Source organism: Mustelus asterias, chromosome 15, assembly GCF_964213995.1.
Source record: "Mustelus asterias chromosome 15, sMusAst1.hap1.1, whole genome shotgun sequence".
NCBI lineage: Eukaryota > Metazoa > Chordata > Chondrichthyes > Carcharhiniformes > Triakidae > Mustelus > Mustelus asterias.
In genome coordinates this window covers 86629677-86773855 of record NC_135815.1, presented here as the reverse complement: position 1 = coordinate 86773855, position 144179 = coordinate 86629677, and the positions used below count along the sequence as shown (strand labels likewise).

At 47.8% G+C, this 144179-nt stretch overlaps 1 protein-coding gene across 2 annotated transcripts; it reads right to left on the bottom strand.

Moving 5' to 3' along the window:
- Positions 1-46972: 46972 nt before the first annotated feature.
- ccdc170 (coiled-coil domain containing 170) lies at positions 46973-140138 on the bottom strand. Of its 2 annotated transcripts, XM_078230285.1 has the most exons (13): positions 139968-140138; positions 128466-128542; positions 116240-116267; positions 113860-113988; positions 109526-109782; positions 106571-106715; positions 104818-105003; positions 97232-97549; positions 72045-72245; positions 69367-69540; positions 63832-64074; positions 60588-60824; positions 46973-48451 (listed from the first exon to the last, which is right to left on the bottom strand). In XM_078230285.1, the coding sequence occupies exons 1-13, from the start codon at positions 140091-140093 to the stop codon at positions 48170-48172; spliced, it is 2403 nt and encodes an 800-aa protein (XP_078086411.1). In that variant the 5' UTR covers positions 140094-140138; the 3' UTR covers positions 46973-48169. The 2 variants fall into 2 exon arrangements, with proteins under 2 accessions (XP_078086411.1, XP_078086412.1); XM_078230286.1 differs by lacking the exons at positions 116240-116267; positions 139968-140138 and having other exon boundaries at positions 128438-128542.
- Positions 140139-144179: the final 4041 nt, after the last annotated feature.

The window sequence follows — 144179 nt, the reverse complement described above, 5'->3', positions numbered from 1 at the left end:
ACCTGCGCATCTTTGGACTGTGGGAGGAAACCGGAGCACTCGGAGGAAACCCACGCAGACACGGGGAGAATGTGCAAACTCCACACAGACAGTGACCCGAGGCTGGAATTGAACCCGGGTCCCTGGCACTGTGAGGCAGCAGCGCTAACCACCGTGCTGCCCCTATATTTCCTTTTATTCTTTTTTCCACAGTCCATAAGACGTGCGAATTAGGTGGATTGGCCGTGTTAAAATTCTCCTTCAGTGTTACCCGAACAGATGCCGGAGTGTGGCAACTAAGGGATTTTCACAGTAGCTTCATTGCAGTGTTAATGTAAGCCTACTTGTGACACTAATAAACTTACACTTAAAGTAATTAAAAACTTAAAAGCATTCGAAGGAAATGAGGAAAGCAACGTGATTTTGTTTTAATTGATTGCTCACGGCGGTGTCTGGGAAATTAATTTTTAATTTCTGGGGGCTCCAGCAGACTGCTTGGGGTCCGAAACCCTTTGCTGATTATCAAAGTCTTCTTAAAGCAATTCCTTTCAGCGTAGATCCATACTTAGAAGTTTTAAAATAGAAAGAGCTTCTCCACAAGCCAAAACAGGAGGGGGGAATGGGGGGGGAATCATCGATAGTTCTCCCTGGGGGGCTTTGTGGAGTACAAGCTTCCTTATTGAGTGGGCAGGAGACATACCCAATGAGAGGCCTAGTTAGGGTGGATGTGGGGAGGATGTTTCCACTCGTGGGAGAGACTAGGACTCGAGGGCACAACCTCAGACTGAAGGGACGCTCCTTTAAAACTGAGATGAGGAGGAATTTCTTCAGCCAGAGGGTGGTGAATCTGTGGAACTCTTTGCCACAGAGGGCTGTGGAGGCCGGGTCATTGAGTGTCTTTAAGACAGAGATAGATACGTTCTTGATCAATAAGGGGATCAAGGGTTACGGGGAGAAGGCAGGAGAATGGGGATGAGAATCACATCAACCATGATGGAATGGCAGAGCGGACAATGGGCCGAATGACCTAATTCTGCTCCTTAATCTTATGGTCTTATGAGGGGGGTGAGTGGGTGTGGTGAACCATAGATGGTTACCACTGTGGGTACTGAACCATAGATGGTTAGCACTATGGGTACTTGTAGATATGTTACTGTTGTCACTGTTGGGGTTAGGGTTGGGGTATTCTACCTGTTGGTATTGTTCTGTGGTACACTCCGGTTGGCTCCGCCTACCTGTAGGAGTATAAAGGTCACTGCACTGCCTGGTGACCCTTTAGTCTGGGATTGTATTGTTATGCAGTATGCTCCATTCTTGTTACTAATAAAAGCCTTTATTTCCCGGGTACGATCCAGCCTCCCGAGTGATTTAATCGCGCATCAATTTTATTAGTAAAAATTTTTGGTTGAAAAAAAAACCATGGAGCAAATGTTAAAACCCGATCGGCTTACCTTAGATCCGCGTGCAGCTGGAGCGTCGAACACTTTCGACCATTGGTTGAAGTGTTTCCAAGACTATATCGACGCCTCAACAGCCATTCAAAATGACGCCGATAGATTGCGGGTCCTCCACGCAAGGGTAAGCGACACTGTATATTCAACAATCCGCGATGCCCAAGACTACAAAGGGGCCATCGAACTACTTAAGAAACTGTACAACAAACCGCCAAACGAGATTCATGCTCGACACCTACTAGTCACTCGACGGCGGCAGCCTGGCGAAACGACGGGACAGTACCTGCGCGAACTTCAGCAGCTAGCCAGAGCCTGCAATTGCAAGCCAGTGTCGGCGACCCAGTATACTAACGATTTGATCCGAGATGCGTTCGTGGCGGGAATCGGCTCATCCTATATTCGCCTGCGGCTGCTAGAGCAAGGTAACTTAGACCTAGCTAAGACGGTGGAATTGGCTGATGCGATGGAAACGGCCTCCAGAAGTCTAGAAACGTACCCCACCGACCACGTGGGAACATCGTGGCAAGTACAGCCACCGACTCAACTCTACCCAGCGGCTCCGAGGAACTGCGCGATCGTGCTTTCAACCTCGGACCTGACAGCGGCGGTGGCTCCGGGAGGCCCGCGGTGCTATTTCTGTGGATTGGCAAAGCACCCTCGTCAGCGATGTCCGGCCAGAACGGTATTTTGCTCCGCGTGTGGGAAGAAAGGGCACTATGCTAAAGTGTGCTGAGCTAAACCACCCTCGAAGCCAAGCAGTGCGGCGTGTGATTCTCCAGAATCTGTCTCCTTGTCTCCGGCTTCATCGAGGTCTTCCACCACGTGCGATTCACGAGCGCCGCCATTCCTCACGACGACGACGCAAGACACGTGCGACCTGCAAGTGCCGCCACTTTCAATGCCATCGACCACGTGCGATCCATGGGCGCAGCCATTTTGGTCGGCACCGACCGCAGACGACCAGCAGGGGTCATCATCATCAACCATCTCAGGTGCCTGCAGTTGCACTCAAGACTCAATGGTGGCGTCAATCATCCTGGACCAGGCCAAGCCTCACAGACTCGACAAGTCCATGATGGGCATAGAGGTAAACGGACGCCTAATACATTGTCTGTTTGACAGCGGGAGCACAGAGAGTTTCATTCATCCTGACACCGTGAAACGGTGCGGTCTCCGAGTACAGACTGTCAGACAGACAATTTCTATGGTGTCAAGGTCCCGATCTGTTACCGTTCTTGGGAGCTGCGTGGTAAACCTAACGGTGCGGGGCACAGTTTATGAGAACTTCAGGCTCCTCGTGTTACCGCACCTTTGCGCTCCGATACTCCTGGGACTAGACTTTATGGTCCACCTGAGGAGTGTGACCCTGCAGTACGATGGGCCACTCCCTCCACTTTCAGTGGGAGAACTGCAGCAAATTGCCCAACACGCTCCACGTGCAGTCTCTCGACACTCAGAATCACCCCGCCATCTTTATTCGAGAATCTCGTGCCAGGCTGCAAGCCCATCGCAACTAAGAGCAGGCGTTACAGAGCTGAGGATCGGATCTTTATTCGATCTGAGGTTCAGCGGCTCCTCAGGGAAGGGATCATTCAACCTAGCACTAGCCCATGGAGAGCACAAATCGTGGTGGTTAAAACTGGAGACAAGCCCCGGATGGTCATAGACTATAGTCAGACCATTAATAGATACACACAGCTGGACACGTACCCTCTCTCGCGCATATCTGACATGGTCAACCAGATTGCGCAGTACCGGGTGTTCTCCACCATCGACGTGAAGTCAGCTTATCACCAGCTCCCCATTCGCACAGAGGACCGAAAATATATGGCCTTTGAGGCGGATGGTCGTCTCTACCACTTCTCAAGGGTTCCCTTTGGTGTCACGAATGAGGTCTCAGTCTTCCAGCGTGCAATGGACCGAATGGTGGACCAAAACGGGCTACGGGCTACCTTCCCGTACCTGGACAACGTCACTATCTGCGGCCATGACCAGCAGGACCACGATGCCAACCTCCTAAAGTTTTTACGCACTGCGTCTCGCCTGAATCTGACCTATAACAGGGAGAAGTGTGTATTCAGCAAGCGCCGCCTAGCAATTCTCGGATACGTGGTGGAAAACGGGGTCCTTGGCCCTGATCCAGACCGTATGCGTCCCCTTCTTGAACTTCCCCTACCCACAGGCATCAAAGCACTGAGAAGATGCTTAGGCTTCTTTTCGTATTACGCACAGTGGGTCCCCAATTATGCGGACAAAGCCCGTCCGCTCATAAAGTCTACCTCTTTTCCCCTGGCAGCAGAGGCTCGCTTAGGCTTTGAAGGGATAAAAGCTGACATCGCGAAAGCCACGATGCACGCTGTTGATGAGTCCATCCCCTTCCAGGTGGAGAGTGATGCATCTGATTTCGCCCTGGCCGCCACACTTAACCAGGCGGGCAGGCCCGTCGCCTTTTTCTCTCACACCCTCCAAGGCCCTGAAATTCGGCACTCCGCTGTGGAAAAAGAGGCTCAGGCCATTGTGGAGGCCGTCCGGCATTGGCGCCATTACTTGGCTGGAAAACGATTCACCCTGCTCACGGACCAGCGGTCCGTGGCGTTCATGTTCAACAACACGTTAAGGGGTAAGATCAAAAATGATAAAATCTTGAGGTGGAGAATCGAACTCTCCACCTACAACTATGATATCATGTACCGTCCGGGGAAGCTCAATGAGCCCTCAGATGCCCTGCCGCGTGGAACATGTGCCAGTGTGCAGGAGGACCGGCTACAGGCCCTCCACAATGATCTCTGCCAACCTGGGGATCACTCGGCTCTTCCATTTTGTAAAGGCCCGGAATCTACCTACTCCGTAGAGGATGTCAGGTCGATAACTCGAAGCTGCCAGGTATGTGCTGAATGCAAGCCGCACTTCTACCGACCTGACAGGGCACACCTCATTAAAGCCACTCGCCCTTTTGAAAGACTGAGTGTTGATTTCAAGGGCCCCCTTCCTTCGACAGATCGGAATGTGTACTTCCTCAACGTGATTGACGAGTACTCCCGATTCCCTTTTGCCATTCCCTGTTCAGACATGACCGCTGCCACGGTTATCAAAGCATTGCGGGATCTTTTCACCCTGTTTGGTTACCTCAGTTATATCCACAGTGATAGGGGTTCGTCGTTTATGAGTGACGAATTGAGGCAATACCTGCTCTCAAAAGGGATTGCCTCAAGTAGGACTATGAGTTACAACCCCAGGGGTAACGGGCAGGTCGAAAGAGAAAACGCTACAGTCTGGAAGGCTGTCTTACTGGCGTTGAGGTCTAAGGGTCTTCCGGTCTCCCGTTGGCAAGAGGTACTTTCTGATGCGCTCCATTCAATCTGGTCCCTCCTGTGTACGGCAACCAACGCTACCCCACATGAGTGGATGTTTACCTTCCCTAGGAAGTCTTCCTCTGGGACCTCACTGCCGTCTTGGTTGACGTACTCAGGACCTGTCCTCCTGCGGCGGCATGTTAGGACCCGCAAGTCCGACCCTTTGGTTGAACAAGTCCATCTCCTCCACGCCAACCCTCAATATGCCTATGTAGCATATCCTGACAGGCGAGAAGACACGGTCTCTATTCGAGATCTGGCGCCTGCAGGGGACCTGGAAACCCCCGTCGCTCCTGCACCCCTGGTTAGGGACCCCTTGCCCTTTATCTCCCCTCCTGACACGGCGCGGGCAGTATTGGGACCACCACTTAATCCTCTTACTCCCGTGTACAGCTTGCCTGAGTCCAGGAGATTGTCGCCACCTCGGGGCGTTCCTGAGTCCAGGAGATTGTCGCCACCTCGTGGTCCACCCGTCCGTGAGGAACTGGAGGAGTCACTGGACACCGCCTTGGAGAGAGGGTCATCACGGTCACCAGAACCGGCGCTACCGCCAGTGTTGAGGAGGTCGCAGAGACGGTGCAGCCCTCCGATACGACTGAACTTGTGAATATATGGACAGTTCGTACTGTTTTTTTTGCCCCACCGGCCTTTGTTTTAAAGGAGGGGTGAATGTGGTGAACCATAGATGGTTACCACTATGGGTACTGAACCATAGATGGTTAGCACTATGGGTACTTGTACATATGTTACTGTTGTCACTGTTGGGTTAGGGTTGGGGTGTTCTACCTGTTGGTATTGTTCTGTGGTACACTCCAGTTGGCTCCGCCTACCTGTAGGAGTATAAAGGTCACTGCACTGCCTGGTGACCCTTTAGTCTGGGATTGTATTGTTATATAGTATGCTCCATTCTTGTTACTAATAAAAGCCTTTATTTCCCGGGTACGATCCAGCCTCCCGAGTGATTTAATCGCGCATCAGTGGGCGTTTTCAAAGCTCCTGCTTAACTCGGATTGTCGTATGGTTCCCGAGATGTGAACTGTCTCGTTGTAAGCCAGACACAGCCCTTCTCTTTGGTACACGGTAAAGGCTGTTCGTTGATGGGAAACTGGCATTATAAAGTTGTAAAGTTTATTTATTAGTGTCACAAGTAGGCTTACATTAACATTGCAATGAAGTTACTGTGAAAATCCTCCAGTCGCCACACTCTGGCGCCTGTTCGGGTACACTGAGGGAGAATTTTGGTTAAATTACTACACAGACATTCGGTCCTAATGGTCTCTGTTGGTGTTCATGCCAAACCCAAGCTTTCTCCTACCTTACGACAAGGCGATTTTAAGGCAAGGATAAATAGATTTTTGAACAGTGAAGGAATTAAGGGTTATGGTGAGCGGGCGGGTAAGTGGAGCTGAGTCCACGAAAAGATCAGCCATGATCTTATTGAATGGCGGAGCAGGCTCAAGGGGCCAGATGGCCCACTCCTGCTCCTAGCTCTTATGTTCTTATGGCCTAGTGGTATTATCACTAAACTACTAATCCAGAAACTCAGCTAATGTTCCAGAGACCCGGATTCAAATCCCGCCACAGCAGATAAAAAATATCTGGAATTAAGAATCTACTGATGACCTTGAAACCATTGTCGATTGTCAGAAAAACCCATTTGGTTCACTAATGTCCTTTAGGGAAGGAAATCTGCTGTCCTTACCCAGTCTGGCCTACATGTGACTCCAGAGCCACAGCAATGTGGTTGACTCTCAACTGCCCTCTGGCCAACTAGGGATGGGCAATAAATGTTGGTCAAACCCACATCCTGTAAATGAATTTTTAGAACAATTTAAGAAGGAAATTCCAGAGCTTAGGACATCATCAAGGCCTAAATGGTGACCAGCCAGTGACGCCCAGGTCCCACGGATGAATAAAAAAAACATGTAACCCTGTCAGAATATCCTTCTGTTCCTCTCTTCCTCATGTACATATCTAGCTTTCCTTTACATGTTTCTCTGCTAATCACCTCACTAAGATCATATGGGAGTATGTCACCATCCCCCAGGTCCCTCTCTGAGACACACACCATTCTCACTTGGAAATACACCACCATTGTCATAAGGTCAAAATGCTGGAATTCCCTTCCTGGCGGCACTGTGGGAGTACCTTCGATACACAGACTGCAGCTTAAAGAAGGCAGCTCACCACCACCTTCTCAAGGGATTTTGTTTTCATAGAATCCCTACAGTACAGAAGTTGTCCATTTGGCCCATCAAGTCTGTGCCAATCGCAATCCCACCCAGGCCCTATTCCCGTAACCAAACGCATTTATTCTGCTAATCCTCCTGACACTTAGGGTCAATTTAGCACGGCCAATCAACCTAACCTGAACATCTTTGGACTGTGGGAGGAAACCGGAGCACCCGGAAACCAGCCTCCCATTCATTGACTCTGTCTACACTTCCGGCTGCCTTGGCAAAGCAGCCAGCGTGATCAAGGACCCCACGCACCCCGGACATTCTCTCTTCCGCCTTCTTCCGTCGGGAAAAAGAAACAAAAGTCTGAGGTCACGCACCAGCCGGCTCAAGAACAGCTTCTTCCCTGCTGCCATCAGACTTTTGAATGGACCTACGTTGCATAAAGTTGATCTTTCTCTACACCCTAGCTATGACTGTAACAGTATATTCTGCGCTCTCCCCTTTCCCTCTCTATGCACGGTATGCTCTGTCTGTATAGCACGCAAGAAACAATACTTTTCACTGTATGCTTATACAATAAATCAAATCAAAAACAAAGGAGGAAACCCACGCAGACACGGGGAGAATGTGCAAACTCCACACAGAAAGTGACCCGAGACCAGAATTCAACCCAGGTCCCTGGCACTGTGAGGCAGCATTGCTAACCACTGTGCCACCGTGTTGCCCGGATGGGCAACAAATGCTGGCCTCACCTGCGATGCCCTCAGCCCGTGAATGAATTAAAAATCCCTACACAATGAGGTAGCAAGTTCCACACTCTCCCTGGGCAAAGACGTTTCTCCTCAGTTTTTTTATTGGATTTATTGGTGACTCTTTTATATTTGTGACCTTATTCACCAGCAGAAATATCTCCTGTACATCTGTCCATCAAATCCTCACTTTAAAAAGCTGCATCAACTCATTCCCCATTCTTCTCTCTATTGGACAAGAGAGCAGAATTCCTGAGCTATTGGCCGAGATTCTCCATTATCACCTGCGGCCGGGATTCTCTGACACCGCCCGCTGCTGGGATTCTCCAGTCTTGCTCGCGGCTGGGATTCTCCAGTCTCGCCCGCGGCTGGGATTCTCCAACCTCGCCCGCGGCTGGGACTCTCCAACCTCGCCCGCGGCTGGGATTCTCCAGTCTCGCCCATGGCTGGGATTCTCCAACCTCGCCCCCGACTGGGATTCTCCAACCTCGCCCCCGACTGGGATTTTCCAGTTTCACCCGTGGTTGGGATTTTCCCAACCACGGGTGAAACTGGAAAATCCCAGTCGGGCCCGTGGCTTGGATTCTCCAGTCTGACTGCAGTGAACAGAGAATTGGCTATGCGCCAAACCCTGCTAAGGGTGAAAAAAAAATCTTCCCATAAAAATATTTATTTACCCTTTTCAGGAATGTGTTTAAGTTCAAAATATTTATTTTACAGCAGTATTAAAAACTATTTATAATGCACAGATAATTCATTCCACGGACTAACATTTCAGATTAAGAATTCTCTTTTTTCAACATTTGATGCAAACAAATAATACAAATGATTGTTTCAAAGCAATGTCCGGAATTCTCCAGTCTCGCACGCCCTGCCGTCACTGCCAGTGAGAACGGAGAATTTGGCGCTCAGCCAAATCTCCATTCATTGCAGCGGGACTGGAGAATCCCAGTTGCAAGTGAGGTGGGAGAATCCCAGCGGTAGGAAGGGTGGGAGAATCCCAATGGACGTGGGGTGGGAGAATCCCAATGGAGGCGAGGTGGGAGAATCCCAGCGGTAGGAAAGGTGGGAGAATCCCAATGGACGTGAGGTGGGAGAATCCCAATGGAGGCGAGGTGGGAGAATCCCAATGGAAGCAAGATGGGAGAATCCCAATTGAGGCGAGGTGGGAGAATCCCAGCGGTAGGAAAGGTGGGAGAATCCCAATGGACGTAAGGTGGGAGAATCTCAATGGAGGCGAGGTGGGAGAATCCCAATGGAAGCGAGATGGGAGAATCCCAATGGAGGCGAGATGGGAGAATCCCAATGGAAGCGAGATGGGAGAATCCCAATGGACGTGAGGTGGGAGAATCCCAATTGAGGCGAGGTGGGAGAATCCCAGCGATAGGAAGGGTGGGAGAATCCCAATGGAAGCGAGATGGGAGAATCCCAATGGAGGTGAGGTGGGAGAATCCCAATGGAAGCGAGATGGGAGAATCCCAATGGAAGCGAGATGGGAGAATCCCAATGGAGGCGAGGTGGGAGAATCCCAATGGAAGTGAGATGGGAGAATCCCAATGGAAGCGAGATGGGAGAATCCCAATGGAAGCGAGGTGGGAGAATCCCAATGGAAGCAAGGTGGGAGAATCCTAGCAGTGGGCGAGGTGGGAGAATCCCAGCGGTAGGAAGGGTGGGAGAATCCCAATGGAAGCGAGATGGGAGAATCCCAATGGAGGCGAGGTGGGAGATCCCAATGGAGGCGAGGTGGGAGAATCCCAATGGAAGCAAGGTGGGAGAATCCCAATGGAAGCAAGGTGGGAGAATCCCAGCAGCGGGCGAGGTCAGAGAATCCCGGTCTACATCTCAGCAATCCTTCCATTGGATGCATCTCAGTTTGCTGATACATCCCGTCTCCAGTGTCAGCAACAACATCATTGACTCTGTGGCTTGACCTGAGCACCTATTGCTCACACCGCCTCATGCCAGAAATAAACAGACATAAAATACTCGGAAAAACAATGTGAGATTTCTCAGGAGAATCATTCACTCACAGCTGCACACCCCAACAGGAATTGAGTGATGTCACAAGGCCACTCATCTATCTTTTGTCAGAACTCTGCATGAAAATCAAAGGATCCCGATGTGCCCTGGCTGCCTTACCTCAACATTATCATTCTGCTCGGAATATTTAGTCACAGCAGCTGTCCTGTCTTTATTAAGAGAGAGTCGGTTTCTTATAACACCATAACATATAGGAGCAGAATCAGGCCATTCAGCCCATCCAGTCTGCTCTGCCATTTGACCACGACTGATAAGTTTCTCAACCCAATTCTCCTGCCTTTTCTCCATAACCCTTACCAATCAAGAATCTATCTATCTCTGTCTTAAAGACATTCAGTGACCTGGCCTCCTTCCATGGCAATGAGTTCCACAGATTCATCACCCTCTGGCTGAAGAAATTCCTCCTCATCTCGGTTCTAAAGACCGTCCCTTTACTCTGAGGCTGTGCCCTCGGATCCTAGTCTCTCCTACTAATGGAAACATCTTCCCCACGTCCACTCTCTTCAGGCCTTTCAGTATTCTGTAAGTTTCAATGAGATCCCCCCTCATCCTTCTAAACTCCACCGATTGGCTCCTCATACGCCAAGCCTTTCGTTCCTGGAATCATCCATGTGAACCTCCACTGGACCCTCGCCAAGGCCAGTACATACTTCCTTAGCTCCGGGGCACAAAATTGCTCGCAATATTCCAAATGTGGTCTGACCAGGGCCTTATACAGCCTCATCTCTGCTTCTGTACTCTAGTCCTCTCGAAATGAATGCTAACATTGTATTTGCCTTCCTCAATACCAACTCAACTTACAAGTTAAGAGAATCTTGAACTAGAACTCCCAAGAACTTTGGCACTTCCGATTTCTAACTTCTGTAAATTTTTTCTGTCTTCTTAAAAATCTCTTAAGTGGAAAAATGTATTTCTATATGGCTTTTCCTGAACTCTGGACGTCCCAAAATTGTTAAGAACCCCACTGATGTTACCTGCAAGAGTGTCTCAAAACCCTGAAGGACGGGCAGCATTCCTCCTCCTCTGCGGTTTTCCAGTTGAATGCACCCCTTGCTGCTGGGGAAACTGGGGGTACACTGTCAGCAGGACTGTAAGATCCCGCCGGTGTAAACGGCAGCAAGGTTTCGGTGGATAACTTGAAACACTGGTTCTATACTGGTGTATATTTGTTTGGAATCATGTGAGGAACAATGTACAACCCATTGAAGAACTCGTCTGGTCATTGCGTAAACACTTAATAAAGAGTATTTATTAAAGTACAAGAAAAAACACATGACTAGAAAGACTAGAATACACTATTATATTAATAATTAAACACACTGTTTTATGTGATATTATTTCTGATCCCAAAATATACCCACCTTCCCTGAACTCACTGAGACACCACTTTTCCAAAACAGCATCCACTTTGGTAACTCTGTAAGTCAAATGCAGCTTATAGTTACGGTACAATACAGCTTAGATGACCAAGTCTGGGAAAACGTCCTTTCCTGGTTCAGCAAAGGCACAAAATTCCATCTTTTAGAGGAGAATATTTGCAAACTGCTGTGGCTCTAAATGTTAGATGGAACAGGCCTCTGCCTCACTGTTGGATGGAAAACCAGTGACAGTGCTAGTAGTTATATTGTTCAGTTTCTTTGATATTCCATCCTGTGGATTCGGCTGTAAAACTCTCTCAAATTACTTGCCTTTAGAAGTTATCAAGTTTGTATCACCCCACTAATCTCTGGTAAACAGTTTATCTGATATGGCACCTCAAATACTCTAGATGCCTGCTATCCTTGTTACTGGGCAAATTGCATCTTATTACTCCTCTAGACGCCTACTAACCTTGTTACTGGACAAACCGTATCTCATTACTCCTCCAGACGGCTGCTAACCCTGTTACTGGAGAAATCACATCTCATTACTCTTCTAGACACCTGCTAATCTTGTTACTGGACAAATCATATCTCATTACTCCAGACACCTGCTAACCTTGTTACTGGTCAAGTTGCATCTCATTACTCCACTCGACACCTCCTAGTCTTGTTACTCATTTGTTATTTTGTTTTTATCTCAAATGTTAACCTTGTTAACTTCCTAACAAAATGCTTTACAGCCCATGAAGTGTGTTTAAACCACAGTTACTTTTGTAACAAAGGGAAATGTGGCAGCCAAATTGCACATAGAAAAGTCCCACCAAAACCAATGGCAGAAACGATCAGTTACCCTTTTTACGATATGAGTTGAGGGGTATCGGTTGGGCAGCTCTTTGTTGACCAGCCCAGACATGATGGGCTGAATAGCCTTATTCCTTTTTGTAGATTTTCTATGATTGTATAACGCCAACATAGCTTTTCTGTTCTTTGAGTAGCACCACGGGGTTTTTATTACAACCACCTCAATGTGTATACTGGACTTCCATTTAACATTGTATTCAAAATATTCCTTAACAGTGCAGCACTCCCACAGTACCTGCCTGGCATTGTGATTTTAATGCTCTGGAGTAAAATTTGAACCCACAACCTGCTGATAAAGGAGGGGGGACCACTACCACAGAGCCAAGGCTGATGCCACAATCAGATCAGTCATGATCCTATTGAATGGTGAGCTGGCTCAATGGGCCGACTAATGCTCCTAATTCACATGTGCGTAATAGCTAACAACTCACTTTGTATACTTTGGACAGCACAAGATGATGTCCAGAAAGAATGTTCCCAATGGTGGGGGAATCCAGAGGTCATGGTTTGAGATTAAATCTTTTAGGACTGAGGTGAGGAGAAATTTCTTCAGTGGTGAATCTGTGGAATCGTCATCGACTTCAGGAAGCGCATTGGAGAACATGCCCCTGTCTACATCAATGGGGATGAAGTAGAAATGATCGAGAGTTTCAAGTTTCTAGGTGTTCAGATCACCAACAACCTGTCCTGGTCCCCCCATGCCGACACTATAGTTAAGAAAGCCCACCAATGCCTCTACTTTCTCAGAAGACAAAGGAAATTTGGTATGTCCATTACAAGTTTCACCAACTTTTATAGATGCACCACGGAAAGCATTCTTTCTGGTTGTACAACTTGGTAAGGCTCCTGCTGTGCCCAAGACCGCAATAAACTACAAAGGGTTGTGAACAAAGCCCAGCCTCCCACCCATTGGCACTGTCTATGCTTCCCCCTGCCTCGGAAAAGCAGCCAGCCTAATTAAGGACTCCACGCACCTTGAACATTCTCTCTTCACCTTCTTCCATTGGGAAAAAGATACAAAAGTCTGATGACACATACCAACCAACTCAAGAACAGCTTCTTCCCTGCTGCCATTAGACTTTTGAATGGACCTACCCCGCATTAAGTTGATCTTTCTCTACACTCTAGCTTTGACTGCAACACTACATTCTGCACTCTCTCCTTTCCTTCTCTATGAACGGTATGCTTTGTCTGTATAGTGCGCAAGAAACAATACTTTTCACTGTACACTAATACATGTAACAATACTAATACACAACTCAAATCAAATCAAATCAAGTAGGCTTATATTAACACTGAATTAAGTTACTGTGAAAATCCCCCAGTCACCACACTCTGGTGCCTGTTTGGGTACACTGAGGGAGAATTTAGCATGGCCAATGCACCCTAACCAGCACGTCTTTCAGACTGCGGGAGGAAACCGGAGCACCCGGAGGAAACCCACACAGACATGGGGAGAACGTGCAGACTCTGCACAGACAGTGACCCAAGCCGGGAATCGAACCCGTGTCCCTGGCGCTGTGAGGCAGCAGTGCTAACCACTGTGCCACCGTGCCGTCTGGCTGAAGCTGCGGTGGAACATTCAATCGGGAATAGCCACTCTTGGAGATTTGCCATTTTGAGCTAGCACGCAGGTGAAGGCAACAAGTACACTCTGACACCCAGATCCATCTGCACCTCAATCTCTCTCCAATTGAATAATATATCCTGGGACTACCCAAGGAAGCTAAAAGCTTGTTGTAAAAAATCTCTCTCCGCATCCAGGCTTTCAAACCATTTTGTGATTTTCATTTTTAAAAACTTGGCTTGCGTCCTTTTCCAGCCTGGGTTTATTTTTTCCCTGTGATGAGAATGGGACATTACTCTTTCCAATAGCTCAGTCTACTGGAAATATGGTTGCGGTTTTACCTTGAACCGTTTCCAAGGTCGCAATGTCTTTCAGTGGGTTCACTAAGTAGACCAGGACACAGCGCTCCATGGGTGGTCTCTCTCTCTCCCTTGAGTGTTTTGTGGACAATCACCATCACTGGGAATGTTACTCTGAATCTTTGATCGTGATTTGTGTATCCTGTTCCTAGTTAATTAAAACTGGAAATCTCCTGTTTACTTGTTGGACCTGTTTGTATGATCGTAAATCACTCAATGTAGAGTCACACCTCCCATTGATTAGCCTGAGCTGCTTTCATTCTCAATTGTTATTAGGCTATGCCTCAACTTTGAAATGTTCTACATCCCTCCCTGGCACTCCCTATCCCTGTAACGTCTCGGAGTCCCACAACCCTCTGAAATCTCCATGTTCCTCCAATTCCGGCCTCTTACACATCACCGATTTTCATTGCGTCGCCATTGGTGGTAGAGCCTAAACTCCTTGCTCCCCAAACCTTTTCACCTCTCTCTCTCTCTCTGCTTTTTAGTTGCTTGTTTAAACTCACCTGTTTGAATACTCCCCTTCTGGTATCACATTTTGCTTATTAAGTGCCTCTGTGAAGCAGTTTATGATGTTTTGCCACATTAAAGGCGCTATCTAAATGCAATTTGTTGATGTCATTATCTCAAAGCGCATCACAGCCATTGAAGTTCTTTAGACACCCGGTGTAATGAGTCTTCGGAGGCTGAAGTCCCTTCACCAAAATCCCTTCAGTTACAATTCCGACAGCAGTACACAGAGCGCTATCAGTCGGCAGTCTACCTTCGGGAGTGCCAGAGGAACTGACATGCCCGGTTAATTACAAGGAAAAGATTCCCTGATTAGTCCATCAATTGGTTCTTTAATCAGGGAGTTCATTCTCCAATAGGTCAACCTCAATGGCCTGACTGAAGTCAGTACACCCAGCTATCGTTTGTGTAGAAAACATGGCACTCCTGAACTTCTGGCCTCTAGCACCCTAATTACTTTGTGTGAGATAGAAGTGGGGCAGCCAACGTCGGTGGGGATGGGTTCCTCGGGCAGCAGGGCTGTAAACTCCATAGAATTCTTCCCAGAGTTAATGGGTAAGATCTTCCAGTCCCGGTTTGGCAGGTTCCCCAGAAGCATGGGCGCCGAGCAACAAGAATGCCCATTGACTTCAGTGGGACTGGAAAACATCTCTGGTGACCAATGGTGAGCCGCTTCCACTGCAGCAGGAAAACCCACTGTGAGGCAGGACTGGAAAATCCCAGCCAATGTTACAGGCTGATTACCTTTGGGATGGGGGTGTGATAGAAAAGTGTCTGGTCATGGGGCGGGATTTTACGGCCTCCCGAGGCCAACGGAGATTTCCATTTTGGGAATGTTCCCCACCCTGATTCCGGGCCGGGCGGAATGGTAAGGTTTTGGCCATTATGCTCTGGCCGTCATGGTAAAGATGTGGAGATGCCAGCATTGGACTGGAGTGAACACAGTAAGAGTTTTAACAACACCAGGTTAAAGTCCAACAGGTTTATTTGGTAGCAAATACCATTAGCTTTCAGAGCGCTGCTCCTTCGTCAGGTGGAGTGGAAATCTGCTCTCAAACAGGGCACAGAGACACAAAATCAAGTTACAGAATACTGATTAGAATGCGAATCTCTACAACCAGCCAGATCTTAAAGATACAGACAATATGGGTGGAGGTTGTCTGTATCTTTACGATCTGGTTGGCTGTAGAGACTGTGAAAATCCCCCGTCACCACACTCCGGCGCCTGTTCGGGTACACTGAGGAAGAGTTTAGCATGGCTAATGCACCCTAACCAGCAAGTCTTTCGGACTGTGGAGGAAACCGAAGCACCCGGAGGAAACCCACGCAGACATGGGGAGAAGGTGCAGACTCCGCACAAACAGTGACCTGAGGCAGGAATTGAACCCGGGTCCCTGGCACTGTGAGGCAGCAGTGCTAACCACTGTGCCACCGTGCTGCCCATGACTGAGATAAGGAGAATTTATTCTCTCGGGGAGGTCATTAGTCGATGGAATTCTCTTTCTCAGTGAGGAAAAACGGGAGTTGAGATCTCAATCAGGTCAGCCATGATCTTATGGAATGGCAAAGCAGGATGGAGGGGCCGAATGGCCTATTCCTGCTCCTAATTCTGGTGTTCTTGTGTTCTAGAGAATTCTGTCCCAATGAGCCTGGATTGAAACATTGAAATCTGAGATTGGTAGTTATTTTGTTAGGCCTGGGACGATGCGGCCAAGGTGGGTAAACTTGAGTTAAGATGCAGCTCAGCTGCGATCAAATTGAATGTGTCACAGACTCAAGGGGCTGAATGGCCTCAGCCTGTTCCGACATTGCTACATGATGCACTTGTAGGAACCAATTTTCCCCTGTAGCCTCTCTGGTTACCAATCCACACACCCAGCCTTCCTCGACTAATGTGGTGTTGTTGTAATAACCATTAGCATCTACTCTGACAGCAGGTGAGTCATGCACATCCTGTAAGATGTGGGAAGCGTAGCTAGTCTGGAGAGACCGATGCTCACCAAACCCAGCACAGAATGCAGACTCTCCAACTTGTCCCCAAACTGAAACTAACCAGCTCTTAGTGTGACAATACTGTGCCTTTAAGAAATGTATTTTAATCATGATTCACTGCAAAATGCTTCTAGCAGTCCCTGGCATTTTATCGGAGCTGTTTGCCTACAACTGGTATCCTCTATTCTTACAGAAGCAGTATAGTTGATACAATGCTTGTTTTAATCTGAACAATGCAATGTTCCATTGTTTCAGTGTTTCCCTGGGATTGTAGAGTTTGAATGGGATGATTGATAGGTCAGGTCATATGACTGGGGACAACTGGGCTTTCATAGAGAATTCCAGCTCAGTTGCTGTTTTCAGATGCTGTTTTTGCCCTCTCTGGAGTTGGAGATTCTGCCGTCTGCGTGTTACTGTTTTGGAAGCTGAAGAGAGAGACTTATCCTTTCGTGTCTCTGAAGTCTGAAGCCTGGAATCTGCTGGAGACTAGGTTTCCTTCTCTGTTTTGCTGTCTTGAGGATATATTCTTCTCTGAAAACGGCTGTTTGGATTTCTGTCTATAGGTGTTAAAAAACGGAAATCTAGTATCATGTGAGCACACTTGTTTTAGTGCTAACTAATTCTGAAGAAGGGTATATGCGTATGTGGTATTGCTTTTAAATTGGAACAACAGAGATAGCTAGCGGTTAAGGATTATACTGTGGCATGTTTAAGTCTTGTAATTGGCAAAAGTTATGCCAATTATTTTTGTTATATTCTGTGTTCTTAAATAAACTTTGTTTGATAAAAGCTTCCTAGTGGGTCACTTGAATCATACCTGGAGTGAAACAGCTTGTACTCACCGATGTCAAAATCAAATGTAAAAACTTAGGGTTGAGGCTATCTTCACAAAACACCTTGGAGTTTCTGGTCTGGGTCTAAACATTAGGAATGGTCCTCAAGCTGAGACGTTAACTCTGTCTCTCTTTCTACTGATACTGGCTGATTTGCTGGGCATTTCCAGCATTTTCTGTTATGTTAAGGTCAGTTTGCCAGCACCTGCAGTATTCTGCTCTTGGACCTGGTGGTGTTCATGGCTAAGAAGGGTGCTAATAGCGGCACATTAAAAGATCAGAATGTCTTAATGGCAGAACAAACAGTGTGAGAAAGGACAATCTGAAATAGGTAACTGATGGCCCTGGTGGGTAGACATTTGGGGGTTTGGGTGCAAGAAATGGGTTCAACCATGAATCTGACATCTCTTGGCGAGGTGTGCAAATTATAATTCCTGAAAGAGTTAGCTGCAGGGGAAATGCTGAAATCTGCAATGCTCCAGATATAAGAACTGGACTGATCATAATGTGGAATTTGTTGCACAAATGATATTGTCTGATTCCCAAGATACATCCCTTGAATTAAACATTCATAGTGCATGAGCTGAGCAATTAGAAGCAGCGGCACAATAGCACAGTGGTTAGCACTGCTGCCTCACAGCGCCAGGGACCCGGGTTCAATTCCAGCCTCGGGTCACTGTCTGTGTGGAGTTTGCACATTCTCCCCATGTCTGCGTGGGTTTCCTCTGGGTGCTCTGGTTTCCCACAGTCCAAAGATGTGTGGGTTAGGTGGAATGACCATGTTGAATTGACGCTTAGTGTCGGGGGACTAGCTGGGGTAAATGCACTGGGTTATGGGAATAGGGCCCGGGTGGGATTGTGCTCGGTGCAGACTCGATGGGCTGAATGGCCTCCTTCTGAATTCAGGATTCTGTGATTCTGTAGGGATTCTTTGAGATCAATTGGTTGATTGAGAAGTAATTAGATGAAGATCGTTCTTTGTGAGGGAGATAAACATTAAGTTAATCAAAAATGAAAATGTTGAACAAACTCAGCGGGCACCATTTTCCTGTCTCGCTGCGCTGGTCGAGTAGTGGAGCAGGGCAGGAAGCGGGAGGCCAAAAACGGGAATCGTGACCCAGCGTTCAGCCGGTTGCGATCTTCCCGGGCCATTTTTCCTGCTGTAATCAGCCACGTGCCATGGAAAGGCCAGAGGCTGATTACAATATTCATGAAATCATTTCAATCTATTTAGCGAAACCGGGACGGTATCGTCCGGGGTGGGGGGGCGGGGGGGAGGTCACCCGATCTCCTGGTATACTGGGAGATCAGCACTTTACAGCAGTCTGTTGCCAGCCCCCCCCCCCCCACCCTACCGGCAAGAATCGCTGGATGGTCTCTGTGCCGCACAGAGTGCCGTAAATTAATGTCACTAAGCTCACCCAAAAAATAGACCGGAAAATCTCCCGTTGGACACTATTTTTGGGAAGATCGGGCCCAGCCGCTCTGGCAGCCTCTGTGCAGAGAAGCATAGACTCAGAGAAGCATAAACTCATAGAATCCCTCCAGTGCCGAAGGAGGCCATTCAGCCCATCGAGTCTGCACCAACCACAATCCCACCCAAGCCCTATCCCCATAATCCCATGCAATTAACCCAGCTAGTCCCCCTGACACTAAGGGTCAACTTAGCATGGCCAATCCACCTAACCCCGCACATCTTTGGAGTGTGGGAGGAAACCGGAGCACCCGGAAGAAATCCATACATTCATGGGGAGAACGTAAAGTAAAGTAAAGTTTATTGATTAGTCACAAGTAGGCTTATGTTTACACTGCAATGAAGCTACTCTGGAAATCCTGTAGTCGCCACACTCCAGCACCTGCTCAGGTACACTGAGGGAGAATTGAGCATGGCCAATGCACCTAACATGAAAACTCTGCACAGACAGTGACCCAAGCCGGGAATTAAACCCAGGTCCCTGGCGCTGTAAGGCAGCAGTGCTAACCACTGTGCCACCATGCCACCCCACATGTTTTGAGTCTAGGGTCATTAAGACTTGAAACGTTAACTCTCTCTCTCCACAGATGCTGCCAGACCTGCTGAGTTTATAGCCAGCATCTTCTGTTCTTGATACAGATTTCCAGCATCCACAGTATTTTGTTTTGAGTTAACTAAATTGGAAACAGAAAAAAAAGACTCACATTTATTAAGCGTTTCTCATAACCTCAGGCAAAGCACTCAGTGAAATACTTCTGAAGTGTCACTTCCAATTTGAACTCAGCAGGATTCCTCAAGTCGCAACTTCGTAATGACCAGACGATCGGTTTTACCGATGTTGGTTAAGGGATAAATAGTGGCCAGGACTTTGGGAAAACTTTCCTGCTCTCCTCCAGTCCTGTTGAGGCTTTAGTTTAATATTTAACTTGAAAGAAGGCACCTCTGGCAATGCAGCACTGGCTCAGTACTGTACTGGAGTGTTAACCTAGATGATATGCCAAGGTCCCTGGAGTGGGACTTGAACCCTCTTGACCTTTCAAGACCAGAGATGACGGCCCAAAGGCTATTCCATCTATAGAACAGGGGGATAATGTCCTGGGGAAAGAATGAGCAGGGAAAGGAGAGGAATTGTTGTGACACAAAGAAATTGAAATCCAATTCATATCCAAATCCAAGTTCACATCTACGTTCAAGGCTGCAAACCACTCCTGCACTGTAACCTCTCCTGAATTCCAATGGGAACACCATTCAAAAAGAAAGACTTACATTTGCCTGTCATGTCTCAAAGCACTTTACAACCAGCGAAGTTCCTTTGCCAGTCACTGGAGTAATGTAGGAATTGCTGCAACAAAACTCCCAAAAAACCTCAATGTGTTACTGACCAGGTCGTCTGGTTCATTTTGTTGTGATGTTGCACTGCAAATATGGGCGGCACAGTGGTTAGCACTGCTGCTTCACAGCTCCAGGGACCTGGGTTCAATCCCTGGCTTGGGTCACTGTCTGCGTGCAGTTTGCACATTCTCCTCGTGTCTGCGTGGGTTTCCTCCGGGTGCTCCGGTTTCCTCCCACAGCCCAAAGATGTGCGGGTTAGGTTGATTGGCCATGCTAAAATAACCCCTTAGCGTCCTGAGATGCATAGGTTAGAGGGATTAGTCGATAAATATGTCGGGATATGGGGGTAGGGCCTGGGTGGGATTGTGGTCGGTGCAGACTCGATGGGACAAATGGCCTCTTTCTGTACTGTAGGGTTTCCATGATTTCTATGATATTGGTTGCCGCAACCACATAATCTGTGCAATGGAATTACAGAGAAAAGACACTGTTCCACAAAGGAGATTTAGGGCGGCATTTTCCGGCCGTGCTCACCCCTAGACCAGAAATTCCCACCCCGAGGTCAACCTTTGCATGGTCCACAGAATTTTCTGTCCCGCCTGCTATGATTCCCGTGGCGGGCGGGACAGGAAAATTCCACCCATAGAATGAGTAGACTGCGACACAGCCCAATCTCCCACTTTGTAAAACATGCCGATAGTAAGGAAGCAGTGTGTAAACAGGGTGGCACAGTGGCACAGTGGTCAGCACTGCTGCCTCACAGCGCCAGGGACCTGGGTTCAATTCCCGGCTTGGGTCACTGTCTGTGTGGAGTCTGCATGTTCTCCGCGTGTCTGCGTGGGTTTCCTCCGGGTGCTGCGGTTTCCTCACGTGCTCCAAAGATGTGCGGGTGAGGTGGATTGGCCATGCTAAATTGCCCCTGAGCATCAGGAGGATTAGCTAGGGTAGCTAGCTCAGGTTTCCTCCCACATTCTGAAAGACGTGCTGGTTAGGTGCATCGCCACAAACAGGCACCGGAGTGTGGCGACTAGGGGATTTGCACTGTAACTTCATTGCAGTGTTAATGTAAGCCTTACTTGTGACTAATAAATAAACTTTTAAATTTTAAATGCATGAGGTTATGGGGATAGAGCCTGGGTGGGGTTGTTTTCGGTGCAAACTCGATGGGCTGAATGGCCTCCTTCTGCATTGTAGGATTCTATGAAATAATTGAAAAATTAATAAACTCAATCACACAACATATGATCTTGGGGCCGCACGGTGGCATAGTGGTTAGCACTGCTGCCTCACAGCCCCAGGGACCCAGGTTCGATTCCAGCCCTAAATGACTGTCAGTGTGGAGTTTACACATTCTCCCCGTGTCTGCGTGGGTTTCCTCGGGGTGCTCCAGTTTCCTCCCACAGTCCAAAGATGTGCAGTTTAGGTGGATTGGCCATGCTAAATTACCCTTTAGTGTCCAAAGATGTGTAGGTTACGGGGATTAGAGGGATAAATGCTGGGGTCCTGGGTGGGATGCTTCATCGGAGAGTCGGTGCAGACTCAATGGGCCGAATGGCCTCCTTCTGCTCTGTAGAGATTCTGATTTCAATTCAAAATGCAGAGTAGAGTGGACCTTTCCTTCTTATCCTGTAAATTAAGGAGATCTGCATTTTGCAACATGATGTAAATATTTGCATACTTGAAATGCTCATTATTGTGCAATACTTCTCTTATTTTATATTTTATTTTTATTTACGGATTGTCTCTAACTGCGTTATAAATTATGATTGCTTTGTTTGTGTTGTCCTCACTATTCAGTGTGTGTTGCTGTGCTACATTTTCAATACATCCATCTCTTTGGCCGGGGTCTTGCGCCCACGCTTGCCGTTTGCGAGGTTTCCGGCAGAGTCTCAAGATTCAGAAGGAGCAGATCCCACCGGAAAGAACACGATTTTGGATCTTCCCCGTGTATTTAAATATAATTAACCCGCCCCCTCACTATATATTGACCCCTGCCATATATGGATCCCCCATCGTATATTGACCCCCCTGTCATATACTGACCCTCGTGCCATATATTGACCTCCCTGCCGTATATTGACCCCCCCTGTCGTATATTGGCCCCTGCCATATACTGACCCCACTGCCATATATTGACCTCCCTGCCGTATATTGACCCCTGCCATATATTAACCCCCTGCCATATATTAACCCCCTGCCATATATTGACCCCCCGCCATATATTGACCCCCTGCTATATATTGACCCCCTGCCATATATTTACCCCCGCCATATATTAACCCCTGCCATATATTGACCCCCTGCCATATATTGATCCCCTGCCGTATATTGATCCCCACCATATATTGACCCCCCTGCCATATATTGACCCCCCGCCATATATTGACTCCCCATATATTGACCCCCCTGCCATATATTGACCCCCCTTCTGTATATTGATCCCCCTGCCATATATTGACCCCCCCTGCCACATATTGATCCTCCTGCCATATATTGATCCCTGCCATATATTGACCCCAGATCATATGATCTGGAGGGAAAGCTGACCGGTTTCTCTTAGCGAAACAATGGTTTTCTCACCAGAAAGAACACTCTGCCATGCTTTGGTGAGATTTAGTAAGAAGTCTCACAACACCAGGTTAAGTCCAACAGGTTTATTTGGTAGCACAAGCCACTAGCTTTCGGAGCGCTGCCCCTTCATCAGGTAAGGGGCAGCAAGCGCTCCGATAGCTAGTGGCTTGTACTATCAAATAAACCTGTTGGACTTTAACCTGGTGTTGTGAGACTTCTTACTGTGTTCACCCCAGTCCAACGCCGGCATCTCCACATCTTGGTAAGATTTACCCAACTATGGATGCATCAATCACACCAACCACCCGCTTTTCCGTTTTGTGTTCTCGCCGGCAAGAACTGCATCTTCCAGATCTTGCCTTCCAACCCCCCCCCCCCCCGCCCCCACCACACCCCCACCTCCCCCCCACACCCCCACCTCCCCCCCCCCACCACACCCCCACCTCCCCCCCCAACTCCCCCCCCCCACCACGCCGGCAAACTCGCAGAAGGCAAATGCTACAGTTTTGTCCGTTTAGCTACAGTTTTGCTTGCACCTCAGCCCCATATTCCTAATCTATGGAGAGCTGGTGGGGAGCAGGGAAGGGAAGGAGGAACTCTTTGTGAACCTGCTCCTGGGCCTAGCCACAAGCGCCATCAACAGATCCAGGCAGCGGGTGATGGAGGAGGTTGTCTGATCCAACTGCCTGCCCTCTACCCTGGCTACATTCGTGGCTGGCGTCCCTAGAGAGGGAGCAAGCAATGCCTTGGCACCGCTGGGATTTGGTGTCTTTATCTGAGGAAGAATGTCCTTGCTATCCAGGGAGTGTAGCGAAGGTTTACCAGGCTGATTCCTGGGATGGCAGGTCTGTCATATGAGGAGAGACTAAGTTGGTTAGGATTGTATTCATTGGAGTTTAGAAGAGTGAGAGGGGATCTCATAGAAACGTATAAAATTCCAACAGGTTTAGACAGGGTAGATTCAGGAAGAATATTCCTGATGGTGGGGGGAGTCCAGAACTAGGGATCATAGTTTGAGGATAAGGGGTAAACGTTTTAGGACTGAGGTGAGGAGAAATTTCTTCACCCAGAGAGTGGTGAATGTATGGAATTCACCACCACAGAATGTAGTTGAGGCCAAAACGTTATCTAATTTAAGAACAAAGAACAAAGAACAGTACAGCACAGGAAACAGGCCCTTCGGCCCTCCAAGCCTGTGCCGCTCCTTGGTCCAACTAGACCAATCGTTTGTATCCCTCCATTCCCAGGCTGCTCATGTGACTATCCAGGTAAGTCTTAAACGATGTCAGCGTGCCTGCCTCCACCACCCTACTTGGCAGCGCATTCCAGGCCCCCACCACCCTCTGTGTAAAAAACGTCCCTCTGATATCTGAGTTATACTTTGCCCCTCTCACCTTGAGCCCGTGACCCCTCGTGATCGTCACCTCCGACCTGGGAAAAAGCTTCCCACTGTTCACCTTATCTATACCCTTCATAATCTTGTACACCTCTATTAGATCTCCCCTCATTCTCCGTCTTTCCAGGGAGAACAACCCCAGTTTACCCAATCTCTCCTCATAGCTAAGACCCTCCATACCAGGCAACATCCTGGTAAACCTTCTCTGCACTCTCTCTAACGCCTCCACGTCCTTCTGGTAGTGCGGCGACCAGAACTGGACGCAGTACTCCAAATGTGGCCTAACCAGCGTTCTATACAGCTGCACCATCAGACTCCAGCTTTTATACTCTATACCCCGTCCTATAAAGGCAAGCATACCATATGCCTTCTTCACCACCTTCTCCACCTGTGTTGCCACCTTCAAGGATTTGTGGACTTGCACACCTAGGTCCCTCTGTGTTTCCATACTCCTGATGACTCTGCCATTTATTGTATAACTCCTCCCTACATTATTTCTTCCTAATTTGCAAGGGAATGATGTTGTAAGGGGGCGTCATGGTGGCACAGTGGTTAGCACTGCTGCCTCACAGCACCAGGGACCCGGGTTCAATTCCGGCCTCAGTTCAGTATCTGTGTGGAGTTTGCACATTCTCCCCGTATCTGCGTGGGTTTCCTCCGGGTGCTCCGGTCTCCTCCCACACTCCATAGATATGCGGGGTTTGGCCATGCTTAATTGACCCGAGTGTTAGGGGGATTAGAAGGGTAAAAGTGTGGGGTTATGGGGATAGGGCCTGGGTGGGATTGTGGTTGTTGCAGACCCGTTGGGCCAAATGGGGCACTTTGGGGATTCTATGATTTCAAGAAGAAATTATAGATCATAGAAGATCATAGTAATCCTACAGTACAGAAAGAGGCCATTCGGCCCATCAAGTCTGCACCGACCACAATCCCACCCAGGCCCTACCCCCATATCCCTACATATTTTACCCACTAATCCCTCTAACCTACACATCTCAGGACACTAAGGGGCAATTTTAGCACGGCCAATCAACCTAACCCGCACACCTTTGGACTGTGGGAGGAAACCGGAGCACCCGGAGGAAACCCACGCAGACACGAGAAGAACGTGCAAACTCCACACCGACAGTGACCCAAGCCGGGAATCGAACCCAGGTCCCTGGAGCTGTGAAGCAGCAGTGCTAACCACTGCCAATTAGATATAGCCCTTGGGGCTGAAAGGATCAAGGGATATGGGGGGGGAAGGCGGGTTTGGGATATTGAGTTTGAAGATTAGCCATGATCAAAATGAATGGTGGAGCAGGTTGGAAGGGCTGAATGGCCTCCTCCTGCTTCTAGTTTCTATGTTTCTATGATGCCTTATTGACCCTCTGAATCACATCTGGATTAAGGTTTTAAGCTTTATTTGTCATTTGTTTTTGCCTGAAGTAATATACTTTCAGTTTATTTGATTTAGTTTAATTAGTTATTGGATTTATCCAAAATAGGAATCACACAAATGCCTGCATGTGGAGAGCAGATCATAAGCTTGCCATCTAAATCCAACATTGCAAACTTAGTGATGAAAACATCCCAACGTTTATTTAAAGTGCATTGGGTGTTGGAAATAATCGTTGGTCGAAAGAAGAAAGACAGTTAACAGCAGACTTGGGGAAACAATGGGATCGGGCTTTTAATTGGACGCTCACTTCTTAAATGATTAGCGACCTCACAACCAGTTCCACGCCTATGGAGTTTATTTCTTTTTCTCAGGTACAGCATGACTGGATTGCGTGTGAGCAACAAGAGGAACAAAACAAAAGAACCTCTTTGAACGTTTGGTTTATTTTTAAATAGCGCGGAGAGATCAGTCTTGGGAGACCAACATGTAAGAGCTCCCCCTCGCCGGTGGTGAGCATCAAACGGCAAAGATGCAACAATGCCCCCCGCTCCAAGGAGAACGAGCCTGCTTCAAAAAGGCACCTGCAGCCTGGGTCACAAATGTCCCTGTCCACACATCACCCTGAACGGCAATCATCGTGATCACAGTCCACCAGGTGAGCACTTCAAAGTGCCACTTGGCTTGGCGTACCAGGTGCCTTTGCGTACCAGCTGAAACAAACAAAATGTACCGGACCCTTGCTTTCTATTGCGTTACGGTATAGAACACAGTGTGCCGAGGCAGGCTGTGCCATTTCCGACACGTAATCTAACAGACCAAGACTGAGAAAGTGGAGGTCACAGTGCAACCTCAGTGTTCCCCTTCCACAGTGACCTCCAATCCACCAAACTTAATCAATGCTAATCTATTTTCCCTTGCAAATCACACCAACATTAAGCAGGCATGCTCGGTAGAAATGGTTCATTATTTTGGTGGCACGGTGGCACAGTGGTTAGCACTGATGCCTCACAGCGCCAGGGGCCCGGGTTCGATTCCGGCCTCGGGTCACTGTCTGTGTGGAGTTTGCACGTTCTCCCCATGTCTGCGTGGGTTTCCTCCGGGTGCTCCAGTTTCCTCCCACACTCCAAAGATGTGCGGGTTAGATTGATTGGCCATGATAAATTGACACTTAGTGTCAGGGGGATTAGCAGGGTAAATGAGGGTTATGGGAATAAGGCCTGGGTAGGATTGGGGTCAGTACAGGCTCAATGGGCCGAATGGCCTCCTTCTGTACTGTAGGGATTCTATGATTCTATGATATCCCACAGGTTGACTCTTGTTCTTGTTTTTCACCTAAACACACTCAGCCTGTCACTTTTTACCGAGATTGGTCAGAAGGGAAAGTATTTTATTTGGGATTTAGGATGTGATTTATTATTGTCACATGTATTAATATACAGTGAAAAGTATTGTTTCTTGCGCGCTGCACAGACAAAGCATACCGTTCATAGAGAAGGGAAAGAGAGAGTGCAGAATGTAGTGTTACAGTCATAGCTAGGGTGTAGAGAAAGATCAACTTAGTGCGAGGTAGGTCCATTCAAAAGTCTGACAGCAGCAGGGAAGAAGCTGTTCTTGAGTCAGTTGGTATGTGACCTCAGACTTTTGTATCTTTTTCCCAAAGGAAGAAGGTGGAAGAGAGGATGTCCCTCCCACAATCCGAAAGATGTGCCGGTTAGGTGCATTGGCCATGCTAAATTCTCCCTCAGTGTACCCGAACAGGTGCCGGAGTGTGGCGGCTAGGGGATTTTCACAGTAACTTCATTGCGGTGTTAATGTAAGCCTACTTGCAACAATAATGATAAAATAAATGAATGGTGGAGCAGGGCGGAATGGCTCCTGCTTCTAGTTTCAATGTTTCTATATAATGTCCTCTTTGAGATGGCACTGTCTTTCTCATGGAATCATAGAATCATACAGTGCAGAAGGAGGCCATTCAACCCATCGAGTCTGCACTGACCACAATCCCACCCATAACCCCATGCTTTACCCGAGCTAGTCCCCCTGACACTAAGGGACAAATTTAACATGGCCAATCCACCTAACCCACACATCTTCGGACTGTGGGAGGAAACCAGAGCACCCGGAGTGAACATGACTCGGGGAGAACACGCAGGCTCCACACAGACACTGACCCAAGCCGGGAATCGAACGCGGGTTCCTGGCGCTGTGAGGTAGTTGTGCTAACCACTGTGCTACCATGCCACCCTTCTTACTCTGTCCCTCTTTAAACTGGACACCTCTTAAAGTGCCGATTAGTTTAGACATCCGATTCCAAGAGGACTGAAGGTATGGTTACCAATGATGTGACGAGGGACGCTGCGATGCACGTAAGGCCACAGACTCAAACGTCCATTGCTTTGTAAGTGACCATAACCTTGGTGCATTCAGATTGAAGCGTTGTTGATCTGAATCCTCTTTTTCTTGATGATTTCCACACTGTTATTTTGAAGGTTCTCTGTAACACTAGCAGGATGTGTCCTTACAACCGTTTGTACCTCAGTGAAATGCCACAAGGTTTGTGAACTGGCTTTCACCCTGGCGTGCCTTTCACAGCAGCCATTCAGCAAAGGGATGCATGTTCGTATTCATTCGAAATTGCTAAGTGCAACTAAATCTCCAGCCAGCCCTTTACCTGTAGGTTGGTACTGTGGGCGATCATTCATTAAATAATAATTTACATCCAATGAGTTACTCCTGAAGTGACTACGAGAGCAGGAGGGGAAATTATCCACAACAATAAAGCATGTACAGCTCTAAATCATGGAATTCCTACAGTGCAGAAGGAGGCCATTCAGCCCATTGAATCTGTGCCCACTCTGACAGAGCATGTTATCCCCACCCTATCCCTGTAACCCCCCTAACTCCCCCTAACCTACACAACTTGGGACATTAAGAGACAGTTTACCCAACTTGCACATCTTTGGACTGTGGGAGGAATCCGGAGCACCCGGAGGAAACCCACGCAGACACGGGGAGAACGTGCAAACTCCACGCAGACAGTCACCTGAGGCTGGAATCGAACCCGGGTCCCTGGCGCTGTGAGGTAGCAGTGCTAACCACTGTGCCACCGTGTTGCCCAGTAATGCTCAGTAATTGGACATACTACACGCTAGCACACTAAACTACAGTAAACTGAAAAGGACTTAAGTTTACATAATGTTTACAATCATCTAAGCCCTTCGCATCCAATGAATTGCTTCTGAAGTGTAGTGACTGTTGGAGTGCAGGAAACATGGCAGACAATTTGTGCACAGCAAGATCCCACAAAACATAAGGACCCAGTAATCTGTTTTGATGAGGCCGGTTGAAGGATAGATGTTGCCAGGACCCTGTTAAAAACTCTTAAGATAAAAGCAAAATATTGCAGATGCTGGAATCTGAAGCAGAAACAGAAAATGCTAGAAAATCCCAGCAGATCTGACAGCATCTGTGGGGAGGGAGGAGTCTCTGGCCTTACCCATCTGGTTCACTAATGTCCTTTAAGGAAGGAAATCGGCCATCCTTACCTGGTCAGGCCTACGTGTGACTCCAGAGTCACAGCAATGTGGTTGGCTCTCAACTGCCCTCGGGCAACTAGGGATGGGCAATAAATGCTGGCCCAGCCAGCGATGCCCATGTCCCACGAATGAATAAAAAAAGAATACAGCCAACGTCTCGAGTCTGGAAGAACCCTCGTCAGAGCCACCCAACCTGCGCATCTCTGTCAAAGGGTCATCCAGACTTGAAACATTGGCTCCACTCTCTCTCCACAGACGCTGTCAGACCTGCTGCGGTTTTTCCGGCATTTTCTATTTTTGTCCCTGCTAAGGACTCCCCCCGCTCCTCAAAATAAACCATAGCGACCTTTTACAACCACCTGCAAGGGTTGCACTGTGGCCTCCTGTAATGCGGTGCTCCCACAGTACTGCACTGGGATGTCAGCCCAGGTTTTATGTTGAAATCTCTGGAGAGAGGTTGAACCTACAGCCTGCTGACTCAAGAGATGAGAGTGTTACCAACCAAAGTGCAAATGACAGGTTAATAATGATTATATACATTGATAAAGATGGAGTCATAATATATCGACCATGTAATTATTTACAGTACACAAAAATAAACTTACAAAGCATACAATTAATCACGTCTGACATGTTGTCAGAAAACACAACATAAATGTACTCCTTTTTTCAATATTCTTGGAAGTCACCCATCGCTTTACTTGAATTCTCGAGCTGATTTACGTCTATTTTCTAAAAAAAAGCCCTAATTCCTCATTCCAGCAAGTTCCAGTACAAAGAATGAAGTAACAGATTGTGTCCCGGGGAACAGCTCCGACTCTAAGAGCAGACCTGAGGCGATGGCCTAGTGGTATTATCGATAGACTATTAATCCAGAAACTCAGCTAATGTTCTGGGGACCCGGGTTCAAATCCCGTCACGGCAGATGCTGGAATTTGAATTCAATAAAAAATATCTGGAATTAAGAATCTACTGATGACCCATGGTTGGAAATACCTATCTGGTTCCCCGTACAGAAGGAAATGGGGTGGCACAGTGGTTAGCGCTGCTGCCTCACAGCGCCAGGGACCCGGGTTCAATTCTGGCCTCGGGTCACTGTCTGTGCCGAGTTTGCTCATCCTCCCCATGTCTGCATGGGTTTCCTCCCACAGTCCAAAGATATGCGTGCGGGTTAGGTTGATTGGCCATGCTAAATTGATTCTAGTGTCAGGAGGATTGGCAAGGTAAATATGTGTGGCTATGGGGTTCGGGCCTGGGTGGGATTGTGATCGGTGCAGACTCGATGGGCCGAATGGCCTCCTTCTGCACTGTAGGGATTCTATGATTCTATGAAATCTGCCATCCTTACCTGGTCTGGCCTACATGTAACTCCAGAGCCACAGCAATGTGGTTGACCTTCAACGGCCCCCTGAAAGGGCTGAGCAAGGCTCTCAAAAAACAAAGAAAATTGCAGCACAGGATCAGGCCCCCCAAGCCTGCACCGACCATGCTGCCTAACTGAACTAAAACCCCCTACACTTCCGGGGACCATATCCCTCTATTCCCATCCTATTCATGAATTTGTCAAGACGCCCCTTAAAAGTCACTATCGTATCTACTTCCACCACCTCCCCCGGCAGCGAGTTCCAGGCACCCATCGCCCTCTGTATAAAAACTTGCCTCGTACATCTCTTTTAAACCTTGCCCCTCGCACCTTAAACCTATGCCCCCTAGTAGTTGACTCTTCCATCCTGGGTTCAAGGCCAACAAGGTGTAGGCAATAAATGATGGTCCAGCCAGCGACGCCCATGTCCCACGAATGAATAACAAAAGCACGCTGAGAAAGATGGTGATTTCACTGGAACAGGTGAAGCAGGAGAGGTAGGCCATTCGGGTAGGACTCAAACCCAGAGCTTCTGGCTCAGAGGCAGAGACACTAAACCCATTGCATCATAAGACCATCCGTGAAACTATCACATTGTCCCATCTGGTTCACTAATGTACTTCAGGGAAAGATACCTAATATCTCTTGTGGCCTATGTGTAACTCTAGATTCACAACAATATTATTGACTCTAAAATAGCTTATAAAGTCACTTAGACGTTTTGAGGAAGGCAACTCAAAACCATCTTCTCAGGGGCAATTAATGATGGGCAATAAACGCTGACTTTACCAACTGACACCCACATCCTGCGAAAGAAGAAAGTATCTCAATTCCCCGTGTACAAATAACAAACAGATCAACTGGTTTTATCCCAAAATGGTACAAATTACCCTCATTTGTAGAAATGAAACATGAATGGGAATCAAGAGTTGGATTTTAAACATGCCTTTGCACTCACTGATCACATGGGTAATGAAATGAAGATGCAACATCTGGAAGCAAACATATTATCGAATATAAAATGATTACATTACAAAATTGAACAAATAATCCAGAACCATAGAATCCCTACAGTGCAGAGAGAGGCCATCTGGCCCATCGAGTCTGCACTGACTCTCCGAAAGAGCATTCCACCCAGGCCCTCCCCTCCACTCCACCCTATCCCCGTAACCCCCTGCATCTACCATGGCCAACCCCACTAACCTACACATCTTTGGACACTAAGGGGCAATTTAGCATGGCCAATCCACGTAACCTACACATCTTTGGACACTGAGGGGCAATTTAGCATGGCCAATCCACCTAACCTACACATCTTTGGACACTGAGGGGCAATTTAGCATGGCCAACCCCACAAACCTACACATCTTTGGACACTAAGGGGCAATTTAGCATGGTCAATCCATCTAACCTACACATCTTTGGAGACTAAGGGGCAACTTAGCATGGCCAATCCACCTAACGTACACATCTTTGGACACTGAGGGGTGATTTAGCATGGCCAATCCCCCTAACTTGCACTTCTTTGGACTGTGGGAGGAAACCGGAGCACCCGGAGGAAGCCCATGCAGAAATGGGGAGAACGTGCAAACTCCACACAGATAGTCATTTAGGGCTGGAATCGAACCAGGGTCCCTGGCGCTGTGAGGCAGCAGTGCTAACCACTATGCCACCCTGGCACTAATATGTCAAATTTATACACTGCCATGCTCCCTCAGAGCAAAAAACACTTTTTCCCCAAATATTATTGCCATTAAAAATAGCTGAATTCCTAATCACATTATTTTAAATTAAAGTTTTGAAATCAGTATATTCTCATCATAACCATACTGATGCAGCTGAAGCTTTAGAATGATGTTTTAAAGCAAACTGACACTAAACCATGCACATAAAATTCAATTGCTCAGATTTTGGATGAATGAACCATGGTTCATGGCATGCCTGTGCCCATTCAGATCAAGGTGGGTAAAAGACAAAATTGGCCATCTGCTTGATTTCAGGGCACAAACCTGTGTCCAATAGCTTCTCTGTCTGTGGTAGGGGAGAGTGTACATTCTCAGATGGCTACCATCCCCATTCATGTCAGGTGGGAGTGCATTTAACCAGTCCCTTATGTGTGAACCGGAGCCGATGCTTCATGCAATCAAGTCCAGTTGTACTCCCAGTATTCTGACCTAACATTTCTCACTGTTAGATTCTTATTGGGGCGGCACCGGTGCACAGTGCTTAGCACTGCTGCGTCACAGCGTCAAGGACCCGGGTTCAATTCCCGGCTTGGGTCACTGTCTATGTGCAGTTTGCACATTCTCCCCCTGTTTGCATGGGTTTCCTCCGGGTGCTCCAGTTTCCTCCCACAGTCTGAAAGACGTGCTGGTTAGGTGCATTGACCCGAACAGGAGCCAGAGTGTGGCGACTAGGGGAATTTCACAGTAACTTCATTGCAGTGTTAATGTAAGCTTTACTTATGACTAATAAATAAATAAACTTTAAACTTTACTATAGGCCCCCAAATAGTAATAGAGATGTGGAGCAAGAAATTGCTAAGCAGATTATGGATAGGTGTGGAGGTCACAGGGTAGTTGTCATGGGGGGACTTTAACCTTCCAAATATTGATTGGAACCTTTATTGGTCGAATAGTTCGGATGGGGCAGTTTTTGTGCAGTGTGTGCAGGAGAGGTTCCTGACACAATATGTGGATAAGCCGACAAGAGGTGGGGCCACATTGGATTTGGTACTGGGAAATGAACCGGGCCAAGTGTTGGATTTGGTTGTGGGAGAGCACTTTGGAGATAGTGACCACAATTCGGTGTCTTTTGTTATTGCAATGGAGAGGGAGAGGGCCATACGGCAGGGCATAGTTTACAATTGGGGGAGAGGGAATTATGATGCAATCAGGCGGGAATTAGGAAGCATAGGATGGGAACAAAAATTGTCAGGCAAAGGCACTAATGATAAGTGGAACTTTTTCAAGGAACAAATACTGCGTGTCCTTGGTAGGTATGTCCCTGCCAGGCGGAGAGGAAATGACCAAGTGAGGGAACCATGGTTCACAAAAGAGGTGGAATGTCTTGTCAAGAGGAAGAAGGAAGCGTATGTTAGGTTGAGAAAACAAGGTTCAGTTGGCTCGATGGAGGGTTACAAGTTAGCAAGAAATGAGCTGAAAAAGGGGCTTAGGAGAGCTAGGAGGGGGCATGAGAAGTCCTTGGCGGGTCGGATCAAGGAAAACCCCAAGGCTTTTTACTCTTATGTGAGGAATAAAAGAATGACCAGGGTGAGGTTGGGGCCGGTCAAGGACGGCAGTGGGAATTTGTGCATGGAGTCAGAAGAGATAGGAGAGGTGATGAATGAATACTTTTCTTCGGTGTTCACCAAGGAGAGGGGCCATGTTTTTGAGGAAGAGAGGGTGTCACAGGCTGATAGGCTGGAGGAAGTACATGTTCGGAGGGAAGATGTACTAGCAATTTTGAATAAACTGAAAGTTGATAAGTCCTCTGGGCCTGATGAAATATATCCTAGGATTCTTTGGGAGGCAAGGGATGAGATAGCAGAGCCTTTGGCATTGATCTTTGGGTTTTCACTGTCCACGGGGGTGGTGCCAGAGGACTGGAGAGTGGCGAATGTTGTTCCTCTGTTTAAGAAAGGGAATAGAAATGACCCTGGTATTTATAGACCGGTTAGTCTTACTTCGGTGGTCGGTAAGTTGATGGAAAAGGTCCTTAGGGATAGGATTTACGACCATTTGGAAAGATGCAGCTTAATCCGGGATAGTCAGCATGGATTTGTGAAGGGCAAGTCTTACCTCACAAATTTGATAGAATTTTTTGAGGAGGTAATTAAGTGTCTAGATGAAGGTAGTGCAGTTGATGTCATATACATGGATTTTAGTAAGGCGTTTGATAAAGTCCCCCACAGTCGGCTTATGAAGAAAGTAAGGATGTGTGGGATAGAGGGAAGTTTGGCCGATTGGATAGGTAACTGGCTATCTAACAGAAGACAGAGGGTGGTGGTGGATGGAAAATTTTCAGACTGGAAACCGGTTACCAGCGGAGTGCCACAGGGATCAGTGCTTGGACCTCTGCTATTTGTAATTTTTATAAATGACTTGGAGGAGGGGGCTGAAGGGTGGATCAGTAAATTTGCTGATGACACCAAGATTGGTGGAGTAGTGGATGAGGTGGAGGGCTGTTGTAGGCTGCAAAGAGATATAGATAGGATGCAGAGCTGGGCTGAAAAATGGCAAATGGAGTTTAACCCTGACAAATGCGAGGTGATTCATTTTGGTAGGACAAATTTAAATGTGGATTACAGGGTCAAAGGTAGGGTTCTGAAGAATGTGGAGGAACAGAGAGATCTTGGGGTTCATATCCATAGATCTCTGAAGGTTGCCATTCAAGTGGATAGAGCCGTGAAGAAGGCCTATAGTGTGTTGGCGTTCATTAACAGGGGGTTTGAGTTTAAGAGCCGTGGGGTTATGCTGCAACTGTACAGGACCTTGGTGAGACCACATTTGGAATATTGTGTGCAGTTCTGGTCACCTCACTACAAGAAAGATGTGGAGACACTGGAAACAGTGCAAAGGAGATTTACCAGGATGCTGCCTGGTTTGGAAGGTAGGTCTTATGAGGAAAGGTTGAGGGAACTTGGGCTTTTCTCTTTGGAGCAGAGGAGGTTGAGAGGAGACTTGATAGAGGTTTATAAGATGATGGTTGGGGTGTGGAATGGACTGCCTGCAGGGATAGTGGAGTCAGAAACTTTAGGAACATTTAAGAAGCTATTGGATAGGCACATGGAGTACTTCGGGATGATAGGGAGGAAATAGCTTGATCTGGGTTTCAGACAAAGCTCGGCACAACATCGTGGGCCAAAGGGCCTGTTCTGTGCTGTACTGTTCTATGTTCTATGTTCTATGTTTACCCTCTAAATCACATTGCAAACACAGTCTCTGACTTTCTGCCCTCTCTCTTACAGGACAAGATGGTACAGAGTAGAAGGGGGCAGAGCAGAACCAGAGAAGAGTTAGGATGCCTGCATCTCCTGAGCTTAACAGAAGATGATTCTCTGCAACATGATGTCAGCCATGGGGCGGTAATGGCCTGGTGGTATTATCATTAGACTATTCATCCAGAAACTCAACTAATGTTCTGGGCCGATGATGGAATTTGGATTCAATTTAAAAAGTCGAGAATTAAGAATCTACTGATGACCATGAAACCATTGTCAATTGTCGGAAAAACCCATCTGGTTCACTGATGTCCTTTAGGGAAGGAAATCCACCGTCCTTACCTGGTCTGGCCTACATGTGACTCCAGACCCACAGCAATGTGGTTGACTCTCAACCGTCCTCTGAAATGGCCTAGCAAGCCATTCAGTTGTATCAACATTTCAAGAAGGCAGCTCACCACCCCCTTCTCAAGGGCAACTAGGGTTGGGCAATAAATGCTGGCCAGCCAGTGACGCCCACGAACAAATTTTAAAAAAGCTCCGACGGGGCATCGAGGATCGGGCATCACCGGGAACATTCACATTCACAAGGGCAGCCAGCACTGAACAACTCACTCAGCCTGAACTTCTGAAGAGTTTCAACAGCAACTGCATTACCCGAAGACCATCAGATCTGGGAGCAGAATTAGGCCATTCGGCCCATCGAAGGTGGGCTGGTGCTCTTGCATGGGGTCAGCCAGGATCGGTTAAAGAATGGGCGGTTGCGTTGATGATCTCATGCTCCGTTATGGAGATAGGCTGGGTTCCTGCATGAACTATGTTTGCCCTCAGAAGGGCAAACTCTATCATAACCCAATCTCCTTTAGGCCTGCATTGGAAAAAGAGAGGATCAGGCAAGCTAGGAAAGTGTTTATATGGAGTAAGGGGAAATATGAAGACATTAGACAGCAAATTAGAGGAGTAAATTGGAAGGAGGTATTCTCGGGGAAATGTACTGAAGAGAGGTGGCAGTTTTTCAAGGAATGTCTGTCTAGAGTTCTACAGGACAACGTTCCGAGCAGACAGGGAGGTGTTGGTCGGTTAAAGGAACCGTGGTGCACAAAAGCTGTGCGGGACCTAGTTGAGAAGAAAAGGAAAGCGTACAAAAGGCTCAGAGAGCTTGACGAAGATAGGGATCTAGATGAGTATATGGCTTGTAGGAAGGGACTAAAGAAGGAAATTAGGAGAGCCAGAAGCAGTCACGAGAAGGCCCTGGCAGGTAGGAATAAGGAGAACCCTAAGGCGTTCTATAAATATGTGAAGAGTAAAAGGATGAGACATGACGGAATAGGGCCTATAAAAGGTGAAGGCGGGAAAGTCTGTACGGAACCAGTAGAAATGGCAGAGGTGCACAATGAGTATTTTGCCTCGGTTTTCACAGAGGAGAAGGACCTGGGTGGATGTACTGTGGGCGTGCCGTGGACTGAAAGGATTGAGTATGTGGACTTTAAGAAAGAGGTTGTGCTGGAATCTTTGAATGGCATCAAGATAGATAAGTCGCCGGCTCCGGATGGGATGTACCCCAGGTTACTGTGGGAGACGAGGGAAGAGATTGCAGAGCCTCTGGCGATGATCTTTGCATCGTCGGTGGAGACGGGAGAGGTGCCGGAGGATTGGAGGATTGCGGATGTGATTCCTATTTTCAAGAAGGGGAATAGGGATAGCCCAGGTAATTACCGACCGGTGAGTCTAACCTCAGTGGTTGGTAAACTGAAGGAGAAGATCCTGAGGGACAGGATATATGAGCATTTAGAGAGGTTTAGTATGCTCAAGAATACTCAGCATGGCTTTGTCAAGAGCAGATCGTGCCTTACGAGCCTGGTGGAGTTCTTCAAAAATGTGACTAAACACATTGACGAAGGGAAGGCGGTAGATGTGGTTTATATGGATTTTAGCAAGGCGTTCGATAAGGTCCCCCATGCAAGGCTTCTAGAAAAAGTGAGAGGGCATGGGATCCAAGGGGCTGCTGCCCGGTGGATCCAGAACTGGCTTGCCCAAAGGAGGCAGAGAGTGGGTATAGATGGGTCTTTTTCTAAATGGAGGTCGGTCACCAGTGGTGTGCCCCAGGGATCTGTTCTGGGACCCTTGCTGTTTGTCATTTTCATAAATGACCTGGATGAGGAAGCGGAGGGATGGGTTGGTAAGTTTGCCGACAATACGAAGGTTGGTGGGGTTGTGGATAGTCTGGAGGGATGTCAGAAGTTACAGAGGGACATAGATAGGATGCAAGACTGGGCGGACAAGTGGCAGATGGACTTCAACCCAGATAAATGCGTCGTGGTCCATTTTGGTAGGTCAAATGGGATGAAGGAGTACAATATAAAGGGAAAGACTCTTAGTACTGTAGAGGATCAGAAGGACCTTGGGGTCCGGGTCCATAGGACTCTAAAATCGGCCCGCAGGTGGAGGAGGTGGTTAGGAAGGCGTATGGTGTGCTGGCCTTTATCAATCGAGGGATTGAGTTTAGGAGTCCGGGGATAATGATGCAGCTATATAAGACCCTCGTCAGACCCCACTTGGAGTACTGTGCTCAGTTCTGGTCGCCTCACTATAGGAAGGATGTGGAAAAGATTGAAAGAGTGCAGAGGAGATTTACAAGGATGTTGCCTGGATTGAGTGGCATGCCTTATGAGGATAGGCTGAGGGAGCTCGGTCTTTTCTCCTTGGAGAGACGAAGGATGAGAGGAGACCTAATAGAGGTGTATAAGATGTTGAGAGGCATAGATCGGGTGGACTCTCGGAGGCTTTTTCCCAGGGTGGAAATGCCTGCTACAAGAGGACACAGGTTTAGGGTGCTGGGGGGTAGGTACAGGGGAGATGTTAGGGGGAAGTTTTTCACACAGAGGGTGGTGGGCGAGTGGAATCGGCTCCGTCAGTGGTGGTGGAGGCGAACTCAATAGGGTCTTTTAAGAGACTCCTGGATGAGTCCATGGAGCTTAATAGGATGGAGGGTTATAAGTAGGTCTAAAAGGTAGGGATGTGTTCGGCACAACTTGTGGGCTGAAGGGCCTGTTTGTGCTGTAGTTTTTCTATGTTCTTCTATGTTCTAAGCGTGCACCGTCTCTGGTGCTGAAGAAACAAATGGAGATGAGCATGCCTCCAAAAGGGCAATGATTGCTTCTGGGAAGAAAAACCAAGAAAGGTACAGCACAGGAACAGGCCCTTTGGCTCTCCAAGCCTGCAACGACCATGATGCCTGCCTAAACTAAAACCGTATGCACTTCTGGAGACCGTATTCTTCCATTCCCATCCTATTCATGTATTCGTCTAGTTGCCCTTTAAACACTATTATCGTACCTGCTCCCACCACCTCCCCGGGCAGCGCGTTCCAGACATTCGCCACCCTCTGTGTAAAAAACTTGCCTCGCACATCTCCTCTAAACTTTTCCCCAGGCACCTTAAACCTATGTCCCCTCGTACTTGACTTCTCAACCCTAGGAAAGAGCATCTGACTATCCACTCTGTCCATGCCACTCATTATCTTGTAAACCTCTATCAGGTCACCCCCCCCAACCTCCGTCGTTCCGGTGTGAACAAACCGAGTTTATCCTCATAGCTAATACCCTCCAGGCCAAACAACATCCTGGTAAACCTCTTCTGTACCCTCTCCATCCTTCTGGAAGAAGGATGTCCTTGTGTCTAAGGGGGTCTTGGGTGTCTGTTAGTGTGTCTTTAAAAAAGCAACACAACCTCCTCCAAGCCACATTCTTGAAGTTCTGCGTTATGCAACGATGGTAGGGCATTTGAAAGTCAAATCTTTACAGCTGTCTCAAGGTCTTCCAGACTCCTCCAGATGCTCCTCCACAAAATGGAAGACGTTTTGGCCATTAGGATGTAAATTTATGAACTGTGAGGGAACAGTCTTGTCTGCGATGTGATTGATTGCTTGCTAACTTTCAACATTTCAAGGTCTCCAACTTATTTTTCAGTCGACAAGACCATCCTTTTGGTGATAATAGACATAAAAAGGTACTATACGATTCAATTCTCCACAAAAAATACATTTCAGATTCACAGACCAAAAAAAACATACTTTTATCTGCATTTGCAATAACATTCCGGTTGATACCACATGCTACTGTGGTGTTCAGATTCAGAATACCATTTTTCATTCAAAATCTACGGGCGCAATACTACATAATTAGACCAATTACAGATATATTTCATCATATTCACTTTTCAAGCTTCCAAACACCACATTACTTCCTTTACATTCAGAAACTTTTTAAGCTCCAAAATAAATGTAAAGAAAGTGGCCGGAATTTTACCGCCCCGCCCGCCGTGGGAATCGGAGCGGGCGAGGGGCGGACAACGGGAAGGTCCATTGACCTCGGGTGAGATTGTACGGTTTCGGGGACGAGCGGCGCCGTAAAATCCCGCCCGAAGGGTTTCACTGTCAAACGCCGTTCGCTTGTGCTGTTCGCAAAGTTACATAAATGGCACTTCTGCGTGGAAATTGTAGAGGATGAAAAGATTACGAATGGCCAGCTATTGAAAGGCAGGAAGTGGCTGTGGACGTTCTGCAGGGGGGTTAATCCCAGGGTCATGAACCTCCAGCACCGCGGTCATATTCGGAGAGTGTGGTCTTTGCAGAATTGGGGCTATGTTTGCCCAACTCCGGTCTCTGGCACTCAACACCACCCTCCCCCCTCATTGAGAATTCCCCTCAGATCTGTTTTATGAGTGAAAAATAAACAGTAAATCATCTTGCAATTACACCGTGCAATTCGAGTGCAGATTTCAAGTCAATAAAGAGAAATAGCGAAATGCAGGATTGTCATATATAACGGAGCAAATGAAAATCATTAAACAGACAGAAAAATCACAGTGTTGTACAAAGCCAGATTTCCCCTGCAAACTTACACACATTCATTGTTGTTGGATAACAGCGATTTTACAAAGTCATAAAGAAGCCCAAAGATCCAGACTCCAGGAGGTAGAATTCCTGCTGTTTCTCCCACCACCAAAGTCAGGAGAGGGGATCAGGGAAACCCTGTTCAATTTCCAGGCGCAGGGGAGGAGCACTTTCATCATAATGGGGCAAAATATAGAATCCCTACAGAGCAGAAGGAGGCCATTCGGCCCATCAGGTCTGCACCAACCACAATCCCACCCAAGCCCCATCCCCATAACCCCATGCATTTACCCTAGCTAGTCCCCCTGACACTAAGGGGCAATTTAGCATGGCCAATCCACCTAACCAGCACGTCTTTCGGAATGAGGGAGGAAACCGGAGCACCCGGAGGAAACCCACGCAGACACAGGGAGAACGTGCAGACTCCGCACAGACAGTGACCCAAACCGGGAATTGAACCCGGGTCCCTGGTGCTGTGAGGCAGCAGTGCTAACCACTGTGCCTCTATGACTCTACAGCCATCCATTGTCTGCAACTACTTCCCTATCTCCAACCTATTCAAAATTCTGGAATGCCGTGTTGCCTGGCAGGGGATACCTCCAGATCTCTCACCTAACGTGAGGCACCCCAACTCATCTCCACCCAGGACAAACCCAGCTAACGCACAATCTTAAAGTGAAAGTTTACTTATTAGTGTCACAAGTAGGCTTACATTAACACTGCAATGAAGTTACTGTGAAAATCCCCTAGTCGCCACACTCCTGGCGCCTGCTCGGATACACTGAGGGAGAATTTAGCATGCCCAATGCACCTAACCAGCATAGCTTGCAGACTGTGGGAGGAAACCCATGCAGACACGGGGAGAACGTGCAGACTCCGCGCAGACAGTGACTCAAGCCAGGAATCGAACCCAGGTCCCTAGCGCTGTGAGGCAGCAGTGCTAACCACTGTGCTGCCGTACCGCCCTCCCTAATTGATGGGGGGGAGGATGCAGGGGTAAGGGGAATTACAAAATTAATGGTAGAGGAGAGGGTGCAAGTGAATGAAGGCGGTAATTTAGATAAGGGAGTAGAGGGAGAGGGTGTTCGCGACTCATCAAAGCGGGTCCAGATAAAAGCTGGAATAAGGACACTTTGCCTGAATGCACGAAGCATTCGGAACAAGGTAAATGAGTTGATGGTGCAAATCAGCACAAGTGGGTACGATCTAGTGGCCATTACAGAAACGTGGCTGAAAGGTGACCAGGACTGGGAGATGAATATCCAGGGGTATCAGGCGTTTAGGAAGAATAGACAGGAAGGAAAAGGTGGTGGGGTCGCACTATTAATAAGAGATAATATCAGGGTAGTACTGAGGGATGACATAGGCTCTGAGGAACAAAACGTGGAATCATTATGGGTAGAGATGAGGAATAGTAGAGGGAGAAAGACACTAGTAGGTGTGGTATATAGGCCCCCAAATAATAATGTTGAGGTAGGGAGGGCTATAAACAAGCAGATAAGGGATGCGTGTAAAAACGGAACGGCAATAATCATGGGGGACTTCAACATGCACATTGACTGGCAGACTCAAGTCGGTAAGGGTGGAATGGAGGAAGAGTTCTTAGAATGCTGTCGGGATAGTTTCCTTGAACAGCATGTTACGGAACCGACGAGGGAACGAGCTATTTTGGATCTGGTATTGTGTAACGAGGAAGGTAGAATTAAGGATCTTATTGTGAAGGACCCTCTTGGGTCTAGTGACCACAATATGGTCGAATTTCTGATTCAGATGGAAGAGGAGAAAGTTTGGTCCCAAACCAGTGTCCTCTGTTTGAACAGAGGGAAATATGATAGGATGAGGGATGAATTGGCTAAGGTAGACTGGGAGAGCAGGCTGGCAGGTAGGATAGCTGAGGAACAGTGGAGGATTTTTAAGGAGATCCTTTTCAGTTCTCAGCAAAAATATATTCCAGCAAAAAACAAGGATTGTAAGAAAAGGGAGAACCAGCCGTGGATAACGAAGGAAATAAAGGAGAGTATTAAAATAAAAACAGCTGCGTACAGAGTGGCCAAAAATAGTGGAGAAACAAGTGATTGGGAAAAATTTAAGAAACAACAAAGAGAGACTAAGAAAGCGATAAAGAAAGGAAGGATAGACTATGAAGCTAGGCTAGCAATTAATATAAAAAATGATAGTAAAAGTTTTTATAAATATATAAAAAGGAATAGAGTGGCTAGAGTGAATGTTGGACCCTTGGAGGACGAGAGGGGGGAGTTAATAGTGGGAAATGAGGATATGGCTGAGTCTTTAAATAAGTTTTTTATGTCGGTCTTCACGGTGGAGGACACAAATAGTTTGCCAAATATTAACGATAGAGGGTTGGCAGCAGGAGAAATACTTAATACAATTAATGTTACCAGAGAGGCAGTGCTGGGTAGACTAATGGGACTGAAGGTGGACAAGTCCCCGGGTCCGGATGGAATGCATCCCAGGGTATTGAAAGAAATGTCAGAGGTAATAGTGGATGCGTTAGTGATTATTTATCAAAACTCGTTGCATTCTGGGGTAGTGCCGGTTGATTGGAAAACGGCTAATGTTACGCCGCTGTTTAAAAAAGGAAGGAGACAAAAGGCGGGTAACTATAGGCCGGTCAGCTTAACGTCTGTAGTAGGGAAAATGCTGGAATCCATTATTAAAGAAGAGATAGCAGGGCATCTGGATAGAAATGGTTCGATCAATCAGACGCAGCATGGATTCATGAGGGGAAAGTCGTGCTTGACGAACATGTTGGATTTTTATGAAGATGTGACTAGGGCGGTTGATGGAGGAGAACCGGTGGATGCGGTGTTTTTGGATTTCCAAAAGGCGTTTGATAAGGTGCCCCATAAAAGGCTGCTGAAGAAGATTAGGGCACACGGAGTTGGGGTTAGTGTGTTAAAGTGGATTGGGGACTGGCTATCCGACAGGAAGCAAAGAGTCGGAATAAATGGGTGTTTTTCCGGTTGGAGGAAGGTAACTAGTGGCGTGCCGCAGGGATCGGTACTCGGGCCGCAACTGTTTACCATTTATATAGATGATCTGGAGGAGGGGACAGAGTGTAGGGTAACGAAGTTTGCAGACGACACAAAGATAAGTGGAAAAGTGAATCGTGTGGAGGACGGAGAAGATCTGCAGAGAGATTTGGACAGGCTGAGTGAGTGGGCGAGGATATGGCAAATGGAGTATAACGTTGAGAAATGCGAGGTTATACACTTTGGAGGAAATAATAACAAATGGGATTACTATCTCAATGGAAACAAATTAAAACATGCTGCCGTGCAGAGGGACCTGGGGGTCCTTGTGCATGAGACGCAGAAGCCCAGTCTGCAGGTACAACAGGTGATCAAGAAGGCAAATGGGATGTTGGCCTATATTGCGAAGGGCATAGAATATAAAAGCAGGGATGTCTTGATGCACCTGTACAGGGCATTGGTGAGGCCGCAGCTGGAATACTGTGTGCAGTATTGGTCCCCTTATATGAGGAAGGATATATTGGCATTGGAGGGAGTGCAGAGAAGGTTCACCAGGTTGATACCGGAGATGAGGGGTTTGGATTATGAGGAGAGGCTGAGGAGATTGGGTTTGTACTCGTTGGAGTTTAGAAGGATGAGGGGGGATCTTATGGAGACTTATAAGATAATGCAGGGGCTGGATAGGGTGGAGGCGGAGAGATTCTTTCCACTTAGTAAGGAAGTTAAAACTAGAGGACACAGCCTCAAAATAAAGGGGGGTCGGTTTAAGACAGAGTTGAGGAGGAACTTCTTCTCCCAGAGGGTGGTGAATCTCTGGAATTCTCTGCCCACTGAGGTGGTGGAGGCTACCTCGCTGAATATGTTTAAAGCGCGGATGGATGGATTCCTGATCGGTAAGGGAATTAAGGGTTATGGGGATCAGGCGGGTAAGTGGTACTGATCCACGTCAGATCAGCCATGATCTTATTGAATGGCGGGGCAGGCTCGAGGGGCTAGATGGCCTACTCCTGCTCCTATTTCTTATGTTCTTATGTTCTTATGTTCTTTGCAGAAGCTAGAAGTGTGTGACAGGGAGAAGCACGCTCAAGCAGCTCAGATGGCATTTATGCATTAACTGCTACCAGCTGGCATTGCCAGGGTGCCTGTGCCCAGTGGGAGGGTGGGCCAACAATCCAACATTCTCCGCTCTCTAGATCAAACTTGCTTAAAATTCCTCAGAAAATCGTGGGGAGGGAATTGAACCCGGGTCCCTGGCGCTGTGAGGCAGCTGTGCCACCCACTGTGCCACCGTGCTGCCCTTAAACATCCATCCCTCCAGCGCCCTGTGGCCGCAGTGTGTAGCATGAACAAGGCTCCTTCACAGCTCCTCCCTCCCCTGTGACTCCCACTAGCAGGAAGGCTAAGGGCAGCAGGTACACAGGGACACTATCACCCCAAACTACCCTGCCACTCACACATTAACCTAATTACATTGCTGAGCCTTCATCAATGCAGGGCCAAAGACCTGGAACTTTGAGTGAATAGCAAAGTGGGTGCACCTTCAATACACTGACAGCAGATGTTTAAGAATGCCCACCTGCACCTCCCGTTATGAGCCTCCTTTCCTGTCTCTGTGGTTTCAGTACTCCAGGAAATTCTCCTTTCCACAAATGGAAACATGGGGAAGGGGGGATTAGGATATCGAATTTGATGATCAGCCGTGATCATAATGAATGGCCTACTCCTGCTTCTAGCTTCTATGTATTGTGTTTGTGTCTGAACTACCTATGTTCCCTGTTCAGTTACTCTCTTCCTGGCAACAATCCTGGTTACAATCTGAGATGGACAATCAGTTGCTGCTTGTGGGACACTTTCCTCCACAGCAAACACTGAGGGCGGCACGGTGGCACAGTGGTTAGCACTGCTGCCTCACAGCGCTAGGAACCTGGGTTCAATTCCCAGCTTGGGTCACTGTCTGTGTGGAGTGTGCACGTGCTCCCCATGTCTGCATGGGTTTCCTCCGGGTGCTCAGGTTTCCTCCCACAGTCCGAGAGACGTGCTGGTTAGGTGCATTGGCCATGCGAAATTCTCCCCCAGTGTACCCAAACAGGCGCCGGAGTGTGGTGACTAGGGGATTTTCACAGTAACTTCATTGCAGTGTTAATGTAAGCCGACTTGTGAAACTAATTTAAACTTAAACTAAAAAAAACTGAAAGTCCTCCAGCTTCATTGATAGTTTTTCTCACAGTTGCTATGGGAGATTCCATCTGATGAACAGGCCCATCCCAATATCAGCAAGTCTAGGTGGAGACTTGCAGACCCCCTAAACAGCGGAGTTACTGCTCACATTCCATTCCCTCTCTGGCACTGCTCACCAGACCCCCAACTTCTGATTTACACATTCTCCCCGTGTCTGCATGGGTTTCCTCCCACACTCAAAAGATGTGCGGGTTAGGTTGATTGGCCATGCTAAATTGCCCCTTAATGTCAGGGAAACTAACAGGGTAAATAGGTGGGGTTACGGGGCGAGGGCTTGGGTGGGATTGTTGTCGGTGTAGACTCAGTGGCCTCCTTCTGCACTGTGGGGATTCCATGATTCTATGATTCGATTTATTATTGTCCCATGTATTAGTATACAGTGAAAAGTATTGTTTCTTGCGCACTATACAGACAAAGCATACCGTTCATAGAGAAGGAAAGCAGAGGGTGCAGAATGTGGTGTTACAGTCATAGCTAGGGTGTAGAGAAAGGGCAGCTTAATATGAGGTAGGTCCATTTAAAAGTCTGATGGCAGCAGGGAAGAGTCGGTTGGTACGTGATCTCAGACTTTTGTATCTTTTTCCCGACGGAAGAAGGTAGAAGAGAGAGTGTCCGGGGTGTGTGGGGTCCTTGATTATGCCGGCTGCTTTTCCGAGGTAGCGGCAAATGTAGACGGAGTCAATGGATGGGAGGCTGGTTTGAGTGATGGACTGGGCTACGTTCACAACCCTTTGTGGTTTCTTGAAGTCTTGGTCGGAGCAGGAGCCATACCAAGCTGTGATACAACCGGAAAGGATGCACAGGGCCAGATTGTTTGTAACTTTCACAAGCTCAGGGGGATGGAGTGAGCTTGGGGATGGGTGGGATGAGGAGGGAAGTGAGGAGAATGGAGGATGATGCAGAGGAGATTTGCCAGAATTCCTGATTCCAGGAATGAGGGATTTCAACTACACGGTTAGGTTGGAAAAGCCCAGAGTTGTTCCACTTGAAGCAAAGGAGAGGAGAAATCTAACAGAGGTGTACAAGATTATAGCAGGTTTACATGAGGTAGATAATGGAAATCTGTCTCGTTTGCTGACGATACAATGACCTGGAGTCAGAGATGAAATGTTTTGGGCAAGAGATGCAGGGGGGTTGTGAGGAAGAATTTGTTTTGTGTAGTGACCTGGAACTAGCAGGGGTGGTGGAAGCAGAGACAAGCAATGATATCAAAGGGAAATTGGGTGGGCATTTGAAGGACTAACCTAGCAACGGCACTGGGCTAGAGTGAAGGCATCAGGACTGACTGGATTGCTCGACAATAACCTGGATAGGATTTGGTGGGCCAAATGGCCTCCTTTTGTGTCATAATGGCTCCCCAGAACCTTCTCAAGGGCAGTTAGGGATGGGCAACAAGTGCTGGCCTAGCCAGTGATGCCCACATCCTGTAACAGGATGAAATATAAAGTCTCTTGCCTGAAGCTCTGGATGTCGGTAAATGAAGGGTACTCGGGTGAAGGGGGGGGGGCAATTGAACTCCGCATTGGACAAAGACAAAGCCAAATGATACAGATATCTCAGCAGTGTGGAGAGCCCCAAACATACATGCGGGGTAGCTGTACTTGTGAGACACCCTCCACACTCTTGCTGCCATCATCCTCTCACCCACCCCTCCCCATGCTTTACTACATGTACCTCAATAACTCAGTTACCCTGGTTACCCTCATTCCACCACTGCTGGCCACTCATTCATAGAATTCTTATTGGAATCATAGAATCCCTACAGCACAGAAGGAGGTCATTCGGCCAATCGAGTCTACACCAACTCTCCGACAAAGCATCCCAAACCCTATCCCCATAACCCCGCTAATCCCCTCTAACCTACACATCTAAGGAGCAATTTAGCACAGTCAATGGGACACAAAGGGACAATTTAGCATGGCCAATCCATCTAACCTACACATCTTGGAGTGTGGGAGGAAACCGGAGCACCCGGAGGAAACCCACGCAGACATGGGGAGAATGTGCAAACTCCGCACAGACAGTCACCCAAACCAGGAATCGAACCCGGCTCCCTGGCGCTGTGAAGCAGCAGTGCTGACCACTGTGCCACCATGCCTCTCTATTCAGCGTCTATGCCCCTGTTCTCTGGAGATCCCTGTTATTCCTCTGTCCAGCTGCCTCCCTGCCCTGTCTGCTTTGAGAGCCTCTCTCTTGGGTTGGGCTTTACCCCCATTTGCTTTCCTTCTTCCAGTTTAGCCACCACATTTTGCCTCTGACAAACTTTGGCGAGTGTCATTCAGAAAGAGCCTGCAGTTATGCAACACCTTTTACCACCTTGGCACTCCCCAAAGTGCTTCGCAGATCAACCCTTGAAGTGTAGCCACTGCTGTAATGCAGGAAAATGCGTTGGTAATTTGTGCACAGCAAGATCCCACGAATAGCAATGCAATCGCGACTGGGTCATCTGTTCGAGCGGTGTATTTTGAAGGATAAATATGGGCTGAGAATGTGGCTCCTTTTCTTCAAATGAATGCCATAGAATCTTTTACACGGATGGACCTTAAGGGGCCTCAGTCTCATCTAGATGTGCAATATTCCCCTGGTACTGCACTGGAAACATCAGCCTAGATTACCTCCAGTATCTGGGGTGGGACTTGAACCCACAACCTCCTGACATTGTCGAGGGCATTACCAACTGAGCCCATGGCTGCTCACTTAGGTTTCGGGTTGGGGAAGATCATTCTGGGAAGAGAGGGGTGCAGATAGGCGGTGATATCTCGAAATAATCAACGTGAACGTGAGCATCTGTCCATTGATGAAGCATCCATTTTACGATGGGCCACTTTTTGACCTTCGTGCTGGCAATGCGGTCATCGGCTTGGGGCCTGGATGGTTCAGGCTGCCCGCCAACCTGTGCCTGGCCTCACATCCTGCCGCGTAGCCCTGGTGCAGCTTACCCACCGAGTTCTCCAGGCACAGTGCCGTCACGGCGGAGGTGTGGTGAGCTTGGACCAGCTTTTCCAACCGTTTGATTATCTCGTAGTCAGGAAGCGCAAGAACATTCACGTTCAGGCCGAGTATCCGTGACACAACCTCTCTGAAATCCAGCAGCTGAAACAATAAAACGGGCAGCGTTACATTCATCCCCAGTTGACCAATACACGTGTTTAAAAATCTAAAGTGGGATTTTCCAGCCACGCTCGCCCCAAGACCGGAAAGTCCCACCCGAGGTCTTTTGCACGGTCTGCCGAAATTCCTGTCTCGCCCGCTATGATTCCCGAATTTTTTCTTCGTTCTTTCATGGGATGTGGGCGTCACTGGCAAGGCCAACATTTATTCCCATCCCCAATTACACTTGAACTAGGCCATTTCAGAAGGCAGCTTAGAGTCAACCACATTGCTGTGGGTCTGGAGTCACGTGGAGGCCAGACCGGGTAAGGACGGCAGATTTCCTTCCCTAAAGGGCATTAGGGATCCAGATGGGGTGTTTTTTTTACAACAATCGATGATAGTTTCATAAATTTATTAACAGAATTCAAATTCCACCGTGAACACATGGGCGACATAGTGGCACAGTGGTTAGCACTGCTGCCTCACAGCACCAGGGACCCGGGTTCGATTCCAACCTCGGGTCACTGTCTGTGTGCTGTTTGCATGTTCTCCCCGTGTCTGCGTGGGTTTCCTCCGGGTGCTCCGGTTTCCCATAGTCCAAAGATGTATGGGTTAGGTTGATTGGCCATGATAAATTGACCCTAGGGTCAGGGGGATTAGCAGGGTAAATGTGTGGGGTTATGGGGATAGGGCCTGGGTGGGATTATGGTCGGTACAGACTCAATGGACCAAATGGCCTCCTTCTGTACTGTAGGGATTCTATAATTCTTTACACCCAGGGCATTAGTCTTTACCTCATGGATTACTAGTCCAGTGACATTACCAAAATGCCACCATCTCCCCAGAATAATCTTAGACCAAGTTACGATCCAAATGATCAGGGCACGCTTAAAGTGTACACCCATTTCACAGTGTATTCAAAGTAGCATCAGAATCAGTTTCTATTGAAAATAAAGTGGAAACAACCAGAACAACTGCTTGTAATTATATACTCCCCAGCATTGAATCAAAGAAATTTACAACATGGAAGGAGGATATTCGGCCCATCATTTGGCAGCATGGTGGTTAGCACTGCTGCCTCACAGCGCCAGGGACCCAGGTTCAATTCCGGCTTCAGGTGACTGTCTTTGTGGAGTTTGCACATTCTCCCTGTATCTGTGTGGGTTTCCTCCGGGTGCTCCGATTTCCTCCCACACTCCAAAGATGTGTGGGTTAGGTTGACTGGCCATGCTAAATTGCCGATTAGTGTCGGGGAATTAGCAGGATAAATGGGGTTATGGTGATAGGGCCTGGGTAGGATTTTGTCGGTGAAAGCTTGATCGGCCAAATGGCCTGCAGGGACTCTATGTCCATGGCAACCAACGTGCTCAAATGTGTAACATAGTAAAGCATCCCAAAATGCCTTACAGAAGTATTATCAAACAAATTTTGACACATTGACAATGAAGGAAAATATCAGGCTAAAAGAGGAAGGCTAAAAGGGAAGTCTTAAAGAGAGAGGGAGAGAGTCAGAGAGGTTCAGGGAGGAAATTTCAGAATTTATGGCCTAGATGTGCGGGTTAGGTTGATTGGCCAGGTTAAAAATTGCCCCTTAGAGTTCTGAGATCCGTAGGTTAGCGGGATTAGCGGGTAAATATGTGGGGGTAGGGCCTGGGTGGGATTGTGGTCGGTGCAGACTCGATGGGCCGAATGGCCTCCTTCTGCACTGTAGGGTTTCTATGATTTCTATGATTTCTATGAGATAGCTGAAGACATGGCCACCAACAGTGGGCAAGTGAATCGGGGATGAATGAGAGCGTAGATTTGGGGGAAAGCAAGAGATCTCGGTGGGTTGTAGGAGGTGACACGGACAGAGAGGGCGCAAGGCAATGGATGGTTCTGAATGTAAGGATAAGAATTGTAAAGATGAGGCACTCTCAGGTCGGGAGACAATGGAGCTCAGTGAGCACACGACGGGAAGGGACCTGGTCTGAGTTCCAAAATGGGCCTCAGAGTTTTATACAAGTGAAAAGTTACAGAGGGTGAAAGAATGGAGGTTGGCCAGGAGGGCAGGAATACTCCTGCAAGAAGGTACTCTTGAAGAGGTTTGTGAATAGTTACTCAGAGTCAGAATGAAGAAAGAAAGCCTACAAGTGTCATTTTGAGATACAAAATATGGGTGAAGCAACAATGAGAACTTCTCCTTGTATCCGGGAAGTTTAAGAGGGAAGCTAATGGAGGCATTCAGCATGATGAAGGGTTTGGGAGGGGAAACGTTTAACGATTATCCCCACTGGGTAATGAATTGGTGACAAGACTGCACAAACTAACTGGAGAACTTCAAGTTTTAGGCGCCCAGATCACCACCAATCTGTCCAGGTTCCCCCCCACCGCCCCCCCCCCCCCAACCACCCCCGCCCCACCATGCCGACACTTTAGTTAAGAAAGTCCACCAATGCCTCTACTTTCTCAGAAGACTAAGGAAATTCGGTATGTCCGCGATGACTCTCACCAACTTTTACAGATGCACCATAGAAAGCATCTTTTCCGGATGTATCACAGCTTGGTATGGCTCCTGCTCTGGCCAAGACCTCAAGAAACTACAAAGGATCATGAATGAAGCCCAGTACATCACTCAAACAAGCCTCCCACCCATTTACTCTGTCTCCACTTCCCACTGCCTTGGAAAAGCAGCCGACATAATTAAGGACCTCACGCACCCTGGACATACTCTGTTCCACCATCTTCCATCGGGAAAAAGATACAAAAGTCTGAGGTCACATACCAACCGACTCAAGAACAGCTTCTTCCCTGCTGCCGTCAGACTTTTAAATAGACCTACCTCGCACTAAGTTGATCTTTCTCTACACCCTAGCTATGATTGTAACACTACATTCTGTGCTCTTTCCTTTCCGTCTCTATGTACAGTATGCTTTGCTTGTACAGCACGCAAGAAACAATACTTTTTGCTGTATACTAACACATGTGACAACAATAAATCCAGGGGAAGCAATGGCCTAGTGGTATTATCGCTAAACTATTAATCCAGAAACTCAACTAACGCTCTGGGGACCCGGGTTCAAAATCCCACCATGGCAGAGGGTGGAATTTGAATTCAATAAAAAATATCTGGAATTAAGAATCTACTGTGCCCATGAAACCATTGTCGATTGTCAGAAAAACCCATCTGGTTCACTAATGTCCTTTAGGGAAGGAAATCTGCCATCCTTACCTGGTCTGGCCTACATGTGACTCCAGAGCCACAGCAACGTGGTTGACTCTCAACTGCGCTTGGGCAACTAGGGATGGGCAATAAATGCTGACCAACCAGCGACACCCATGTCCCACGAATGAATAAAAAAAAATCAAATCAAATGGAGGAATGAAGGGAGAAGTTAGTAAAAATGTTTACACCCAGAGGGTTATGAAAACAAGGAACGCTTTAACACAAGGAGAGACGGACTTATTTAAAAGTATTTAGAAAGGAATTGGATAAATACTGGGAAAGTAAAGAAAATTATAAGCTAAAGGAAAAGAAGAGTGCCATGGAGCTAAAGTGGTCAACTCCAGTTGAAGGGTTAGCAGAGGGATGGTGGGCCGAATGGTTCCTTCCAAAGCAATTCCGATGGTTCGTCTTCAGTAACCACATCAAATCTGAAATGTGTGGAATGATATGTGGAATGGAAGTGAAGTCCAAATACTACGTGGGTGCGACCGGGACCATGATGGGAGAATCAGTGGAACTCATGGAGAACGGGCACAAGTGGCCATTTGGTGAAGTGGAATTTGTGACAATGTCCATTGGACGTTCAGGACCCAGCTGCCAATAATAACAGCTGGTGGGATAAGCAGGCAAGTGCCCCACATTCTTCAAACAACTCAAACACAGGAATGTTCCCGGAAAGATTTCCCCCATTTTAATGTCAGCAATTTCCTACCCTACCAGCTATTCGTATTTTGAGGAGTTGAAGAAAATTGCCTCGAAACTCAGAAAAGGGAACAAGGCCGGACTTTTACCACCCCGCCCGCCAAGGGAATCGGAGCGGGCGAGGGGCGGACCACGGAAAGGTCCACTGACCTCGGGCAGGGTTTTACGGCTTTGGGACGAGGGAGTCCCATTCCAGGAGTCAGAGAAATACTTAACAATCTGTTGGACACATACAAGACAGCTGAGGCACATCAGAACTGTGGAAATGGCAACAGAGGGCATTGTGGTTTAGGTAGGAATGCAGAACCTCGGATCTGGGAGAAGTATTCCAAGTATCTGGCAGGGGAATGGGGAGATTATTAAAAACAAGTCAAAGGAAGATAAAGAAAGAGAGAAGCGTAGAGAGCAGCAAGCATCTCAACTCTCAAGTTTCAAACAGAATGTTCGATATTTTAGCATTTAAGGATGTCATTCCTCTGTTCCCATTCCTGTGCCGACAGTTAGGCACCCACTGCGGCAGAGAATCATGGGATTGTTACAGTGCAGAAGGAGGCCATTTTGCCCATCTGCACTGGCTCTCCAAACGAACATCATGGGGGGAGTTTTCCCGTCCCGCCCGCCATGGGAATCGTAACGGGCGGGGGGGGCGGGGGGGGGGGGGGGGGGGGCGGTTGTTCATGCAAAAGTCCGTTGACCTCGGGCAGGATTTTCCAGGCAAGTGCGGTCAGAAAATCCCTCCCCACGACTTGATGCCATTCCCCTACTTTCCCCCAACGTACCCCAGCACATTGTTTCCATTTAAATAATCATCCAATGCCCTCTCTAACGCCTCGATTGAACCTGCCTCCACCACGCTCTCAGGCAGTGCATTTCACACCCCAACCACTCCCAAGTTTCTCATCCCAACACATTTGCTCCTTTGGTAAATCATTTTAAATCTGTGCCCTCTCATTCTCGATCCGTTTACGAGTGGGAACGGCATCTATCCCAGCCCTCCTCATGATTTTGAACCCCAAATCTCCTCTCAGCTTTCTTCTCTCAAAGGAGAACAGCCCCAACCTCTCCTCACAACTGAAGTTTCTCATCCCTGGGTCCATTCTTATGAACTTCTTCTGCACGCTCTCCAATGCATTCACGTCCTTTCTATAGTGTGGCGTCCAGAACTGTACACAATATTCCAGCTGAGGTCTAACTAGTGTTCAGCACAGCCTCCTTGCTCTTGTACTCTGTGTCCCAATCAATAAAGCCCAGAATATTGCTTCAGCTGACTATCTCCCTCTTCGTCACTTTTCCCCAGATATTCCTTGACATCACTAGTATCCCAAAATCTACTGGTTTCTGTCTTGCACGTGCTCAGTGATTGAACCTCCGCAGCCTGCTGGGGTAGGGAATTCCAAAGATTCATCTGCCGGAATTCTGAGTGAAGAAATTCCTCCTCATCCCAGTCTTCACTGGCCTTGTTCTGAGACTGTGGCCGGAATCTTACCACCATTCATGGGATTTTCCCATCCCGCCACAGGGAACGGAGATTTGGCTGGCTGCCAGATTCTCCAACCTCGCTGCAACGGGGCGCGGAGCACGAACGAGCGGTGAGATCGCGCCCCGTGTCCCCTGGTTTTAGACTCACCAGCCGGGGGGAAACACCCTTTCTACATCTATCCTGTCACGCCTTGTAAGAATGTTATAAATCACCTTTCATTCTTGGAAACACTGGAGAATACAAGCCCAGTTTCCTCAATCGCACATTTTAAGACAATCCCCAACCTCAGAGGGCCAGTACAGGCATGAGGGGCCAAATGGCCTCCTTTATGCTATATGAGAATAAACTAAAGATAGAGCACATGGAAATAGCAAAATAAGGCAAAGGAAACACAAATGAGAAGTTTTAGTGGGTTACCTAAAAACTGTAGAAGGGTTACTAATCCACAAGGGTCACAGAGCCCGAGGGTGGAGGTTACGAAAGAGGCTCGCGCTGTGGATGATGGGGAACATGGATCACTGAATCAAGCTCAAAACTCCCAAGGCCCCAGCCATTCAAGTGAAGTCCCTGAAAATGGGGAGCCGTGCGAATGGGGGGAAACTCAGTTAATGTTCTGGAGACCCGGGTTCGAATTCCGCCACAGCAGATGGTGGAATTTGAATTCAATCAAATAAACACATCTGGAATTAAGACTCTACTGATGACCATGAAACCATTGTCGATTGTCGTAAGGGGAAGAATTGAGAGATCGGAGCTGGCCAGCGATCGGGGGTTGGGGGGGTTGGTAGGCCAGTGATGGGGGCTGGTGGGGCTGGTCAGCAATCGGGCTGGCCAGCGACCTGGAGGCCACCCACTGCGCATGCGTCAATCTCGGGGCTGACAGACAGGCGCATGCGCAGTGGCCCACTCAGCGCTATGCTGCCGGCCTCTCCAGCAGGAATAGGCCCTACCCCCCGGATTTCCAGAGTGAATCCCGCTTGGGCACTCTGATGCACAGAGTATCAGGGATTCATTCTGGAAATCACGCTCAAAGAAAAACAGTGGGATTTACTCACATTTTCCCACACGTTGGGGACTTTGAATATTTTTGGGGGAATCCTGGCCATAGAGTCATAGAGATACCCAGCATGGAAACAGGCCCTTCGGCCCTACTCGTCCATGCCAACCTAAACTGAACCAGTCCCATTTGCCTGCATTTGGCCCCTATCCCTCTGAACCTTTCCCATCCATGTACCCACACAAATGTCTTTTAAATGTTGTAATCGTACCCGCCTCTACCACCACCTCTGGCAGCTCATTCCATACACACACCACCAAGTTGCCCCTCAGGTCCCTTTTAAATCTTTCCCCTCTCACCTTAAACAAATGCCCTCTAGTTTTGGACTCCCCTACCCTGGGGAAAAGACCTTGGCTATTCGCTTTATCTATGCACCTCATGATTTTATAAACCTCTATAAGGGTCACCCCTCATCCTGCTATGCTCGAGGGAAAAAAGTCCCAGCCTATCCAGCCTCTCCTTATAATTCAAACCTTCCAGTCCCGGTAACATCCTTGTAAATCTTTTTTGCACCCTTTCCAGTTTAATAACATCCTTCCTATAGCAGGGCGACCAGAATTGTACCAAATGGGAGCAGAAAACTCAAGCTGCAGAACAAAATATTGATTGAGTCCATTTTAAGACGGTTATTTTTTTCTGATGTCTGTGAACTCGTTTGGGGCAGACGTCATGTGGGCAACATCACATTGGGTGTGAAAGTGCATTTTCCAATTAATGAGCACATTCGATTTATCATCTTGTACTGCGTTGGGGAGCTGATGACAATCGAAGAGCCGACACGGAACATTTCAGCCTCCACAAACATTGTGTACCTGTGAAACGTGGGAGTTGAGCTTTTGCAGATACCACAGAAAAGTGCAAGGAGATCGTGAGGCCTCAGGGTGTTTGTGTGCAGTCTGCAAAATAATTGAGCCTCCTTCTCCAGACAGACACACAGAATCAGAGAATCCCTACAGTGCAGAAGAGGCCATTTGGCCCATCGAGTCTGCACCAACTCTCTGACTTAACTGGGCCCTATTTGACACCCTATCCCCGTAGCCCCACACATTTCCCATGGCCAATCCACCTAACCTGCACATCTTTGGACACTAAGGGACAATTTAGCATGGCCAATCCACCTAACGTGTGCATCTTTGGACACCAAGAGGTCTAGGATGGAGGGAGGGCAGTGATTGGGGCAAGATGGGGGGGTGGTGGTCTGTCAGGTGGGCCTGCCTCTGGGAGGGGGTCTGACCCCAGGGGGGGTCAGCTGGGGGGGGGGGGGGGGGGGGAGGGCTGGACATCAGGGTGTTCTGGGACAGGGGGGGAGGCACTGCTGGCCCGGGAATTGCTGTGGGGGCCACAATCGGGCCGTGGGGGGGGCTGGAGAGGCAGCACTGCGGGGGTCCCGGGCTGGCCAGCAAACGGGGAGACTGACAGATCAGGATCACCGCGCATGTGCAGAGTTCCAGAACTGCCAGACTCCGGCGTGAATAGGCCCCAGCCCCCCAGGGATTTTAATGAGATTTGCGACTGGGACCTCTGCAGTGTACAGAGTGCGGAGATTCAGGTGAGAAGCTGAACTGAGAAAACAGTCGGGATTTAGAACAGTTTTCCCGCCAATTCAGCGCTTTTGGGAGAATCACGGCCCTTGTTCGGTAATTTCTTCATTTGGGGGCATTCGGGAAATGTGGTTCATTTGGTTGATGGGTCCCCACAGGGATCGTAACAACATTCATAGAGTGTAACCTATAAGCAGGAGAGGTGACACTGTGTTCAGGGGATAGACAGGATGTCAGAGACTATTTTATAAAACTGCGCCTCTGCCATGAAGCCTTGCCGGCAGAGGTTGCAGCTCGAACATCCCATCCGATGATCACCATGTGTACCTGATACACTCCCTCCCGGTGAAAAGACTTCTTCCAGGAGTCGGACTTTGTGAAATCGCCCTTACTGTTCCCTTCAAGCCTCCCCACCCCTCCCCACCCAACCAAGAACCAGTTAACTGCTAACTGGCAGTGAATGAAGTGACTTGAAAGTGGCCCGAATACCAAACAGGAGAACCTGTATTAAATTTTGTATTTAATTGGACCTTGTTCTGATTTCTAGGTACGCATCAATCCAATTTAGGGGACTAACTTCCCATGCCCAAATAGCTTCTGAAACCACTTTGAGTCAAGTGCAATATAGGAGTCCTGAGCAACCTCTTAAAACAGGCCTGGCCCCAAGAATAGCTTAGTCGGGGACATAGCATCCAAGCATAGAATCCAAACCAGAAATTGGTTAGCCCTGAGGCAATGGTGGTCTATTCCCCCTCCACATTCCTCTAGCTACCCCTCCCCCAATTCCGTCAACCCCAGGTCACCGAGGTTCAGCCTTAGATTAGAATTTCATAGAATCCCGACAGTGCAGGAGGAGGTTATTCAGCCCATCGAGGAGTCAGGATGGCCCAGCAGTCTAAGGCACTGCGTTCAGGTCACAGTCTCCTCTGGGGTCGTGGGTTCAAATCCCACTCCTGACATTGATTTGGGGCGGCATGGTGGCACAGTGGTTAGCACCGCTGCCTCACAGCGCCAGGGACCCGGGTTCGATTCCGGCCTTGGGTCACTGTCTGTGCAGAACAAAGAACAATACAGCACAGGAACAGGCCCTTTGGCCCTCCAAGCCCGTGCTGGTCCAAACTAGACCATTCTTTTGTATCCCTCCATTCCCACTCCGTTCATATGGCTGTCTAGGTAAGTCTTAAACGTTCCCAGTGTGTCCGCCTCCACCACCTTGCCTGGCAGCGCATTCCAGGCCCCCACCACCCTCTGTGTAAAATATGTCCTTCTGATATCTGTGTTAAACCTCCCCCCTTCACCTTGAACCTATGACCCCTCGAGAACGTCACCACCGACCTGGGGAAAAGCTTCCCACCGTTCACCCTATCTATGCCTTTCATAATTTTATACACCTCTATTAAGTCTCCCCTCATTCTCCGTCTTTCCAGGGAGAACAACCCCAGTTTATCCAATCTCTCCTCATAACTAAGCCCCTCCATACCAGGCAACATCCTGGTAAACCTCCTCTGTACTCTCTCCAAAGCCTCCACGTCCTTTGTTTGCACATTCTCCCCGTGTCTGCATGGGTTTCCTCCAGCAGTTCCGGTTCCCTCCCACACTCCAAAGGTGTGTGGGTTAGGTTGATTGGCCATGAATTGACCCTGAGTGTCAGAAGGGTTAGCAGGTTAAATATGTGGGGTTATGGGGATAGGGCCTGGGTGGGATTGTGGTTGGTGCAGACTCGATGGGCTGAATGGCCTCCTTCTGCACTGTAAGGATTCTATGATACACAGAGTATCTAACCTAGTCCTCTCCCCAGCCCTATCCCGATAACCCTACACATTTACCGCGGCTATTCCATCTAATCTACACATCTTGAGACACTAATTTTACCATGGCCAAGCCACCTAACCTTTGGAGTGTGGGAGGAAACCGGAGCACCCGGAGGAAACCCACACAGACAGGGGGAGAATGTGCAAACTTCACACAGTCACCCAAAGCCCTGGGGCAGAAGATCTCCCACACGACCTACCAATTCTCAAAAATGACCTTAAAACATTCACAGTCCCTGCTGTCCCTCCTGTTCCCCTTCCCACTGTGCCAGGGGGGAGTTGTACAAATGCTCCCTCAGGGCCTGCCTGCGTGTTCGCCTGCTTCATAGTGAATTAGGGGCTAACATCTTGCAGCGAAACACTCCCTCTTCTGGGCAAGTGGGACAAATGAGAAAATAGTACGGGTACCAACTCCAGCACAGAAAAAAGGCCATTGATGCAAGTTACGCGGATGGTTCTAGAACAAGTGTGTAGTCATTCTTCAGAGTTTGGGTGCTATTGGTAAACTATTAACTGAGCATTTTAGTTTCCCTCTGCAGTTATGGAATGTGTTCGTGCATACTGGATGTAAACAGCCGCCATGTAGACACTTTATTCAACCTCCATTAAAAACCCTGCTCTTTGCTAGGAGTGGGGACAGGAACAGGAGGAGGCCATTCAGCCCCTTTGTACGTCCTTGGCTATTCAATTAGGTTGTGGCTGACCTGTACCTCAAATCTGTTTCTCCACCTTACCTCACGTGGAGGTACGGGGCCAGCAGTGGTTAGCGCTGCTCCCTCACACGCCAGGGACCCGGGTTCGATTCCCGGCTTGGGTCACTGTCTGTGCAGAGTCTGCACGTTCTCCCCGTGTCTGCGTGGGTTTCCTCTGGGTGCTCCGGTTTCCTCCCACGGTCCAAAAGACATACTGGTCAGGTGCATTGGCCATGCTAAATTCTCCCTCAGTGTACCCGAACACGAGGGGATTTTCACAGTAACTTCATTGCAGTGTTAATGTAAGCCTACTTGTGACTAATAAATAAACTTTATTTTATTCCTTGTTTCTCGTATCCTGTAAAAATCTACCTACCTCAGCCTTGAGGCACAGTAGCACGGTGGTTAGCACTGCTGGGGAGGAATCTTGCACATACTTGAAGGGCCAAGAGGGCAGTCAGGGCGAAGGTGTAGCTGTCAGTAAGCCGATTAAAGACACCCCCCCACGATTTTCTGAGGTATGTTAAGGAGGTTTGATTTAGAGGGCAGAGCCATGTTGGACTGTTGGCCCGCCCTCCCATTGGGCACAGGCGCCCTGGCAATGCCAGCTGGTAGCGGTTAACACAAAAATGCCATCTGAGCCGCTTGAATGTGCTTCTCCCTGTCTAGCTTCTGCATACGGAGGGTGGCACGGTGGTTAGCACTGCTGCCTCACAGCGCCAGGGACTCAGGTCCAATTCTGGCCTCGGGTCACTGAGTATGCGGAGTCTGCACTTTCTCCCCGTGTCTGCGTGGGTTTCCTCCCACAGTCCAAAGATGTGTGGGTTAGGTTGATTGGCCATGCTAAATTGACCTTAGTGTCAGGGGGATTAGTAGTGTAAGTGTGTGGGGTTAACCGGGTTTGATTCCCGGCTTGGGTCACTGTCTGTGCGGAGTTTGCACGTTCTCCTCGTGTCTGCGTGGGTTTCTTCCGGGTGCTCCGGTTTCCTCCCACAGTCCGAAAGGCGTGCTGGTTAGGGTGCATTGGCTGTGCTAAATTCTCCCTCAGTGTACCCGAACAGGCGCCGGAGTGTGGCGACTAGGGGATTTTCACAGTAACTTCATTGCAGTGTTAATGTAAGCCGACTTGTGACACTAATAAATAAACTTTAAATGGTCTAGCAAGCCACTCTCAAGGGCAACTAGGGATGGGCAATAAATATTGGGCTCGCCAGGGACACCCACATCCCATAAATTAATTTTTATAAAGTCTCTAGTGCGGCTTCAACCAGCAGCCTTTGCGTTCAGAGGCAAGAATGGTAGCACCTCTCATACCTGTTAATCTTTTAATGGGGACATCTCAGTACGGCTGGGAGTGGGAACTATTCCATTTTCCAGTTATGTCCCTCTTCACCTCCATGAGTGCAGGAATGAATAACTCTACCTGTGGAAGGGTTATCTGTGGAATTCACTACCCCAAAGTGCGGTGGATGCTGGGACAGTGAGTAAATTTAAGGAGGAGTTAGACAAATTGGTAATGGGTTGAAGGGTTATGGGGAGAAGGCAGGAAAATGGGGATGAGGAGCATATCAGCCATGATCGAATGGCAGAGCAGACTCAATGGGCCAAATGGTCTAATTCTGCTCCTATATCTTATGAACTGAACTACCTGTCCCTCTCTTTTGCCCACTTCCTCCAGGGTTTGTTTGAGCGTCTTCAGCTCACTGCCCACAGCCTCCAGAATGTTCCGAGCTCGATCTTTCTCCTCCTTTGCCTCGAACTCAGTGAAGTGCAGCTCTGACTTTGTGGAGTTTAACTTCTCGGTCGCCGTCTCCTTCAACTTCTCCAACTTCTTGACGGATTTATTCAGCTCCTCGATCGTCTTATCTTGCTCCAGTGTTTTAATCTACGGACATGTTGGAGGAGGAGAGAGTTCCATCAGTTGGAATTGAGTCACTTTAGAGAGAATGAAACAGCAACCCAATTTTCAATGAAATGGAAGAAAGTCTGTAAACGTTCATTTGATGCCCCAGTGTGGAGAGCGATTTACATCTCTGCATGATCAAGGTTGAGGTGGTTTAGCCTCTGAGTTAGTAATCCAGGGAGAGTTGCCAAAATTTTCCAGGCATTCTCAACGTCTTCCAGTTCCACCGGTGTTGACCCACCCCCTCCACCGCGGGTTCCCCAGCGATGGAAGGTGGGAACATCGGGAAAGCCCGTTGACAGCAGCGGGACAGGAAGATCCTGCCACCGGCCAATGGCGTGTCACCTCCACTGCCACAAAATCCCAACATTGGCCGGTTCCAATCCCGCCATGGCAGCTTATAAATACCGATTAGCTTTTATAAAAAACAAGCATCGGTAAGAGCGGCCATGTTGTAAAAACCCAACCAATTCGTAAATGTCCTTTAAGGCAGGAAACCTGCCATCTTTATCCTGCCTCCCTTTGTGTGACTTGAACATGGTGAACTGCTTTCTGAAGTGACCATGCAAGCATACAATTGTATCATCACTTTCCCAGGAACACCAGGGATGGGCAATGAATATCGGCCTTGCCAATATAGCGTCCATGGCCTCTGACTGAAAAACAAAAAAAAACAGTCTTGTGGCGCAGTGGGTAGCATCCCCACCTCTGAGCCAGAAGCTCCAGGTTCGATACCGACCCCAGGACTTGATGGCCAAAGAAGATATTCATAAAATGGCCAAAACAGGGTGAGTATCGACCTGAAATATCCTTCCAAACACGCCAATGGCTGGCGGGAAGAGCGGGAGAGAGTCCTGGTTAGCCATGCTTGGCGCCCCTCAAGCTATAAGCCGCTAGCGACAGACGAGTGACCCGTTCCGGGAATTACTAGCTATGGAAAAAGGCTAAAGTCTGCCTTAGTGCATCATTGAGTGTGGGAAGAGAATTGGAAACACCTAAATCAGGGATATTTTTTGAATTTCTCGTTATCTGTGCCTACTTAAATGTACACAATATATACAAGCAAAGGAGGCAGTTCACTAATCCAATGTTCCCAGTGTGGGACTGATACAAATGGGTCAGTGTAAGATGTACACTGTGCAGCAATGATTCTGTCACCTGTATTCTCTGTACAAGGGCAGATGAATGTACTGTTCATGTTAGGATTGATAAACTCACCTAGTCACTGTGACACCATAGGAGACCATTAGATATAGGAGCAGAATTAGTGTGAGGTGAATAAGTGTGAGGTGATTCACTTTGGAAGGAGTAACAGGATTACAGAGTACTGGGCTAATGGTAAGATACTTAGTAGTGTGGATGAGCAGAGAGATCTCGGTGTCCATGTGCATAGAATCCTGAAAGTTGGTACCCAGGTTGACAGGGTTGTTAAGAAGGCGTACAGTGTGTGGCTTTTATTGGTAGAGGGATTGAGTTTCAGAGCCATGATGTCATGTTGCAGCTGTACAAATCTCTGGTGCGGCCGCACTTGGAGTATTGCGTACAGTTCAGGTCGCCGCATTATAGGAAGGATGTGGAAGCATTGGAAAGGGTGCAGAGGAGATTTACCAGGATGTTGCCTGGTACGGTGGGAAGGTCTTATGAGGAAAGGCTGAGTGACTTGAGGCTGTTTTCGTTAGAGAGAAGAAGGTTAAGAGGTGACTTAATAGAGGCATACAAGATGATCAGAGGATTAGATAGGGTGGACAGTGTAAGCCTTTTTCCTCGGATGGTGATGGCTAGCACGAGGGGACATAGCTTTAAATTGAGGGGTGATAGATACAGGACAGATGTCAGAGGTAGGTTCTTTACTCAGAGAGTAGTAAGGGCGTGGAATGCCCTGCCTGCAACAGTAGTGGACTTGCCAATATTAAGGGCATTTACAGGGTCATTGGATAAACATATGGATGATATTGGAATAGTGTAGGTTAGATGGGCTTTAGATTGGTTTCACAGGTCGGTGCAACATCGAGGGCCGAAGGGCCTGTACTGCGCTGTAATGTTCTATGTTTCTCAATCCCATTCCCCTGCCTTTCCCCCGTAACCTTTGATCCCCTTACCAATCAAGAACCTATCTATCCCTGTCTTAAATTCACTAGGGGGAGGTGATGGCCGAGTGGTATTATCGCTAGACTATTAATCCAGAAACTCAGCTCATGTTCTGGGGACCTGGGTTCAAATCCCACCAAGGCAGATGGGGAAATTTGAATTCAATAAAAAAAATCTGGACTGAAGAATTTATGATGACCATGAAACCATTGTCAATTGTAGGAAAAACCCATCTGGTTCACTAATGTTCTTTAGGGAAGGAAATCTGCTGTCCTTACCTGGTCTGGCTTACATGTGACTCAAGAGCCACAGCAATGTGGTTGGCTCTCAACTTCCCTCGGGCAGCTAGGGATGGGCAATAAATGCTGGCCAGCCAGCGACACCCCTGTCCCACAAATGAATTTTTTAAATGGCCTGTCCTCCACAGCCTTTTATGGCAATGAATTCCACACACTCACCACCCTCTGGCTGAATAAATTCCTCCTCATCTCGGTTCTAAAGGATTGTCCCTTTACTCTGAGGCTGTGCCCTCGGATCGTGGTCTCTCCTACGAATGAGAACATCTTCCCCACGTCCACTCTATCCAGGTCTTTCAGCGTTCTGTAAGTTTCAATGAGATTTCCCCTCATCCTTCTAAACTCCATCGAGTACAGAGCCAGAGTCCTCAGACACTCCTCAAGTGGAGGAACTTGGCGACTAGTACAGAACCAGGTAACATCCACCATCCACAAATACCAGCTTTTCAAGAGCAAGTCATCCAACCTAACATGTTGAATGCTATTCCACTACCCCACTCCATTCACAGGAGCCCTGCAAGCCAATGGTTGTGAGGTAGTAACTCCACAAGGCAGAACATTAGAACATGGGTCAATGGTAAGAGGCTCGGGGCTTTAGGAATTACCTTAAGCTCATGAGTATCAGAGAGCTTTGCTTTCAGATCCATGCTGGAGGTTTGTGTTTTATGCAGCTCCCTCTCAAGGCGTTCCACTTTTTTCTGAAGCTTCCTCACCGTTAAGTGGGCCTCGTCCCTCTCCACCGCCAGCGCCGTTTGAGTCTGTTTCTCCACATCCAGCTGAGTAATCTTTCTCCTCAGTAGGTCCATGTGCAGCTCTTTGCTAACCAACTTCTCTTTCTGGGCTTTAAGCTGGAAGGGTTAAGGAGACGAAGGAGTTAGTCTCGCCAAAGGCAAATTACTGCGGTTGCTGGAACCTGAAACAAAAGCAGAAAATGCTGGAAAATCTCAGCAGGTCTGACAGCAGCTGTGGAGAGAGAATAGAGCCAACGTTTCGAGTCTGGATGACCCTTCGTCAGAGCATCAAAGAAAATCTGACAAGATTTCTACTGTGAGGGTGAGGGGAGGGGTACGGTGGCTCTAACTGGACAAAGGAAACGTAAATGATGATGATGAAGGTTTAGGATGGAGCTAAAAGCGTCCATTAAGTGATCAGAATTTGTGAATGGCAGATGTACACATTGTTAAGGGACTACCTGAGGAATGTGGCAGTTGGCCCTCAGGGGATGGAGAGGGGGGAGGGGGGTTTGGAGACAGGAGAACAATATTGGAGAAGTGGAAAACTAGAAGGATGAAGAGTGATAAAAATGGATGAATGAAATGTAAAGGAGAATTGAAATAAAATAAATGGAAATGGGGTGAAGGTGGAGGAGAGAGTTCATGCTCTGAAGTTGTCGAAGTCAATGTTATGTCCGGAAGGCTGTAAAGTGCCCAATCGGAAGATGAGGTGCTGTTCCCCCAGTTTGCATTGGGGTTCACTAGAACATTGCAAAAGGCCAATGATGGACATGTGGACGGGCGAGCAGGGTGGTGTGTTGAAGTGGCAAGTGACAGAAAGGTCTGGGTCCTACTTGCGGATGGATTGCAAAGCGGTCATCCAATCTGCGTTTGGTCTCTCCGATGTAGAGTGGACAACCTTGGGAGCAGCGAATGCAGTTTACCAGATTGAAGGAGATGTGAAGCTCTGCTTCACCTGAAAGGGGTGTTTAGGACCTGGGACTGTGAGCAGGGAGGAGGTAAAAGGGCAGGTGTTGCACCTTCTACCATTGCAGGGGAAAGTGCTGTGGGTAGGGGGTGAGGTGTTGAGTATGACGGAGAAGTGGATTCGCGTGTCCCGGAGAGAACGGTCCATGTGGAATGCTGACAGGGCGAGTGAGGGGAAGATGTGTTGAGTAGTGGCATCATGTTGGAGTTGGCGGAAATGGTGGAGGATGATCCTTTGATTGCGGAGGCTGGTGGGGTGAAAATTGAGGACAAAGGGAACCCTATCCTGGTTCTGGGGGGGTGGGGAGGGACTGAGAGCAGTGGCCCGGGAGATGAGTTGGACACCAAAAGAATTAGTCCCCAGTTATCATCATAGAATCCTACAGTACAGAAAGAGGACATTCGTCCCATCGAGCCTGCACCGACAACAATCCCATCCTATCTCCGTAACCCCACGTATTTACCTTGCTAATCCTCCTGACACTAAGGGGCAATTTAGCATGGCCAATAAACCTAACTCGCACACCTTTAGGCTGTGGGAGGAAACCTGAGCACCCGGAGGAAACCCACGCAGACACGGGGAGAACGTGCAAACTCCACACAGACAGTGACCCAAGCCGGGAATTGAACCCGGGTCCCTGGCGCTGTGAGGCAGCAGTGCTAACCCACTGTGCCACCGTGCCGCCCCAGTTCTTGACCTCTCACAGATTAAAAACGATTCGCTCTTTAAGACATCAGCCCGAGCTCACTGGGTGCACCCTAGACTTGGAGTCAGAAGGTTGTGGGTTCAAATCCCACTCCAGAGACTTAAGGATTTTCACAGTAACTTCACTGCAGTGTTAATGTAAGCCTACTTGTGACACTAATAATAAATAAAATAAGCACATAATCGTTTCAAAAGTACTTCATTGGCTGGTAAAGTACTTTGTGATGTGCTGAGGTTTCTCCGTCTTTCGGACTGAGTTTTACCATCCATCTTGTCTGTGCTGTTCCTGACACGGGGAGTATTTGATACTGAGATGAATTCCAGTCTCCAGCATCGATATCCCTCAGCTCCATCAGCCAGCATACACGTCTTCCAAAAGGAGGCTCTGAAGAAGCTTCAGGTGAAAATGAATTTACAAGCCTCACTGCGACCCAGTGTAAATAAATTCCCACCCTGAGAGCCTCCTGATTGCTACCTTTCCCACACACAGTTACAATGGACAGATATTGCTTCAGATCTGGGTGTTAAATCGAAATCAGTTGGACGTAACAGTAGCCTGCAATTTCCTGTCCTGCTCAGTGCTGAGATAAAGTCAAACAAGGTGATTTGATGATTGGGAATTGAGGAGATTGGATAGATATTTTCAACCTAAAATGTAAGCAGTAATGAGTGTGAAAGTCTACCAAGTAAAGTTTAAGTTTAAAGTTTATTTATTATTGTCACGAGTAGGCTTACATTAACACTGCAGTGAAGTTACTGTGAAAATCCCCTAGTCACCACACTCTGTCGCCTGTTCGGGTACACTGAGGGAGTATTTAGCACCCTAACCAGCACCTCTTTCGGACTGTGGGAGGAAACCGGAGCACCCGGAGGAAACCCACGCAGACACGGGGAGAACGTGCAGACTCCGCACAGACAGTGACCCAAGCCGGGAATCGAACCCGGGACCCTGGCGCTGTGAGGCGGCTGTGCTAGCCACTGTGCCACCGTGCCGCCCCAGTAAGAATCTAACAGTGAGAAATGTTAGGTCAGAATGCTGGGAGTACAACTGGACTTGGTTGCACGAAACATCGGCTCCGGTTCACACATAAGGGACTGGTTAAATGTGCCCCCACCTGACATGAATGGGGATGGTAGCCATCTGAGAATGTACACTCTCCCCTACCACAGGCTCCACACGCTCACTCAATCTCCTTCTCAAACCCATTGCACACTCCACCCTATCATAAACTCTACCTATTCAAATATTTAAATTATAAATTCATCACTATTGATGTAAAGATGATGGGGTCAGATTTTTACCTTTGCTGCCTGGACAGAAATTTCCTGGGATGGATTGCCCCAACCCTCGGATCGTCGTCCCATTGGAATCAATAAAGTGAAAATCACGGGATTCTTTGAAGGTGCCAACATGCTGCCCCCCCCCCCCCCCCCAGATTATTACCCTAAGCGGTGAGGTGAAAATCTATCCCATAAACGGGCAGAGAGGCTGGTGGATTTTTTACAAATAATTCACAGGATGTGGGTGTCGCTGGCTGGGCCAGCATTTATTTTCCATCCCCAGTTGCCCTTGAGAAGGTGGTGGTGAGCTGCCTTCTTGAACTGCTGCAGTCCCGGAGGTGTTGATACATAAGAACATAAGAACTAGGAGCAGGAGTAGGCCATCTGGCCCCTCGAGCCTGCTCCGCCATTCAATAAGATCATGGCTGATCTTTTCGTGGACTCAGCTCCACTTACCCGCCCGCTCACCATAACCCTTAATTCCTTTACTGTTCAAAAATTTATCTATCCTTGCCTTAAAAACATTCAATGAGGTAGCCTCAACTGCTTCACTAGGCAGGGAATTCCACAGATTCGCAACCCTTTGGGTGATGAAGTTCCTCCTCAACTCAGTCCTAAATCTGCTCTCCCTTATTTTGAGGCCATGCCCCCTAGTTCTAGTTTCACTCACCAGTGGAAACAACCTCCCTGCTTCTATCTTATCTATTCCCTTCATAATCTTATGTGTTTCTATAAGATTCTCATTCTTCTGAATTCCAATGAGTATAGCCCCGGTCTACTCAGTCTCTCCTCATAAGCCAACCCTCTCAACTCCGGAATCAACCTCGTGAATCTCCTCTGCACCCCCTCCAGTGCCAGTATATCCTTTCTCAAGTAAGGAGACCAAAACTGTATACACTACTCCAGGTGTGGCCTCACCAGCACCTTATACAGCTGCAACATAACCTCCTTGTTTTTAAACTCCATCCCTCTCGCAATGAAGGACAAAATTCCATTTGCCTTCTTAATTACTTGCTACACCTGTAAACCCACAGTGCTGTGAGAATTCCAGGATTCTGACTCAATGGCAGTGAGGAAATGACGATATATTTCTCAGGATGGTGAGTGACTTGGAGGGGAACCTCTGAGCGGTGGCCATAGGTAGGCTGGATAGAGCAAGACAGTCCATGATAAAGTGGGAAATGAAATGTCAGCACAGTTCCAGAGGCTGCTCTCCTCATTGAGGGAGAGTGATTTTACCTGAGGGTCACCACACCTCTGGCCGGGGAGGTGGGGCAATGTTGAGAAAACGGGATGGATTCCCTCAGCCGGGACGGGAATTGAAAAAACACTGTTGCCGTCACTTTGCATCCTGAATCACCCGGCCAACTGGGCTAACCGAGCCCCGCCCTGATAAAGTACTGGGCAGTGGATTGGGTAAGGGTTCATGAGAGGTCAAAGTGTGGAAGAATCATGGCCGAAGAGTCGATTGGCTGTTTCCTGTTGGAATTATAGAATCCCAATAGTGCAGAAGGAGGCCATTTGGCCCATCAAGTCCGCACTGACCACAATCCCATCCAGGCCCTATCCCCGTAACCCCACACATTTACCCAGCTAATCCCCCTGACACTAGGGTCAATTGAGCGCGTGGAGCCTGTGGTAGGGGGTGAGTGTACGTTTTCAGATGGCTACCATCCCCATTCATGCCAAGTGGGAGCGCATTTAACCAGTCCCTTATGTGTGAACCGGAGCTAATATTTGGCCAAATAACCTAACCCACATATCATTAAAGTTTATTCATTGGGGTGGCATAGTGCTGCAGTTGCAGGTATGGTGGCACTGCTGCCTCACAGCACCAGGGACCTGGGTTCGATTCCCGGCTTGGGTCACTGTCTGCGTGGAGTTTGCACATTCTCCCCGTGTCTGCGTGGGTTTCTCCAAGTTCTCCGGTTTCCTCCCACAATCTGAAAAATGTGCATTGACCCAAACAGGCACCAGAGTGTGGCGACTAGGGGAATTTCACAGTAATTTCATTGCAGTGTTAATGTAAGCCTTACCTGTGACTAATAAACAAACTTTAACTTTAATTACTGTCACAAGTTGGCTTACATTAACATTGCAATGAAGTTACTGTGAAAATCCCCCTAGTCGCCACACTCCAGCACCTGTTCGGGTAACACTGAGGGAGAATTTAGCATGGCCAATGTACCTAACCAGCCTGTCTTTCGGACTGTGGAAGGAAACCGGAGCACCTGGAGGAAACCCACGCTGTCATGGGGAGAACGTGCAGACTCCGCACAGACAGTGACCCAACCTGGGAATCAAACCCGGGTCCCTGGCGCTGTGAGGCAGCAGTGCTAACCACTGTGCCACCATGCCCTGTTCATAGCATCAGTGCTTCAACATTCACTGTTGTACACAGAAATCAGATTGAATCGACAATGCCAAGAATTGGATGTCTCAGATGATTCTACCTTTCTTTTCAGGTTGTATGTAAGAGTCTTGTTCTCAATGATGGCCTCGTTTTCCATTTTAACCAGCTGATCAGTTCGGGCAAGAATGGCCTCCAGTTGCATATCGAAACCAATCTCTGCTGTCATCCTCTCCAGCTTCATCTTCTCTGCTATGTCCCCCAAGAATTTGAGGTACTTCACGGGAAAGGAACATGTGAAAGAATTATTTTGCACGCATTTGTGGTTGCGATCTCAATTTTAACCTTCCAAAGAAGATGGAGAAATATTCAGATCACATTGTCCCACATTTAGTTCTGACATCGATAAACATCACAGAATCCCTATAGTGCAAAAGGAGGCCATTCGGCCCCTTGAGTCTCCACCAACAACAATCCCACCCAGCCCCTATCCCCCTAACCCCACACATTTACCCTGCTAATCCCCCTGGCACTAAGGGGCAATTTAGCATGGCCAAGGGCGGCACGGTAGCACAGTGGTTAGCACTGCTGCTTCACAGCTCCAGGGTCCCGGGTTCGATTCCCGGCTCGGGTCACTGTCTGTGTGGAGTTTGCACATTCTCCTCGTGTCTGCGTGGGTTTCCTCCAGGTGCTCCGGTTTCCTCCCACAGTCCAAAGATGTGCGGGTTAGGTTGATTGGCCAGGTTAAAAAATTGCCCCTTAGAGTCCTGGGATGTGTAGGTTAGAGGGATTAGCGGGTAAAATATGTGGGGGTAGGGCCTGGGTGGGATTGTGGTCAGTGCAGACTCGATGGGCCGAATGGCCTCCTTCTGCACTGTAGGGTTTCTATGATTTCTATGAATCCACCTAACCCGCACATCTTTGGAGTGTGGGAGGAAACCAGAGCCCATAGAACCCCGATGGTGCAGAAGGAAGCCATTTGGCTCATCGAGTCTGCACCGACTACAATCCCACCCAGACCCTCCAGAACGGCACCCAGAGGAAACCCACACAGACACGGGGAGAACATGCAAACTCCACACAGTCACCTGAGGCCGGAATCGAACCCGGGTCCCTGGCGCTGTGAGGCAGCAGTGCTAACCACTGTGCCACCATGCCGTCCATCGCTTACATAAAACCTGGGCTCTGACTGGTACAAATGCCACTGTCACACTGTCTCAAACACCGAATCGTGACACGTCCTGAAATCCAACGGCGGGACACGACCAAAAAGAAATGAGTTCAAGGAATGGACACGACGAGCGGACGCGTCCCGTTTCATTCCCTGATTTTGGCAGTCCAGGGAAGATGGTGCCCATGTAGGAGGGCCAGCTATCCCGTGAGAAACCCGTCCTGTGACCAGGGCTGAATCTCACTTACCAGTCTACTTGTGAATGGCCTCCCCAATTCCCGCACGTTTATCTGAATTAAGAACACAATCATTCCCAACAGAGAGGAAACCAAAGGACAGTCGGAGAGCGGGGGATGTTCGCATCGTACTTGGGCCTCAGTTTTAACACTGGCATTCAAAGATGCCCACCCTCAGTGGGTAAAATGATCATGACTCAAGCAGGAGAGGGCATGTTTAAGAAATTTCAGATTTCCAGCATCCACGATATGTTGCTTTGATTTGAGGGAGTGTTTTATAGGGCACGGACTGATGAGGTGGGGCAGTGAGCAGTGTCTGCAAAGCCAGAGAACTCTGTGGCCTCCAGTGTGCTGAGGTTAAGGAGGAGAAAGGTGAACACTAAAGTCAGCAGGTTGGAAGAAAACCAAGAGAAATACGATAACCCCATTCCGTTTCCTCCCATATTAATGGGGCAAGTGTCAATGCTTTACATTGACTGTTATAAGGGAGGCAGTGGTTAGGTATATTTTCACTACACCAGTAGTTCAGAGGCCCAGGGTAATGCCCCTGGGGGCCTGGGTTCGAATCCCACCAGGACAAATGGTGAAATTTAATTTCAATAGGAATCTGGAATTAGAAGTCTAATGATGACCATGAAACCATTGTCAATTATTGTGAAAACCCATTTGGTTCACCAATCAGACAATCCCTACAGTGCAGAAGGAGGCCATTTAGCCCATCGAGTCTGCACTGACCCTCTCACTTGAGTATCTTACCCAAGCCCTCACCCCCCCCCTCCCCCTCATCCCTATAACCCCACACATTTACCATGGCTAATCCATCTTGGGACACTAAGGGACAATTTAGCATGGCCAATCCACCTAACCTGCTCATCTTGGGACACTAAGGGGCAATTTAGCATGGCCAATCCACCTAACCTGCACATCTTTGGACACTAAGGGGCAATTTAGCATGGCCAATCCACCTAACCTGCACATCTTTGGACTGTGGGAGGAAACTGGAGCACCGGGAGGAAACCCATGCAGACACGGGGAGAATGTGCAAACTCCACACAGACAGTGACCCAAGGCTGGAATTGAACCCGGGTCCCTGGCGCTGTGAGGCAGCAGTGCTAACCCCTGTGCCATTGTGCTGCCCTTAATGCCCCTTTAGGGAAGGAAATCTGCCATCCATTGCCAGTCTAGCCTACATGAAGACTCTGAATCGACAGAAATGTGGTTGATTCTTAAATGCCCTCAGTTCAAAGACAATTCAGAATGGCAATAAATACTGGCTCACATCCTGTAAACGGATAATAAAAAAAAGATTGATATAAAAGCAACTTGGATGTTGAAACAGTGAGAAAATAAACTTGATCCAGCTGGGCGCCATACTTTCTGCTTGTCCAGGCTCAAACTATCACAAAGCACGTCTCCAGTCAGGAGATTTCCCTCCAGATGCTGAACTTTCTCCTGGAGCTCCAACAGCCTCTGCTCCGCCTTCACGGAGCGCTGCAGGGCAGCTTGGTTCAGGTCCACCTGCTTCTCCAGTTGCTCCGCTAGTTTAGTCGTGTTCTCTTCCAGCCGTGCCACCATCTGCCAAGAACATTAGAAACACACAATTAAAGCCGCAATTGGGAGTGACCTTTGTTGTCCCGTTAGGTTGTCCTATTTGGTCTCTCTTGATAGGACAACCCTCTCTCATCCGAGGAATTAGCTTGGCGAATCTCCTTTGGACTGCCTCCAGTGGGCGGCGCGGTGGCACAGTGGTTGGCACTGCTGTCTCACAGCACCAAGGACCAGGGTTCAATTCTGGCCTCAGGTCACTGTCTGGGTGGAGTTTGCACGTTCTCCCCGTGTCTGCGTGGGTTTCCCCCGGGTGCTCCGGTTTCCTCCCACAGTCCAAGGATATGCAGGTTAGGTTGATTGGCCATGCTAAATTGCCCCTTCATGTTAGGGGGACCAGCAGGGTAAATAGATGGGGTTAAGGGGATAGGGCCTGGGTGGGATTGCGGTCGGTGCAGACTTGATGGGCCAAATGGCCTCCTTCTGCAGCATAGGGATTCTATGATTACTATATCCTTTTTTAGGTAATGGGACCAAAACTATACTCAATATTCCAGGTGATGCCTCACCAACGCCTTGTACAATTGCAACCAAATCTCCCTATTTTTAAACCCCAACCCCTTTACAGTAAAGGCCATTTGCCTTCTTAACTACTTGTTGGACCCGCTTGCTAGCTTTTTGTGATTCATGTACCAGGACACCAAGTCTCTCTGTGCTTCACTCACCTGCAGTCTCTCTCCATTTAGATAATAATCTGCCTTTTTATTCCTTCTATCAAAGTGCATGACCTCACTTCCTCATATTAAACTCCATTTGCCAGATTTTCACCCAATCTATCTGTATCCTGTTGCAGAATCACAATATCCTCATCGCAACCTGCCCTTCCATCTATCTTCGTATCATCAGCAAATTTGGAAACCTTACATTCTGTTCCTTCCTGCGGATCATTAATGTAAATAGCGAACAATTGCAGGACAAGAACTGATCCCTGCAGTACTCCACTAGGTACATCTCTCAACTCTGGAAATGACCCACTTATCCCAACTCTGTTTTCTATGTAACAGCCAGTTTTCAATCCATGCTAACACACTTCCTCCAGTTCCATGGGCTTTTACTTTATGCACCAGCCTCATATGTGGAACCTTGTCAAGTGCCTTTTGGAAATCTAAATGCACTACATCTACAGGTTCCCCTCTATCTACTATCTCTGTTGTATCCTCAAAAAATGCGAGCAAATTTGTCAAACATGATTTACTTTCATAAACCATGTTGACTATGTTTGATTATATTCAGCTTTCCTAAATGATTAGCTATTTCCTCTTTGATTATTGACTCCAGCGTCTTGCCAATAATAGATGCTAAACTAACTGACCTATCGTTACCTGTCTTCTGCCTTTCTCCCTTTTTGAACAAGAGGGTCACATTGGGCAGAATTTTACCCGCATGTCCACCTGAGGTTTGTACGATCCCACCCGAGGCCAATGGAGAATGCCGTTCTCCGAGCCTCGCACCCCCCCGGAAGTGGGACAGGCGTGCCGGTAAAATTCCTACATTGGCTGCTTTCCAATCTCCTGGTACCCTGCCGGAATTTAGCGAGTTAGAAAAATTGCAACCAATGGGTCCATTATCTCTGCAACCACTTCCATTAAAACCCTCGCCTGCAGTCCATCAGGTCCTGGCGACTTGTCCGCCTTCAGCTCTTTGGGTTTCTCTAATACTCTATCCCTTGTGATTGGGATTTTTGTAAGTTCTACCATGTCATTTGAAACCAGCCCATCCGATATCTCAGGGACATTTGCAATGTCTTCTATGGTGAAGACTGATGCACAAAATGTGTTTAGCATGTCCGCCATTTCTTGGTTTGCTGTTATCAGTTCACCCGCATGTCATGGGCATGTCAGCCTCGTTCACTGGAGGTCCCACATTTACCTTAGCTATGCGCTTCCTATTTGTATATCCATAGAAATTCTTCGTATTGCTCATCCCGAAACCGTAAAATCCTGCCTGAGGTCAATGGACTTTCCCATTGTCTGCCCCTTGCCCATTCCGATTCCCATGGCGGACGGCGGGGCTAACATTCCGGCCTCACTGTTTTAACGCTGTACGCAAGTTTTCCCTCAAAATTCTCCCTTCTTATGAGCTAGTCTTTTGCTGCTGGATCCTAAAGGCTTCTCAGTCTCTGCCCTACCACTATCCCTTCCCACTTTGTATATCCTGCTTTTCAATTTAACATTATCCTTGACCTCCTTTGTTAACCATGGATTTTGCCTCTTTCACATGGAATCCATCTTTTTGAATGGGATAAACTCTTGCTGAGCGTTTTGGACCAGTTTGAATATCTGCTACTGCTCATCTACTGACCTGTATCTTAGCTTCTTTACCCAGTTCACCTGAGACAATCCCTCCCTCATATCACTATAATTGCCCTTATTTAAGGTGAAGACACTGGTTCTGGACCTATGGCAATCACCCTCAAACTGTATCTGGATTTCTATCATATTGTGGTCACCGCCCCCTTAACCACAAGATCCCTGATTAATCCTCCTTCAAATTGAGGTATACAAGATGATAAAAGGTATGGATAAAGTAGACGTGGAGAGGATGCTTCCTCTTGGGGGGCATTCTAGGACGAGAGGTCATAGTCTTAGGATAAGGGGTAGCAAATTTAAAACAGAGTTGAGGAGAAACTACTTCTCCCAAAGGGTTGTGAATCTGTGGATTTCGCTACCCCAAAGTGCCGTAGATGCTGGGACAGTGAGTAAATTTAAGGAGGAGTTAGACAGATTTTTAATTGGTAATGGGTTGAAGGGTTATGGGGAGAAGGCAGGAAAATGGGGATGAGGAGCATATCAGCCATGATCGAATGGCAGAGCGGACTCAATGGGCCGAATGGTCTAATTCTGCTCCTATATCTTATGAACATATGAACTTATCACACAAAACCAAAACTGCCCGTTCCTGAGTAGGTTCCACAACATACTATTCTAAAAAGCAATCCTTGATACAATCCACAAATTATTCTACGCTGTCCTTGCTGGTTTGGTTTGTCCAATTAATATGCAGGTTAAAATCTCCCATGACAATTGCCCTTCCCTTTGAATGTGTCCTTGATATTTCCCCATTTAAGCTCTGACTTCTTGAGAGGTCACATTTGAGGGTCTATAGACAATTCCCACCCTTGTCTCCCTTCCCCCTGCTATTCATGCTTTCAGCACGGTGGCACAGTGGTTAGCACTGCCGCCTCACAGCGCCAGGGACCCAGGTTCAATTCCGACCTCGGGTCACTGTCTGTGTGGAGTTTACACATTCTCCCCGTGTTTGTGTGAGTTTCCTCCATGTGCTCCGGTTTCCTCCCACAGTTCAAAGATGTGCGGGTTAGGTTGATTGGCCATGCTAAAATTGCCCCTTAGTGTCAGGGGGATTAGCAGGGTAAATACATGGGGTTACGGGAATTGGGCCTGGGTGGGATTGTGGTCGGTGTAGGCTCAATGGGCTGAATGGCCTCAATTTGCACCATAGGGAATCTATGAACCCAAACCAATTCTACATCATATAGGTAGATAAATCCCCGGATCTGATGAAGTGTATCCCAGGACATTGTGGGAGGCTAGGGAGGAAATTGCAGGTCCCCTAGCCGAGATATTTGAATCATCGATAGTCACGGGTGAGGTGCCTGAAGATTGGAGAGTGGCAAATGTTGTGCCTTTGTTTAAAAAGGGCTGCAGGGAAAAGCCTGGGAACTACAGGCCAATGAGCCTCACATCTATGGTGGGTAAATTGTTGGAAGGTATTTTGAGAGACAGGATCTACAGGCATTTAGAGATGCAAGGACTGATTAGGGACAGTCAGCATGGCTTTGTGAGTGGAAAATCATGTCTCACAAATTTAATTGAGTTTTTTGAAGGGGTAACCAAGAAGGTAGATGAGGGCAGTGCAGTTGATGTTGTCTACATGGACTTTAGCAAGGCCTTTGACAAGGTACTGCATGGTAGGTTGTTGCATAAGGTTAAATCTCACGGGATCCAGGGTGAGGTATCTAAATGGATACAAAATTGGCTTCTTGACAGAAGCCAAAGGGTGATTGTCGAGGGTTGTTTTTGAAACTGAAGGCCTGTGACCAGCGGTGTGCCTCAGGGATCAGTGCTGGGCCCACTGTTATTTGTCATTTATATTAATGATTTGGATGAGAATATAGGAGGCATGGTTAGTAAGTTTGCAGATGACACCAAGATTGGTGGCATAGTGGACAGTGAAGAAAGTTATCTCCAATTGCAACGGGATCTTGATCAATTGGGCCAGTGGGCTGACGAATGGCAGATGGAGTTTAATTTAGACAAATGAGAGGTGATGCATTTTGGTAGATTGAACCAGGGCGGGACTTACTCGGTTAATGGTAGGGTGTTGGGGAGAGTTACAGAACAAAGAGATCTAGGGGTACATGTTCATAGCTCCTTGAAAGTGGAGTCACAGGTGGACAGAGTGGTGAAGAGGGCATTCGGCATCCTTGGTTTCATCGATCAGAACATTGAATACAGGAGTTAGGACGTTTTGTTAAAGTTGTACAAGACATTGGTAAGGCCACACTTGGAATACTGTGTGCAATTCTGGTCACCCTATTATAGAAAGGATATTATTAAACTAGAAAGAGTGCAGAAAAGATTTACTAGGGTGCTTTCAGGACTTGATGGATTGAGTTATAAGGAGAGGCTGAATAGACTGGGACTTTTTTCTCTGGAGCGTAGGAGACTGAGGGGTGACCTTATAGAGGTCTATAAAATAATGAGGGGCATAGACAATGTAGATAGTCAATATCTTTTCCCAAAGGTAGGAGAGTCTAAAACTAGAGGGCATAGGTTTAAGGTGAGAGGGGAGAGATACAAAAGTGTCCAGAGGGGAAATTCTTTCACACAGAGGGTGGTGAGTGTCTGGAACAAGCTGCCAGAGATAGTAGTAGAGTAGTAGGTACAATTTTATCTTTTAAAAAGCATTTAGATAGTTACAGCGGTACGATGGGTATCGAGGGATATGGGCCAAATGTGGGCAATTGGGATTAGTTTAGGGGTTTTTTTAAAAAAAGGGCGGCATGGACAAGTTGGGCCGAAGGGCCTGTTTCCATGCTGTAAACCTCTATGACCCTATGACTCTCCACTGCTTTTATATCGTGACTCTGCACTGCTCTGAAACCTTCCTTAATTAACAGCGATACCACACCTCCTTTCCCCTTTGGCCTGTTCTTTTGGAACATTATATACACTGGAATGTTGAGAACCCAGTCCAGATCATTCTGCAATCACATTTCTGTAATACATCATACTATATGTTGTAACCTGTGTTATCAACTCATCTATCTTGTTGCACGTTCTTTGCACATTTAGATAAAGTACATATAGCTTCGAATTTTTTGCAGTTGTTTACAACTCTGGATTTGCTCGGTGTTGTATATTTTTGGTTATTTCTCCTGCCCCAGTCTGTCACACGATGACAATCAAGGTTCCCCTCAGTCCAGATCACCAACAACCTGTCCTGGCCCCCCCCCAGGCTGACACTATAGTTAAGAAAGCCCACCAAAGCCTCTACTTTCTCACAAGACTAAGGAAATTTGGCATGTCAGCTACGACTCTCACCAACTTTTACAGATGCACCATAGAAAGTATTCTTTCTGGTTGTATCACAGCTTGGTATGGTTCCTGCTCTGCCCAAGACTACAAGAAACTAAATGGGACATGAACGAAGCCCAGTCCATCACGCAAACCAGCCTCCCATCCATTGACTCCATCCATACTTCCCGCTGCCTCGGAAAAGCAGCCAGCATAATCAAGGACCCCATGCACCCCGGACATTCTCTCTTCCACCTTCTTCCATCGGGAAAAAGATACAAAAGTCCGAGGTCACGTACCAACCAACTCAAGAACAGCTTCTTCCCTGCTGCCATCAGACTTTTGAATGGACCTACCTCATACTAAGTTGATCTTTCTCTACACCCTAGCTATGACTGTGACAGTGCATACTGCATTCTCTCCTTTCCTTCTCTATGTACAGTATGCTTTGTCTGTATAGCACGCAAGAAACACTTTTCATTGTATAATAATACATGTGACAATAATAAATCAAATCAAATCAGTATCCTGCGCCACTGCTCCCTCATATACCCCTGATTTTTAAACTTTGGAACCTTCCCCCCTCCCAGTTAGGGCTCTTGTATGAGTCTTTGCTGTAATGTAATGTTCATGGCCAAGTGGTATTATCGCTCGACTATTAATCCAGAAACTTGGCTAATGTTCTGGGGACCCGGGTTCAAATCCCGCCACGGCAGGTGGTGGAATTTGAATTCAATAAAAAATATCTGGAATTAAGAATCTACTGATGACCATAAAACCATTGTTGATTATCAGGAAAAACCCATCTGTTTCACCAGTGTCCTTCAGGGAAGGAAATCTGCTGTCCTTACCTGGTCTGGCCGACATGTGACTCAAGAGTCACTGCAGTGTGGTTGACTCTCAACTGCCCTCAGGCAGCTAGGGATGGCAAGAAATGCTGGTCAGCCAGCGACGCCCATGTCCCACGAATGAATAAAGAACAAGATCTGTTCCTACCTTTCGTTCTAAGCTTTAAGTTTAATGGGCCCCCATTGTGCTGAATTCCTACACCAGAGCAAATAGTTCCTCAGCACCTGTCCTATCGAATGCTTATGCATGATTAGATAGCTGGATTAGATCACCCCTGAATCCTCTTAACTGAAGGGAATACATGCCAAGTGTGGATGCGACCTTTTGTCACCATTTAACCCCTTAAGTCTTGGTATCACATTGGTGAATCTGTACTCGGTCTGATCCACCCATCACCCATGGTCAATGTATCTGCTCTGAGTTGCAGTGCTTGATATGCTGGCTTTAGCAAATGTCAGTAAAGAGACAAGACAGGTTAATGCTTCATCAGAACTGAAGGTTGGAAGAATAGCACTATTTCAGCAAGGCTTGAAAAGTAGAGGAATTCACCATGGCCAAACCATCTAACCAGCACATTTTTCAGACTGTGGGAGGAAACCGGAGCACCCAGAGTAAACCCACACAGACACGGGGAGAATGTGCAAACTCCACACAGACAGTGACCCGAGGCCAGAATCGAACCTGGGTCCCTGGTGCTGTGAGGCAGCAGCGCTAACCATTGTGTCAAGTAGAAAGTATTTAACTCCCAATGTGACTGGTGAATGCGTGGATTCTCTCCCCTCCCTCTGCACTGTTCCCATATTTTCCCAACCTGACTAAAATGCCTTCTTATTGTTCCATCTTGGATGCCAGCGTTGGACTGGGTTGGGCACAGTAAGAAGTCTCACGGACAAGCCCTCCGTATACAAAGGATCTGCTCAGATGAGGAGGAATGCAACAGGACTGTGTCTATATGTGCCCTGTATATGCACTGCTCCTTCATCAGGTGAGTGGGCCCAACTCTCTACTCACCTGATGAAAGAGCAGTGCTCCAAAAGTTCATCCTACCAAATAAACTTGTTGGACTTTAACCTGATGTTGTGAGACTTCTTACTGTTCCATCTTCAGTTCTGATGCAGGGGTGACAGAGTGCGTAATGCTGCTGCCTCACAGCACCAGGGACCTGGGTTCAATTCGGGCCTCAGGTGACTGTATGGAGTTTGCACGTTCTCCCTGTGCCTGCGTGGGTTTCCTCCGGGTGCTCCAGTTTCCTCTCACAGTCCAAAGATATGCAGATTAGGTGGTTTGGCCATGCTAAATTGTCACTGAGTGTCCAAAGATGTGTAGGTTATGTGGATTGGCCATGCTAAATTGCCCCTTCGTGTCCAAAGATGTGTAGGTTAGGTGGATTGGCCATGGTAAATTGTCCTTTGGTGTCCAAAGATGTGCAGGTTAAGTGGATTGACCATGGTAAATTGCCCCTTAGTGCCCAAAGATGTGCAGGTTCGGGGGATTGCCCATGCCAAATTGCTCCTTAGTGTCCAAAGATGTGTAGGTTAGGTGGATTGGCCATGCTAAATTGTCCCTTAGTGTCCAGAGATGTGCAGGTTGGGGATTGGCCATGCTAAATTGCCCCTTCATGTCCAAAGATGTGTAGGTTAGGTGGATTGGCCATGCTAAATTGCCCCTTCGTGTCCAAAGATGTGTAGGTTAGGTGGATTGGCCATGCTAAATGCGGCGTGGGTGGTCCTGGGTAAAATGCCCTTTCAGAGGGTCGGTGCAGACTGAATGGGCCGAACTACCTCTCTCTGCACTGCAGGGATTCCATGGTACAGATCGGAAGCATTAACCTGCCCGCTCCCACTTTACCCAGTGAGCAAAGCCCTGGATGGTCTGCTTTAGCTTGGGGTTTGCACATTCGGGCTGTGGTTCCTTTGCTTTTAATTCTGCTGTGAAATACTTCGGTGGCATTTATGAGCACTTAAGCGCCGTCTGGCTGAAGAGGGGGCCGCGTCCGGCTAACAGCCTACATCTGGGGCACTCCTACTCCCAGAGCACTGAACAAATAAATCCAACCCTCTCCCAAACATTGCGTCATCGTCACAAAATAATGCTGAGATTGTTTTCATTTCAGTGATCATTCCCACCACCCCCACCGATTCGAGACAAATCATTGGTACCAGGCAATCAATAAAGATTTTCCAGTTAATAAATGTTCAGCACAGGCAAAGATATAAAAACGCTGACTCATTTCTTCCGTTTGGTCATTTTTGCGGTTGTTGGTACCACTGGGATGATTTTAAGATCCCTGCCCATCGGAAGGTTTTTCTGGGTGGGAGATTTGGGATGAACGTGGACCTGGATTCCCGATCCCAGGGGACAAGGCACTGAGTTTGCAGTGTCACTCTGTCTGAGCTACAGGGAGACCCCAACTCGATGGTTGGCAGAAAAGTTGGCTTGTTCCGATCGGAGCCCGCGCGCCCATCACACACATTTGTAAAATGTGGTGCATCATTAAGCAATCCATATCAAGACCGCTCCTTTCATAGGTAAACACTGAGCTCCGCAGATTGGCACCAGAGATTAGTAAACTCAACGCCTACCCAGGAAAAAAATACAACACTACAATAACACTACTATTCATCAAGCCATTCATCTTGCACTTTCTGTCAACCACTGAACTTGTGCAATTTGATGAGGTCCGGCCTGTTTACAAGGTCTCCGCAGACAAGAGCTAACTGAAAAGAAGACAAAGGGGAAGGAACGCATAGAGTCATAGAGGTTTACAGCATGGAAACAGGCCCTTCGGCCCAACTTGTCCACTAAGCTAGTACGAATTGCCTGCGTTTGGCCCATATCCCTCTACACCCATCTGACCCATGTAACTGTCTAAATGCTTTTTAAAAGTCAAAATTGTGCCCGCCTCTACTACTGCCTCTGGCAGCTTGTTCCAGACACTCACCACCCTCTGTGTGAAAAAGTTGCCCCTCTGGATCCTTTTGTATCTCTCCCCTCTCACCTATAACCAACAATAAACCCATACCCTGTAGTTTTATACTCCCCTACCTTTGGGAAAAGATGTTGACTATCTAGCTGATCTATGCCCCTCATTATTGTATGGACCTCTATTAGATCACCCCTAAGCCTCCTACGCTCCAGGGAAAGAAAGTTCCAGTCTATCCAGCCTCCCCTTATAACTCAAACCATCAAGTCAAACCATCAAGTCTCCCTATAACGCAAACCATCAAATGATTAAGAATCATAGAATCCCTACAGTGCAGAAGGAGGCCATTCAGCCCATTGAGCCTGCACCAACAATAATCCCATCCACGCTCCATCACCGTGACCCCATGTATTTCACCCTGCTATTCCTCTGACACTAAGGGGCAATTTTGCATGGCCAATCAACCTAACCTGCACATCTTTGGAATGTTTGATTTTGATTTGATTTAATTTATTATTGTCACATGAATTGGGATACAATGAAAAGTATTGTTTCTTGCGCGCTATACAGGCAAAACATACCGTTCATAGAGAAGGAAATGAGCGGGTGCAGAATATAGTGTTACAGCCATAGCTAGGGTGTAGAGAAAGATCAACTTAATATAGGGTAGGTCCATTCAAAAGTCTGATGGCAACAGGGAAGAAGCTGTTCTTGAGTCGGTTGGTGCGTGACCTCAGACTTTTGTATCTTTTTCTCGATGGAAGAAGGTGGAAGAGAGAATGTCCAGGGTGCGTGGGGTCCTTAATTATGCTGGCTGCTTTGCCAAGGCAGCGGGAAGTGTGGACAGAGTCAATGGATGGGAGACTGGTTTGCGTGATGGATTGGGCTACATTCACGACCTTTTGTAGTTTCTTGTGATCTTGGTCAGAGCAGGAGCCCAGACCAAGCTGTGATACAGCTGGAAAGAATGCTTTCTATGGTGCCTCTGTAAAGGTTGGCGGGACTTGTAGCAGACATACTGAATGTCCAAAGCTTCCTGAGAAAGTAGGGGCGTTGGTGGGCTCTCTTTACTGTATAGAGTGTGGGAGAAAACCGGAGCACCCGGAGGAGATCCATGCAGACACGGGGAGAACGTGCAAACTCCACACAGACAGTGACCTTCCAGCTGCAGCATTAGGAACATGGCTACTTGTGAAGTTCCACAGTCACATCAGGAGATTAAAATCATTTTCAAAAAAACTGCAAATAGTCTTGGAATATTTGTCGGTCTTTCCAAACCTCCAGGCGGGGAGGAAACAGCTGACAAAAGTAGACAGGTGGGCAAAGCAATTCAGAAAACAGCAACAGAGGTTGGTGAGAACTTAAGCCCTTGCGCAGATATTTGATAATGCCCTTTTATCATTTCAGTTTGATAACAGTTTCAGGTCTAAGTTGCAGTCAGAGTTTGTGGTCGCTGTACAATGGGGATGTCTAGTTGTAAGACCTCATAGAATTGTACCACCGTCTGAGTGTGATAGACCAGGCAGCTGTCTGGCCAGCATTTTAAAGTTTATTTATTAGTCACAAGTATGCTTACATTAACACTGCAATGAAGTTACTGTGAAAATCCCCTAGTCGCCACACTCCGGTGCCTGTTCGGGTACACTGAGGGAGAATTTAGCATGGCCAATCCACCTAACCAGCACGTCTTTCAGACTGTGGGAGGAAACCAGAGCACCCGGAGAAAACCCACGCAGATACGGGGAGAACGTGCAGACTCCACACAGGCAGCGACCCAAGCCGGGAATCGAACCCGGGTCCCTGGTGCTGTGAGACAGCAGCGCTAAACACTGTGCCACCGTGCCGCCATCCCTAGTTGCCCTTGAGAAGGGTCCAAAGATTTGAAACAGTCCAAAGATGTGTGGGTTAGGTTGAGTGGCCTTGTTCAATTGACCCTAGTGTAAGGGGGATTGGCAGGGTAAATGTTTGGGGTTGCGGGAATAGGGTCTAGGTGGGATTGTGGTCAGTGCAGACTCGATGGGCTGAATGGCCTCCTTCTGTACTGTAGGGATTCTATGATTTCTATGATAGCTATCAGTGTGTAGACTGATGTAAGCAATCACAACGCCGCCTTCCTACTTTACCCACTCAAAGGGATGCGGGCACACTGTGTACAAGGTGTGTCTGGCACTGTCCCTCAGCATAAGGTGGGGCATAGTCACCAAGTGTAACATAAATTGGGAATCCTTCCCTCCAACACATGGGGCAGGATTTAATGTGTCCAATTCCTAACCCACAGACCACAATCAGGAAGGATAGGCAACAATATCTCCTCCACAATTATCCTCAACACCGGTGTCCCACAAGGCTGTGTCTTCAATATACTCCTTATACACTTATAACTGTGTGGCCAAATTCTCCCTCAACTCCATTTTCAAGTTTGCCGATGACACCACTGTAGTGGGTTGGATCTCAAACAATGATGAGACAGAGTACAGGAAAAAGATAGAGAATCTGGTGAACTGGTGCGGCAACAATAATCTCTTCCTCAATGTCAGTAAATGAAAATGAAGGAGATAGTCATCGACTTCAGGAAGCATAGTGGAGAACATGCCCCTGTCTACATCAACGGGGATGAAGTGGAAATGGTCGCGAGCTTCAAATTTCTAGGTGTCCAGATCACCAACAACCTGTCCTGGTCCCTCCACGCCAATGCTATAGTTCAGAAAGTCCACCAATGCCTCTATTTTCTCAGGAAGAAATTTGGCATGTCCACTACAACTCTCACCAATATTTACAGATGCACCATCGAAAGCTTCTTCCCAGATGTCTCACAGCTTGGTCTGGCTCCTGCTTTGACCAAGACTGCAAGAAACTACAAAGGGTTGTGAACGAAGCCCAGTCCATCACTCAAACCAGTCTCTCATCCATTGACTGTCTACACTTCCTGCTGCCTCGGAAAAGCAGCAGCATAATTAGGTATCCCACGCACTCCGGACACTCTCTCTTCCACCTTCTTCCGTTGGGAAAAAGATACAAAAGTCTGAGGTCACGTATCAACCGATTCAAGAACAGCTTCTTCCCTGCTGCATGGGTTTAATAGGATCGTAGAAACTCTACTGTGCAGAAGGAGGCCATTCGGCCCATCAATTCTGCACCAACAACAATCCCACCCAGACCCTACCCCCATAACCCCATATTCTTGCCCCGCTAATCCCTCTAATCCACGGGGCAATTTACTAAGGGGCAATTTAGCATGGCCAATCAACCTAACCTGCACATCCTTGGACTGTGGGAGGAAACCGGAGCACCCGGAGGAAACCCACGCAGACACGGGGAGAACATGCAGACTCCATCCAGACAGTGACCCAAGCCGGGAATCGAATCCAGGTCCCTGGAGCTGTGAGGCAGCAGCGCTAATCATTGTGCCACCGTGCCACCCTGGATGCTTTGGTTTCCTCCCACACTCCAAAGATGTGCGGGTTAGGTGAATTGGCCATGCTAAATTTTCCCTTCGTGTCAGGGAGATTAGCAGGGTAACTACATGGGGTTATGGGGATAGAGCCTGGGTGGATTGTCGTCGGTACAGGTTCGATGGGCCGAATGGTCTCCTTCTGCACCGTAGGAATTCGAACTCTTAACTGCCCTCTGAAATGGCCGAGGCAGCAACTCAGTCCAAGGGCATTTAGGGATGTGCTACAATTGCTGGCCTCGCCATGAAGGATTTTTTTGAAATCGGTGCAGTGTCAGTGCCAAGGAAGGTGTGATGGGATCTTTCACATTCACTGGAACAGGCAGATGGATGGGGCCATCAGGTCTGAAACACTGCATTTATCTTCCTTCAGGTGGCACTGATATCAGCCTTGGTATGGGCCCCTAACTCCATCAGAGTGGGTCACCAGCAGATTGCCTCTCCTTTCAACCTCTTAATATTTCCTGTTTGTATTTACTCTCCATGGCAGTTATGCATAAATAATCTTATTTCAGTCTCTCGCAGTCCTTGAATTGCGTAGCAACAATCATATTGCTGTGTGTGTGTGTGTTCCTTCTATTCTCCCCCTTTCCTCCTTCATTTTCAAATGATTCATGCTCCCTCTTCACTCCCCTCGATAGCTGTCCACCTCCAGTATCTGCGCCTACTCCAGTGCTTGCTAATGTCATTAGTCTCTCAGTGCTTTGCAGCGACACCATGTGGCAACAAAATGACTAGCAGCAGAGGCATTGCTGACTCTTGAGTGGTAAAACACAAGCAGATATAGAAAGAAAGAAACCCTACAGAACAGAAAGAGGCCATTCGGCCCATCGAGTCTGCACCGACCACAATCCCACCCAGGCCCTACCCCCATATCTACCCACTAATCCCTCCAACCTATGCATCTCAGGACACTAAGGGCAATTTTCAGCACGGCCAATCAACCTAACCCGCACATCTTTGGACTGTGGGAGAAAACCGGAGCACCCGGAGGAAACCCACGCAGACACAAGGAGAATGTGCAAACTCCACACAGACAGTGACCCGAGCCGGGAATCAAACCCAGGTCCCTGGAGCTGTGAAGCAGCAGTGCTAACCACTGTGCTACCGTGCCGCCCGGTACCATTCCCTTAACACTACAACTGAAGATGGAAAGGCACCTTAGCCTGGATTCTCTTGGAGATTGGAGGCTGTGGACTGAGATGTCTAGAATAATATTAGGGAAGGCGGAATTAAAGTAGGTCCTCGAATGGGACAATCCACAACAAGAGGGCCTCACATTAAAATTCCATCCATTTGGGAGTGATTTCAGGAAAGATTTCTTCACACAATGGGTAGGGACAATCCGGAACTCTCTCCCTTACAAGGCACAGAGTTCAATATCCAAGACCAACATCAATAAGTTTTTGTTGGGCAAAGGTGTCAAGGGACATGGATCAAACTCGGCTAAATGGGATCGAGGGATAATTCTGAAATGGTCTCATTCAGGGTTTTCCCAAACTCCTCCAGCCACACAACCCTCCCAGAGTTCTGACAGAACCCCTGAGGAACATTCTCATTATACTGAAGAATTAAATCACTAAAGATGGTTATTAAGGTGCAATAGGAGCAAACATACAAAAACAAACTTAAAATATGTTTCTGTCTTATATACAGCCATTTATTATAATAAAAAAGTTCTGTCATTCAACAAATACTTCCAAGTCTTACCTTCTTTTTGTTATTTTTAATCGGAGCATCCGCTCTCCCACTCACACACACATCCACACTCACACACACATCCACACTCACACACACACCCACACTCACACACACACCCACACTCACACACACACCCACACTCACACACACATCCACACTCACACACACATCCACACTCACACACACACCCACACTCACACACACATCCACACTCACACACACATCCACACTCACACACACACCCACACTCACACACACATCCACACTCACACACACACCCACACTCACACACACATCCACACTCACACACACATCCACACTCACACACACACCCACACTCACACACACATCCACACTCACACACACACCCACACTCACACACACATCCACACTCACACACACATCCACACTCACACACACACCCACACTCACACACACATCCACACTCACACACACATCCACACTCACATCCACGCTCACTCACTCACACACCCACTTATACACCTACACACACACATACACGCACACACCCACACACACACCCACTCACACACACACCCACTCACACACACACCCACCAACCCACTCACACACACACCCACCCACACACCCACCCACCCACACACCCACCCACTCACACACCCATACACACCCACAAACACATCCACTCACACACCCACTCACACATCCACCCACCCACTCACACACCCACCCAGTCACCCACACACACACACACACACATACCCACTCACACACCTACCCTCATCCTCACCCACTCTCACCGTCACGCACTCTCACACTCACCCACCCACACACTTGCCCACCCTCACACTCGCCCACTCTCACACTCGCCCACTCTCACCCTCGCCCACCCTCACACTCGCCCACTCTCACCCTCGCTCACCCTCACACTCGCCCACTCTCACACTTCCTCACCCACACACTCACCCACCCTCACCTCAAGGAACCCCGGGACCCCTGGAGCAGCCCTGCAGAGCCCAGTTTGGGACCCCCTGATCGAATTGATTTGCTGAACAGCCTCGGGGGGGGGGGGGGTGGTGAACTGCCTGCTCCAATTCCTTTGTTCCCTAACCTGTGCTGCCACTCCACAAATAGAAGCGTTCCTGGATATCCTCAATCTTACATTAACCTCGAAACTCCCCTCGCTTCTCCGCTCCCGTCCCAAATCCTGCCATCTGGATGAAAACATTAAGATAATCTCAGGGCAGCAACATGCCTGTCCAAGTGGGGGAGCTGAAGAGAACTCGGGCAATAAATGCTGAGTGTCACTACTGAGTATTCAGTAATGCCCAACAGGGCGGCACGATGGCACAGTGGTTAGCACTGCTGCTTCACAGCGCCAGGGACCCGGGTTCAATTCCCAGCCTTGGGTCACTGTCTGTGTGGAGTCTGCACATTCTCCCCGTGTCTGCGTGGGTTTCCTCCGGGTGCTCCGGTTTCTTCCCACAGTCTGAAAGACGTGCGGGTTAGGTGCTAAATTCTCCCTCAGTGTACCTGAACAGGCGCCAGAGTGTGGCGACTCGGGGGTTTTCACAGTAACTTCATTGCAGTGTTAATGTAAGCCTACTTGTGACTAATAAGCTTCTCACTTATTCTTCTTTGTTACATTGATATAGCACCTTTCACAACCTCAAATTCAATAAAAAATATCTAGAATTAAGAATCTACTGATGACCATGAAACTATTGTCGATTGTCGCAAAAACCCATCTGGTTCACTAATGCCCTTTAGGGAAGGAAATCTGCCGTCCTTACCCGGTCTGGCCGACATGTGACTCCAGAGCCACAGCAATGTGGTTGACTCTCGACTGCCTTCCAAGGGCAAATAGGGATGGGTAATAAATGCTGGCCAGCCAGCGATGCCCAAGTCCCACAAATGAATGAAATAAAACCTCACTTCGTTCCAACATGTTTCACAGACAATGAAGCACTTTTTGAAGTGCAGTCACTGTGGGAAATACAGCAGCCAACACAAGGAGACCATCCACACAAACTACAATGATCGTTTGTCTCCAAGACAACGGGTGGGACTTTCTGGCCCCACCTTCCCCAAGACCGCTATCTGAGGTCATCCGACCTGTTGCTTGTCCATCAAATTCTCCGTCCACCCCGCGACGATTCCCACGACGGGCAGGACCGGAAGGTTGAGGCCAATGTTTGGACAAATCCTTCACCCTAAGAACAATCCCACAATGCAACACGCTGACAAAGGAAATATCCTCAGTCCCATCACTGGGAATCTTCAAGATTCATTTTATATTATTTCCATTAATAAGTTTCATGATCAGGGTCACCGTCTCTACCCGTCAAGTCTGGTGGGACCCAGATCATCCTCTGGTCGGGGGGGCGGGGGTTTCGCTGCCAATCTGCGGCCGATCGGTGGGGAGGGAGGGGGCAGGGGGTTCCGCAGCCACTCTGCGGGCGATCCCTCCTCCCCACCGGAGGAACCAATCCCTCCTGCCGGAGTGGACGTGCGGCCATGCCATCCCACAAAACCTTCAGGATGAAGCGACTCCTCGCGAAGAAGATGAAGCAGAACCGGCCGATTCCACAGTGGATCTGCACGAAAACCGGCTACAAGATCAGTACAAGTCCGAGAGGAGACACTGGAGAAGGACCAAGCTGGGCCTGCAAAGTGATACACCATCACTGATACACTACCAGCCACAGCCATCTCTCCGGCTCTCTTACCCCTGCAGGGAAGAGTAATCGGCCGGTTCTGCTTCATCTTCTTAGCGAGGAATCGCTTCATCCTGAAGGTTTTGTGGGATGGCATGGCCGCACGTCCACTCCTGGAGGAGGGATTCGTTCCTCCGGTGGGGAGGAGGGATCGCCCGCAGAGTGGTGGCGGACCCCCCTGCCCCCTCCCTCCCCACTGATCGGCCGCAGACTGGCAGCAGAACACCCCCGTCCATAGGATGATCTGGGTTCCCCCCCCCCCCCCCCGCCCCCACCAGAGGGTGATCTGGGTCCCGCCCCCCCCTCCTCCTCCCCCGCCTCCCCCCCAAGTCCCCAACCAGAGGATGATCGTCAGAGAGCCACTCTCTTCGCTTTCTGCTTTTTTTCTTTCGCGCCTGGACGCTCTGTCAGATTTTTTTCGAACTGCGCATGCGCAGTTCAGAGCTCCGATCGGTCCGCCAGCGCTAAGCCCCACACGCAGCGCGGAGTGGACCGGAGCCGGCAAAACGCGTATGGGCGCGCTTGAAAGAGGATTCCAGGCACGGATCTATCTGACGCCCAGATCTGGCACTTAGACTCAAAATGGTAAAATCAGGCCCAATGTGTGATTTCAAGAAGGAATTAGATCTAGCTCTTGGGGCTAAAGGGATCAAGGGATATGGGAGGAAGGGGGGGATCAGGATATTGAATTTGATGATCAGCCATGATCATAATGAATGGTGGAGCAGGCTCGAAGGGCCGAATGGCCTCCTCCTGCTTCTAGTTTCTATGATAATGATGTTGGCTGAGGGATAAACATTGGCCAGAATACCAAGGAGAACCTCCTGCTTTTCTATGGCTCGTGCTGCAGTAGAAGGTTCTGGCACTTACAGGGTTAATGTGGGGCTGAGTAGAGAAATGCCCACACAATGACATGAGACCTAGACGTAGGGTCAGTATGATGTTGGCCAGACTTTTAAGCCCTAGGATGGAGATTGCGCCTTGATGGACTCTTTGATATATATTTATAAATAGTTGTAAATAGGTAGGTAATTAAAAACTTGCTGTTAACATACAAAAGACTACAAAGACTTCTTTAACAGACAAGTTCTGTAAGCAACATCATCCCAAAAAGTGCCATGGGATCTTTTACTTCAACTTGAGATGTCAGACAGAGTTTTGCATTAATATGTCACCCAAAACAGTGCAGCGCTTCCTCAGTACTGCACTGTGGAGAGTAACTCACCTCCCAACTCCCCAAGGCCTGTCCATCATCTACAAGGCACAAGTCAGGAGTGTGATGGAATACTTCCCACTTGTCTGGATAACACTCAAGAAGCTCAACACCCTCCAGGACAAAGCAGCCCCGCTTGATTGGCACCCCATCCACAAACATCCACTCCATCCATCAATGACGCACAGTGGCAGCAGTGTGTACTATCTACAAGATACACTGCAGCAACTCAGCAAGGCTCTCCAATAGCACTTTTCAAACCTATAATCACTGCCACCAAGAAGGACAAGGGCAGCAGATACATGGGAACACCACCACCACCTGCAGGTTCCCCTCCAAGCCACTCACCATCCTGACTTGGAAATATATCGGCCGTTCCTTCGCAGTCGCTGGGTCCCTAGTCTCTCCCAAACGGCACTGTGGGTGTACCTACACCACACGGACTGCAGCGGTTCAAGAAGATGGCGCACACACACACTCACACCCACACTCACACAGTCACCCACACACACACACACTCACCCACACACACACACACTCACACCCACACTCACACAGTCACCCACACACACACACACACACTCACCCACACACACACACACACACTCACACCCACACTCACACGGTCACACACTCACACTCACCCACACACACACACACTCACACCCACACTCACACAGTCACCCACACACACACACACTCACCCACACACACACACACTCACACCCACACTCACACAGTCACCCACACACACACTCACCCACACACACACACACACACTCACACCCACACAGTCACCCACACACACACACACACTCACACACACACACACACACACACACACACACTCACACCCACACCCACACAGTCACCCACACACACTCACCCACACACACACAGACACACTCACACCCACACTCACACAGTCACCCACACACACACACACACTCACACCCACACACACACTCACCCCACACACACTCACCCACACACACTCACACCCACACTCACACAGTCACCCACACATACTCACACACACACACTCACCCACACACACTCACACACACACACTCACCCCATACACACTCACCCACACACACACACACCCACACACTCACACACACACACACACACATGTCTCACAAATTTGATTGAGTTTTTTGAAGGGGTAACCAAGAAGGTAGATGAGGGCAGTGCAGTTGATGTTGTCTACATGGACTTTAGCAAGGCCTTTGACAAAGTACCGCATGGTAGGTTGTTGCATAGGGTTAAATCACAGGATCCAGGGTGAGGTAACTAACTGATACAAAATTGGCTTCTTGACAGAAGACAGAGGGTGGTTGTAGAGAATTGTTTTTCAAACTGGAGGTCTGTGACCAGCGGTGTGCCTCAGGGATCAGTGCTGGGCCCACTGTTATTTGTCATTTATATTAAGGATTTGGATGAGAATATAGGAGGCATGGTTAGTATGTTTGCAGATGACAACCCAAGATTGGTGGCGTAATGGATAGTGAAGAAAGTTATCTCCGATTGCAATGGGATCTTGATCAATTGGGCCAGTGGGCTGATGAATGGTAGTTGGAGTTTAATTTAGATAAATGCGAGGTGATGCATTTTGGTAGATTGAACCAGGGCAGGACTTACTCAGTTAATGGTAGGGCTTTGGGGAGAGTTACAGAACAAAGAGATCTAGGGGTACATGTTCATAGCTCCTTGAAAGTGGAGTCACAGGTGGACAGAGTGGTGAAGAAGGCATTCAGCATGCTTGGTTTCATTGGTCAGAACATTGAATACAGGAGTTGGGACGTCTTGTTGAAGTTGTACAAGACATTGATAAGGCCACACTTGGAATACTGTGAACAGTCTGGTCACCCTATTATAGAAAGGATATTATTAAACTAGAAAGAGTGCAGAAAAGATTTACTAGGATGCTACCGGGACTTGATGGATTGAGTTATAAGGAGAGGCTGGATAGACTGGGGCTTCTTTCTCTGGAGCGTAGAAGGCTGAGGGGTGATCTTATAGATGTCTATAAAATAACGAGGGGGCACAGATCAGCTCGATAGTCAATATCTTTTCCCAAAGGTAGGGGAGTCTAAAACTAGAGGGCATAGGTTTAAGGTGAGAGGGGGGAGACTTTTTCACACAGAGGGTGGTGAGTGTCTGGAACAAGCTGCCAGAGGTAGTAGTAGAGGCGGGTACAATTTTATCTTTAAAACAGCATTTAGATAGTTACATGGGTAAGATGGATATAGAGGGATATGGGCCAAATGCGGGCAATTGGGATTAGCTTTGGGGTTTAAAAAAAAGGCGGCATGGACAAGTTGGGCCGAAGGGCCTGTTTCCATGCTGTAAACCTCTATGACTCTATCTATGACTCTATGACACACACACACTCACATATACACACACGCACACTCACACACACACACACACTCACACACGCACACTCACACACACTCACACACACATGCACACTCACACACACACACACTCACACACGCACACTCACACACACACACACACTCACACACGCACACACTCACACACGCACACTCACACACACACACACTCACACACGCACACTCACACACACACACACTCACACACGCACACTCACACACACTCACACACGCACACTCACACACACACACACTCACACACACACGCACACTCACACACGCACACTCACACACACACACACTCACTCACACACACCCCCGCCTCGATCTGAACTTTGTTCACTTGGGGAATTGTGAAGTAACCCAGCAGATCCATGATCCACCCTCGATTCCTCCCCACTTTGAAAGCATGTTGGGGGTGAGTGGGGAGGGACACTGGCTGGTCTGGTGCAGTTCAGCTAAACAGCACATTCCACTGCAGGTACCCGTTCGAGCGTGACGTGCAAAGCTTTCCCTTGATTTGGATCAAGGCTCGCCAGTCGAAGCAGAATCTCCCGATAATAACACCATTGTTCGGAGTTTTAATGCAATCACTCCATCAGAAGGCAAACAGGAACCAATTTCTCCAGTCACATTTACAGCGTTCCAGGCATTGTACGCGAATGAGTTTTCTTAGTGTTTCTTTTGTCCCTTTTATCGCCATAAACAAAAAGTGAATTGGTCACAGTAACCTCTGAAACAAGCGGGTTAGCATGAGGGGAAAGTTCATATTTAAAATCAAACAAAAAGATCTTAGAGATTCTTTCTCGCCGGAGTCAATGCGGAGGGAAATCTGTGCACTGTTCCGGGGTTCATGCAGCAAAGACAATATTGAGCCACTGGAGAAGGTGCAAAAATAATCCAGAAAGGATCATGTCAGAACTGAGAGGTTGGCTGGAATTTTTCCGACCCGCCCGACACGGGAATCGGACCGGGCGAGGGGCGGACCATGGGAAAGTCTGTTGACTTCGGGCGGGATTTTATGGTTTCGGGATAAGCGAGGCCATGAAATCCCACCCGTTATATACAACAGGGAAGAGCACTTTCCTCTGGGAGAAAGAAGGCTGAGAGCTTTTTAAAGTTAAAGTTTATTTATTAGTGTCACAAGTAGGCTTACATTAACATTGCAATGAAGTTACTGTGAAAATCCCCGAGTCGCCACACTCCGGCGCCTGTTCGGGTACACTGAGGGAGAATTTAGCATGGCCAATGCACCCTGGTGCATTTAACCTGGTGTTGTTAAACTTCTTACAATGCACCCCTAACCAGCACATCTTTTGGACTGTGGGAGGAAACCGGAGCACCCGGAGGAAACCCACGCAGACACGGGGAGGATGTGCAGACTCCACACAGACAGTGACCCAAGCTGGGAATTGAACCTGAGTCCCTGGCGCTGTGAGGCAGCAGTGCTAACCACTGTGCCATTGTGCCACCCCAGGTGACCTGATAGTGATCTTTAACATTATGAGGAGGAGCGATACAGTAAACATAGAGATGTTTACAAAGATTGGAGGTCTTGTGGGCGCAGTGTGTAGCGTCCCTGCCTCCAAGCCAGAAGTTCCGGGTTCGAGTCCCATCCCAGGTCTTGATGGCCAAGGAAGGCCAAGTTCATAACGCGGCCAAACAGGGTGAATGTGTCAACCTGCCAAATCCTTCCAACGTGCCAAGCCTGGTCAGCCTTGCTTGATGTGGAATGGTGCCTCTCAAGCTAGAGCTTCTGGGGAGAGACTAGTGACCTGTTCCGGGGATTACTGGCTATGGAAACAGGTGAAAGTCGACCTTAGTACACACCAGGTCCAGGAAGAGAATTGGACTTACACAGATTTGGGATAAACCGAAAACAAGGGCCATAAATATAAGAGCTAATTTCTGATAACAAATTCAGGAGAAACTTCTTTACTCAAAAACAGCAAATGCTGGAAAATCTCAGCAGGTCTGACAGCATCTGTGGAGAGAGAATAGATCTGACGAAGGGTCATCCAGAGTCGAAACATTGGCTCTATTCTCTCTCCACAGAGGCTGTCAGACCTGCTGAGATTTTCCAGCATTTTCTGTTTTTGTTTCACATTCCGGCGTCCGCAGTATTTTGTTTGAACCTCTTTATTCCCGGCTAAGTCCTGGGGATCCCTGCAAACACCGACGGACCCCTTTCTTATGGAAAAAGGGGAAGGGGGGTAAATTACCCAAATACAATCAGAATTACGCTGACAGGAATGCTCTCATTGAGGCAGAGCTGATAATATCAATACAAAGAAGAGAAACTTGCTGATTGAGGGACAGGAATCAGATGGTGGAACTCTCAGAGAAGCAGTTTTAAAACCTCTGCCTCGAATCTAAACAAATTCCAGTGGTTAGTTTGGATTATTATCAGGAGATTATAAACCCAGGGTGGCACAGTGGTTAGCACTGCTGCCTCACAGCGCCAGGGAACCGGGTTCAATTCCCGGCTCCAGTCACTGTCTGTGTGGAGTTTGCACATTCTCCCCGTGTCTGCGTGGGTTTCCTCCGGGTGCTCCGGTTTCCTCCCACAGTCCAAAGATGTGCGGGTTAGGTGGATTGGCCATGCTAAGTTGCCCCTTAATGTCAGGGGGGGACTAGCTAGGGTAAATAAGTGGAGTTATGGGGATAGGGTCTGGGTGGGGTTGTGGTTGATGCAGACTCGATGGGCCAAATGGTCTCCTTCTGCACTGTAGGGATTCTATTCTAAGGATTATTCATTACTTTTGTTCACCCAACACTCAAATCTTTTTAAACTCTGCAACTAATTCATAAAAATCAGGCAGCCTCTATTCTGAGCCAACCTTCCAGGGGATATACTTAACAACCCCAGTCCAACACCGGCATCTCCACATCATATACTTAACAAGACAGCCATGTCTGTAACCCTGACTGAATGGCAATGATGCCACCTAGTGGCAGAATGCCTCAGTTGCAACAAATATGGAATCAGCATTTCATGCTATTTCCCCATTGTCTAAAGTTTATTTATTAGTAACAAGTAGGCTTACATTAACACCGCAATGAAGTTACTGTGAAAATCCCCTAGTCACCACACTCCGGCGCCTGTTCGGGTACACTGAGGGAGAATTTAGAATGGCCAATGTACCTAACCAGCATGTCTGTTGGACTGTGGGAGGAAACCGGAGCACCCGGAGGAAACCCACACAGACACGGGGAGAACGTGCAGACTCCGCACAGACAGTGACCCAAGCCGGGAATTGAACCCAGGTCTCTGGCGCTGTGAGGCAGCAGTGCTAACCACTGTGCCACTGTGCTACCGTTCAGGGGATCCCAGAGTGCTTCACAACCATTACTGCTGTAATGCAGCCATTTTGTGCACAGCAAGCTCCCACAAACAGCAATAACTGGAACATTCTTTTAAAGTGATGTTGGTTGGGGGATAAATATTGTCCAGGACACCGGGGAAGAAGTCACCTTCTCTTCATCCAACCGTGACCGTGGAATCTTTCAGGGAGGGGAGACAGGGCTTGTGTTTAGTGCCTCGTCTGAAAGATGGCACTCACGGCAGTTAGCACTCCCTCAGTACTGCGGCGGAGCATCAGGCTGGATTGTGTGTGCGTGCCTTTGGAGCGAGACTGAAACCCACAGTTTGGACCTTGAGTGAGTGAAACCACTGAGCTACAGCCTGTCGCAGGCCCTGTTCAAGGTAAAGAAGAAAATAACTGCATTTTCGGAGCAAGACACGGGGAGAACGTGCAGACTCCACACAGACAGTGACCCAAGCCGGGAGTCGAACTCGTGTCCCAGGCGCTGTGAGGTAGCAGTGCTAACCCACTGTGCCACCATGCCCTCAAAGAGGGGGTAGGAACATGAGGTTGAGAATTCTACATTTGAGCTGCTGGAGTTGTGAGGATGATGGATGAATAAGATGTAAAATTGGGAGAGTTTTAGATGAGGGTGAAAGGGAAGAGATCAACGTGGAAAGTGCTGGAATGGCCGGGTCTGGGGCCTAGGTGAGGGTTTTAGCAGCAGATATACTGAGGTGGGGGGGTACGACAGGGTGATGTCACCACCCCACCCTACCCCGCTCCCAATTTCCTGGCTGTTAGACACATTCTCCCCCTTTACTTTTCACCATGTCTTTTCTGGCCCGCGATATCATGCAGAGAGACACCACTTACCCTTTTGCTACTTTCCTCGCTGTTTGAAATCTCGCAGATTCTTTCTTTGATAGCGTCTTCAGCGGGCTGGATGACTACATCCGCCTTGCTGAGCAGCGATGCCAGTTGATGCCTGAATGCTTCCAATTGGCCATGTGTGGCTTTGGCCTCACACACACGGGTCTGTAAGCTCCGATCCAGCTCTTTGGAACGCTGTTCCCAACTCCCGGTCTCCAACTTCGTGGCTTCCAAGGCCCTTTGCATTGAATCCAACCTGTCATGCAGGATTCTGTTCTCTCTTTCCAGGTGGTGTTTAGTATTCAGTGCGTTGTCTAATTCCTGAGAGGTTGTTAAAAAAAGAAAATCAAATATACACCCAGCAACGAGAAGCTTCGGATCTGAATGGGAAACAGAGACAATCATTGGGCAAGCTTTGAGGGTGTTTGAGATGTAGGAAGGAGATGTAGGATGGACTCCAATAACTGGAGTGCGACCAATGCCCTAATGGCGAGGATACATGGGGAAAAGACTTTGCACTAGTAAGATGGAGGAAGGGATCTGCAAGGTCTCTAGAACTGGGTGGCACAGTAGCACAGTGGTTAGCACTGCTGCTTCACAGCGCCAGAGACCTGGGTTCGATTCCCGACTTGGGTCACTGTCTGTGTGGAGTTTGCACGTTCTCCCCGTGTCTGCGTGGGTTTCCTCCGGGTGCTCCGGTTTCCTCCCACATTCTGAAAGACGTGCTGGTTAGATGCATTGGCCGTGCTAAATTCTCCTTCAGTGTACCCGAACAGGCGCCGGAGTGTGGCGCCCAGGGGAATTTCACAGTAACTTCATTGCGGTGTTAATGTAAGCCTTACTTGTGACTAATAAATAAACTTCAAGAAATGAAACAAGGCTAAGTGTAAATGAAACAGGAAAGGAGAGCGTTGAACAGGCTAATCTAAGACAGGACATAAATGGCCAAGGAACAAATAGGGTAAGAGAACAGGAGTGTAAAAAGATGGTTAAAAATAAAGTGAGAGGGGGCGACCAGAAGACAATATAACCAGAAGATATATAAAACGTTGGTTAGGCCACATTTGGAATACTGTGTCCAATTCTGGTCACCACACTACCAGAAGGATGTGGAGGCTTTGGAGAGAGTGCAGAAAAGGTTCACCAGGATGTTGCCTGGTATGGAAGGTATTAACTATGAGGAGAGATTGAATAAACTGGGATTGTTCTCCCTGGAAAGATGGAGGCTGAAGGGCAACCCGATAGAAGTACAGATAGGGTGAACAGCTGGAAGCTTTTTCCCAGGGCAGAAATGATAATTACAAGGGGGCACAGGTTCAAGATAAGGGGAGAAAGGCTCAGTGGAGATGTGCGAGGGAAGGTTTTTACACAGAGGGTGGTGGGGCCTGGAATGCACTGCCAAGTGAGGTGGTTGAGGCAGATACGGTAACGACATTCAAGACTTATCTGGATAGACAGATGAACAGATGGGGAATCGAGGGATATAAGCGGTTGGTCTAAATAGGACAATGTGATCAGCGCAGGCTTGGAGGGCCGAAGGGCCTGTTCCTGTGCTGTACTGTTCTTTGTTCTTTGTTCTAAGATGTAGGAGCAGTAGTAGGCCGCTCGGCCCATCGAGTCTGCTCTGCCATCCAATGAGATCATGACTGATCTGACGTGATAATCCTCAACTCCACTTTCCTGCCTGATCCCCATAACCCTCGATTCCCTTACTGATTACAAATTTGTCTCTCTCAGCCTTGAACATTCTTAACGCCCCAGCCTCTACAGCCCTCTGTGATAAAGAATTCCACAGTTTCACTCCCCTCAGAGAAGAAATTCCTCCTCATCTCTAAATGGGTGACCTCTTACTCGGAGTTGATGCCCTCTGGTCCTAGACCCTCCCACAAGGGGAGCATTTACCTCAGTATCTACCCCATCGCGCCCCCTGAGAATCCTATATATCTCAGTAAGGTCGCCTCTCATTCTTCTAAACTCCAATGAGTGCAGGCCCAACCTACTCAATCTCTCCTCATAAGAAAATCACTCCATATCGAGATCAACCTAGTGAACCTTCTCTGAATTGCCTCCAATGCCAGTATATCTTTTCTTAATTAAGGGGACCAAAACAGCTCACAGTATTCCAGGTGTGGTCTAACTAGTGCCTTGTAAAATTTTAGCAAGACCTCCCTACGTTTATACTCCACCCCCTTTGAAATAAAGGCCAACATTCTATTTGCTTTCCCTATTACCTGCTGAACTTGGATGCTAATTTTTTGTAATTTATGCACAAGGGCCCCCAGATTCCTCTGTGCTGGAGCTTTCTGCAGTCTCTCTCCATTTAAATTACATTCACTTCCTTTATTCTTCCTACCAAGTGCATAACTTTGCATTTTCCTACATTATATTCCATCTGCCAAGCTTTTGGCTGCTCATTTAACCTGTCTCTATCCTTCTTTAGACTCTTTGTCACCAGAACATTCCCATCCCGCCCGCTACGATTCCCGAGGGCGCACCATGCACAGGTCCGTTGACCTTGGGCAGGATTTTCCGGTTTTGGGGTGAGCTTAGCCGGAAGATCCCTCCCTGTGTCATCCTCACCACTTGCCTTCCCACTTATTTTTGTGCCATCCGCAAACTCAGCAATCGTACATTCACTTCCCTCATCCCAGTCATTAATATATATTGTAAATAACTGTGGCCCCAGCACTGATCCCTGTGGCACTCCACTAGTAAGAGTTTTAACAACACCAGGTTAAAGTCCAACAGGTTTAAGTGAAAGTGAGGGATGCATGGATGGGGACTGCAATGCACGGCATTGCAGAGGTGGGGTGGAGCAGGGTTTGAAATGTGTATACTTCAATGCCAGGAGTATTCGCAATAAAGTGGGTGAACTTGCAGCGTGGATCAGTACCTGGGACTTCGATGTTGTGGCTATTTCAGAGACATGGATAGAGCAGGGGCAGGAATGGATGCTGCAGGTCCCGGGGTTCAAATGTTTTAGTCGAAGTAGGGAAGGAGGTAGAAGAGGGGGAGGGGTAGCATTATTGGTCAGAGATTGTATCACAGTGTCAGAGAGGAGGTTTGATGAGGACTTATCTGTTGAGGTAGTATGGGCGGAGATTAGAAATAGGAGAGGAGAGGTCACCCTGTTGGGAGTCTTTTATAGACCTCCTAAAAGTTCTAGAGAGGTTGAGGAAAGGATTGCGGAGTCAATCCTGCTTAGGAGTGAAAGTAATAGGGCAATTGTTATGGGGGATTTTAACTTGACTAATATTGACTGGAATTGTTATAGCTCTAGCTCGTTAGAGGGGTCAGTTTTTGTTCAAAGCGTGCAGGAAGGTTTTTTGACTCAGTATGTAGACAGGCCAACTAGAGGTGAGGCTATATTGGATCTGGTGCTGGGAAATGAGCCAGACCAGGTGCTAGACTTGGAAGTTGGTGTGCATTTTGGTGATAGTGACCACAATTCGGTTACGTTCACCTTAGTGATGGAAAGGGATAGGCATGAACCTCGGGCCAATGGTTTTAGCTGGGGGAAGGGTAATTATGAGGCTATTAGGAGAGAATTAGGAAACATAGGTTGGACTAGGAGATTACAGGGACTGGGAACGTCCGACATGTGGAGTTTTTTCAAGGAGCAGCTACTGCGAGTCTGTGATAGGTATGTCCCTGTCAGGCAAGGAGGAATTGGTAGGGCTAGGGAACCGTGGTGCACCAAAAAAGTTTCTTTGTTGGTTAAAAAGAAAAAGGAGGCTTATGTTCGGATGAGACGTGAGCACTCGGGTAGTGCACTAGAAAGCTTTAGATTGGCTAAGAGGGAATTGAAGAGCGAGCTTAGAAGGGCTAAAAGGGGACATGAGAAGACTTTGGCGGATAGGGTTAAAGAGAATCCTAAGGCGTTCTATAGGTATGTCAAGAACAGAAGGTTGGTTAGGGCAAGTTTAGGGCCAGTTATAGATGGCAGAGGGAAGTTATGTGTGGAACCGGAGGAGATTGGTGAAGCATTGAACCAATATTTCTCTTCGGTGTTCACGCAAGGGGACATGAATATAGCTGAGGAGGACACTGGGTTGCAAGGGAGTAGAATAGACAGTATTACAGTTGATAAGGAGGATGTGCAGGATATTCTGGAGGGTCTGAAAATAGATAAATCCCCTGGTCCGGATGGGATTTATCCAAGGATTCTCTGGGAGGCAAGAGAAGTGATTGCAGAGCCTCTGGCTCTGATCTTCAGGTCGTCGTTGGCCTCTGGTATAGTACCAGAAGATTGGAGGTTAGCGAATGTTGTCCCATTGTTTAAGAAGGGGAACAGAGACTTCCCCGGGAATTATAGACCGGTGAGTCTCACTTCTGTTGTCGGCAAGATGTTGGAAAAAATTATAAGGGATAGGATTTATAGTTATTTGGAGAGTAATGAATTGATAGGTGATAGTCAGCATGGTTTTGTGGCAGGTAGGTCGTGCCTTACTAACCTTATTGAGTTTTTTGAGAAAGTGACCAAGGAGGTGGATGGGGGCAAGGCAGTGGACGTGGTATATATGGATTTTAGTAAGGCGTTTGATAAGGTTCACCATGGTAGGCTTCTGCAGAAAATGCAGATGTATGGGATTGGGGGTGATCTAGGAAATTGGATCAGGAATTGGCTAGCGGATAGGAAACAGAGGGTGGTGGTTGATAGTAAATATTCATCATGGAGTGCGGTTACAAGTGGTGTACCTCAGGGATCTGTTTTGGGGCCACTGCTGTTTGTAATATTTATTAATGATCTGGATGAGGGTATAGTTGGGTGGATTAGCAAATTTGCTGATGACACCAAAGTCGGTGGTGTGGTAGACAGTGAGGAAGGGTGTCGTAGTTTGCAGGAAGACTTAGACAGGTTGCAAAGTTGGGCCGAGAGGTGGCGGATGGAGTTTAATGCGGAGAAGTGTGAGGTAATTCACTTTGGTAGGAATAACAGATGTGTTGAGTATAGGGCTAACGGGAGGACTTTGAATAGTGTGGAGGAGCAGAGGGATCTAGGTGTATGTGTGCATAGATCCCTGAAAGTTGGGAATCAAGTAGATAAGGTTGTTAAGAAGGCATATGGTGTCTTGGCGTTTATTGGTAGGGGGATTGAATTTAGGAGTCGTAGCGTTATGTTGCAACTGTACACAACTCTGGTGCGGCCGCACTTGGAGTACTGTGTGCAGTTCTGGTCCCCACATTACAGGAAGGATGTGGAGGCTTTGGAGAGGGTGCAGAGGAGGTTTACCAGGATGTTGCCTGGTATGGAGGGGAGATCCTATGAGGAGAGGCTGAGGGATTTGGGATTGTTTTCGCTGGAAAGGCGGCGGCTAAGAGGGGATCTTATTGAAACATATAAGATGATTAGAGGTTTAGATAGGGTGGATAGTGATAGCCTTTTTCCTCTGATGGAGAAATCCAGCACGAGGGGGCATGGCTTTAAATTGAGGGGGGGTAGTTATAGAACCGATGTCAGGGGTAGGTTCTTTACCCAGAGGGTGGTGAGGGATTGGAATGCCCTGCCAGCATCAGTAGTAAATGCGCCTAGTTTGGGGGCGTTTAAGAGATCCGTAGATAGGTTCATGGACGAAAAGAAATTGGTTTAGGTTGGAGGGTCACAGTTTTTTTTTTTAACTGGTCGGTGCAACATCGTGGGCCGAAGGGCCTGTTCTGCGCTGTAATGTTCTATGTTCTATGTTCTATGTTTATTTGGTAGCAAATACCATTAGCTTTCGGAGCGCTGCTCCTTCGTCAGATAGAGTGGAAATGTGCTCTCAAACAGTGCACTGGGGTGCGATCCTGAAAATGCCCCTCTGGGATGGAATTTTCCCATCCCGCTCACCACGGGAATCAGAGCGGGCGGGACAGAAAATTTGGCGGACTATGCAAAGGTCTGTTGACCTCAGGTGGGAATTTTCGACCTTGGGGGTGAGCGCAGCCAGAATATCCCACGCTATGTCTTCTATTAATTTGCCAATCCTCTGTCCGTGCTAATATACCATCCCCAACACCATGCGTTCTTATCTTATTAAACAGCAGTGCCTTATTGCATGCTTTTTTTGAAATCCAAGTATATTACATCTACTGGTTCCCCTTTATTTATCCTGCTCACTGCCACCTCAAAGAATTCTAATAGATTTGTCAGGCATGATTTCCCTTTCATGAAGCCATGCTGACACTGTTTGATTATATTATGTATTTCGAAATGCTCTGATATTATATCCTTTTTATTGGACTTTAACATTTTCCCAATGACAGATGTTAAGCTAACTGGCCAAGAGTTACCTGTTTTTGTCTCCCTCCCTTTTTGAATAAGAGTGACATCGACAGTTTTCCAATCCTTTGGGACTTTTCTGGAATTTAACGTTTCCTGGAAAATCACTACCAACGCATCCACTATCTCTGTAGCTTCTTCCTTTAAAATCCTAGGAAGCAACCCATCAGGGGACTTATTGGCCTTTAGCCCCATTAGCACGCCTAGTACTGTCTCTCTAGTGATAGATATTGTAGTCATTTCCTCCCCTACTCGATTAGTTAGTGTTCCTGGAATTTTGTTAGTATCTTCTACCATGAAGACTGACGCAAAGTATTTATTTAGCTCCTCTGCCATTTCCTGATTCCCCATTATTATTTCCCCAGTCTCATTCTCGAAGGGGCCTATGTTCATTTTGGCCTCTCTCTTCCTTTTTATAAATTTAAAGAAGCTCTTACTGTCTGTTTTTATATTACTTGCTGACCCTCATAGTTTATCTTCTCCCTTTTTATTATTTTTTTGGTCATCTTTTGTTCTAAAACTTTGAGTACAAGAGTCAGGATGTCATGTTGCAGCTTTATAAAACTTTGGTTAGGCCGCACTTAGAGTATTGCATTCAATTGCGGCCGCCACATTACAGGAAGGAAGTTAAAGTTTATTTATTAGTCACAAGTAAGGCTTACATTAACACTGCAATGAAGTTACTGTGAAATTCCCCAAGTCGCCACACTAGCCTGTTCGGGTCAATGCACCCTAACCAGCACGTCTTTCAGAGTGCAGATGCTGGAATCTAAAACCAAAAGAGGAAATGCTGGAAAATCCCAGCAGGTCTGGCAGCATCTGTAAGGAGAGAAAAGAGCTGACGTTTCGAGCCCAGCTTTGACAAAGGGTCATCTGGACTCGGAATGTCAGCTGGACAAACTCTTCTGGATAAACTAGGGTTGTTTTCTCTGGAGCGGCGGAGGCTGAGGGGAGAGCTGATAGAAGTCTATAAAATTATGAGAGGCGTAGATAGGGTGGACAGTCAGAATCTTTTTCCCAGAATTGAAATGTCTAATACTAGGGGACGTGCACTTAAGGTGAGAGGGGGGGCAGTTCAAAGGAGATGTGAGGGGCGAGTGTTTTTACATAGGGAGTGGTAGATGTCTGGAATGGGCTGCCATGGATGGTGGTGGAGGCAGATATGTTTAAGCTGCTGGTAGATAAATGGCTAAGATCAAAAACCCGTTGAACACCCCAGTCAACCCCTCCACTCCTTACATTTCACTCATCAACATCGTTTTCTAATTATGGTCTAATAAACCTCTTATTATTTGGTCTAATGAACACGTCACTGTCAGCTTCTTCTTACCTTGTGGATAGTGTCCAGTTCCTGCACGTAGGAAGCGACAGCTTTCTGTTCCCTTCCCAACTCAGAAACCAGTCTCATGATCGTTTCCCGGCTAGCCTTGGACTCCACGTCCTGGGCATTGATAGTCTCCTCCAGGCTCCGAATCTGGAGAGCTTTCCTGGTGTTCTCCTTGTACACCTCGCCGACCTAAGGAAGAAAGCACATCGAGCAGCAGAAACTGGCTTCGTAACAAAATCTCACCCAAGTCAGTGATAAATTTAAGGAACGGTGTGGGCCGGACTCGAGAAACATGTTGGCCGGAATTCTCCCACCTCGCCCGCGGCTGGGATTCTCCGGTGCAGTGAATGGAAATTTGGCCGAGCGCCGAATTCTCCATTCTCCCCGGCATGGGGAAGCGGGGTGTACGAGGCCAGAGAATTCCAGCTGTTGCTTCAGGAAATGTACTATGTGCGCCTGTAGGTTTCAGCTGGTCAGGGTTTCGCGTCACATCTAAAAGGTGCTTTACCATGCGAGCAGAAAGTTATCTGCACTCCCTGGGAGTTAGAATCATAGAATCCCTACAGTGCAGGAGGCCATTCGGCCCATCGAGTCTGCACCGACCACAATCCCACCCAGGCCCTATCCCCACAATCCCATGCATTTATCCTAGCTAGTCCCCCTGACACTAAGGGGCAACTTAGCATGACCAATCAACCTAACCCGCACATCTTTGGACTATGGGAGGAAACCGGAGCACCCGGAGGAAACCCACGCTGACACGGGGAGAACATGCAAACTTCGCACAGACAGTGACCCGAGGCTGGGAATCGAACCCGGGTCCCTGATGCTGTGAGGCAGCAGTGCTAACCACTGCGCCACCGTGCCGCCCATTTGCTGATAGGCCTTCCCAAGCCTAACTGTATCATAACCCATGATAGCTTCTCACTGTAGTACACATTGCAATTGTAGGATCTTTTCACTGATGCCTCTACCCAGCCACCCTCTGGCTGACTGGGGAGTCTCTGGACCCAATTTCTACCACCAAGTGGCGAGGGAGCAGCTTACTATGCACATTTTGGTTGTTCTACATGACAACAGTGAGAACACTTTCAGAAGTATTTCATTGGTTGTAAGTCACTTTGAGCCACCCAGTGGTCATGGAAAGCGTTGTATCATCGCAAGGCTTTCTTTTTTCAGTGCAGTAAAGATTTACTAGGATGCTACTGGGACTTGATGGTTTCAGTTATGAGAGGCTGGATAGACTGGGACTTTTTTTCCTGGAGCGTAGAAGGCTGAGGGGTGATCTTATAGAGGTCTATAAAATAATGAGGGGCATAGATCAGCTCGATAGTCAATATCTTTTCCCAAAGGTAGGGGAGTCTAAAACTAGAGGGCATAGGTTTAAGGTGAGAGGGGAGAGATACAAAAGGGTCCAGAGGGGTAAATCTTTCACACAGAGGGTGGTGAGTGTCTGGAATGAGCTGCCAGAGGTAGTAGTAGAGGCGGGTACAATTTTGTCTTTTAAAAAGCATTTAGACAGTTACATGGGTAAGATGGATATAGAGGGATGTGGGCCAAATGCGGGCAATTGGGACTAGCTTAGTCATTTAAAAAAAGGACAGCATGGACAAGTTGGGCCGAAGGGCCTGTTTCCATGCTGTGAACCTCTATGACTCTAGCCTCCTGGACAGGATGTAAAGGTTGGCCCAAGAGGTAGTCTGGTTAACCATTATCTGGATTATTAGCCCCTTTGCATCGAGCCCGATCTAGATACCTGTGAAACCAGCAAATCCAGATGAAGTTCGGTCCCTCGGGAATCGACATTTATGGCACCGGCCAACTTCTCCAAAAATTCATCCTGTTCTTTCATTCTCCTCGTGTCTTCCTGCTTGCTCTCATTCCACTCTGTTAGATATTTCCTGACAAGCGAACATCAGACAGCACTTTGTGTTAAGGTTTGTAAATCAAGTCTTTGATTTCTTAAATTCCATGTCTAAATATATGACACTAATGTAACTGATAATTTGACTGAATGTTACAAAATGATTACATATCATCTACATCTAGATCTCATGTGTACCCATATATTTTCTCTATATAATAGGTAACTGCAATATCTGTAGTTCTAGTGGTTCTTAAGGTTAGGCAAAGAACAACTCAGCACAGGAACAGGCCCACCAAGCCTGCTCCAATTCCAAATCCTTATTTAGACCCACTATTTATTGCCCATACGCGGTTACTATTCCTCTGTCTACCTCCCATTCATGTCTGTAACAAGATACGCCTTGAACGTTGTTAATGTGCCTGCTTCCACCACCTCCATTATCAGCTTGTTCCAGGCACCCACCCTCTCTGTGTCAAAAACCTTCCCCACAAGTCCAAAGATGTGCGGGTTAGGTTGATTGGCCATGCCAAATTGCCCCTTCGTGTCAGGGAGATTAGCAGAGTAAATATCTGGGGTTATGGGAATAGGGCCTGGGTGGGATTGTGGTCGGTGCAGACTCGATGGGCCGAATGGCCTCCTGCTGCAGTATAGGGAATCTGTGATTCACACGTCACCCCTAAACCTTCCCCCTCTCACCTTGAAACTGTGCCCTCTTGTAGTTGAACTTTCCACCCTAGGGAAAAGCCTCTGACTATCCCCCCTGTCTATGCCTCTCATAATTTTGTAGACTTCTATCTGGTCTCCCCTCAGCCCCCACCTTTCCAGGGAAAACAATAAATCAGAGAATATCATCTCACATCTTAGTCTTCTCTTGATTTTTCACTCTTTGTCTCTCTCTCTCCCCTTCTGGGTCGGTCTTTCTCTTTTGTTTCTTTCTCCATCACTCTTCTCTGTTTTTTATTCCTGTCATTTTCTGCTTTCCTCTTCTATTGTTTTTTCCTGTTCTTTCAGGTGGAAAGTACTGGATGGTGTGGCATGAAAAGGCTGCATTTCCCAGTCATGCATTCCGGGGCTAATCCAGCCCTCAGACATTCCACGCTTATCCTCGCATCACCTAACCTTCCCTTCGCTTGCATCACATCCCCTAACCCTTCGTTTAACAGCTACCCTTTCCCATCCCATCATTCCTTCAGTTCCGGTGATTACCAATTCATTCACCTTACTTCCTCTCCTCTTTTCCCTTTTAACCACCTTCTCGAACCCAGTAGCCTCCTAACCTATTGTTGCGCTATCGCTCAGCTCACACTGAGCTATCTATGCCCCCACCTCATTCCCCCAAAAAGTCATTTGGTCACTATATCCAATTCCCAAACCCCTCTATCACAGTCTCCATAAAAATGTATCTGCTTTCTTAAAAATAACTCAAATTAGGCTGAGGAAAGATGTTGGGTATGTCTGTCTCTTTCACTGTCTCACAGGTGTGTGTGTTGCTAATGTTTGCACACTCTACGTGTTGGCAAAACACAGCTGACATAACCAGAGACCTTCAGTTTTCTGCTAAATTTTTATTGTGCTTTTTATAAAACGTGTACTGAAATTAGGATGAGGAAAGACACTTTTTCTCTCTCTCTCTCTGATTTAAAGGGGTTTGAATTGCACAGTTCTCTTCCATATTTACTCTGTACCTGTACAAGGTGATGCAGACAGCATGCCAACCTTGAACTGCCTGCCCATCATCATGATCGGAGCAAGCAGTCGGTGCCAGCTGTAATGTTCTGGCTGCATAAACCATCAGGGAGCCGTTAATTGCGTTTTAATGGTTTTAATGTGAAAATATCTTTGACAAGTTAAAGCTAGCCTGGACTACTTAAAGCTGGCCTGCGCCTCTCAAAGAGGAATTGCAGGTGCTGGTCTGAGTGATGAACTGGGCTACCGTTCACAAGCCTTTGTAGTTTCTTGCAGTCTTGGACACAGCAGGAGCCATACCAAGCTGTGATACAACCAGAAGGAATGCCTTCTGCGTTGCATCTGTAGAAGTTGGTGAGAGTCGTAGCTGACATGCCAAATTTCCTTAGTCTACTGAGAAAGTAGAGGTGCGGGTCCTTTGACCAAAGTTGAAAGTCGAGGCCCTTCGAGCCTGCTCCACCATTCATCATAATCATGGCTGGCCATCAAATTCAATATCCTGATCTTGATCCCCCCCCCATTTCCCTCGATCCCTTTAGCCCCAGGAGCTATATCTTCTTGAAATCATACAATGTTTTGGCCTCAACTACTTTCTGTGGCAGTGAATTCCACACATTCACCACCCTTCAGATGAGAAATAAAACTGAGGCCCTGTCTGCTTCTTAAGTGGGTGTAAAAGGTCGCAAGACAACAGGGGAGGTAGCTCTGGAGGTAGCCCCCCTACATGGAAAAAAACAGAATAATGGCACAACACGGGAGACGGTGGATTCCCAGGTTTTTGGACATGGTACTGGAGGCCTTGCTGGAGAAAGCTTGGAAAGCGGCACGGTGGCATTGTGGTTAGCACTACTGTCTCACAGCGCCAGGGACCCGGGTTCAATTCCTGGCTTGGGTCATTGTCTGTGCGGAGTCTGCACCGTGTCTGCGTAAGTTTCCTCCGGGTGCTCCGGTTTCCTCCCACGGTCCGAAAGATGTGCAGGTTAGGTGGATTGGCCGTGCTAAATTCTCCCTCAGTGTACCCGAACAGGCGCCTGAGTGAGGCAACTGGGGGATTTTCACAGTAACTTCATTGCAGTGTTAATGCCTTCTTGTAACACTGATAAATAAACTCTACAAGAATAACATGGAAGATATGAGGTGACTGAGGAAGAGGCCTACCTGAGTTTGCTCTCTAATTCTGCATTCCTCTGTTTGAGTTCTCTGCTCTCATTTTCCAAGACCTGCACAGTCACTTCTGCCTCGGTCTTTGCAGTAAGAAATGTTCCAGACCTCTCCTCCGATTCCAGAATCCTTTCTCGCAGGCAGCCGATAAGAGATTGCTGCCTTGTGTGGTCCACCTTGTAGCTTTCAGCTTCTGCTTTTAGCTCCTGGATGTAGCCTTCTTGGGAGGCAAGTCTCATACACACATCTGTAAGCTATCAGGAGAATCTGTCAGCACTCTCACACATTTCTACAGGACTCATAGTAATTAATGACCTTATCTGTTGACAATGTTACCAAATGTCAAGTAACGATCGCCATATTACTTCAGTCAAGACCAAGTTTAAATCGGTTTGCTCTCTGCATTGCATTAGCGTATGTCGAGAGAATAATTTAAAATTAATTTTGGCAGTCATACCTTCCCGATTGTTACCCACCAGTGCAGCAATATAGCTTTGCACAACTTAAGGAATGAACCTGCATTTATATAGCACCTTTCACAACAGCAGAAGTTTCCAAAGCGGTTTACGGCTGGTGGCACCAATGGTTAGCACTGCTGCCTCACAGCACCAAGGGCCCAGGTTCGATTCCTGGCTAGGGTCACTGTCTGTGCGGAGTCTGCACGTTCTCCCCGTGTCTGCGTGGGTTTCCTCCGGGTGCTCCGGTTTCCTTCCACAGTCTGAAAGACGTGCTGGTTAGGGTGCATTGGCCGTGCTAAATTCTCCCTCAGTGTACCCGGTCAGGTTCCGGAGTGTGGCAACGAGGGGATTTTCACAGTCACTTCATTGCATAAAAAATCCTGATGGGGCTTGACAGGGTAGATGGTGAGATGTTTTCACTAGTGGGAGGGTCTCAAACAGGACGACATGGCTACAAGATAAAGGGCCGGGCATTTAAAACTGAGGTATGTGGACATTTCTTCTCGCAGAGGGTGGTGATGGGTAATGGAGGCTGGATCATTAGAGTGGTGGAGGAGATAGATCAAGGAATAGAGAGAGCTATAGGAAACTGGCACAGAACAGGAGTTGAGGCCGGCATAGATCAGCCCATGAATGGCAGGGCAGGCTTGAGGGGCCTGATGACCCACTCCTGCTTCTATTTCTTGTGTTTAAAATACTTGCGCTCTTCAGCCTTGATCAGAAGTGCAGGAGAGAGGGCCTGAGGGGGACAGTTACGATATTAAGTGGAAGTGAAATGGTTAAACCATGATTGCGAGACAAGGGGGACACAGGTATGCACTGGGGTACGGATGGTCGAGGGGCCCATAGCTCAGGAAACACTCCAGCACAAAGGAGAGGTTGATCAATGGGTCATGAGTTGAGGAGTGGAGGCAAAAAAACCTCCATGAACCTACACGAGACAGCGAGATGCTGCGGAGAGGAACTGAATGTTTCGGGCAGGTGTTGATCAGATGGGTCCAATGGCCTCCCTAATGTGTGTCTGAAGTTCTCCCAAAAATACATGAACAAGGTTCAATTCTGATGAGATGTTGGGCCTCTGACGCAAATCTTTGTCTCGTCACTGGACACAGGTGAGGTCCCAGAGGATTGGAGGATAGCCAATGTGGTCCCGTTATTTAAGAAGGGTAGGAAGGATAACCCGGGTAATTATAGGCCGGTGAGCTTGACGTCCGTGGTGGGGAAGTTGTTGGAGAAGATTCTTAAAGATAGGATGTATGCGCATTTAGAAAGGAATAAACTCATTAACGATAGTCAACATGGTTTTGTGAGAGGGAGGTCATGCCTCACTAACCTGGTGATGTTTTTTGAAGAAGTGACCAAAATGGTTGACGAAGGAAGGGCCGTGGATGTTGTCTATATGGACTTTAGTAAAGCGTTTGACAAAGTCCCTCATGGTAGGCTAGTGAAAAAGGTTGGATCCCATGGGATAAAGGGGGAGGTGGCTAGATGGGTGGAGAACTGGCTTGGTCATAGAAGACAGAGGGTGGTAGTGGAAGGGTCTTTTTCCGGCTGGAGGCCTGTGACTAGTGGTGTACCGCAGGGCTCTGTATTGGGACCTCTGCTGTTTGTGATTTATATAAATGATCTGGAAGAAGGAGTAACTGGGGTGATCAGTAAGTTTGCGGACGACACAAAACTGGCAGGACTTGCAGATAGTGAGGAACATTGTCAGAGGCTACAGAAGGATATAGATAGGCTGGAAATTTGGGCAAGGAAATGGCAGATGGAGTTCAATCCTGATAAATGCGAAGTGATGCATTTTGGTGGGAATAATGTAGGGAGGAGCTACACGATAAATGGAAGAACCATAAAGGGTGTAGAGACGCAGAGGGACCTGGGTGTGCAAGTCCACAGATCTTTGAAGGTGACGTCACAGGTGGAGAAGGTGGTGAAGAAGGCATATGGCATGCTTGCCTTTATAGGACGGGGCATAGAGTATAAAAGTTGGGGTCTGATGTTACAGATGTATAGAACGTTGGTTCGGCCGCATTTGGAATACTGCGTCCAGTTCTGGTCGCCACACTACCAGAAGGACGTGGAGGCTTTGGAGAGAGTACAGAGGAGGTTTACCAGGATGTTGCCTGGTATGGAGGGGCTTGGTTATGAGGAGAGATTGGGGAAACTGGGGTTGTTCTCCTTGGAAAGACGGAGGATGAGGGGAGACTTAATAGAGGTGTATAAAATTATGAAAGGCATAGATAGGGTGAACGGTGGGAAGCTTTTCCCCGGGTCGGTGGTGACGTTCACGAGGGGTCATAGGTTCAAGGTGAAGGGGGGGAGGTTTAACACAGATATCAGAAGGACATATTTCACACAGAGGGTCGTGGGGGCCTGGAATGTGTTGCCGGGCAAGGTGGTGGAGGCGGACACACTGGGAACATTTAAGACTTATCTAGACAGCTATATGAACGGAGTGGGAATGGAGGGATACAAAAGAGTGGTCTAGTTTGGACCAGGGAGCGGCGCGGGCTAATTGTTCCTTGTTTCTCGTTTCAAGGCTTCATTCTATGATCATCTTGCTGGTGCCAGTACAGAGCGAGACTGCGGATAGTTGGGAACCTGTCTCGGGGGCAGGGAATTCATATGGTGTTCGTGGAAGTGGAAATGACTAGGGTTGGGAAGCATTTTCCGATCAGGGCCATTGTGATCTCCTGGACTCGTTTCGATCGCCTCAGGGGGTCGGAGAGGAATTTCCCAGATTTTTTTTTCCCCATATTGGCCTTGGGGTTTTTCACTCTGGGTTTTCGCCTCTCCCTGGAGATCACATGGTCTGGAATGGGGGGGTGGGGGTGAGTTAATAGGTTGTAATGAACAAAGCATCGTAGCTGTGAGGGACAGCTCGGTGGATAGGATATTGGTATGTAGATAGGCTGGAAAATTGGGCGGGGATCCTGGATTCAGGATTCAATCCTGGACCGGGGAGCGGCGCGGGCTTGGAGGGCCGAAGGGCCTGTTCCTGTGCTGTATTGTTCTTTGTTCTTTGTTCTTTGAGAGCGCCCTCAAGCAATTAGCCTTCTTTTCTCCACCATTTCCTTCCTCATTTACATATTCCATCATTGCTGATAGAAGGGTGGAGAAGAACATAGGAACTTGGAGCAGAAGAGGAAATGTCCACGCACCTCAGTTTTAAATGACCAGCCCTCGATCTTGTAGCGATGTCCCCCTGTTCGAGACTCTTCCACTAGAGAAAACATCTCACCATCTACCCTGTCAAGCTCCCTCAGGATCTTATATATTTGAATAAAGTCACCCCGCATTCTTCTAAACTCCAAGGAATACAGACCCAGACTATTTAGCGTCTCTTGATAGGAAAACCCTTACATCCCAGGAATTAGCCTGGTGGATCTCCTTCGAGCCTGCTCTACTCCTGGAAGCATGTGTGTAACTCAACAAGCAAAATGGGTCGAAACAGGCTAAAACCTGTGACTTGACCTGTGGGGTGGCACGGTGGCACAGTGGTCAGCGCCCAGGGACCCGGGTTCAATTCCGGCCTCGGGTCACTGTCTGTGTGGTGTTTGCATATTCGCCCCGTGTCTGCGTGGGTTTCCTCCGGGTGCTCCTGTTTCCTCCTACAGTCCAAAGATGTGCGGGTTAAGTGGCCATGCTAAATTGCCACTAGGTGTCAGAGGGACTGGCCGGGGTAAATGCATGGCATTGTGGGAATGGGGCCTGGGTGGGATTGTGGTCGGTGCAGACTCGATGGGCTGAATGGCCTCCCTCTGCACTGTAGGGATTCTATGATTTGATCATTACGCTTTATACTTTCCCGAACATTAATAGAAATCTCACACCCAAACACAAGCCCCTTCCCGCCTCAGGATTCCCGATTACCTCAGCCTGGCTGCTTTTATATTTGACCTGCAGTGCAGCCAGTTCACTCCGCACTGTCTCGGACGACACCCGATAATGATTCAGCTGCTCCCGCAGGAGTGGAATTTCCGCCATTGGTTCAAAGGTTCCCTGGAAGATGGAGAAACAAACTGTGTGAACTTCACTTGCTACACACACTCCACCCTGACAGGTGAATGCCCAATGTCACTAAACAGCTCAGCACTTACCTATTTTGAGATCGACGTGATTTGCACGGTGGTTAACACTGCTGCCTCACAGCACCAGGGACCCGGTTTCAATTCCCGGCTTGGGTCACTGTCTGTGCGGAGTTTGCACGTTCTCCCCGTGCCTGCGCGTGTTTCCTCCGGGTGCTCCGGTTTCCTCCCACAGTCCAAAGATGTGCAGGTTAGGTTGATTGGCCATGCTAAATTGTCCCTTAGTGTCAGGGGGATAAGCAGGGTAAATACGTGGGGTTACAGGAATAGGGCCTGGGTGGGATTGTGGTCGGTGCAGACTCAATGGGCTGAATGGCCTCCTTCTGCACTGTAGGGATTTTATGATTCTATTTGCAGCCTGGACAAGTTGCAGACAGTGGAAGGGTGGAAAGTGGGTGCTGGTGAGTTGGAGCTGGGGGGTTTTCGTGAACATGTGGAAAGCATCTTATAATAGGTACCCTAAAGAATGTCTGTTATTAGTGCTGGCAGACAAACAGGGTTTCAGGTGTCCCTACCACTTCTCCCTGTGCGTTATATAATTGGAGAGTAAAGTCACACAAACATGCTAGGAAATAGGCGCGGGCAGAATTTTCCCGTCCCACCTGCCACGGGAATCATAGCGAGCGGGACAGAAAGTTTAGTGGGCCATTTCAAGGTCCCGTTGGCCATTTGAAGGTCCGTTGGCCTCAGGTGGGAATTTCCGGTCTTAGGGCAGCACGTGGTCGGAAAATCCCACCCATAGTTTTTGGGAATTTATATTTGCAGGTGTGTGTTTTGGGCATAAGTTTAAGTTTAAGCTCAATATATTCCTGCAGCTCTGTCTTAAGGAGACTTGAGCTTTAGCCTCACATTTAAATGATGTTTGCATTTTAATGAGGTTTTATGACCCTTAAGTAGAGAAAAGCCGTATGCTGTTGCCCAGCAACAAGGGGCAAAAGCAGCTTCAGTTGATGATTCTGCTCTGAGAGACAGAGAGCAGTTTAAGTCTCTCTCCAACTGGTTGCTGAAGAAAATAAGTCTAAGAATCTTGGATGAGTTGGAATAGGATCCTACAGTGCAGAAAGAGGCCATTCAGCCCATCGAGTCTGCACCGACAACAATCCCACCCAGGCCCTATCCCTGTAACCTCCACATATTTACCCTGCTAATCCCCCTGACACTAAGGGGCAATTTAACATGGCCAATCAACCTAACCCGCACATCTTTGGACTGTGAGGGGAAACCGGAGCACCCGGAGGAAACCCACATAGACATGGGGAGAATGTGCAGACACGCGAGACCGGAATTGAACCCTGGTCTCTGGAGTTGCGAGGCAGCAGTGCTAACCACTGTGCCACCGTGCTCTGAAGTTCAAGTAACAGTTAACTTCAAGTGAATCCTGGGTCTCAGAGGCGATACCAAGTTGTCAGCAGTCTACTGGGAGAGGGAACTGCAAGGAGCAGGTCCTAAAGGAAGACACTTAAATCTAGGAACAAGAACAGGAATCTAGAACAGATCCTGTTCTAGAAGGTGAAACTTGAATGCATGTGTCAACCCAGGGAAAGAAACATCGGATGGAGAGGTTGAAACCCTGGGGGCGGATCCTTGGTGAAGGCATCCAGGGGAAAGTGTCATTTGGGAAAAGATTCCAAGGTGAGGTTTTCGAGAGCAGAGATTGGAAACCCTTGTGTGAAAGGCGAAGATCCAATGAGACCAATTGTCCCACAGTGTGGGGGGGATGGATGGGAAATCCTCAGAAGTTGTTTGGGTGGCATCTGCCACTTGGTATCAGAGTGTGGGGTGTCTGGTCACAGGTCACCTATTGGTTTACATGAACTGTGTACTTATTGTGAACGTTAGAATATAAGAGAGGTTTTGTAACTTTACCCTTACAAATCTGTATATATCTTTAAAGGTGTAGCTGGGGTGAAGGAGTAGTGTGTTATAGTTCAACTTCCCTTGCTTAATAAATGGTTTATTCTTTTGTTAAGAGTACATCAGCAGTTGCTGTCACTCCATTCAGTAACCACCCGCTCTGTTTCAAAACTGAAAATGAAAGTTGGGATCTACCAAGCTGGTTGCATCCTGGGATCTGACCTGTCCAGTGGTAACATCAGCTACAATCGTAACAGACATTGAATAACCTGCTAATATCGTCAATTGCAACTTTCAACCCAAACACTCACCTTTTGAGTTTCTAATCTGCTCCAACTCCTGCAATGAGAGAAGAATAAAGCTTACATGAATACACAATAATTATTGGCTACAGTGCCTGAATACCAAACTGATGTCAACATTACAGATCAAAATGAACACAGAACACACCACAGAACTATTCCTTTCTAAAACAAGTCTTTAGAAGCAAATGAGTAGAAGTATATCAGTTGGAAATGTTATGAAATCTTGAAGGTACTATCTAAAAAAAAGAACATACCACACGTAGAATCCCTACAGGAGGAGGCCATTCAGCCAATCGAGTATGCACCAACCACAATCCCACCCAATCCCTATCCCCGTAATCCCACATATTTACCCTGCTTATCCCCCTGACACTAAGAGGCAATTTAGCATGGCCAATCCACCTACCCCGCACACCTTTGGACTGCGGGAGGGAAACAGAACACACAGGGGAAACCCACGCAGACACGGGGAGAATGTGCAAACTCCACACAAACAGTGACCCAAGCCGGGAATCGAACCCGGGTCCCTGGTGCTGTGAGGTAGCAGTGCCAACCATTGTGCCACCAAGCGGCCCTTTAATCTGAATGTTATGAACATCCAGACAAATTAGAGGCAAAAGGAGGCCATTCAGCCCCTCAAACCAGAGCCTACCATACATATGACCATGCATACAAATCAGGAGCAGAAGTAGGCCATTCAGCCCCTCGAGCTTGCAATCCCATTCATTAAGATCGTAGCTGATATGTTTGGTATTTCGAGTTATACATTCCCATCCGCCCCCCAATAACCTTTGATTCCCTTGCCTTGCCAAAATCTACCCATCTCCGCCTTAAAAATATTCAATGACCCTGCTTGCACTTCCTCCTGAGGCCCTGCCGTGGTACAGGAGCTTAGGGGAGGTGAAACGGCTTCATGAGATACGGGGGCATAATATCAAAGTTACAGGGCCATTTTGAAAGTTTTATTTCTTTGGCCCTAAGGTTGTTATAAATGTTGTCTCCGGCCTTGTCATTCACTCAGTTTACAATCCATCTCTCATGTTGACACAGCCTTATCCCTCCTATTCAGCAGTTCCATTTGGCAACCTAATATCTGGGCCTGACTCAAAGGTGCAAATATAAGACACTCTTGCTGCAAGGTTTGGATACCAGAGTTGCACATTAGAATCCCTAAAGTGCAGAAGGAGGCCGTTGGGCCCATCAAGTCGGCACTGACAACAATCCAACCCAGGCCCTGTTCCCATAACCCCACATATTTACCCCACTAATTCCTCTGACCCGGGTTCATATTCTAACATCCCGGGACACTAAGGGTCAATTTAGCACCTAACTCACACGTCTTTGGACTGTGGGAGGAAACCGCAGCACCTGGAGGAAACCCACGCAGACATGGGGAGAACGTGCAAACTCCACACAGTTACCCAAGTCGGAATTGAACCCGGGTCCCTGGCACTGTGAGGCAGTGATGCTAACCACTGTGCCACTGTGCTGACTTTGTGCATGCTTTTCCAACCCACTGTAAGGCAGAGCTGATAAATGCACCGGTGGTAACAAGGACATGGCAACATAAAGAAGGTGCTTACTTCTTGAACAGGTCAAAGACCAACCCTACCTTTTCAAGGAAAACTAAGGCTTGGGCAATAAATGCAAGCCATGTTCATATTGTAACAATGAGGATTTTTTTTAAATTCCAGAATCCTTCCTATGGAACAGAAAACAACATAACGCATTACACAATCCCTGAGTAAACATCCCAGTCTTAGTTCTCCCTTGACCAACCTTAACATACTATTGAGTATTAGGTCAGTCCTCACTGCAGGCTTCACAATTGATTCAGAATACCGGTACCTGATCCTGCCTCCTTTGTGTAACTTCATAGAGTCATAGAATTCTACAGTGCAGAAAGAGACCATTGGCCCGTTGAGCCTGCACCAACAACAATCCCACCCAGACCCTACCCATGTAACCCCCACGTATTCACCTTACTATCCCCTAACACTAAGGGGCAATTTAGCATGGCCAATCAACCTAATCCTCACATCTTTGGAGGAAACCGGAGCACCCAGAAGAAACCCACGCAGACGCGGGGAGAACATGCAAACTCCACACAAATTTGGCAAAGTTTATCCATTAGTGTCACAAGTAGGCTTACATTAACACTGCAATGAAGTTACTGTGAAAATCCCCCTAGTCACCACACTCTGGCGCCTGTTCGGGTACACTGAGGGAGAATTTAGCCTGGCCAATGCACCTAACCGGCACGTCTTTCAGACTGTGGGAGGAAACCAGAGCACCCGGAGGAAACCCACGTAGACACAGGGACAACGTGCAAACTCCACACAGACAGTAACCAGAATTGAACCTGGGTCCCAGACGCTGGGAGGCAGCAGTGCTAACCACTGTGCCACCGTGCCACTTGTGTGCAAGTTGACAGCTTGTCCTCCATCTCCTTCCCTGCTCATGGGCTGGTCAATCGAGCTACCCTCTCCCTCTGGGACGCAGGCCCTGTCAATGAACACTTGCTGCGTACACATTGATGCGCTATCAATAAGGCGAAAGACTACCGATATGCCAATATAAGTGTAGGCTATTATTCACAACAGAATCAGGAGCAGATCCCAACAAATAACCAACCTGGACTGAACAAGGGGGAGGAGACAGCCACCTTTATACTAGGTGCTGAGGGGAGGAACCAAACTGGAAGGGGATGTGTCCAGGTATGACAAGCACACACAACGGTGGTCCATATAGGACAAAGGCACAACTGAGGTCCACCACACACATGAATTCCGTTATCCCAATTTCTCAGTGGTGAATGTCCACCAGATTTACCCGCAGGAGGGTAGTTGCAGCTACTGCTCTCTCCGCTGATGAAGGGACGCAGCTTCAACGATCAGTCCAAAAAGCCTGTTAGTATGCCAGTCCCCTCTTCAACCCAGAGGCTGCCAGTGTCTTCATCCCAAACACATGATATACGAACCTAACCATCCCCCACCTCCACACCTAACCGTGACAAAATGCTCAAAAACCCGAAATCACAAGAGAAGCGTTTCCAGGTATGTTACACTCTAATATTAAATTCAGGTTTAAGGATGGCATGGTGGCACAGTGGTTAGCGTGTTGCCTCATAGCACCAGGGACCTGGGTTCGATTCCCAGTTCATAAGATATAGGAGCAGAATTAGGCCATTCAGCCCATTGAGTCCGCTCCGCCATTCGATCATGGCTGATATGCTCCTGATCCCCATTTTCCTGCCTTCTCCCCATAACCCTTCAACCCATTACCAATTAAAAATCTGTCTAACTCCTCCTTAAATTTACTCACTGTCCCAGCATCCACCGCACTTTGGGGTAGCGAATTCCACAGATTCACAACCTTTTAGAAGAAGTAGTTTCTCCTCAACTCTGTTTTAAATTTGCTACCCCTTATCCTAAGACCTCTCGTCCTAGAATGCTCCACAAGAGGAAGCATCCGCTCCACGTCTACTTTATCCATACCTTTTATCATCTTGTATACCTCAATTTAATCTCCCCTCATTCTTCTCAATTCCAGAGAGTATAGGCCTAAACTGTTCAATCTCTCTTCACATGACAAGCCCAAAGCTTTCCAAAGCTTTATCCAATTCTAGACCAAGATTAATTCTGAAGTTGGGATCATTCGAATTCCGGATTCCTACCCAATTTTTTAAATTCCAGTCGTCGTGAGCAGATGTCTTTTGAAAGTCTCAGGTGACCCTCAATTCAATCTCTATTCATATGACTAAATCCCTCATCTCGGGAATCAATCTGGTTAGGTGCATTGGTATTGCTAAATTCTCCCTCAGTGTAGCCAAACAGGCACCGGACTGTGGCGACTAGGGGATTTTCACAGTCACTTCACTGCAGTGTTAATGTAAGCCGACTTGTGACTAATAATAAATAGACTTAGATGACAAGGTGCCAATTCTTGTTTAGGACACAGATTAGTGCCACTGACTATGCAAAGATGATGTAGGTCACAAATTGTGCTTCTCTCTTATCAACTAATTTTGGAACAATCGGTTCAGTTTCGAGATCTTCCGTGATATCAGAACATTGAGTTCAGCACAAACCCTGTTATTTCCAAAAGTATTAGGAAATAGACCAAGTTTCACTGAACGCTGTGTTCTTCAATCATGTTTTGAATGCAAAATTAACCAATTTGTAATTACTCATTCTGGGGATGTGGGCATCCCTTGTGCCATCCAGCATTTATTGCCCACCTCCAGCTGCCCCTGGGTAAGATGGCGATGATGAGCCACCTTCTTAAACTGCTGTGGTCCACAAGGCGAAGGCCATTCCACAATTGGAGTGCCATGATTTTGAATGAGCAACCACGAAGGGATGATATATAGCCAAATCAGGGTGCGGTAAGGCATAAAGGGTACCTTGAGGTATCGGTGCGCTCATGCACTTGCCGACCTTGTTGTTCTAGGTGTTGGAGGTTGCGGGTTTGTGTATCCACCCACCTCCCCCCCACCCGCACCATACTCCACACCCGCTCTGCCACCAACCAGCAATACCGCCTGGCCTTGTCTCACTAGACTGCCAACAGACCACCTTCCAGAGAAATACACGTGCAGGATGTGTTATGGAGATCTTGTGGCCCAGTGGGAGACTCCCTGCCTCTGATAAAGAAGCTCCAGGTTCAAGTTCCACCCCAGGAATTGATGGCCAAAGAAGGTGCTTTCGTAACCAGATCAAACAGATTGAGTGTCAACCTGCAAAATCCTTCCAAACACACCAATGGCTGGCGATAAGAGCAGGAGAGACTCCTGGCCAGTCTTGCTTGATGTGGAGTGGCACCCCTCAAGCTAGAAGCCCCGGTGATAGACTAGTGACCTGTTCCGGGAATAACTAGCTCTGGAAACAGCACAAGGTGCTGGAAGAGAAAAAGGGAGTGTTCTAGCCCTCAGATCACAAGATTACTGATTCAACAATAAAAGTAAGCTCCTATTCAGAGGGTATTTGAGGGGCAATTAAGAAAATGACCTGTGAAGTTGAATTCAATGGTGTAGACCTGATGTTTGTAACAACTCCATTGTGACTTTTTTTTTGTTATCTGCTGTAGTTTTTAATTTCTTTAAACCGATATTAATATGGATAATCATTCCTCTGGATTGTTACACAATCGATCCCAGGTACTGGTCTAACACATCACACCCAAGATTTACTGCAGTTCCCTAAGCCAGGCTATCAAACTGGGTGCACTACATAAAATTATTCACTTCAAATATATTTTATATATACCACCGAGAAAAAAAATACCAAATATTTAATCTGACACTCGAAAGCTAACTAACGAGCAAATAAAAAGTGCGCAACTTTGCGTTTGATAAGGTCCCCCATGGTCGGCTTATGATGAAAGTGAGGAGGTGTGGGATAGACGGAAAGTTGGCAGATTGGATAGGTAACTGGCTGTCTGATCGAAGACAGAGGGTGGTGGTGGATGGAAAATTTTCGGACTGGAGGCAGGTTGCTAGCGGAGTGCCACAGGGATCAGTGCTTGGTCCTCTGCTCTTTGTGATTTTTATTAATGACTTAGAGGAGGGGCTGAAGGGTGGATCAGTAAATTTGCTGATGACACCAAGATTGGTGGAGTAGTGGATGAGGTGGAGGGCTGTTGTAGGCTGCAAAGAGACATAGATAGGATGCAAAGCTGGGCTGAAAAATGGCAAATGGAGTTTAACCCTGATAAATGTGAGGTGATTCATTTTGGTAGGACTAATTTAAATGTGGATTACAGGGTCAAAGGTAGGGTTCTGAAGACTGTGGAGGAACAGAGAGATCTTGGGGTCCATATCCACAGATCTCTAAAGGTTGCCACTCAAGTGGATAGAGCTGTGAAGAAGGCCTATAGTGTGTTAGCTTTTATTAACAGGGCGTTGGAGTTTAAGAGCCGTGGGGTTATGCTGCAACTGTACAGGATCTTGGTGAGACCACATTTGGAATATTGTGTGCAGTTCTGGTCACATCACTATAAGAAGGATGTGGAAGCGCTGGAAAGAGTGCAGAGGAGATTTACCAGGATGCTGCCTGGTTTGGAGGGTAGGTCTTATGAGGAAAGGTTGAGGGAGCTCGGGCTGTTCTCTCTGGAGCGGAGGAGGCTGAGGGGAGACTTAATAGAGGTTTATAAAATGATGAAGGGGATAGATAGAGTGAACGTTCAAAGACTATTTCCTCGGGTGGATGGAGCTATTACAAGGGGGCATAACTATAGGGTTCGTGGTGGGAGATAAAGGAAGGATATCAGAGGTAGGTTCTTTACACAGAGAGTGGTTGGGGTGTGGAATGGACTGCCTGCAGTGATAGCGGAGTCAGACACTTTAGGAACATTTAAGCGGTTATTGGATAGGCACATGGAGCACACCAGGATGATAGGGAGTGGGATAGCTTGATCTTGGTTTCAGATAAAGCTCGGCACAACATCGTGGGCCGAAGGGCCTGTTCTGTGCTGTACTGTTCTATGTTCTATGTTCTAACACACAAATCTCCCTGAAGTATATAGCTTATGATGTGGAGATGCCGGCGTTGGACTGGGGTGAACACAGTAAGAGTTTTAACAACACCAGGTTAAAGTCCAACAGGTTTATTTGGTTGCAAATACCATTAGCTTTCGGAGCGCTGCTCCTTCGTCAGATGGAGTGGATATCTGCTCTCAAACAGTGCACAGAGACACAAAATCAAGTTACAGAATACCGATTCGAATGCGAATCCCGACAACCAACCAGATCTTAAAGATACAGACAATGTGAGTGGAGGGAGCATTAAGCACAGGTTACCCCACCCACATTGTCTGTATCTTTAAGATCTGGTTGGTTGTCGGGATTCGCATCCTAATCAGTATTCTGTAACTTGATTTTGTGTCTCTGTGCACTGTTTGAGAGCAGATATCCACTCCATCTGACGAAGGAGCAGCGCTCCGAAAGCTAATGGCATTTGCTACCAAATAAACCTGTTGGACTTTAACCTGGTGTTGTTAAAACTCTTACTGGATACAGCTTATAACAGGCTTATAATCAATTACATTGTGTTAAGTGTTACGACTGGGGTCATTTCTGCCTATGAACCAAAGGGTTTAATCCTAGAAGAATCCTAGAATCCCTGCAGTGCAAAAGGAGGCCATTCGGCCCATCGAGCCTGCACTGACAACAACCCCATCCAGGCCCTATCCCCGTAACCCCAGGTATTTAGTTTGCTAAGCCCCCTGACGCTAAGGGGCAATTCAGCATGGCCAATCCACCTAACCCGCACATCTTTGGACTGTGGGAGGAAACCGGAGCATCCGGAGGAAACCCACACAGACACGAGGAGAATGTACAGACTCCACACAGACAGTGACCCGAGACCAGAATTGAATTCGGGTCCCTAGCGCTGTGAGGCAGCAGTGCTGACCACTGTGCCTACCGCGGCGCTCCCAAGTTCGAGCTCCACCCCAGACCTCAGTATAATACTCAGGGAGTGCTGCGTTTCAGATATTATGTTAAACCGAGATCCAACCTGGCACTTCAGGTGGATGCAAAAGACCCAGTGACGTGACCTGAATAAGAGGAGGGAGTTTGTGTTCAATTTCTCTCACTAAAAGCGGATTAACTGGCCATTCATTTCAGACGCTGCTTGTGGGACTTTGCTTTGTGCGGTTGGTTGCTGTTTACCGACATAGCAACAGGCAGTGCTTTGCAAGAGTAATTATAACAACAACAACCTGCATTTCTATAGCTCCACATTCCCATCTGTGAAGGGCTTTGAAACATGTGCTGGAATTTTGCCGGCACGCCCGCCCGGAATCGCCCCGCAGAACGGCATTCTCCGTTGGCCTTGGGCAGGGTCCTACGAGCCTCGGGAGGGCAAGGCGGTAAAACTCCGGCAATGGTGCTTGAAAAATGAAGGCCCTTTCCACACATTCCAGGAATGTTACCCCCTTTTCCCACCCCAGAATCAAGGGGTGCAGAACGCAATTCTCCATTGGCCTCAGGCGGGATTTTACGAGCGAGATTGTACAATACCGGCATTCTGAATGTCCAAATATGGTCTCCTCGCTGCAATTCTGGGGTCACATGACCATTGAAATAATGCCTGAAAAATATATTTCTGAATCATTTTCTGATCTGTAGCAATCACGGGCTGCATTTTACAGAGGGAGAAAATCATCCAGCACCCAACAGGCCATAACGCAGCCCCTGCCCTGCCTCTATAACACACTGGGGGTGGGCGACACTAACCCGAGAGTGGGACTTTCGCTCCTTACTGGGAGGAGGTCTGGCCCTCAGGTGCTGCTGACTAATCAGATTGGTCAGCAGGTCCAGCAGTCCCGGCAGGGCCAGAGCTCAGTCATGGGCAGCACTGGGAACGGATCAGGATGGAGAACTGGCTGCCACAGAAAAGAAAGTCCCAGACTTTCAGGACAAGGAGGGATCCAGTAGCCCAGGGAAGGGGGTTGGAGGATCATAGAATCCCGACAGTGCAGAAGGAGGCCATTCGGCCCATCGAGCTTGCACCGACCATAATCCTACCCAGGCCCTATTCCCGTAACCCCACATATTTACCCTGCTAATTCTCCTGACACTAGGTTGGGGGTTGCGCTTTTGGAGGGCAGGCGATGAGGAAGGGAGGAGGGGTGGGGTGGCATCTTTGGGAGTGTTGCCCCCGGTGCACACTGGGTACCCCCAATGCACACTGGGTACCCCCAGTGCACACTGGGTGGCCCCAGTGCACACTGGGTGGCCCCAGTGCACACTGGGTACCCCCAGTGCACACTGGGTGGCCCCAATGCACACTGGGTGGCCCCAATGCACACTGGGTACCCCCTGAATGAGGTGCCCCCTTCCCTCCACAGTTCCTATCTGTTGTTTCTCATCGAGGACATTAAAAGCGGTCTACCCACTCCCGCCCATGTCAAACAGGCAGTGGATTATCCCAGTCAATAGATTTGCTAACAAGCCTAATTGACCATTAATTATTCATTTCAATGTGATGATGGTGGGGTCGGGGGAGGTGAGGGGGCTGCTGATTGCAGTCTATTCGCTGGGTCAGCTCCAGGCTGGGCAGGAACGCAGTGGGCTAGCAACACTATATATATAGATATATATTACATACCCTCCCTCACCCTCAGCCCCTCCCCATCTCCAACCTCTCTTTCTCCTCCGGAGATTTTTGATCATCCTACTGCCTCCCAAATCCGTGCCCATCTTTTCGGGAATTCCGATGTTTGAGTCGCTCCCGTCAGGCACAGCACTGAAACGGCTCTAATGAAATGCACAAATGGGCACCTTATGTGACAGTGACAAACTACCCCTTCTCATCCGCCTCAGCCTGTCTCCACCCTGGGACACAGTTGGGCACACCACCCTGCTTCAGTGTCCCCCCAGTGTTGCCCAGCTGGGTGGGACTGCACTCGCCTACATCCATTCTTATCTATCCCAAGAGTAGCCAGACAATCACCTGTAATAGCTCCTCTTCCCCTTCCTGCACAGTCACCTCTGCTTTCTGCCCAAGGATCTATTGTGGGCCTCCTCCTGTTTCTTATTCTTTTTGTTTAGTGCTGACGAGGCCATTCGGCCCATTGAGTCTGCACCGGCTCTCCAAAAGTATCTTATCCAGGCCCTTCCCCCCATCCTACCCCCGTAACCCCACACATTTACCATGGCTAATCCCCCCAACCTACACATCCTGCGATACTAAGGGGGAATTTAGCATGACCAATCCACCTAACCGGCACATCTTCGGGGTGTAGGAGGAAACTGGAGCACCCGGAGGAAACCCACGCAGACATGGTGAGAATGTGCAGACTCCGCACAGACAGTGACCCGAGTCCAGAATTGAACCCGGGTCCCTGGCGCTGTGAGGCAGCAGTGCTAACCACAGCGCCACCGTGATGCCCATATCTACATGCTGCCCCTCGATGGCATCATTTGAAAACACAGCATCGATTTCCACATGTTCACGAAAAACCCCCAGCTCCAACTCACCAGCACCCACTTTCCACTCCTCCACTGTCTGAAACTTGTCCAGGCTGCAAATAGAATCATAAAATCCCTACAGTGCCCATCGAGTCTGCACCGACCACAATCCCACCCACTCCCTATTCCCGTAACCCCACATATTTACCCTAGCTAATCCCCTGATATCAAGGTCAATTTAGCATGGCCAGTCTACCTAACCTGCACATCTTTGGACTGTGGGAGGAAACCAGAGCACCCGGAGGAAACCCACGCAGACACAGGGAGAATGTGCAGACTCTGCAGAGACAGTGACCCGAGGCCGGAATTGAACCAGGGTCCCTGGCGCTGCGAGGCAGCAGTGCTAACCACCATGCCACCAATATCTGTATTAGATGAGGAGGAATTTCCTCAACTAAATATTGGGGAGACTGAAATCTGTCGTCTCCACAGCAAACTCTGTTCCCTAGCCACTGAATCCAACCCACACTCTCTGAGGCTGAACCAGACTGTCTGCAACCCCGGTGTCATATCAGATTTTGAGATCAGCCCCCAATCACATATCCGCACCATCACTAAGAAGTTAAAAGTTTATTTATTAGTGTCACAAGTAGGCTTACATTAACACCGCAATGAAGTTACTGTGAAAATCCCCTAGTTGCCACACTCCGGTACCTGTGTGGTTACGCTGAGGGAGAATTTAGCATGGCCAACACACCTAACCAGCATGTCTTTCGGACTGAGGGAGGAAACCGGAGCACCCGGAGGAAACCCATGCAGACACGGGGAGAATGTGCAGACTCCATACAGACATAAAACCACCCCTTCCCACCTCCATAATATCACCCAGCTCTGTCCTTGCCTTAACTCACCTGTACTGAAACCTTCATTCGCATCCTTGTCACCTCTAGACTTGAATATTACTGCGCAATCCTGGCTGGCTTCCCACAATCTACCCTCTGTAAATCTGACATCATCTAAAACTCTGCTATCCATACCCCCCCCACGGGGTGGCACGGTGGGGCAGTGGTTAGCACTGCAGCCTCACAAGCCAGGGATCCTGGTTCAATTCCGGCCTTGGGTCTGTGTGGAGTTTGCTCTTTCTCCCCGTGTCTGCGTGGGTTTCCTCCCACATCCCAAACATGTGCGGGTTAGGTTGATTGGCCATGCTAAATTGACCCTAGTGTCAGGGGGATTAGCTGGGTAAATGTGTGGCATTACAGGAGTAGGGCCTGGGTAGGATTGTGATCGGTACAGACAGGATGGGCCAAATGGCCTCCTGCAGTACTGTAGGGGTTCTATGATTTTATGAACTCACAGCAAGTCCTTTCCGCCTGTGGTCAATGACCTATTTTACAGCCTGGTTAAGAAATGCCTTAATTTTAGAATTCTATCCTCATCGCTCCATGGGCTTGTCCTTCCCCACCAGGGTCATCTCTTCTGACCCTGAACCCTCGGAGACATTTTTCTTCCTCCAAGTCTGATTTCTTGAGGATCACCGATTTTAATTACTCCCCCGTCAGTAGCAACTTTTTTATTCTTTCACAGGACATGGGCGTCGCTGGCTAGACCAGCATTTTGTTGCCCTTCCCTAATTGCCCTTGAGAAGTTGGCGGTGAGCTGTCTTCTTGAACCGCTGCAGTCCATGAGGGGGTAGGTGCATCCACTAGGGTGGGAGTTCCAGGACATTGACCCAGCAACGGCGAAGGAACTGCCGATATATTTCCAAGTCAGGATGACGTATGGCTTGGAAGGGAAGATACAGGTGGTGGTTTTTCCGCGTATCCGCGGCCCCTGTCCCTCAGGTGGAGGTCACGGGTTTGGAAGGTGTCTTTAGCTGAAAAGCTACTGAGTGCTGGAATTCCCTCCTTGAACCTCTGTGTCTCTCTCTCTCTACCTCTCCTTCCCCTTTTAGGATGCTCCTTAAAACCTCATTGACTATGTTTTTAGTCACCTGCCCTCATATTTCCTTATAGACCCGGGCTGGAATTTTTCCGCTCCGCCTACCACAGGAATCGGAGCGGGCGAGGGACGGACAATGGGAAGGTCCGTTGACCTCCGGCGGGATTTTACAGTTTCGGGACGAGAGAGGCCATAAAACCCCACCCTCTGTGTCAGATTTTGTTTGACAAACTCCTGTGAAACGTCTTGAAGCATTTTACGAGTATAAATACAAGTGGTTGCTGCTACTTCTTTTTCTTGAACTATATGTTGCCTCAGTACACACACACACACACACTCACATATACTCTTAACGTGCCTGTCACGGGCTCTTACCTTCCAGCAGTCAGGGTGGCAATTAATTCTTCCTTCTCGGCCATTTGCCGCTTCATTGTATTAAGTTGCTCTTGAAGCTGGAAGATTAATCTGGTAGTTATAAAGATAGACTGGTGTACCTTTCACAGTTTAATAACAAACTCCTGTATCGTGACTATAAAACTCAGCTGTAACCCAAGGTTGGATCACGATAGCCATGATTGTAAAAGCAAACTAGTTTTTTTATTGGTGTCACAAGTAGGCTTACATTGACACTGCAGTGAAGTTACTGTGAAAATCCCCTAGTCGCTACACTCCGGCACCGGTTCGGGTACACTGAGGGAGAATTTAGCATGGCCAATGCACCTAACCAGTCTTTCTGATTGTGGGAGGAAACGCATGCAGGTACGGGGAGAACATGCAGACTCCACACAGAGAGTGACCCAAGCCAGGAATTGAACCCGGGTCCCTGGCACTATGAGACAGTAGTGCTAACCACTGTGCCATCTATAGAGTGGCCACAGCATCTATCCCCTATCCCTGTAAACCCACATATTTACCCTGTTAATCCCCTTGACACTAAGGGACAATTTAGCACGACCAATGCACCTAACCAGCACGTCTTTTGGACTGTGGGAGAAAACCGGAGCACCTGGAGGAAACCCACGCAAACACAGGGAAAATGTGAAAACTCCGCACAGACAGTGATCCAAGCTGGGAATCGAACCCGGGTCCCTGGCACTGTGAGGCGGCAGTGCTAACCACCGTGCCACCGTGCCACCCTAAGTTTGATTTGTGAGCAATAATAACTGTTCTACTAGCCACAATGTGAGGAATGGTCTCACTACACTTGAAAGAGACTGGGATATTCCTGATTCGCCTGCAATAGCACCAGAATATTTCTTGTTCATATTGAAATTAAAATAAAAGCTTGTAATGATATGCTAGCTTGGGGGCAGAGACAAGTGCTCATTAAGTAGTTTGCAGCTTATTAAAGCATAATTACCTTAAATATTTAATTCCCTCTAAATATTGTGTGATGCATCTTTCACTTCTCAAGTTTATTTTGCAAGGAACATTATTCCTCCCACCAGTTCAGTGATGAGAATCCTCCTTTTAAATCGAGCAGACTATTCAAATAGTGCGTTACACAACTGCATATACTTAAACTGTTGAGGATTAACCTGCCCAGTCAGGTGAACTGGTTAATGTTCCAGAAACAACAGCACATATTGCAAACACATCGAGCTAGATTAAGCATTAACACTCATTCTAACACCAACCAAAATAAGTTCTCCTGAAAACTATCCCCCGTACATAGCGGGTAAATCACACCACACTTTCTTGAACTATTATTTAATGCAGTTATTGGTTCACTTCATGCCAATGGTATGTGGTAAGAATAGGAGAGATTCACGGTCAGCCATGTGATGGGAAGAACTTTGGAGCCCCTACCATGACTATCCATGCCTGCAGACTATAACATGCATGCAAAACGTGTACGTTTCCACAGCAACTCAGACTCCCTGAGTGAGCAGCAACCTAACACCACCTTATTCTTTTGTCTGCTACGTCATATCCAAGTCAATACCTTGTCTCCAGTTTAACATATTCTCATTTTATTTCAGTTCCTTATTTGTAATCATGTTGAGTGACACAGGGGTTAGCACTGCTGCCTCACAGCGCCAGGGACCTGGGTTCGATTCCCGGCTTGGGTCACTGTCTATGCAGAGTTTGCACGTTCCCCCCGTCTCTGTGCGGGTTTCCTCCGAGTGCTCCGGTTTCATCCCACAGTCCGAAAGACATGCTGGTTAGGTGCATTGGCCATGCTAAATTCTCCCTCAGTGTACCCAAACAGGTGCCGGAGTGTGGCGACTGTGGGATTTTCACAGTAACTTCATTGTAGTGTTAATGCAAGCCTACTTGTGACACTAATAAATAAACTTAACTGAATGCTTTCTGAAAGTCCATGTAACATTTCTAGGTACTCTACTATGCTTGTTACTTCTTCAAAATCTGTAAACTAGGTTTGTCACACATGATTTAACCTTTACAAATCCATGTTGGCTTTTTCTGATCAGTTTGCCCAAGCGCTCAATCTGTTCCTAAGAACAGTAACTTCCCTACGATTGACAAATGCTCCAGTTTATCTCTCCACCCTTCTTATATAATAGACTGACGTTGACAGTTTTCCAATCCAAGCAAAGGTTCCTGAATGAGAAAAGCTTTGGAAGACCCTGAGTAATGCATCACCAATTTGCTCCCATATCGGTGGCACAGTGGTTAGCGCTGCTGCCTCACAGCGCCAGGGACCCGGGTTCAATTCCAGCCTCGGGTCACTGTCTGAGTGGAGTCTGTACATTCTCCCCGTGCCTGCGCGGGTTTCCTTCGGGTGCTCCGGTTTCCTCCCACAGTCCAAAGATGTGCGGGTTAGGTGGATTGGCCGTGCTAAATTGACCCTAGTGTCAGGGTAAATGTGTGGGGTTACAGGAATAGGGCCTGGGTGGGATTGTGATCGGTACATACTTGATAGGCCGAATGGCCTCCTTGTGATTTTTATTAATGACTTAGAGGAGGGGGCTGAAGGGTGGATCAGTAAATTTGCTGATGACACCAAGATTGGTGGAGTAGTGGATGAGGTGGAGGGCTGTTGTAGGCTGCAAAGAGACATAGATAGGATGCAAAGCTGGGCTGAAAAATGGCAAATGGAGTTTAACCCTGATAAATGTGAGGTGATTCATTTTGGTAGGACTAATTTAAATGTGGATTACAGGGTCAAAGGTAGGATTCTGAAGACTGTGGAGGAACAGAGAGATCTTGGGGTCCATATCTACAGATCTCTAAAGGTTGCCACTCAAGTGGATAGAGCTGTGAAGAAGGCCTATAGTGTGTTAGCTTTTATTAACAGGGCGTTGGAGTTTAAGAGCCGTGGGGTTATGCTGCAACTGTACAGGACCTTGGTGAGACCACATTTGGAATATTGTGTGCAGTTCTGGTCACATCACTATAAGAAGGATGTGGAAGCGCTGGAAAGAGTGCAGAGGAGATTTACCAGGATGCTGCCTGGTTTGGAGGGTAGTCTTATGAGGAAAGGTTGAGGGAGCTAGGGCTGTTCTCTCTGGAGCAGAGGAGGCTGAGGGGAGACTTAATAGAGGTTTATAAAATGATGAAGGGGATAGATAGAGTGAACGTTCAAAGACTATTTCCTCGGGTGGATGGAGCTATTACAAGGGGGCATAACTATAGGGTTCGTGGTGGGAGATATAGGAAGGATATCAGAGGTAGGTTCTTTACACAGAGAGTGGTTGGGGTGTGGAATGGACTGCCTGCAGTGATAGTGGAGTCAGACACTTTAGGAACATTTAAGCGGTTATTGGATAGGCACATGGAGCACACCAGGATGATAGGGAGTGGGATAGCTTGATCTTGGTTTCAGATAAAGCTCGGCACAACATCGTGGGCCGAAGGGCCTATTCTGTGCTGTACTGTTCTATGTTCTATGTACTGTAAGGGTTCTATGATTATAATATGCTAAGGTGGGAGGGATGTAGAACAGGCCATCAGTTCATCTTCACAATTTCTAGATCTATCCCTTAGAGTCTCAATATTCCTTTCTGAATGGAACAATCAAGTATCTTTATTTTTGACATCCTTTTTTCAATTATGACATTAAGCTTAGTTATTATGAATTTTTCATCTTATTTATCGATAAATCTCTTTCCCTATCTCATGCCCACCATGTCAATCTGCAATATACCCCCAATAGGAGGTGGTGGCATAGTGGTATTGTCACTGGACTAGTAATCCAGGGCAGGATCTGGGGACTAGGATTCAAATCCTACTATGGCTGATGGTGAAATTTGAATTCAATATAAAGTCTACTGATGTTGACTGTTGTAAAAACGCATCTGCTTCACTAACGCCCTTTAGCAGAAGAAAATTCTCCTTCCTCCCCTTGTTCTGACCACCATGTGACTCCAGTTTCACAGCAACATGATTAACTCTTAAATAGAAGACAATTAGGGATGGGCAATAAATGCTGGCCCAGCCAGTGATGCCCACATCCTCATAGAATCATAGAATCCTACAGTGCAGAAGGAGGCCATTCAACCCATTGAGTTTGCACTGACCACAATTCCACCCAGGCCCTATCCCTTACAACCCCGTGCATTTACCCTAGCTAGTCCCCCTGACACTAAGGGGCAATTTGGCATGGCCAATCCACCTAACCCGCACATCTTTGGACTGTGGGAGGAAACCGGAGCACCCGGAGGAAACCCACACAGACATGGGGAGAATGTGCAATCTCCACACAGACAGTGCCCAAGCCAGGAATCGAACCTGGGTCCCTCACTGTGCCACCCCATGTGAATGATTTTTTTTAAATAGTTCCCTCTTACTCCTTAACACAGGTTCAAACAGGTCCAGCATCAATGGTGAAAGGCATAGACCTGAAATGTTAACTCTGTTTCTCTCTCCACACATGCTGTCAGACTTGCTGTTTTAGTTCAGGTTACCAGCAATATTTTGCTTTTGCAAGGAGATTCAGCCATGATATGTTCTGGATCTGCTGTGGAGGCTCTGGTTAAAATATATGCTCTTTTGTCCAAGAAATTTGAACTATTACTCTTTTTATGCTATCTTTCCAGTATCCAGCTGTACTTCCATCCTGTTCAGGTGTCCCTTATCCTAAAACTACTCCCAATATCCCAGGAGTCTCAAACCTTTCCACCTACAGAGCAACTCTCCAAATAGACATTTAACTCCCCATATTCCCAACCCTGCAATGACCCATTGGCACTGAGGGCCAACCTCATGGACTCTATCATTCAATCCTACTCTTTTACACTATTTCCTCATTGCTAAAATGTCCCCAATTCTATTCCTTCCTATGCCAGTGGTCCCAACATATACCATGTGAGACTTCTGGAGTCGGTTACACCATACACAGCATGGTAGCACAGTGATTAGCACTGCTGCTTCACAGCTCCAGGGACCTGGGTTCGATTCCCGGCTTGGGTCACTGTCTGTGTGGAGTTTGCACATTCTCCTCGTGTCTGCGTGGGTTTCCTCCGGGTGCACCGCTTTCCTCCCACAGTCCAAAGATGTGCGGGTTAGGTTGATTGGCCATGCTAAAAAAAATTGCCCCTTAGTGTCCTGAGATGCGTAGGTTAGGGGGATTAGCGGGTAAGTATGTAGGGATATGGGGTAGCGCCTGGGTGGGATTGTGGTCGGTGCAGACTCGATGGGCCAAATGGCCTCTTTCTGCACTGTAGAGTTTCTATGTTCTATATTGACTCATCACTGTTTAATTGCAAGGTTTCTTTGCACATAAGATATGACTGTTAATCCAGAAACTCAGCTAATGTTTTGGGCACCTGGGTTCGAATCCCGTCATGGCAAATGGTGGAATTTTAATTCAATTTTTTAAAAATCTGGAATTAAGAATCTACTGATGACCATTGTCGATTGTCGGAAAAACCAATCCGGTTCACTAATATCCTTTAGGGAAGGAAATCTGCGTCCTTACCTGGTCTGGTCTACATGTGACTCCAGAGCCACAGTAATGTGGTTGACTCTCAACTATCCTCTGAAATGGCCTAGCAAGGCACTCAGTTCAAGGGCAACTAGAGATGGGCAATAAAAGCTGACCAGCCAGGGACATTCATCTCCCACGAATGAATAAAAAGAAAATGCCATTGACAAGGCCAAATATGTTACCCTTGCCTGAAAAAGTAGTGGTGGACCTTTTCAAGCTGTTTAGCACAATATGATGACTTGGCTGGGTAACTTTAGAGAGCGCAGTTTATAATCAATCACGCATGATTGGGGCTGAAGTCACACATAGATCAGACCAGGCAAAGGCAAGGTTACCTTAGCTACACTCAAATACATATTTAATTGGCTACAAAACACTTTTGGTAAGGAGTTGTCCTCAACCGAGTGTTAGGAGACTGGCACATTCCAAGGTCCAGGATTTGAATATAGGGATAGGGATGTTTTGCTGAAATTGTATAGGGCGTTGGTGAGGCCACACCTGGAGTATTGTGTGCAGTTTTGGTGTCCTTATCTGAGGAAGGATGTCCTTGCTATAGAGGGTGCACAGCGAAGGTTTACCAGGCTGATTCCTGGGATGGCAGGTCTCTCATATGAGGAGAGACTAAGTCAGTTAGGATTATATTCACTGGAATTTAGAAGAGTGAGAGGGGATCTCATAGAAACTTATAAAATTCTAACAGGGTTAGAACATAGAACATAGAACATTACAGCACAGTACAGGCCCTTCGGCCCTCGATGTTGCGCCGACCTGTGAAACCAATCTAAAGCCCATCTAACCTACACTATTCCAATATCATCCATATGTTTATCTAATGACCATTTAAATGCCCTTAATGTTGGCGAGTCCACTACTGTTGCAGGCAGGGCATTCCACGCCCTTACTACTCTCTGAGTAAAGAACCTACCTCTGACATCTGTCCTATATCTATCACCCCTCAATTTAAAGCTATGTCCCCTCGTGCTAGCCATCACCATCCGAGGAAAAAGACTCTCACTGTCCACCCTATCTAATCCTCTGATCATCTTGTATGCCTCTATTAAGTCACCGCTTAACCTTCTTCTCTCTAGCGAAAACAGCCTCAAGTCCCTCAGCCTTTCCTCGTAAGACCTTCCCACCATACCAAGCAACATCCTGGTAAATCTCCTCTGCACTCTGTCCAATGCTTCCACATCCTTCCTATAATGCGGCGACCAGAACTGTACGCAATACTCCAAGTGCGGCCGCACCAGAGTTTTGTACAGCTGCAACATGACCTCCTGGCTCCGAAACTCAATCCCTCTACTAATAAAAGCTAACATACCATATGCCTTCTTAACAACCATGTTTCTATGTTCTATGTTCTATGTTCTAACCCTATCAACGTGGGTGCCAACTTTCAGGAATCTATGCACATGGACACCGAGATCTCTCTGCTCATCCACACTGCCAAGTATCTTACCATTAGCCCAGTACTCTGTATTCCTGTTACTCCTTCCAAAGTGAATCACCTCACACTTTTCCGCATTAAACTCCATTTGCCACTTCTCAGCCCAGCTCTGCAGCTTATCTATGTCCCTCTGTAACCTGCAACATCCTTCCGCACTGTCCACAACTCCACCGACTTTAGTGTCATCCGCAAATTTACTAATCCATCCTTCTACGCCCTCATCCAGGTCATTTATAAAAATGACAAACAGCAGTGGCCCCAAAACAGATCCTTGCGGTACACCACTAGTAACTGAACTCCAGGATGAACATTTCCCATCAACCACCACCCTCTGTCTTCTTACAGCTAGCCAATTTCTGATCCAAACCGCTAAATCACCCTCAATCCCATGCGTCTGTATTTTCTGCAATAGCTTACCATGGGGAACCTTATCAAATGCTTTACTGAAATCCATATACACCACATCAACTGCTTTACCCTCATCCACCTCTTTGGTCACCTTCTCAAAGAACTCAATAAGGTTTGTGAGGCACGACCTACCCTTCACAAAACCGTGTTGACTATCCCTAATCAAATTATTCCTTTCTAGATGATTATAAATCCTATCTCTTATAATCCTTTCCAAAACTTTGCCCACAACAGAAGTAAGGCTTACTGATCTATAATTGTCTCTACTCCCCTTCTTGAACAAGGGGACAACACTTGCTATCCTCCAGTCTTCTAGACAATGATGACATAAAGATCAAAGCCAAAGGCTCTGCAATCTCCTCCCTAGCCTCCCAGAGAATCCTAGGATAAATCCCATCCGGCCCCGGGGACTTATCTATTTTCACACTTTCCAGAATTGCTAACACCTCCTCCTTATGAACCTCAATCCCGTCTAGTCCAATAGCCTGTATCTCAGTATTCTCCTCGACAACATTGTCTTTTTCCTGTGTGAATACTGACGAAAAATATTCATTTAGCGCCTCTCCTATCTCTTCGGATTCCACGCACAACTTCCCACTACTGTCCTTGACTGGCAGAGTAGATTCAGAAAGAATGTTCCCAATGGTCATCCATTGGCATTGTCTACACTTCCCACTGCCTTGGCAAAGAAGCCAGCATAATCAAGGACCCCACACATCCTGAACATACCCTCTTCCACCTTCTTCCATCGGGAAAAAGATATAAAAGTCTGAGGTCACGTACCAACCGACTCAAAAACAGCTTCTTCCCTGCTGTCATCAGACTTTTGAATGGACCCCTACCTTACACTAAGTTGATCTTCCTCTACACCCTAGTTATGACTGTAACACTACATTCTGCACTCTCTCCTTTCTTTCCCTACGTATGATATGCTCTGTCTGTATAGCATGCAAGAAACAATACTTTTCACTGTATACTAATATATGTGACAATAATAAATCAAATAAAAAAGGGGAAATGCAGAACTAGGGGTCATAGCTTGAGGATAAGGAGTAAACCTTTTAGAACTGAGGTGAGCAGAAATTTCTTCACCCAGAGGGTGGTGAATGTGTGGAATGGTATGCGTTGTCTGTGTAGCATGCAAGTAACAAAGCTTTTCACTGTATACTAATACATATGATAATAATAAATCAAATCAAATCAAAAGGAATTCACCACCACAGAAAGTAATTGAGGCTAAAACGTTGTGTGATTTCAAGAAGAAATTAGATATAGCTCTTGGGGCTAAAGGGATCAAGGGTTATGGGGGGGAAGGGGGGGGATCAGAATATTGAATTTGATGATTAGCCATGATCAAAGTGAATGGCGGAGCAGGCTTGATGGGCTGAATGGCCTACTCCTGATTCTGGTTTCTATGTTTACTCACTGGGGGCAACTGCTGCAATGGGGAAGGTCGCTCTCCGAGGCCTTTCAGCCATAGTACAGCGGGGGCCTGGAAAATTCTTGGAACCCCTCGTGCTGCATACCTGACATTGAATGCACTTTGTGAAAATCAAGAATATTGAAATTAAGGCATCTCAGAGAGGAACAGGCTCTGCATCAGCGGAAGCTGAATTCTACTGCACTTTCTGTAGTTTTTCAATTTGAAGTATTTTTCCCCCAGGCTGTACAGGAAATCATAGAATCATAGAAACCCTACAGTGCAGAAGGAGGCCATTCGGCCCATCGAGTCTGCACCGACCACAATCCCACCCAGGCCCTACCCCCACATATTTACCCGCTAATCCCTCTAACCTACACATCTCAGGATTCTAAGGGGCAATTTTTAACCTGGCCAATCAAGCTAACCCGCACATCTTTGGACTTTCCATATACATTTCCATATACATTTGGAAATGTATATGGTAAATAATTAAGAGGATTACAACTCTACAGAGGCACCAAGGAGTGAAACGTGCTGAATGGAGACACGTTGAACTTTATGGCACTTTTGGTCATTTTCAAGCCAAAATGTTTTCTAATGTACTTTTACAGATTGTCTAAATAAAGTATATTTTTGAGGGGAAAAAACACTTGGACGTCCTGAGGGTATGAAATGGGCCAATCAGTGTCCGTTCTCTCCCTGCCTACTCAAGTGGATGTCAAGATCCTGTGGCACCAATTCGAAGACGACCAGGGCAGTACTGTCATAGACTTTTACAGCACAGCAAGAGGCCCTTCGGCCCATCCTGCCTGCACTGGCCATCAAGCACTAATCTATTCTAATCCCATTTCCCAGCACTTGGTCCGTAGCCTTGTACGCTATGGCATTTCAAGTGCTCATCTAAATGTTTCTTAAATGTTGTAAAGGTTCCCGCCTCCACCACCCTTTCAGGCAGTGAGTTGCAGATTCCAGATGCGCTCTGACAAAGGGTCATCCAGACTCAAACCGTTGGCTCTATTCTCTCTCCACAGGTGCTGTCAGACCTGCTGAGATTTTCCAGCTTTTTCTGTTTTTGTTCCAGATTCCCACCACCCTCTGGATAAAAAAAAATCCCGTCTAAATCTCCTGCCCCTTCCCTTAAATCTCTGCCCCCCCGGTTATTGACCTCTCTACTAAGAGGAAATGTTTCTTCCTATCTACCGTTTCTATGTCCCTCATAATCTTGTACACCTCAATCAGGTCCCCCCTCCTACCCTCTCTGCTCTGAGGAAAACAACCCCAGTCTAACCGGCCTCTCTTCATATCTGAAACACTCCAGCCCAGGCAACATCCTGGTGAACCTCCTCTGTACCCTCTCTAGTCCAATCACACCCTTCTTACAGTGTGGCCACCAGAACTGCACACAGTACTTCAGCTGTGACCTTATGAGCGTTTTATACAGCCCCATCATAACCTCCTTGCCCTTATGCTCCACGCCTCGGCTAATAGAGGCAAGTATCCAATCTGCCCAGTATCATGGTGGTCCCCCCTTATCCCTTGATCAACATCACAAAAAGAAGGCTGCCTGATCATTGTCACATTGCCCTTGTGGGAGTTTGCTGTCTGCAAACTGGCTGCCAGTTTTCCTTATTTTACAGGAGTGCCTTAAGTTCAAAAGTACATCAGTCGCTGTGAAGCTGTAGTCAGGAAAGGTGCTATATGAATGCAAGTCTTTCTTTCTCAAGGATATTAGTTAAAAAAGTTAAAGTTTATTAATTAGCCTCAAGTAGGCTTACATTAACACTGCAATGAAGTTACTGTGAAAATCCCCGATTCGCCACACTCTGGCACCTGCTCGTGCACATTGAGGGAGAATTTAGTATGGGCCAATGCACCTAACCAGCACGTCTTTTGGAGGAAACCGGAGCACCCGGAGGAAACCCACGCAGACACGGGGAGGGACGTGCAGACTTCACACAGACAGTGACCCAAGCCGGGAATTGAACCCAGGTCCCTGGCACTGGGAGGTCGCAGTGCTCACCACTGTGCCACCCCAATTGGGTCACCCATAGTGGGCTCTGAACTCAAGTTCTGTGGATATAGAGGGGTGAAGGGGGAGCGGGGGGGAATCCGGATATTGAATTCGATGATGGGCTATGATCAAAATAAATGGCGGTGCCATTTATATAAATCGGGGACCAGCTAGGGTAAATGCATGGGATTACAAGGATAAGGCCTGGTGGGATTATGGTCGGTGCAGACTCGATGGGCTGAATGGCCTCCTTTTGCACTGCAGGGGTTCTATGATCCGGTAAGATGTAACTCCACACGGACAGTGACCCAAGCTGGGAATCGAACCCGGGTCCCTGGCGCTGTGAGGCAGCAGTGCTAACCACGGTGCCACCCCAATTGTCGGACAATTGGGTCACTAATAGGGGGATCTGAACTCGAGTTTTATGATCAAGGGGGAAGGGGGGGATCAGGACATTGACTTTGATGATTGGCCATAATCAAAATGAATAGTGGAGTAAGATATTCAGTGAGATATCCACAAGTTCCACTGGGTCTGGTTGTCACACCAGCTGCCCCCTGTATTTTAAGAAGTTACGCTTGATAAGTGGGTTGGTGTCCCAGACATGAAGTCACTCTCCCCTCCTCTCCCTCCTCCTGCAATGCCAGGTTGCAGCCCCAGGCAGGGATTGAATGGAGCTGCCTTCGCTCACTCACCTCGGGCACTCGGTGGCCGGCTGCTGGGGCGCTGCCCCTGCCCAGCGAGCGCAGCGCCCGGTTACTGTTCACATCGATCAGCTCCGGGGCCGGGCATCCCGGCTCCGTCCCTCTGAGGCTGGACATTGAGGCCAGTCACAAGCCCACACCGGGAAAGTTTCCACTGCCGGTGCCAATCCCAGGCCAGCTCCGCTGTTAGCATCGTTTCCCTGAGCAACAGCTTGCAACAACCACAGGAGGAGGTGCAATGGACATGATGGACATGCAGAGTGACCATTCACACGCATTGGGCTGGGAGGTTGTGCTTTACACTACATGGGGCAGTTTTACTTGGAGCTAGTGCACTTGTCCACCACCTTTGTCCCCTCTGACACTTAGCCAGTTCCCTGGGATCTGCCAAAAGGAAAGAATTAATCATAGAATCCCTACAGTGCAGAAGGAAGCCATTCGGCCCAGCGAGATTGCACCAACTACAATCCCACCCAGCCCCTATCCCCATATCGCCATGCATTTACCCTAGCTAGTCCCCCTGACGCTAAGGGGCAATTTAGCAAGGCCAATCCACACACATCTTTGGAGTGTGGGAAGAAACCGGAGCGCCCGGAGGAAAACCCTCGCAGACCCGGGGAGAACATGCAGACTCCGCACAGATAGTCACCCAACCGGGAATCGAACCTGTGTCTCTGGCACTGTGAGGCAGCAGTGCTAACCACTGCGCCACCATGCCGCCCAAATTGTCCTTGACAGAGTGTTGCAGACTGGCACATTCCAAGATCCAGGTCTACGTGCTGAGGGATACACTCAAGCTTGGGGCAACCGTCGCTAAGGAGCAATGGGGGAACACCACTGTGTAAGCCCTTACAACCATTGTACACCGAGCGACTAGCAATCTAGAGAATCATAGAATCCCTACAGTGCATAATGAGGCCATTTGGTCCATCAAGTCTGCACCAGCTCTTACCCAGGCTTACCCTGTAACCCCACACATTTACCCTGCTAATTTCCCTAACCCATATATCTTGGGTCATTAAGGGGCAATTTAGCATGGCCAATCAACCGAACCGGCATATCTTTAGAGTGTGGGAGGAAACCGGAGCACCCAGAAGAAACCCACGGAGATATAGGGAGAACTGAAAAACTCCACACAGACACTGACCAAAGGCCGGAATTGAACCCAGTGCTAACCACTGTGCCACCCCTAATCGGTTAAAGCCTCTCGGACTATGTGCTTAATCCTAACTGTATGGGTGGCACAGTGGCACAGTGATTAGCACTGCTGCCTCACAGCGCCAGGGACCTGGTTCAATTCTGGCCTTGGGTCACTGTCTGTGTGGAGTTTGCACGTTCTCCCTGTGTCTGCGTGGGTTTCCTCCGGGTGCTCCGGTTTCCTCCCACAGTCCAAAGATGTGCAGGTTAGGTGGATTGGCCGTGCTAAATTGCCCCTTAGTGTCCAAAGATGTGTAGATTAGGGGGAGCCATGGTAAATATGTGGGGTTATGGGGATAGAAATCAATCATAGAAACCCTACAGTACAGAAAGAGGCCATTTGGCCCATCGAGACTGCACCAACCACAATCTCACCCAGGCCCTGCCCCATATCCCTACATATTTTACCCACTAATCCCTCTAACCTACACATCTCAGGACACTAAGGGGCAATTTAGCACGGCCAATCCACCTAACCCGCACATCTTTGGACTGTGGGAGGAAACTGGAGCACCCGGAGGAAACCCACGCAGACACGAGGAGAAACCCACGCAGACACAGACAGTGACCTAAGCCGGGAATTGAACCCAGGTCCCTGGAGCTGTGAAGCAGCAGTGCTAACCACTGTGCTACTGTGCTTAGGCTTGGGTGGAATGCTCTGTCAGAGAGTCCCTGCAGGCTCACTGGGCTGAATGGCCTCCTTCTGCACTGTAGGGTTTCTATGATTCTAACATTACATAACTGTATTGAAGCACCTCAAAGTGCAATATGACCAGTGTATATAGTCTGTAAGGAATTGTATTCCCTGTAAATATTGAAATGTATGAAATGATCTCATTACAGAATTGAAGTTCCTCAGAATGCATCTTGACCTTTGGAGAAAATGTGAATATATTGCACTTTCCTGTTATAACAATTTGAAATGTTTTTGCCATCTTTCTTTCAGAGATTTTATGAATAAAGTATATTTTTGCAAATAACAAGTTCCCCGGGCAGCGGCAGACACACAGTGGTCTGGAACTCCCGGGAGATGATAGTCGGTCGCTTGTTGTAATGAGTCAGGCGGGAAGCCTCACCCGCGATGCGTTTGAAGATGTCAATGATGAACGGGTTCATGAGGCCTTGGAGATGTCAGTGTCAGGATGAACCTGCTTCATTACAGTGTAGATGTAGATGGAGTCACTCTCCTTCCTGGATTCCCTTCTCCTCTTGCCGCCTGCGCCAGCGCTTTCTCATCGATTGTTTTGGAACCCTTCTTGACAATTCCTGTTTTCTAGTCCTCAGCCATGGTGCTGTTTCACTTCAGACATGGAATCTGGGTTGGTAGGGAATGGCAGGCCATCTGAAATCAATAGAGAACATACTGCAAATAGACAGGAGTCCATTTGGCCTGTCGGGTATGTGCTAGCTCTTTTAGGGGAATGCAAAGACAGTTAACTTGGTCAGTATCTGTAAAAGTCCTTGTTCAAATTCAGAGGGTTAACAACTTGGGAGTTTGCTGTGCGCAAATTGGCTGCTGCGTCACAACAATGATTACATTTCAAAAGTACTTCTTTGGTTGCATCGGTTGTCCTGAGGTTGTGAATTTAAATACTTAGAACATAGAAAAGCTACAGCACAAACAGGCCCTTCGGCCCACAAAAGTTGCGCCGAACAATTTCCTTACCTTCTAGGCACATCTATAACCCTCTATCTTACTAACCTCCATGAACCTATCCAAAAGTCTCTTAAAAGACTCAATCGAATCCGCTTCCACCACCACTACCGGCAGCCGATTCCACGCACCCACCACCCTCTGAGTGAAAAACTTACTCCTAACATCTCCTCTATACCTACTCCCCAGCACACTAAACCTGTGGCCTCTCGTGACAACCATTTCAGCCCTGGGTAAAAGCCTCTGAGAATCCACTCTATCAATACCTCTCAATATCTTATACACCTCTATCAGGTCATCTCTCATCCTTTGCCTCTCCAAGGAGAATAGACCTGGCTCTCTCAACCTATCCTCATAAGGCATACCACTTAATCCCGGCAACATTCTCGTAAATCTCCTCTGCACCCGTTCTATGGCTTCCACATCCTTTCTGTAATGAGGCGACCAGAACTGGGCACAGTACTCCAGGTGGGGTCTGACCAGGGTCCTATACAGCTGCAGCATTATCTCCCGATTTCTAAACTCAATTCCTCAATTGATGAAAGCCAGTATTCCATACGCATTCTTAACCACAGCCTCTACCTGCGACGCCACTTTGAGCGCCCTATGAACCCGGACCCCAAGATCCCTCTGTTCTTCCACACTGCCAAGCGTCTTACCCTTAATATTATACTCTTCCATCCTATTCGACCTGCCAAAATGAACCACCACACACTTATCTGGGTTGAAGTCCATCTGCCACTTCTCCACCCAGTCTTGCATCTTATCTATGTCTCGTTGCAACTGCTGACATCCCTCTACACTATCCACAACACCTCCAACCTTTGTGTCATCAGCAAACTTGCCAACTCATCCTTCCACCTCCTCATCCAGGTCATTTATAAAAATCACAAAGAGCAAGCGTCCCAGAACAGATCCCTGGGGCACCCCACTGGTGACCGACCTCCACACTGAAAAAGACCCATCTACAACCACTCTTTGTCTTCTGTGGGCAAGCCAGTTCTGAATCCACAAAGCAACGTCCCCTTGTATCCCATGTATCCCATGCCCCTTCACTTTCTCCATAAGCCTTGCATGGGGCACCTTATCAAATGCCGTACTGAAATCCATATAAACCGCTCTTCCCCTCTCTAAGTGTCTAGTCACATCTGCAAAAAACTCAATCAGACTCGTAAGGCATGATCTGCCTCGGACAAAGCCGTGCTGGCTACTTCTGATCATACTATTCCTTTCCAAATGTTCATAAATCCTGCCTCTCAGGATCTTCTCCATCAGCTTACCAACCACTGAGCTTAGGCTCACCGGTCTATAATTTCCTGGGCTATCTCTTCTCCCTTTTAAAATATTTAAAT

Bases quoted from the DNA above. Each gene is read 5' to 3' on its own strand.
- ccdc170 (XM_078230285.1), bottom strand. From the start codon at position 140,093: ATGTCCAGCCTCAGAGGGACGGAGCCGGGATGCCCGGCCCCGGAGCTG. The intron at 109,783-113,859 runs GTAATCGGGAAT...TTCTCCTGATAG, and splicing joins ATAAAAGCAGCCAGGCTGAG to CTTACAGATGTGTGTATGAG. The intron at 72,246-97,231 runs GTAAGTGGTGTC...TGTTCTTGGCAG, and splicing joins GCGAGGAAAGTAGCAAAAGG to ATGGTGGCACGGCTGGAAGA.